At 45.9% G+C, this 110145-nt stretch overlaps 7 protein-coding genes across 16 annotated transcripts; 2 read left to right on the forward strand and 5 right to left on the reverse strand.

Moving 5' to 3' along the window:
• Window positions 1-1864: 1864 nt before the first annotated feature.
• slc23a1 (solute carrier family 23 member 1) lies at window positions 1865-16109 on the reverse strand. Of its 3 annotated transcripts, XM_057820294.1 has the most exons (14): window positions 14845-14938; window positions 7960-8764; window positions 7264-7392; window positions 7032-7189; window positions 6879-6967; window positions 6742-6809; window positions 6492-6673; window positions 6298-6418; window positions 6079-6235; window positions 5854-6001; window positions 5687-5792; window positions 5492-5621; window positions 5187-5426; window positions 1865-5104 (listed from the first exon to the last, which is right to left on the reverse strand). In XM_057820294.1, exons 2-14 carry the CDS (start codon window positions 7987-7989, stop codon window positions 4869-4871), a joined length of 1794 nt encoding a protein of 597 aa, XP_057676277.1. In that variant the 5' UTR covers window positions 7990-8764; window positions 14845-14938; the 3' UTR covers window positions 1865-4868. The 3 variants fall into 3 exon arrangements, with proteins under 3 accessions (XP_057676277.1, XP_057676275.1, XP_057676276.1); XM_057820292.1 differs by lacking the exon at window positions 14845-14938 and adding an exon at window positions 10075-12573 and having other exon boundaries at window positions 5187-5792; XM_057820293.1 differs by lacking the exons at window positions 7960-8764; window positions 14845-14938 and adding an exon at window positions 16032-16109 and having other exon boundaries at window positions 5187-5792.
• pwwp2a (PWWP domain containing 2A) lies at window positions 15307-18107 on the reverse strand. The gene is made up of 2 exons (XM_057820291.1): window positions 17242-18107; window positions 15307-16814 (listed from the first exon to the last, which is right to left on the reverse strand). The coding sequence occupies exons 1-2, from the start codon at window positions 18075-18077 to the stop codon at window positions 15320-15322; spliced, it is 2331 nt and encodes a 776-aa protein (XP_057676274.1). The 5' UTR covers window positions 18078-18107; the 3' UTR covers window positions 15307-15319.
• Window positions 18108-22048: 3941 nt separating this feature from the next.
• Window positions 22049-27179, reverse strand: oatx (organic anion transporter X). 2 transcript variants are annotated; one of them, XM_057820326.1, is made up of 16 exons: window positions 26673-27179; window positions 26415-26485; window positions 25999-26160; window positions 25867-25940; window positions 25653-25785; window positions 25358-25461; window positions 25134-25288; window positions 24898-25066; window positions 24698-24821; window positions 24506-24621; window positions 24268-24322; window positions 24033-24192; window positions 23825-23933; window positions 23630-23708; window positions 23439-23566; window positions 22049-22936 (listed from the first exon to the last, which is right to left on the reverse strand). In XM_057820326.1, exons 2-16 carry the CDS (start codon window positions 26439-26441, stop codon window positions 22822-22824), a joined length of 1710 nt encoding a protein of 569 aa, XP_057676309.1. In that variant the 5' UTR covers window positions 26442-26485; window positions 26673-27179; the 3' UTR covers window positions 22049-22821. The 2 variants fall into 2 exon arrangements, with proteins under 2 accessions (XP_057676309.1, XP_057676308.1); XM_057820325.1 differs by lacking the exon at window positions 26673-27179 and having other exon boundaries at window positions 26415-26662.
• Window positions 27180-31306: 4127 nt separating this feature from the next.
• pfdn1 (prefoldin subunit 1) lies at window positions 31307-45603 on the forward strand. Of its 2 annotated transcripts, XM_057820334.1 has the most exons (5): window positions 31307-31709; window positions 35495-35529; window positions 35877-36043; window positions 36117-36201; window positions 45357-45603. In XM_057820334.1, the coding sequence occupies exons 1-5, from the start codon at window positions 31481-31483 to the stop codon at window positions 45438-45440; spliced, it is 600 nt and encodes a 199-aa protein (XP_057676317.1). In that variant the 5' UTR covers window positions 31307-31480; the 3' UTR covers window positions 45441-45603. The 2 variants fall into 2 exon arrangements, with proteins under 2 accessions (XP_057676317.1, XP_057676318.1); XM_057820335.1 differs by lacking the exons at window positions 31307-31709; window positions 35495-35529 and adding an exon at window positions 34949-35094 and having other exon boundaries at window positions 45357-45501.
• ttc1 (tetratricopeptide repeat domain 1) lies at window positions 45473-48119 on the reverse strand. 3 transcript variants are annotated; one of them, XM_057820331.1, is made up of 8 exons: window positions 47922-48119; window positions 47433-47613; window positions 47286-47346; window positions 46923-47035; window positions 46793-46829; window positions 46576-46724; window positions 45701-45755; window positions 45473-45633 (listed from the first exon to the last, which is right to left on the reverse strand). In XM_057820331.1, exons 2-8 carry the CDS (start codon window positions 47610-47612, stop codon window positions 45503-45505), a joined length of 726 nt encoding a protein of 241 aa, XP_057676314.1. In that variant the 5' UTR covers window position 47613; window positions 47922-48119; the 3' UTR covers window positions 45473-45502. The 3 variants fall into 3 exon arrangements, with proteins under 3 accessions (XP_057676314.1, XP_057676316.1, XP_057676315.1); XM_057820333.1 differs by lacking the exon at window positions 47922-48119 and adding an exon at window positions 47765-47897; XM_057820332.1 differs by lacking the exon at window positions 47922-48119 and having other exon boundaries at window positions 47433-47757.
• Window positions 46921-68339, forward strand: coro6 (coronin 6). Of its 4 annotated transcripts, none has more exons than XM_057820327.1 (13): window positions 46921-49621; window positions 50293-50726; window positions 57472-57704; window positions 59441-59664; window positions 59744-59866; window positions 64921-65050; window positions 65122-65300; window positions 65393-65512; window positions 65588-65692; window positions 65762-65907; window positions 66515-66572; window positions 66639-66869; window positions 67126-68339. In XM_057820327.1, the coding sequence occupies exons 4-13, from the start codon at window positions 59467-59469 to the stop codon at window positions 67246-67248; spliced, it is 1413 nt and encodes a 470-aa protein (XP_057676310.1). In that variant the 5' UTR covers window positions 46921-49621; window positions 50293-50726; window positions 57472-57704; window positions 59441-59466; the 3' UTR covers window positions 67249-68339. The 4 variants fall into 4 exon arrangements, with proteins under 4 accessions (XP_057676310.1, XP_057676311.1, XP_057676313.1 ...); XM_057820328.1 differs by having other exon boundaries at window positions 46921-48501; XM_057820330.1 differs by having other exon boundaries at window positions 46921-47636.
• Window positions 67714-99882, reverse strand: LOC130906238 (von Willebrand factor A domain-containing protein 7-like). The gene is made up of 27 exons (XM_057820336.1): window positions 99694-99882; window positions 93003-93218; window positions 92774-92884; window positions 91372-91511; window positions 90243-90481; window positions 88227-88390; window positions 88030-88165; window positions 87465-87604; window positions 87122-87193; window positions 86500-86691; window positions 86295-86388; window positions 84479-84591; window positions 81939-82130; window positions 79800-80072; window positions 79633-79726; window positions 79427-79561; window positions 76443-76629; window positions 76194-76369; window positions 75981-76093; window positions 73649-73765; window positions 73364-73579; window positions 73146-73278; window positions 69400-69552; window positions 69242-69331; window positions 68882-69156; window positions 68511-68807; window positions 67714-68439 (listed from the first exon to the last, which is right to left on the reverse strand). The coding sequence occupies exons 1-27, from the start codon at window positions 99778-99780 to the stop codon at window positions 68053-68055; spliced, it is 4542 nt and encodes a 1513-aa protein (XP_057676319.1). The 5' UTR covers window positions 99781-99882; the 3' UTR covers window positions 67714-68052.
• Window positions 99883-110145: the final 10263 nt, after the last annotated feature.

Genomic DNA, 110145 nt, shown 5'->3' on the forward strand with positions numbered 1-110145 from the left:
TCACCGCCATACCACTAGATTGGTGAGGCTTTGTCTTTGTGTGGTTTTGGTGGACTCTTGTCGAATTCCTTTCATTTTCCACCGGTCATTGACAGCAATGGCAATGGAGATGGAACGTGCGCATTTGCAGCTGTAGCTGAATAATATTAAACAACAAATGTTGTCAATACAAATGTTGAAGCGTAAACGACACAGAAGTCGTTTGCGAATGTTTGAAAAAGGTGTTGTTGTTGTGCTGAACCGGAAACAATGTTCTGAACGGACCAATCGCAGTCCTTCGACGTTCACGTGATGTGTAGTCAGGATTTTTTGGAGGCGTAGGTCCGCCGTCACCGCTACACGGAAGCATAAATCGGCCTTCAGGGTGATGGAATACTACAATTTTTGGAGAAGGGCCAGTTTAGATCAGAGTGGGGATACAACAAGAAACATATAATATATGAGAAGAATAGAAAGGAGGCGACGCCAAATAATATAATAATATAACCTATAGGCCAGGGGTGGCAATCCCTGGTCCTCGAGAGCCGCAATCCAGCTTCAACACACCTGAATCAAATGATCAGCTCATCAGCAAGCTCTGCAGTTGCCTGATAACAGTCCTGATTATTTGAGTCAGGTGTTTTAAAGGAGGGAGACATGGTAAACAAGCTGGATTGCTGCTCTCGAGGACCAGGGTTGGCCACCCTTGCTATAGACCCTACCCACGTGACGTCACAACTCCGCTCTCCTGAATGGTACTGCCCAATTGTCCGTCAAAACATAGTGTTAACCTGTTACGGCTACGTACATTCCTCCTATTTACGGCGTGTTTTTCTGCTCCTTAACATTAATAATCAAAATGGTGAAGGCGTGTGGCTGTTGGTTGCACTAACAGAGAAGATTGACTTGAAGTTTTACCGTATTCCGAGGGATCCAAAGAGGAGAGCGAAATGGACGGCTGCAATTCGACGTGAAAACTGCGCACCAAAAAATCACCACAGACTATGTAGTAGTCGTTTTATATCCGGTAAGATGCATTTAAAACATACTTAGAGGGTTTTGGGCTGACAAACTACCACAATTAAGATCATTGCTAGGCTAATCGCCGACAACATACACGTATGTATGTAGTGAGAGTGCTATCGCTAAACCATATAAACATTAAAAGCCTTAACTCCATTGACAAACGACATGAAATACATTAGACTTGACAGTGGATGTTAGCAATAACAAAAGATTTTGAATTGAAAATTTCGTAACTCACCTTTCCAAGCACAAGATAGATTCCTGCCGAATTTTCGTGGACGACGACCTGTTTCACCCAACCAGCAACGAAGTATTTATAAGCCTCCAAGCTCTTGAAGTTTTTCAAATTTTCGTGGGAATAGGCTGATTTTGTGTGGACAAGATAATTGTAAATATCAGCGTAGGCAGACAGGGCGAAGACAGTGGGTCGAAAAACATCGATTTGGGCATCAAATATGGATCTGGCGACTGTATAGAACGAAGCTTTTCCACATAACGCCTTTTATGCAACACATCCAATGAGTTTACGGCATCAGAAAGCACCGGGTCTTCCATGAAATGCATTTTAAATTCCTCGATCAATTGAAACCAATGCTAATACAGAGACAAAATGACGGACAAGTGGGCGGAACCACACAGCGAGCACGTGGTTTTGTGACGTCGGTGGGTAGGGTATATTCCATTAAGCGTGCTAAATGGCTCGTTCACCTGCCAGACTTTAAGTCAAACGTGCGTTGGGTCGCCTGAGTCATTATTAATACTGACGACGGATCGGTACGCCGCCTGCGGAGCTCGTCTCTTCCGGGTCTAGGGATGAGCCAGTTGCCGTCAATTGTCCGTCCGTCAATGTCGTAAAAAAGCTTTACGATATGGAGCCCCCCCCCCAAAAAAACAAGAACGTCGGAGCAGCACTTAGCTCCGCTTAATGACACTGTAGTGGTTCGAGCCATTTGCAGTTTTTACCAGCGATTGCCCCGACGTAACGCTGCTGCTTCTTCTTCGTTGCGTTTCTCATCTCGATCTGTTCTCAATTGGCGCCACCAGCGGGTGAGCCCAAAAAATACAAAAAAACAACGCTCCGTCGCCTTTGTAAGCGACCGTCCTTCCATTTGTCCAAAACAATTTTTGCACTTTCCAAAGTGAAGACAAATTGTCACTTTGGTCCGGATTTTTTTATATATGCTTCTATTCTTATATGAAGATTTTTATATGAACTTTTATACTACCACTTGATGATAATCATTTTTTCGCACTGTAACCAAAAGCGGATTTTCAGAAAGGCCCGTCCACCCCCCCCAGTGGCCGAAAAGTGTCATTGCATGTAATTGAGTTTCCTATACAGTATATGATTTTAAAATGAACATTTTCCGGTGTGGTGACCCTTTATTATATAACATAATTCACCCACAGAAACTTGTGTGTGCATTTGGCCGAGCGCGTTACTGGCTTCATCGTAGTCACGTGACGCAGACACTTAAGAGCCGCGCGCGTTCCGGCTGAGTTCACAAGCGCTCACAGAGAGCAGCAGAGTTACGAGCGGCTGGACACAGTAAAACGAGCTAGCGAGACTCTTAACATTTCATACCGCTACACCGGTAAAATATTGTCCATAAAAGTTGTAAAGCAATAAAACAAACAACAAAAATGAATGAAAGAAACAAAAAAAGGCCACCGACAAAATGGTGAGCGGAGTTTCAATTTGCCCTACTAAAGGCGCTAATTGTACAACAGAGCCGCCATCGGTGTCTTGCCAATGTAGTTACCCTCGTCAAAAATGGTGTCCCCTAGCTGTGGGAGCGCGCACACACACACACACACATACACATTAGTTGTGAGTTATGTCGACTTAAACAATTAATTGAAGGCAGAAAAGAACCAGTTATATATTTTGGACATCGACATTTATTAAACTGGAGAAACTCCATACAGGACTTCAATTACAGTATTAATAGCTATAGGTCATCCTACAAGTAAAACTGTGGAACGTGGCCTTTTTTACCTTCAGTACGTGCTATGTCGTACGACAGAAAAATGTGTTTTTATATGGATGTGCCATGTTTTAAACCCTCGTAGATAACGACATCACCAAAACAAAATCAAATCAAGCAAATCAGTGCAGCGCAGTAGCTCCGCCCAGGGGATACAATTTTTGACTGGGGTAACTACATTGGCACGACACTGGCGGGCGTACCATAGTCAATGGATGAAGTATAGTCGAAGCAGCCTGATTTGGAATTACCCTCAAGAATGATGGGATACAAAAAAATGCTCATTTTCAACTTATTATTATAAATATTCTTGTAAGTTATATATATATATAAGTTGTAAGTTAAAATAAATCAAATTTGCCTAAGTTAATTTTATTGCTTACACTGCATTGTAGGGTCATCAGCATGTTGTGCCCCCCCCCGCCCCAAAAGTCAAACTCCGCCTATGACTATAACTTGTGTAGAGCTGAAACGAATACTCGAGCAACTCGAGTTTAAAAACTGATCCGAGTAATTTTATTTACCTCAAGTAATCGTTTCTTTTTGACAGCTCTAAGCATCACATTTTGGCCGGACTACTGTTAATGCGGGACAACACTCTGATGTCACGTGCGTAGAGGAAGAAGCATTTAAAAAAAAACAACAAAAAACTTACTGCAGCCGCTACAAACGATGCCGACGTTGCTAAAAACTAGCTCGCATGATGCTACGGTGGTAGCAGGTATCGTCTGATGCGTCTCATAGAGATCACATGTATGTTGAACTAGATGCGAAATGACAGAGTCAGCGGCGTTTGTAAACAGCCGCCATCTTAAAGCAGTAGACTTCTCAGCGCGAATAAACAAGATTAACGTTACTGTACCTTGTTAACGTAACGTTAGCCCTGCGAAGTGCTAGGTTTCTATTCATTATGACCACTGTCGATGCGTGGCTAACGTCTCTTACATACAGGCTTTATTTAATCTGTGAAAACAGCGCTGTAGAGTGATGAGGGTGTAAAATAAAAACTTAATAATGCTAACTGTCAATTTTAGCTCAGTAGTCATTGCTGGATAAAACACCAAGTAGCACTGGTCCCTAATGTGTTCCAATAGAGCAGGTGTCATGCATTTATTTTGAACACTGCAAAAACTCCAAATCCTATCAGGACTTACAGTTTAGACTAACTTAAAACTTAACTAGAACTTAAATTTCTATTTGTGTCAAGTTATTTTAATTGAAGCACGTGGAAAAACACCTAACCTTTAAGCGATGTGTGTTATCAGGCGTAATGGCATTTTTAGGTAAGATTTATATATATATATATATATATATATTTTTTTTTTACATCTGAGATGCAATTGTTGGCTGTTTTCAACAATGTACATGGAAAATAAAGACATTGATTGACTGAAAATGGTTCAATATTAGATGAAATTTTCTCATGTATATTTATAATTGCTCTTCACCTAAAAATATGTTTTATCAGAGTAATCAATAGAATTTTCAGTCGATTACTGGATTACTAAAATATTTGATAGCTGCAGCCCTAAACTTGTGTTTTTTTGGGGGGGGCGGGGGGGATTAGCCTTATTGTACTTTTGGTCTATGTGGCTGGGGTAGCTTCGAAGCTCATTGAACAATGACAATACAGGCTTTCCACTCTATTCTATTTTGTGTCAAAACACAGCAAGAAATGTGACGACGCTCAACTTGCTTGAGAGCAAGACAAAAGAAAATCATCAACTCTGAAAATGAAACTATATTGAAAGACAAAGGTGACACAAATCTTCCACCAATGGAAATATCATGACATTGGTCAGAGAAAGCAAATTGCGCTTGTGCACGCACGCAAAGCAAATCCATTTTTTTCATTTTAAAATTTGGGTTAAGAAGTTAAACTTTGGTGGACAGGTCGGCGTCTTCCTCGCGAAGCCCCGCCTCCGCCGCCCCTCGTCCGGCCGGCTCTCGGGAAGAGCTCCACCCTCTGAAGGTGGGACTGACGGGCAGTCTCCTGAGCCAGCGGACCCGTCGGACGACCGCCATCCCCGCCGGAAAGTCGTAGGTCGGCGTAGAGGACGAAGAGGAAGTCATGGCTCTCCATCGCGACAGCCCGCGCTCCTCTCTCGACCCTGAACGCCGCCGAGGCGACCGGAATACAGTGAGGCCGCGAAGACGACGACGTCGCCGGGGCGACCGGAATACGGAGCTCACCCGGTATGGTGTTGTCCAGGCAGAAGGCCAGGAAACCTCCCACGAACATCTCGGTGGACAGGAGAACCGTCAGGATCTGATCCAGCTCCTCCGCGCCAGTCCGGATGCACTTGGGGTGCGCGTCCAGGTAGGCGGGCAGCGTCAGGCCGAAAAACATGGAGAAGCCCAGCACGAAGAGATTCCGCGAGGAGTTGAGGTCCACCAGCTGCAGGTTGGACAGACCCACCGCCGTGATCATCCCTAAAAAGCGGGTCGACGGCGTCAGCGCACGCGTCCCCGCGATGGGAAAAATCCAAGAGACGGACCGAAGAGCGTGCAGAACATCCCTCCGAGGATGGGATCCGGCAAGGACGCGAAGAGAGCCGTGAACTTTCCCACGCATCCCAGCAACAGCATGATGCCGGCGCCGTACTGGACCACGCGACGGCTGCCCACCTGGATGCCGACAGTGACCGCGGGCCGGGTCGGCTCGGCCCGGCCCCTCCCCACCGAGCGAGTACCTTGGTGATGGCCAGCACTCCGATGTTGGGGCTGGAGGACGTGGAGCCGTTACCCGTGCCCAGCAGTCCGGCAAGGATGCAGCAGATGCCCTCGATGAAGATCCCTCTGCCCAACGGGAAGGGAGAAATAATGGGCCGAGGCGGATAAGCCCGTCCGTCCGTCCCACCTGTTGATGGCGTGGACCGGAGGCGGCGGCGCGCCGGCCAGCCGAGCGCACGCGTAGTAGTCGCCGATGGACTCCACGATGCCCGCCAAGGTGGCGCTGAACATGCCCAGCACGCCCGCCAACGTCACCGTGGGCGGCCCCCACTGGCCTGTCGCGGGGGAAAAAGGGCCACGCTAAGTGACCTCGCCCTTGTCGGACGGACATAGATAGGAGCCGGGGTCTCACAGGGGTACGGCACCCTGAACCAGGGGGCGGAGGTCAGGATGTCCCCGCGGGCGTCGGTGCGGGCCCGGTGGCCGTAACCCCTCGGGTCGCTGGGCAGGAGGTCGCCGAGGGTGAAGATGTAGCACAGGAGCCACACCAGCACGATGGCCAGGATGATCTGAATAGAGAGGACGGTTTTGACCCGGGTCGGGGCTAACCTTCCGGCGGGCGCTCCTTTACGGGAAACATCTTGAAGACGTGAATCCTGCTGAACCTCAGCCCACGCGTCCTGCTGTAGACCGGGAAAGGAAGCGAGGTGGTCCGCAGGTACTGAGCGAACAGCACGATGAGGAGGATGCACCTGCCCGCGCGAGAGGGGCAAAGTCAGCGCCGATCGGCCGGCCGGTCGAGGAGGTACGGGGACGGGGCCTCACAGCGCCGAGAAGCCCCAGTGCGAGCCGGCCCGGTCGCCGGCCGTGGTGAAGACGGAGAGGCCGATGAGCGAGACGGTGGGCGTGACGGTCAGCGGCCCGATGTAATCCAGCAGGACCCCGGGGAGCCCGAGGAGACCGATGGCCACCTCCACCGTGCTGGACACCATGATGGCGCCCTGGATCTAAGCGAGCGAGCGCACACACATTGGAGAAACGCTTCCCGTCGGGGCAGAGAGACGGACCAACGGACCTCTCTGATGCGAGGCTGCCAAACGTGGGCCGTATCCAGCGGGAGGCTCCGGTTGCCGTAAATCTCATCTGGCGACACGGGCAAAGGGTGAGATGAACCGCGGCCGGGCAAGGCGGAGATGGCGCTCCTCCTCTCACCTTGGCTGGGGCAGGTCCAGCGCTCCAAGCTGAGAATGGCTTGTGCGGGAATCAGGAAAGCCAGAGCCGACGCTTGAAACAGAGGAAGTCTACGCCGCCGCCAAATTTAGCGCCGCTGCCCGATTTCCCGACGGCCGCCCGCCCGCGCCTCACCTGACTCCCAAGGTGGTCTGCACCAGCGTGGTGATTCCCACAGTGGTGAAAATGGTTCCGATGAGCTGGCTGACAACGTTCTGGTCCCGCCCCACGCACATGGCCTCGGCCAACAGGAAGGGCACGGCCACCGTCCCGCTGAAGCAGGTCAGGTAGTGCTGGACGCAGGGACGGGCGGGGTCACGGCTCAGACCCGCGGGGGTCACGGCTCGGACGCACGGGGTCGGCGTACCTGCAGGCCCAGCAAGACGCACAGGTACCAGGGCGGCACATCCTCGATGGTGTAAATCATGTCGCCCGCCGAATTGGCGTCTTTGGCCCCGGCTTCACAGCTCCGCCTCCTCGAGACGTCCTCTCGACTCTGCGCGTAACAAATGTCGCGGCTTTGTCATTTCCGCCGCGCTTTAGTCTCTCGCGCCCCTCCGGAGGGCGCCCTCAGGTCAGACGGCTTAAACAGCCCCGACCTCCGCTAACGGAGCACCGAGCGGTCAAAGTCTACGAGGGAGGCCGCGTCGTCCGTTGCTTCGCAATTTAGGTCACGCGGGCCGGCGGTCGACAGGACCGACGAGTACGAGGTTACAAAAACTTTAAGAGCGGATGGAGTAATTCTTCATCGGACGTGATTGAAATCTCCAGCCAAAAAATCCCTACCTCACCAGTATTCTGTTGGTGTTATCGATATAACGCCAGCCAATATAATCAATTGAATGAATCCTTTCAATCTTCCCCGTTTTGGGACCATTCCGTTCAGAAACCACAAATAGAGCCATTTATAAAAGACATGACAATAGTAGTTGACGGTGTCTTTACTGTAAGTACATTTCAGAGGAATCCGTTTTTCGCAAAATAGGTGAGTTGAGCGCTATTACAAATACCTGTACTTGTACTCCAGTAAAGGAGTACGTCCAGAATGGCTAATCCCGCTTACCTTGCTGTCGTCTTGACCGGCGGCAGCCATGTTGATTTAGGAAATACTCCAAAGTTAGCGGCGGAGCCACGCAGGTGGTTGGGGGGGGCGCACTTTAACAATCTGTAAATAATAATCTATGTGGACTTTGACTCACAACGGGCAAATCAATTACTCTAGGAGTGTCACCTCATCAATGATTACACTATTAGTAATTAGCGCGCATTGACCGCTTTCCCGGGGAAGGCCGGAACGCCTCCCTGTGACCTTTTTTTCTTCTTCTTTTCCTCGGAAAAATCCGTGAGCAAAAATGTTGTCCTTTCATTCCGTAAACGAGCAGATTCAATTCACAAAGAGTCCATTTACCCGGTCTTCAAAGGCTTCGCGTTGCGGTCGTTAACAGAAGACCATTGGTACCTCGATATTTGACATCAAAAACCATCCCGCTTTGGGGGAAACAGAGTGATACAAAATAAATGGAATATCCTTTGCGCGGACGCTGGAGTTGGTTGAAAGATGACATCTCATAGGTGATGTTTGTCAGCGTCACTTTATTGCCTCGCTCATCCCAGTTTCTAGAACAACTAATGTGAAGAAGAGGCCGGCGCGGCGGCCGAGGGGGCGGAGCCTTATAAATATACTCGTTAAATATCCACGAGGGGGAACGGCGGGCGGAGCGGGTCGGGTCGGCGGGCGCCGTCGTCAGCAGCTCTTCGGGGAGGCGGAGCCTTATAAATATACTCGTTAAATATCCACGGAGGGAGGGGCGACGGCTGCGGAGCGGGTCGGTCGGCGCCGTCGTCAGCAGCTCTTCAGGGAGGCGGAGCTAGAACGACACACACGTCACAAGTCACGGAACCGCCGCCGCCGTCACTGCCGCGCGGTCGGTCACAAGTGGCAAAGTTGGGAGGCCCCTTTTGTGCCGGTACGCGCGCCACCTTGAAATACAACCGGTTCGTGCTTCTTTTGCAGTGAAAGCCTATTGAAGTTTAGCGCTACAGTTGAACTAATAGCGCGCTTCTTTTGCAGTGAAAGCCTATTGAAATTTAGCGCTACAGTTGAACTAATAGCGTGTACAAACGGTGGACATCTAGTTTTGGGCGGGGCCAGCACATTTAGAGGATAAGGGGTAGAGCCGGGCGGCACGCCGAAAATTTACCGTTACCGAAATTCTTCACGACGACCGACGTCATTTTCACCATGTCGGTAACTTTGGTAATTTTATAAAGCAAGAAAATCGAGTCTTTTCATCCCGCTTTGACTCTGTGTTGTTCGGCTATGTTCGTTCCACTTTACACTAAGGGGCTGTGAGATATCAATAGAACCGTTATGTGGCAAGATAACAAATATTAATAAAGTTAACAAAAAAAGAAATCGCATTCATGAGCAATTATCGAAAATAGATCGAAAATGACGAACATTTCCGAAAGTACTCCGGAAACAGCCGAATGTGGCGGAGACGTCATAACAAGGAAACAAAAGGTCGAGGCAGGTGCCATCGTTGTTTATCGACAAGAGAGTTGCGTTTGTGTTTTATCAAAAAATTGCTAAAATGGTTCATACCTGTCATGCTATGTGCTTTACAAATAGCTACAAATAGAGTACCCATGAGTCCTCGAGAAAAAGAGCTGGACTACGCAGACAATGAGTAAAGTTCGTCAGTGCTAAGAGGGCTAATTTTGCAGACCCAGCCTCCGGCACGGTTTTGTGTGATGCACATTTTACACCTGAAAGCTATACGAGCTATGGGCAAATGAAATCAGGTTTTGCTAAGAAATTGCTGCTGAAAGCAGATGCGGTGCCCACCTACATGCGCAGCCACCTAAATGTCCCGACATAACAAGAAAGAGGACGATGACTGGCTCTGATGAGACCACCTCACCACCCCAGGCAAAGCAAAGGAGGGAAATGGCCAGAGTGAGTACTCTTATATAATAAAAAACATATCACGCATTGGACACATGTATAAATTATCGCTCGTAAAATATATAGAACAAATCCTCTAATCCCATTCATATTTGTGTCGGTTGGCAGAGCGAAAACCGATGATAGCATATGAAATGATCATTATTCTATACATGACTTTATTTTGCGGTCACGGTGTATCAGCTTCACAAAAAGAAATGCAAAACAAACCATTCGGTGATTCTGTTGCCGGCGGCCGGTGTGTGATTGCTCCCCTCAGTGATCCTTTCATTAGGCTGCATTGGCTTTCGTTTGGGCTCAAATTGATAACCCAAAACACCAAAGAAAGGTTCATAACTCTCCTCGTCACCATTAGAAGAATATTCGTTACGTGGGATTCGTCGCTGGAAATAGAAACAAAATTGTCCGCCATTCAGTACTAAGCACTGAGCCAGCCGGTTGTTTCCTTATAGTGACGTCACGCACACAATATGCTAGATTTCCGGCATCTCGGGGGCGGGTCCTTTTAGCTTGACAATCGACCTAATTTCTATCATTTTCTTGGTGTTGCGATGTGTATAATTACACCAAGTGGCATGATATGAATTCAAAAGGCATGCGTTGATGGATAAATGATGGAATATTAGCATTTCCCCAGGTGTTGTCATACCCTTTAAGAAAGCGGTCTGTGTGCTCACGTATGGAGTCACGTCGTTATCAGGAACTCAAACAAACAGAAGCCCGGTAGGCTAACGCTTCGAGTCGGGCTTAAGGGAGCTTCGGCAAACTTTCACCGGACATTAAGTTGACTCTTGGCAGCCTCCAAACGGCCTTTCTCCCGCTTTCCTCCCTGGTTCTCCCGATTTCAGGAGAGGGTGCTTTCTACTGGTAGCCGGGCCTCAGCCTAACGCTAGCGGCTAACGCTATAAAATGAACGCGGTGGAGTCAGATAGCGGCTCTAACCTTGTCAAAATGGCTGAACTTAATGAGTGGATTGGGCACGAACTGGATCTAGCAAGTAGTATGAGCTGTTGTTTTGTATCTGTGTGTGATTTCTTTGATGAAGTGTAACGCATTCAGCATAAATTATAACTATAATATGACCGTTTAATGGCCACAGCTATTTTTATGTATGTGCTTGCTTTATTTTGTGTCAATCATGCAATCATTAATGTGTCATTGGCAAAAGAGCAATATATCTTTAATGTGTGTGTATGGGGGGGCGTGTGCATGTGTGCGTGCAGTGCATGTATTAAAAATGCTCTGGACCTGAAACCTTGAAGTAAACTATTGTCTTGAGTAATTATGTCACAGCAGCCTTTAACAATAAGTTGTCTGTTTGAAGTGTACTGTTAAAGCTGTAAATCATTGACGTTTGCACAGTCGTCGTATTGATTTTTATAATGTTGTCCAAAATTTTGATCTTTTTTGTGTGTGCACATTTTCAACATTATTTAGCAACTTATTTATTTTAAAATAATAAGTATTACTTAAATGTTTAAATCCAGAACATTTCATTTAAATCTTTAATCTTAAATGTATATCTAAATCTTACACATAAATCCTTAATCTAAATGTTAAATTTAAATGTTAAATCTAAATCCTAACCCTATAAATCATTAATTTAAATTTCAAATTTAAATGGAAATCTTGAATACAAATCCTAAATTTAAATCTAAATCGGAAATGTTAAAATCTAAATCCTAAATCTTGAAACAGGTGAAACTAAATATATATCTAATATGCAAATTCACATGACTGGTGACCGAAAGTAACAAAATAAAAGTTGGAGCAGCTCAGACTGTGTTTGCATATTACCTAAATATTTAGTTTCACCCGTTTTAAGATTGATGATATATATTTAAGATTTACATTTAAATATAAGATTTAAATTTAGGATTTATATTTAAGATTCAAAATTTACATTAAGGATTTAGATTTAGAGATTTAGATTTAAGATATCAATTGTTTAGTTCTTGATTTAAACACCATGCTGCACTAAATGTGAGAAAATGTCAGTCATTTTCAACATGTGCTGTTTTACAAACAGCGCCCCATAGTGGGGAACTTGGCAAAGCACAATTAACACACAATGAAACTAATCCTAGTGCGCCAAATTGTTTCGTGAGTGAGGATGGCAAACTTTTTTTTTTGCGGTCAGGCAGGAAGAAGCTCGTTTTGCCACACGCTTTACTATCAAAGATGATGAAGTTGAGTATTTTCCCACTCTGCTCGCTTGTAACCCTGTTTGCAGCTAAGAAAATCTGAGGAAAAAAGCAGCCAATGACACGGGCGGGCAGGCAGGCAGGCGCAGCAGGAGCAGAAGAAAAAAAAGCTCAAATGACCACAATTCAAAGAGAAGTTTTATTTAAGATTTGAAACATCAGAGAGAGAAAAAAAAACATTTACACAAAGTGGCTTTTCTCCAGAATCTCTGATCTGCAAACAGACAAAAAAAAAAAGTCCAAAAGTGGAGCAGGAGACAAACAGAGAGGGAAAATACGTCATTGTCACCATCGGTGCGGCTGCCTGGCCGGCCGGCCGGGCAGACGGGCAGGGGAGGAAAGGGATGATCAGCTTCTCGGGCCGGGCCTAAAGACACAGCGGATGGACGGATGGCTCGCTCGGGCGGGGCAACTTTCACAGCTTTTGTGACTTTGTCACAGGGGGAAAAAACGTGGCGTCCGGCCGGCAAATAACGGGACGACGATCCAAAAATTGCAAGCCCCCCCCCCCCCCCCCCCCCCCCCCAATAACACGCACCTCCAGTTTGGTTAAGTACAACCCCTTAGCAAAAAGTATGGAATCATCTGTCTCGGACGAGCACTCACTCAGACATTTGATCATGTAGAACAAACTCAGAAAAAAAAAATGAATGAGTTCAAAGTGCAACTCTTTAGCATTCAGAAATGAATAAATAACATTGTAGTGGTCAGTAAATGTTACTTTTATAGAGCAAGTGCAGAGAAATATATATGGAATCACTCCATTCCGTGGACAAAAATATGGAATCATGAGAGACAAACAAAGAAATCAATCAAAGCACATCTCTAGTATTTAGTAGCACCACCTCTGGCTTTGATGACAGCTTGCAGTCTCTGAGGCATGGACTCCATGAGTATTCTTCATCAATTTGGCGCCAACTCGCTTTGATCGCGGTTGCCCGATCATCCTTGCAGGTCGGAGCCTCGCTGTGGACCTTTTTTTTTTTTTTTTCCCACCACAGGTTTTCAATAGGGTTGAGATCCGGGCTATTTGCTGGCCACGACATCGACTGGATGAGTCTTTCTCCAAGGAATGCCTGAACAGTTTTAGCTCTGTGGCATAATGCATTGTCATCTTGGAAAATGACATTTTCAATTGAAGGGATAAGAAAGCAGTCTGCAATTTCAATGTAAACTTGTGCATTTATGAAGACTGAACCACAATGCCTTTGCCTAACATGCAGTCCCATATCATCAAGAAAATTTCAATGTTTTCTTCAGGCAGTCATCTCTGTAAATCTCACAGCAGCAGCAGCAGCAGCAGCAGCAGCAGCAGCACCAAACAAAAGTTCCAGCATCATCACCTTGTCAAGAATCTGCATTGGACAAGGGGCTGAATGTCAGGCAAAGGCACTGTGGTTAGTTTACATTGAAATTGTAGACGGCTTTCATATCCCTTCAATTGAAAATGTCATTTTCCAAGATGACAATGCATTATGCCACAGAGCTAAAACTGTTCAGGCATTCCTTGGAGAAAGACTCATCCAGTCGATGTCATGGCCAGCAAATAGCCCGGATCTCAACCCTATTGAAAACCTGTGGTGGAAAAAAAAAAAAAAAGGGTCCACAGCGAGGCTCCGACCTGCAAGGATGATCGGGCAACCGCGATCAAAGCGAGTTGGCGCCAAATTGATGAAGAATACTCATGGAGTCCATGCCTCAGAGACTGCAAGCTGTCATAAAAGCCAGAGGTGGTTCTACTAAATACTAGAGAAGTCTTTTGATTGTTATTTCTTTGTTTCTCATGATTCCATATTTGTTTTCCTCTGAATGGAGTGATTCCATTTATATTTCCCTGCACTTGCTCTATAAAAGTAACATTTACTCACCACCACAATGTTATTCATTCATTTCTGAATGCTAAAGAGTTGCAGTTTTAAACCAATTCATTATTTTTTCTGAGTTTGTTCTACATGATCAAATGTCTGAGTGAGTGCTCGTCCGAGACTGATGATTTGTAAAAGCAGCAGAGTGTCTTTCATACCACGCTTTGTATGAAGAGCGACGCTCCGTTCACACCCGGGCGGATTTGGAGCACTTTTGCAAAGCGGAATCCGAGGTGGGAACGCCAACCTGCGGACGGGGCTCCGGACCTTCCAGTCCGCTTTCGCCCACGCTCCCCGTCCGTTTTTTTTCAGCGAGTATTAGGGCCCGACAAATAAGGAAAACGGACCGCGACAAAAAAGGCATCCTATGACCAGATTGAAGTCACAACACCACGAGAAAATAGCAGTCATTTTAGCTCAGACGTGACGAAATACGCACAGATGCAGTGGATAGCCAAATGAGCCGCTACCGAGCCTAAGTCCTACCGTTGACGATCGTTCCGTATGCCAAAAGATGACTTTATTTGTGACAGATGAGACGCTCGCTCGCAATATTGTGGATTTGAACGGAGTTTTCACTTTTGTCACGTGACCATTTGAAATGGGTCATCATTAGGGCCGAACGATATGACCTTTTTGGGATATAGGGTATCTTGCAAATGAAAACAAAAAGAATTTTCACCAGATAACTTAAATAGCTCTGTTTGGGAAGACTATTTGACTTTTTGTATGAGCGTATTGCATTTGATTCTCATTTATTATATTGATGGTATTCTTCATTGTAAAAATGTTCTTTTCTGCCTGCATTAGAGTGCTTCCATTGACCTTAATTGGATTCATTTATCCAAGTGCAAAAAATCGCAGTGTATTCATACAATGCACTTTCATCCCGGCTCAGGAGGTCGGTTTACCTGCAAATGATGAAGATTGCCATTTCTCGGCACACTTGCTGCTTTTACGAAGCAAGCCAAAGGTTTACCTGCTCAAAAAAAAAAAAAAAAAAATCATCATCATCATCTGCGATGGTACTATTATGGCACACGCGCACAACGCGATATTCCTATTTGACTTGAATATCCTTTTTTTCTGGTATTATGGTGACTTTGAGCTCATAGTTAGCATGTATTAGAACATATGACTTTAGCAATGTTCAACTTCAATCTGGTAATATGATGACTCAATTCTGGTCGTGCCATTTTGGTTCTCTGTTATTCCAAACCGCAGTCACGAACAACAGCGAACCGTACTTAGGAAGAACGGAAAATAACGGAGCCGCCGGTCCATCCGCCGCCGCCGCCACCGAAATGTTGTCTTTGCGCCGGTCGTTCTGGGCTATTGGTAGACAAAAAAAAAAAAAAAGAAGTCCGGAGCCCCGGGAGGACGGCGCTACGTTTCAAATTGCGTGAGCAAAGCGCGCACTTCGGGCGTCAGCTGCTTGGCGGCGCTGGCGGCTTCGGAGATGGCGCGGCGGTACGGGCCCTTCCTCTTCCTGTCGAAGCGCGACTGGAAGCTCTCCAGAAAGGGCGAGAGCTGCGCCAGCGGCAGGAAGGAGGTGGTGGGCGAGCCGAACCAGGACACGCGCGCCTCCTGCCGCCCCGCGCCGTCGGCTCGCCGCGCCACCGTCATGCCCAGCACCCGCGCCGGCCACCAGGGGAAGCCGTAGATTTTGGCCCAAACGATGTCGCCCACGCACACCGCGCGCCCGTCCGGCAGCTGACACTTGGACACCGACTTGGAGAAGACGGAAGAGGACGACGCGGACGACGAGGAAGAGGACGACGACGTGGACGACTTGCGCCGCCGTTCGGGTCGCTCCCCTTCCTCGTCGCCCGCCGACGGGCAGGGGGGCGCCGCCAAGCGAGCCGGGGGCGGGGGGAGCGCCGAGACGCCCTCCGAGAGGTCGGGACGTGGCGGAGGACGACGCTCCTCCTCTTCCGGGGCGGCGCAAAAAGAAGAGGTAGGCGCCGGGGGACGCGACGCGGACGGGTCGGGACCGGAGCGAGCGTTGTCGATATTGGGAGGTGAGGAAGAAGAGGAGGGGGAGGCAGAAGAAGAGGAGGAGGAGGAGGGCGGGGCCCGCGGCTCGTCGGTACGATACCTTTGGGGTTTGAGGCGCATTCGAGGCGGCAAGGCGGGGCCGACCAGGGCGGCGCTCAGCTGCTGCAGCCGGCGCGTGAAGTGGACTTTCTGCTTCCGCAGAGCGGCGGCACGTGTCAGGGCCTTGCCCTCTCTGTCCCGATTCTCGCCGAGGGGGGCCGGCGGCGAGTTCCGCGCCGCCTTCTTGGCCCCGTCGCTCCCTTTTTGCGTCGCCTTCTTAGAGTTCGGCTTGAGACGTGCCGACGAAGACGAGGAGGGCGCGCGAGGCGACGAGGGGAAGCCGGCCGGCGCCCGCGTCCCCGGCGGCGCGCGTCTCTCCGCGCCGCGGCCCCCTCGCTCATCCCCGCGGGCGCGGTCGTCGCTCCTCAATCGCTTGACCTCGGCGGACACGGGCCCCTCGGCCGCCTTCCGCCGGCGCTCCTCGCCCCTGGAGTCCCGCGGGCCGGCGTGCCGAACGGCCGCCGCGCCTTTACATTTGTCGCACAGCACCTGGCGCGGGCGCAGCTTGATGGCGTTCATAATGGAGGTGGGCTCCTCGCAGCGGTAGCGGCGCTTGGGCCGCTTGATCTTGCGGGGCGGCGGCTGAGGTAAGTCCTGGTTGTACGTGTCCCTGATGAAGAGCGGCGGCGGGTACGGCGCCCCCTCCTGAAACAGCGGCTTCCGCGGGCCGTTAGGCGCGTCTTCTTCGCCCGTGGCTTCCCGCTCGGGGGGCGCCGCCCTCCGAGCGCCGCTCCGGTCTTGGCGCGGGGGAAACGGCGTGACGGGAATCCCGTACGGTCCGAACCTGCGGGCGACGCAGACATCTTAGAGACGGAAAAAAATAAAAGAAAAAGAAACACGACAAAACGACAGCAGAAGCGGAGCCGAAGCGCCGTTTGCGGCATCGCTCGACGGACCCCAAAATCATTTGAATCCGGACGGCCGGCATGAAACGACGACAGACTTCCGGTCCGTTCGAAGACACGCGGTCCCTCGCTACGGACTGGACTTCTACTGTCGACAATTTGTGAAATGATCCATTTGAACAGTAGGGAAGTATGTTAGCGGGTTTGATAGGTAAGGAGGACTTTTACCATTCAGTTGAATGAAACTTTTGACCTAGGGCAAAAGCGCCAATATGGCGTGCGCGCTCATTTTAAGAGCGTCACCCAGAAAAGCAGTCAACGAGTTTTTAAACAACAATATCTGCAAGTTGAAGCTTTAGTCAATACCTTTTTGAAACGTCCATGAGAACCCCGGAGAAGAGCTTCTCGCCCAGCCGGAAGGACACAACCAGCGCGTCATCGATGACGTGGTCCAAAGAGACCCGGACCTCGGAACCCAGACTCAAGCTCAGGTCCTGCACCTGCACCTGCACGGCACCGAGCCGCGGAATGCAGGAAGCAGAAGCGTCCGCCGAGGCTTGGCCGGGCTTGACGTCGGGCTTCGGGGAAGCTCGGCACGGCGCCCCCTCCTCCGGAGCGGCGTCCTGGCCGACGGCCGCGTAGGCTCGGCCCCGGCCGGCGGTGTCGCCGCTCGGTTCCGCCGCCTCCGCCGCGAAAAGGCCGGCCTCGGCACCGGCCGGGGGCCGCGGGACCGGGAAAGAGTGCAGGAATACGGCGGACGAGGTGGGCTTGGGCTGCGCGACGATGCTGCTGCTGCTGCTGCTGCCGCCGCAGTTGCTGTTGCCGCCGCCGCTACCGCTGCGGTAGGCCGTCTGCGCCGAGACCGCTTCTCCGAGAGAGTAGCGCTCGGGGCCGCTCCGGTTCGGCGTGACTTGCTCACCCCGGCCGCCGCTGCCGGCCGCCTCTTCTTGGACTCTTCCCGCCGCCGTCGCGGGCTCCGGCTCCGGCCCGAGATGGCGGCAACGGCGCTCCTCCACGTCCGCGTCGCCGCCGTCTCCCGCTCCTAGGCCGCCGAGCTCGGCGGCCGGCTCGGGCTCGGGCTCCGCGGCCGGCTCGGGCGCCCCTTCGGGCATTCGCCCGGAACCCGGCTCCGGCGAGCCGTCGTCGCTCGTCGCCGTCGAGCGAATCGCCGCAGCTCCTGGCTCGGTGGCCACGGCCGCCATTTTCTTCCGCTATGCAAGCGAGCTAGCGTCGCCCCGCCTCTACCCGTACAAAGGTTCGGCCGATCGGCGCTCCGCGATTGGCCGCGCGGACTGTCCGTCAAACGGAAGCCCGAGTGACATACGCCGCGATTGGTCCGAGATACGGAAGTGCTCTGACGTCACCGAGATTTTCGTCTTGAGGCGAAAAAACAAAACAAAACAAAACAAAACCAAACCAAAAAACTAAAAACAAAACACTGGGCGACTTCCCATTGATCAACTGAATTAAGTCACTCGGACGCCGTACGTTATTTTCTATTCGACGCTTTATAAGCAGAGAAAAGAGCACAGGGGGTCTATTGTCACGCAAATAATAAAATAAATGAAATCGTTTGATTTCATGAGCTCAATTTTCTACTGTTCAGCGTCAGCCTCATTGCACGTCTTCATCCATTAGTGAACACCAGGGGCGTCACTAGGTTTTTAGGATCAGAGGGGGCTTAGCCCCCAGGAGTTACACAGGATGTAAGTGAATGTAGCGTACAAGCGCACAATTTCACAAACAGCTAACAAAGACTGATCATTTCTATACTGTATATAATACAAGGGCGTAGGTTTGGTCTCTGAAGAGAATGCCACTGGCCGCTAGGGGGCAGCGCCGTTCCATAGTAATGTTATTCATCTCAACAGTGGGAGAGTTAGTAGTTGTATGAGACGTATATGCTATTGCTATGTGCTATGTGTGCTTCACACGTATTTCTGGAAGTCTACTCACTGTTAATGTCAATTATGTGCCTCTTGTTGTATTTTGGCTTATATATGTACAGAGAAAGATATGCTATCTGTTGTGTTAGTACTTGTTGTTCTGTTTTCCTCTATTCAGTTAAGTTAGTATGCTGTGGCTAATGAGCTATTTTCTTGTTCTTCAGGGTTCCCTCATCTTTGTCAATAAACGAGAATTATAACTTGACATTGAGGGGTATTTCTTCAGTCTCAACATTGGTAAGGACAGGCAACAGCATCACCTGCATGTGCACTTTTTGCTGGGGACGGCACATTAATAAGACCAAACAGATTGGGTGAGGGCTACATTTCTTGAAACTTCCAGAATAAATGTCTGGATTTCATTAGCAAATTTTTACATTTCAATATTGGAACACAAATGATATTAACATACTTATAGACTTTTTATCTCGACTATGATTAATGTATGAATATCTGAGAAAATATCTTCATAGGCTGCAAATACAAATATTTTTAAACAAATAAGTACTTTTGAAATAAATTCAAGTCATCAGCCAATCAAACGTGCATTTGTGGGGAAAAAATGGACTGGCACACTCTAGAGGTCAAAGAGGTAAATGTACGTTACCGTTCAAAAGTAGAAATGTCCTCCTTTTTGAAAGAAAAGCACTGTTTTTTTTTGTTTTTGTTTTTTCATGGAAATAACATTAAGCTAATCAAGAAAAACACTCTATACATTATTATGTGGTAAATGACTATTTTAGCGGGAAATGTCCGGTTTTAATGCAATATCTACGTCGTTTTGTAAAGAGGCCCATTTACAGCAAACATTACTCCAGTGTTCTAATGGTACATTGTGCTTGCTAGTTGCCTTAGAACAGACATGTACGAAGTCCGGCCCGGGTGCCAAATGCGGCCCGTGCTCAAATTTCATCCGGCCCCCAGCCTCTGTCATAAAATCAGTAACGTCTGGCCTGCACACAGACGTAATAAATTGGTCAGCAGTACTGCTACCAGCATATGAAGTAGCTTACACACCAAATGCTGTTCCTCATTTACCCACTAAAAGGGACCAGCACTCGAAGCAACATTACCCGATGTGACCTTTTACTTCCAATTTTCTAAAATGGCGCCAATCAACAACAACAAAAAGTTGACTGCGACAGCTTCAAGGATAGGTGGAAATTGGATTATTTCTTCACTAAAATGCGCAACAACTGTGTCTGCCTCATTTGCAAAGAGAAAGTAGCTGTTTTTTAAAGAGTTCCATGTGAGGCGATATTACAAAACAAGACACGCTGACATGTATGACGAGATTACAGGGAAGATACGCCGCGAGAAATTGAAGCAACCTGAAGCTTGTCTAATTTCACAGCAGCAGTATTTCGCAAAAGCCCGAGTGTCGAAAGAGAACGCCACAAAGGTGAGATTGTTGAAATGATGAATTAAAAAAAAAAAAAAAAATCAAACAAATGTGACACACAGAAGGGCTTGCTAAAAATGATTGAAATATATTGTTCTATGTAAATCAGCCCAGGTAGCCCCCCCACATTTTTGCCACACCAAATCTGGCCCCCTATGCAAAAAGTTTGGACACCCCTGCCTTAGAAGGATAATAGATGATTAGAAAACCTTGCGCAATGATGTTGGCACAGCTCCAAACGGTTTAGGTGGTTAGAGAAGCTATAAAACGGATCTTCCTTTGAGCTAGTTGGATATCTGGAGCATCACCTTTGTGGGTTTGATTCAACTCTCAAAAAAGACAACTTTCACGTGAAAGTCGACAATCTGTTCTTAGAAATGAAGGCTATTCCATTTGAAAAATTGCTAAGAAATGGAAGATTTTCTATAACGCTGTGTACCACTCCCTGTAGAGAGCAGTACAAACAAATCTAACCAGAGTAGAAAGAGAAGCGGGAGGCCCCGCTGCACAACCAATCAAGAAGACAAGTCATTAACAGTCCTCTGTTTTAGAAATAGATGCCTCGCAGGTCCTCATCTAGCAGCTTCATTAAATAGTACCCCTAGAACGCCAGTGTCAATGTCGACAGTGAAGAGACGACTCCGGAGCGCTGGTTTTCAGGGTGGCGCGGCAAAGGAAAAAGCCATATCTGAGACAGGCTAATAAAAGGAAACGATGAATATGGCCAAAAGAACACGGACATTGGCATTGACATTCTGAAGGAAAACAAGAAATTGTCCGGGAGTTCCCAAACTTTTGAACGGTAGTGTAAGTCTTAACGTAATGAAAATCATTCACTTCATAATGGTAGGGTCAATTATATCCTTAAAGCATTTGGGAAGACAAAATGACACAAAATGACCTATATAACTGAACTCATTATGATGTGCTTAAAAGTTGGCGGGGACAATTTCAGCATCCTGAAAAGTTGCTAGAGTTATGTCCCTACCGCTCCTATGCAAACCTACGCCCTGGTAATAAGGGTGGAAAAGACTCAGGTGACTTGAAGTTGCGCTCTGAGACCCCCAATTTGGCCAATTTCAAAATTGTCCTTTATGCATGTTTGATACATCATTGGAAAGCTTCAAATCTCAATTTTCTGGGGGGAAAAAGTTTTAAACAGGAGGGCATTTAAATGTTTTTTTTTTTTTTAAACAGCAATACCCTAACTGGAGGTGAGGGCACGCGAGAGCATAATTAAAAACGCCACGATTTGAACGAGATATTATCGCGTACTTACCTCTTTTCCATCCCAAAACTCCATGTAGCGTGTATCACCGAGTGTCAAGACACAGCTGCGAATGGCCACAGCTGGATTTTGGAGGGATTTTATGGATGAAACACGGTCATATAACGAGAGTCGCGATGCAGAAATCGCAGACATCGATGAGCGGTTGAGATTTTCTTTTTGAAGTATTTACCCTTTTAAACTTTTTTTCCCCAATTTGTCTTTGTTTGGATCGATTTTTATCATCTAAAATATTGGGGCAAATGTGACGTTATCAAAAAAATACAATTAAGCGATAGTTATGAGGTAGATACCGGTGACCTTTTTACAGACGCCATTTGTTTCATGTTGTACATTTTTCAAGTCATACAAGCTGTTATAAATGTTCACACTAGAATTCTTAATGTTTAGACTGCATGTGCAATTGTTAAATTGAAAGCTGGTAAATAAATTGAATGAGAAACGGTTCATTTGTATTCCATGCATTTATTCAAATGTTCAAATTATATAACAGTCGGCTTGGGCGAATTTATCGTCATTTATCGTTACCGAGGTAAATCTGCTCAATTTATCGTGATACGTACTGAAGGCCATATCGCCCAGCCCTAATTGACATATTGTTCTATCAAACACAAGAGTTGCTTTGGCTTAAAATACAGCCGTTTCTTTTAAAGAGGGGTTGTAAGAGCAGAAAGTGCTTTTTCAGACTCGTCTGTGTTTTCCGCCATATATAAAATGCTACGTGTGTTCCGTACAGTACACACTAAACTCTAGCACTAAACTAGCACCTCCACAATGCATTGAATAGGGGGCTTTAGTCCCCCTAAAATAGGCCTAACTGGTGAACACTATGTCATTGATGGAATGTGGTTGGAATGGAATGAACCCGAAGCCTCATTTGACATTGAGATGATGAAGTAAAAAAATCAAGTCTATTTGCAGTTTTTATTCAAAATATTTTTAATTATGAATCATTGTTGTATTTTCTCAAATATGATGAGTTAAATTATAAATAAATCTAAATGGATTGGACGCCTAATGCTGTCAATGGCAGCGAATCATTGCCCTAAAAAAAAAAAAATCCAAACTCGTGCATGAAAGAGGTTGGCTTCGGACTATCAACCCTTTAATCATGTGTTCAATTGTTTCAAGCAAGATGAGTTTTACATTACAAAAAAAAAAAAGATGACTATTGTCACTTTTTCTATTTGTATTGAGATTAGTACACATTGGCAAGATCATTTATTCAGTCATTTCATGTTAAAATTGAAAATCCCCGGCGGGTTAGGCCACGCGATGAGCGTCTCACGATGTCATCGGCGAGCCAAGCGTCAGAGGGCGTTGAGACCGCTGCCGGCGTCCGCGTCCTTGACTTGTTTTAAAGACAGCGCCGCTCGCTCGTCTTCCGACGTGGCCTCCTTCTTCTCCGGGGGCTTCCTGCCGGACCTTTCCGCAGACACGACAAGGAATCGATGGGAAAAATGCCACATCTCCAGGATGCGTACAATTACTTTCCTGTAAAATAGCCTCGCGCCGGCCGTTATCGGGAGGTCCCGATGTGACCGTACAACGCAGGTATCGGCGCGTACTAAGAAAAAAACGCACCGAAGCCGTACCGAGATTTACTTTCCGAACGCCGGCCGTCGCGGAAGACCTTGTCAATCGGGAGACAGCGGTCGTCCTCGCCGAGATGGCAAACTCCGATGGGTCCGATCGTTTTTGACTGTCCGGATGATTTCGCGTGAACTTGACGTATCGTTTTATTTGCGTTTTGGCCTTTTGGTGCGACGGAAAGCACACCTTGTGTTGAATTGTGCTATATAGATAGAGAAATTGGCCCGACCTTCCCCAAACTCCCACGAGTCATTTTAAAAGCACTTTGAATCATTTCTGAAATAAGATTTCTATTTCCGAAACGCTCGGACGACTATTAGCAGGAGCCGCTCACCATCTGTCTTCCACGTCCCGCACGGTGTCCGGCAAAGGAACGTTGAGCGTCTCGGGCAGGAAGCAGGCGAAGCCCGAAGCCAGGACGGCCGCCCCCCCGTACACCACGCTGGGCAGAGCGGGGAAGACCTGGAGGGGGCGCCGCACCGCGTCTTGAACGGCTCACGCGGGCCAGGAATAAGGGCGAGTTACCTCATCCAAGATGAGGACGGCGGGCGCCGCCATGCTGCCCACTCTGGCCATGGTGGACACCAGACCCATTCCCGTTTGCCTTAGGGAAACGGCGTTAGTGCCTTTGACTACATACGGTACTTGTTCCAATTTGCGATCTTTGCAAACGAAACGTGCGACACGCAACGGGAAATAGGCAGAGCGATGAGGCGGTACCTGATGACGGTCGGGTAGAGTTCCCCGGTGTACAAGTAGACGGTGGTGAAGGACGCCGATGTGAAGGCCTTACCCAGACACGCCAAAGTGGTCCTGACGACTTGCTTGTCTAACAGAGGGGGCGGGCGGCGCCGTTATTTGGCGCCGCCGCCTCCTTTTTCTAACGTATTGACGGCGGCTCAAAGGTGACAGGAAAACGCTCCGTTACCCGTCGGGACGAAGATGTTGGCGAAGATGACCAGAGCGGACATGAAGAGGCAGGCGGCCTGAGACACCCTTCTCCCGAGAAAACTCAGCATGCCCAGAGCCACGAGTTTGGCGGGAATATCCACGGCTCCAAAGATGAGCTGCATCACGTAAATGCTCACCTGGACCCGGAGACGGAAACTCTTAGGTGACGCGCGGCGCCGAGCCGGCCACTCCCGAACGTTTTGCGCGCTCACCCCGAACTTCTGCAGGTCCATCGCTAAGCCGTAGTAGGCGAAGCTGGTGGAGAACCTGGCAGAGCGACGCAGTATTAGTCTTAGCCTTTCGGCACGTCTTAGACGGAAATTTTATGCTCTTAAATTCTTCCTTTAGGGTCGAGAAGGCGTCCTCGTTTGCGACGCCGACCCGGGAGACGTTCGGCGGGCGACCGCAGAGACCGGGATCGCAACTCCCGACCCTTCGCTCATTCCTCACCAGACGGCGATGAGCCCGACAGAGATGCGTCTCATGCCGGGCGTCCTCAGCAGGTCGTAGGCGGTCAGCGTCTCGCGGTCCGTCTCCAACTCCTTGGTCATGTGGGAGCGAAGCACCTGCGGGCGGCACGGCACGCGCCTCAAGCTCACGTTGGCGGCGGCGGCACTGCCGTTTAGGGACACGCGGCGGCACCTCCGGCGTCAGCCCTTCGGAAATGTCGGCTTTTCCGTTGATGCGAGCCACTCTGCGGAGGGTCTTAAGGGCCTCCCCGGATCTCTGCCTGAGGACCAGCCAGCGCGCCGACTCGGCGAACCACCTGGGCGGGCGGGCGGTCGGCGGCACGTCAGAGGGCCGTTTTCCAAGGGGAGCGCGCCTAACCGAAATGAACGGACCAACTGTAGGCAAAGAAGAGGACGTGGGGAGCGCACACGGCCACGTGCAGCTTTCTCCAGTCCCGAAGCCAGTAAGCCAAGCCCGCCAAGACCATCTGACCGAAGGTGAAGTAGAAGGAGGTGAGCGTTCCCACAAGAGTCCTGCTTTTGGTGGGGATCCACTCCACCTCTGGTGACAAACGGGCAGAGTTGGCCGGCCGGCGGACGAGGACGAAGGCGACGCCAAAAGGTCTTACTCAGGGACACGGAGTTGAGTATGATGCCCGACACTGCCATGCCGCTCAGGAAGCGGAAGGCGCAGTAGACCCAGTAAGATTGCGAGAAGGCGCAGCAGGTGCCCAGGACGCCCAGCTGCAGGTAGGACCAAATAAGGACGGAGCGCCGACCGAACCTGAGGCAAAGGCGGGAGGGTTGGATGGAAGGAAGGACACGCGCCTGTCCTTCCTTCCTGCGCACGCACCTGTCAGACAGGCCGCCGTAGATGACGGCGCCGGCTAAAACGCCGCCCATGTACACCGTCTGGATCATCTGCTTGAGTGGACGCAGGGAACACACCAGGTCCCACTGAGGACGCACACGCAAGGGAAGTCTCATTGCTGCGCCGGATCTGTTCGGCTTCCAGTTTGTTCCGGCTTCTACCGGATGGCAAAAACCTCCTACTCGCGAATCGCCGGACAGCCTCGCCGCCGGGCGGTCGGTCGGCTTATCCTACCGGATCATTGTGCCCTAACGCCCCGTGCGCGCCACCGGGTTACCTCGGAAACAGTGGTGGCGATGAACTCGGAGCGGTCGTAAGTCCATCCGTCCGCGCAGCTTTCGGTGCGCGGGGGGTGGCTGCCGTTGGCGGAGCCGTTAGCGTTTAGCATCTGCCACTGAGGCGTCACGTACCTGAAAGCATCCCAGTAGACCGGCCGGCCGGCCGGCGGTTAGTCGACAACGCGGACCCGAACGGACGAATGGCGGAAACACCTCCGGCAGCGGTCCAGTCTCGTTCCCGAAGGGTCGGGCGGAATGAAAGCCTCGAGCGCGTCCCGGCCGTCCGCCTGAAAGCCCTCGACGTCACTACGCTTCGGCGGTACCGGACGCGAGGCGACGGCGTACCTGCCGCGTGAGATTCCAAAAGCTGTCGTTGGCCGAGATGCTGCAGCGGTGGCCGGGGGTTCCGGAGACAAAGTTGTTGAGGAGGTTCTGACTCGCCATCAGGAGGCCCGGGAAACTGATGAGGGTCACGTGGAGCCACTGGTACCGCCCGAAACCACCCATCTGACAAGCGCCGGGAGCGAGATTTACCAGATGACAATTTCCCCACCGGATCGCTTTGACCGCTCGTTACTAGGCGCTTCGGTCAATCGCGCCTAAACAAGGATCCATTGCACTTCGCTCAAGAAAAAAAGGACAGGGCACCGGTCACCGACCAAAATGAGATCAATCTTCGGCAGGGACGGACCGGTCGCCGACAGCAAAAGAGAACGGTCGCGTGCCAGGTGCGGACAGACATTAAAAAAAGGACCGCTCACCTGGTCGAGAAGCTCACTGAAGCCCATGTCGCCGTCGTGGAAGCGGTTCCGCTACGTCTCTTGGGATGGACCTGTCCAAGAATTGGAAGTAAAAAATCAAAAGTCTCCTAAAATCCCAGCTGCTGAAAGTTGACAGCATGACAGCGGCGTCGGCTCTTTCTCCCAAACTCCCGAGGCGGTCTGCTGAGTCGCCTTAAAGGATTAAAGGCGGGCACGTTCGCCGACGTGAGCGGATTTGGCCGCCTGACGCCCACTTACCCCGGAGCGGAGCGGAGCAGAGCGGAGCGGACGGACCGGCGAGACGACCGTCGAGAAGTCTTCCTCGACTCGGGGGGGCGTGTGGACTTTGACACCTTGCCGCGCCCCCCGGCCGTCCCCCGACCCCTCGGCATCTGTTAATGTTCTCGTGAGTCTCGCCGCCATTAACTGCGCGGACGTGATTATGGGCAAACAACGAGTAAAGACATTGTTTGCTGGTCATTACAACTTGGTGCTACGCTTCCTTCCCACCGGAGCAGGAAAAGGGACTGCCGTTATTCCAGTTGCCAATCACTACCGAACGCAGGTGTTCCCCCCGCACTCTTGATGAAAACAGAATGGTGACCGCTTCCTGTTTTTCATTGCCCACCCCTGGTCTGCATTTAGACCAAACCGGTCCTCGCAGGCCGCCGCGGTTTTTGTTCCGACCGATCTGGCGCAGGCAGTCAAATCATTGAGGTGTCTGCGGAATGAAGGTGTATCCGACTCTGCACTCGTAAGACACCGTGTCCTTTGATGGGTTGAAACAAAAAGCGTGGCGCCTTTGCCGAGTACTTGTAATAGTTGACCTAGACAAAGCGGTCACGGCTAAGTAAGGACCGATCCGCCGCTCGGAATTTACCCCCGCGTGTCAGAGCAACAAACAAGTCCGCGGGCGGGGGGCGAGCGGTCGGCAGGTCACCAGCTGAACGCGCCGCTCGGCTTTCACACGTGTTCGTCACGTGTCGGGGGCTTGCGCAACGGCCGGCCGAGACAATCCTCGCTAACGCCGGCTGTTCTTCAAACCTTTCCTGTCACTTATTCACCCCAAAAAAAACGGGCATTTTATTGTAAGTCTTGAGAAAAAACAGGTCGGAGCCAAATGACAATTCAAGTTGTACCGATACAAGTATCGGAAGGGGCCCCGATAAGTCATTCAAACGCAGACGTGGATATCGGCTCGTCCCGAGAAATAATATGTTCTCTCAGAGATTTGGTTTTCGACCGCCGGTCGCCATTCCAAAGTTGGCTGCCGTGCAGTTACAAACGCTGCTGAAGAAGATAAAGTGTTTTATCAGCCTTTTATTCCAGAAAGTCTTGTTGAATAGCGGTCTATTTGTTGCGATGGTGAATAAATGTACACGTTAAACAGGATTTGAAGTTTTGACATGACCCTCTATAAAGATGCAAGGCTGCCAACAGACACACGCAATTGCCTGTTTTCTCACGCACACACGCCACTCATCCAATTTCTCACGCATAAAAAACAATGGGATTTTGGGTCGGGACTCGTTCATTTCTTTTTCAAACTCTCCGACAGTAGATGGCGCTACTCGCCACTGTAACGCTATTTGCTGCTTAAACATCCTAGTTGCGATAGAAGAAGACCTTCAAGATGACAATCGCGGGAGAAACACGAATGGAGAAAGAATCTCTGAAGAAAGCCACAATCTGAAGATTACAGGCAGAGATTAGGTATGTTAAAGGCATGAAAATCACTCACCTTTCGGCGAAATTCGCCGTTTTGAAGTAAAAAAGGGATGACCTACGTGAATTGTGTAGATCCGAGGAGAACATTTTTTTTGGGGGGGGGGGGGGGGGGGCGTAAATCCATCTAACTAACTAACGACATGTTTTATTGAAGTTGCTAAACCTGTCGCAATATGGAATGAGTCCATTTATCCATTTGTAAATAAAAATGAGGGCGGTCATTTTCACGGCTGCGTTTCATCCCCGCGTGCATGCATACATTTGTGCGTGCGTGTAAATGACATATGAGACTCCATTTGTTGTGTCCAGATGTTTATTGGTCAACAACACGCCGTAGAGTTACAGTTCACACATACAAAATAAGGAAACATCTATATTAAACACTGTAAACATTAGCATTGCTACACTGAGACGAATGGGGAAAAAAGACAACTTACGTTAGCCTGCTATAAAACATAGTCTTTTCCAAAACACAAACTTGCGGTGAAAACAAGACGCTTCAAAGATGAAAAATCGCTGGTGAACAGCATGTGCAAATGAAATATATGACCCAAAAAATCTATTAGTGACACCACAAGCAATGACGAAAAGTGCTTTTTGCGGAGTGTAAAGTTGTTAGTGGTTTAGCAAACGTACTTCCGGTGAACATTTCAAAATAAATGCACAAAGTCGTAAACAAGGATTTCTGGAGTTAATCCCACATACATCAGAATTAATTCAATAATATGTAAATACTATTATACTACAGAATTTAGATTTTGCAGGAAGAATAACTTTAAAATGACACACTCTTTAAAATTGTGATTGGCAATTAATATAATTATTATAATACTATTAATTCAATTCAATGAATTCAATTTTATTTGTATAGCCCTCAATCACAACAGAAGTCTCAAAGGGCTTCACAGAGGCAATATGATACACAATTAGAAATGAAGCAACAAAGATGAATAGATACAGTTCAAGTCCTGGGTATCCCCTATCCTTAAGACCCTCCATGCCGGCAAGGAAAAACTCCAAAAACTCCAGAGTCAATTGGGAGAAAAATGAGAAACCTTGGGGAGTACCACAGTCAGGAGAGATCCACTCCCTGGTTTATATATATTATATATTATATATATATATAGTATATATAGTACTATAATAATGCTAGAATTTTTTTTTTTTAATAAGAATTGTTTTGAATAATGTCGGGAAGGTGAAGTCAGCGTTCTGAGTCTATTCACATTCCATTTTTTTGCACTAGTAAAGTGTATCAACTAAGCCTGCGCAATATATGGTCTTAACATCGCCATCGCAATGTGCGCATGCGGAATAGTCACATCGCCGGACGTGCACATTTTTTTCAACATTTAAACTTTTGTTTTACTTCATGTACGCAGCAAGTGTGCAGATCCTGGATTAAACTGAGTTGTAAAAATTAGGGCCGATGGCGCCATTTTTCAGAGCATCGGAATTTAAAAACAACATGTTTTTCTGCTTCGTGCTCATACAGCACCACAGTGTCTCACTCTCCCTCCCGCTAGGCAGCGCAACCAAACTGTTTTTCTTCGTCAACAGTGCAGCTGTCCCGAACGGAGCTATTGAAGTTGTTTGGTTCAAATTTTTTCGTTTGAATATCGTAATATAATATCGCAAACTCCCCATCAATCGCAATGATAGCTTTTTTCCAATATCGTTCAGGCCTCCTATCAGCATTTGACCTCAATTTTCATGTGTGATTGATTGTTGTTATTTACATGTTTGTTTGTACTTAAATAAAGAATTTGAGTCTTCCAAAATATTTTTGTGAATTAATAAGTATCAACAAAAATTTCATTGCTAAATTAGTAAAAAAAAAAATATATATATTAGTCGGCTGACTGATTGGGAGAAAATTAGTCGTTTGGGACAGCCCTATCGGAACATATTTCCTACACACCCTTCTCACCTTTTTAACCCCTGACCCATTTTCATGCCTGCATAGTTTATATAGTATTAGGCCGTGTTCACACTTGGCACTGCCTCCTGAGCGCCTTTAGAGCGAGTATTCTAAACAGAATTCTATCTTAAACGTTACCATACATAACGGTTAGTAACGTCGGTCAAGCAAGTAGGCTAACGTAGTCCATCGTTTGCATTTTAATTGATGTATTAAATTTGTAGAATAAAATGTTACTGGTATTAGCTTTGACATTTGAGGAAGAGGAGGAGGAGGAGGAGGCTCCTGAACCAGCAAGGCGCCGTTAATGGATGCATGACATCCTCCGCAAAAGGGAATCGCCGGGGCTTTCAATAACCTAGTCCGTGATCATTTCTAACTCATGTCATCTCACTCTGTGTTGTGTGAAATGGCAATGGCCAGTTATCCGACTGACACGAATGCCCCACAAACCACCAGAAAGCAGGGCACAAAACGGGTACAACGCCAAATCAATCTTAATTCCCTGATATTTGAGCCACCAACTTGTGTGCCTGCATGCGGGGCAAAATTTTGCTCACCCCCAACAAAATCTCACTCCAAGGTTTTTCTAAAAGTTGGCAGCTCTGAAGATGGGTTAGGTTAGTTAGATGGAGGGGAAAGTGGAAAAAGCAGGGGAGGGAGGGAGGGAGGGAGGGAGGACGGAGGGGTTGAGGAGGCAGAGTTACACAACAGAGGCAGTTGGAGTGGAGATCGTGGCGGCTCTGTCACCAGCTTGGCTGGATTTATCCTTGTGTGAAAAAAACGACGCTCTCGCCATCTGCAAAACTTGCAGTGTAGTAGTTCCACCAGGCGGAAAAAAAGCGTCCTCATTCAACACCACTGAACCCGATCGGCCATTTAAAGCTGCGTCATAAAGATTTTTGGAACGAATACGAGCCCGCCGCTAGCGTGAATGCTAAAGCTAATGTAAGCGCGCATAAACGAAGCTAAGCTACGGGGCTTGTGACGACGGAGAGACGCCGCGGCCTTCCCGGAATCGGGTTGTTTGGGAATGCAGCTCAAAGCGGACGGTAAACGCCATCTAGGGCTATCGAGTCCGATAGTCGACAAGTACCCGTTTTCCGACGGAGCCCGCCGGTTCGGGCAGGGCGGGCCGAGCCCGGTTCCCTGGCGGGGGACCTCCGGCGAACACCCCGGTGTCGCGAGCGTTCCCCCACGGCGTGCGGGAGGCGAGGCGCGCGCCTCCGTCCGAAACAGAGCCAGGCCCCGAACAAGGCGCGGCGAGCCGGCCGGGGCGGGCGGATATCCGGTACGAACGTAGCCGCCGCCACTCGTCTCCGTCGAGCGGCACGGCCAGACGGTGGCCTGACGCGGGTGCTAATTTGGTGGCCGGACGGACCGATGGGCACAGGCGGGAAGAGATGCCGGACGAGAGATGTTTTTTTTTTTTTTTTTTTTTTTTTTTTACCGAAATGACCCGAGAGCCAAAGACCCGGATAAAAAAATAATGCAGTTTATACGACCGCCGTTCTTGGTGAAAAACATGCCGATCACATCAGTTTCACAGCAGACATTTGGACAAGTGATGTCAAGTAAGCATGATGGCACAGTGGTTAGACGATCATTTCAACATGCACCAAACCGCAGTCACAAGAAGTCAGCCGGTCAGTAATGCATTCAGTACGCTGTAAATTTATGACGTCTTAATCAGATCATTCTTCTTAAATCTAGTCAAATAATTTTCCCTATCTCGTTTTGAGTGTTAAAGACTAGTCAACAGATGAATCCGCCAGATTATTCCACTTACTTGAAGTACGTAAATATTGCCATTTGTTCTTATTAAGCCCATGCATCTAAAAAAAATGGGTCATTTTCCCCCTAAATCAAGAATGATGATTTCAAATAATGTTTTGAACCATTCCTACACTGTATAAAGAATTCAAGGATTTTTTGCCAGAAAAGCTCATTTTACGCAAGGCGGCCGCTAGCCTCATTCACTAACATAGTAGCATTGTACTCCATCAATATACGTAAAATAAACGCTAACTGCACGGTTTCTGTCGTGTTCCATGAAAGTAACACGATGTTGCCTCATTAGAACGTAAGAGACGTGAGGAAGAAGCCTACAATCAATGTTGTTATGTGCTATGCTTTGATGGCCATACATGTTGTTTACTAGCTGCTGCTGCTGCATTGTTTATTTTATACTGACTATGATCAGTATTATTCTAGTATTGTACTATCTATGAAGAATTCGGGGATTTAAGCATTTATTCACAAGAATTTTCACCAGGAAAGCTACTTTTACGCCAGGCGGCCGCTAGCTTCATCCGCTATCGGTACATAGTGTATCATGATAATTATAGTAATAAGTTGTGATTGTATATAGAATGTATTAATAATCTATTTACATATTATTTATGATTGATTCTGCTGCTTTCCTCCGGTATTAAGTTTCTGATGTTAAATTCAGTGATTTATTAGCTGTTGAAAACTTGCAGTAAAAAAAAAAAATTAAAAAATGAAGTTGCTATTTTGGTGAAAAGCGTATATGTTAAATATTGCTATTGATCCTGAAATTATAGGTGATTATCTCCGCATTTGGTGATTTTTTTTGTGTGCATCTGCTTCAAAATCTGAGACTGTTATAGCCATTTTAAGTTAGGGTTATACTTATATATAAAACAATTCATCTGGATTTTATAAGGGAACGACTTTGAATTTTTGGATGCCGCTGCTCATGGAGACTCATATATGACTAAGGTAGGGGCCTGTTTTGGTTTGAGGTCGGGAGCAACTTGGAAATATTTGACGTTTTTGAATATAGGCCCGTGAATCGGCCCCGTTTCCCGTGTCATGTCAGCTATGATTTAGCTTTGGTACGTGACACGAATGACATTTGGAAAGCAGGCCATCTAAAGAGGGTTGCGACACTCCCATAGGGATTCATTATACCATTTTACTTCCGGCTTTTCCGGGTTACGGTGACATTTGGAAAGCATATAAAGAGGGTCGCGACACTCCCATAGGGATTCATTATACCATTTTACTTCCGGCTTTTCCGGGAAGTGGAGCCTCGGTTAGTTCCAAACATGGCTTCGACGAGGGCGGACCGCATTTGTACAAATGGCTGGCTGTCAAATATACAGTATTTGGAGGTAAATTGATGAAAAAAAAAACGGTCCTTTTGAATTTTCAACAGTCTGTATTCTGTCAGAAGCGCTTTATGATGTATATGTTGAGCTTTATTTGTATGCGGGTGGCGTAATCATACGTATATTTTATCTTGGTGACAAGCGATTTTCTCCTACTTTTTAAGCCCACTCTGCTAACTGGGAATGTATCGCCAGGGATAAATTCATGAAGTCGCTACCTCTTTGAAATGGTCAACTCTTTTAGAGACCCTTATTGACGTCCACACTCATCGGTATTTGTATTGGTAGACGACCGGCTTTCGCGTGCTTATTAGCTCGATTTTGTAAGCTTTGAACTAAGGTATCACCCTCATGGAAGAGTACCAAGTCAATGCATGACAACCTGTATTCTTTACACCAAAATGTTTGACAAGATTATATTTTAGAGATGTGTGTAGATTGAAATGTGATGTCAACAAATAAGAAACGAAAATTTATAATAGAAAACTAATTGAATGTTTTTCTTTAGGTTACATTTTCATGATCCGCTTCTGCTGGGGACAGCTGCCGGTGCCTGCTGGCTGTGGGCACGAAGCCCATTTTTCGAAGAGCAAAAAATTCAAAAAGCCTTTTATTTCATGTTTTGACGGCTGACCATTGCCATCCATTTTTTGGTTGCTCTTGTTCTTTGGGGAAACCATGCTGCACAGGGTTAGGGTAACCCAACCATCATCACAGGCCACTGATCTATAAAATGCTAGGTGTTAACAATGAACCATGACACCAATTTGGCCCGTTGTTCAATAAAAAATATGATTTTCTTTATCAAAGGGTAATACATTGTTATTGTTTTACATTTCACCAATAATACAATTTTGTTCCTGTCTTATAATCATTTATTTATTTGTGTTGCTTGGGTCCAAACTACATGAAAAATGCCTTTCAAAAGGTATAGGTTTGGTTTTGCTAATCAACATTTGAGTTAAGTGGGTAATATTTGTTAAATGTAATTTCTTGGTATTTCAGGTCAAACAGTCTATAAAATAGGAAGGAATATGTACAGACACAGACGTATTTTTATATATAAGCATTAGAAAGTACAACAGTAAAGAAAAGTGGGAAATAGAATTTAAAAGTCGTGACCTCAAACTTTTTGGGAAACATAAGTGTTTATATAGCTACAGTATGTCAATGCGACGAAACAAACTAGGATGTGCCATATGGAACTTGGGAACAAAATATGTTATACTTGGTGTTATCTTTAATATATTACCACAGGTAGGTGAATCAAGGAAAGCTAGACATTCTCTGAAAAACAGAATAATAGTTGTGAAAAAAGAAAAACCTAAATCATCGTCTTGCATTTCAATATAAAAGTCCATTTCCCATGCTAGTGCTAGCACAAACGGGAAACTTTCACTCCACATGGGAAAGTTCCCTTCTGCGTAACAGTTGACATAGTTTTCAGTTGTCGCCTTACCCCTCCAAATGTAAAACTAGCATTTAAATAGATGTTGCAATAATGCAATGACATAATCTTAGATACGCGATTTGATCCATTTTCCCCTGAATGTCGCAATGACCGCTGTGGGTTCCATTGAAAACCACTATTTGTGCTCGGAACAACCCTACAGGAACCACGTGACCACTTGCGGCGAGATCAAAGAGTGTCGCAACTCTCTTTCTACTGCTCTGTTGGAAAGCGCTTTCAATAACAACGTCACGTGTGCCAATGAGCGCTGCGCGGCAGCCGGAAGTAGGTGACGGTGCATTGCGCCTGCGCGGCAGCCGGAAGTAGTTGACGGTACATTGCGCCTGCGCGGCAGCCGGAAGTAGGTGACGGTACATTGCGCCTGCGCGCCCTACCTCGTCGATGGGGAGAATGGCGGCGCCCGTCGATCTGGAATTAAAGAAGGTAATTGACGCCACCCGCCAGTCGAATAGGTTCGCTGTCGACTTTTACAAACCGCGGCCATTTCGTCGAGCGATCTCGAGAGCGGCCAATCAGGAAAATAGACGATTGGGGCGGAAATGCGCTGCCGGCCGAACGAACGGGAGGCGAGCGAGGAAGTAGGCCGGACGGCCGGTGTTGTGCCCAAAATTGTCCCCCCTGACGGTAGCGCTTATTTATGAGGCTTTATTGAGCTGAAAACGTCAAATGTTTTCATGGACGCATTACAGTGATGGATTTACGACTGTAAAATCAGTTTTAAATAAATAAATGACACAAAATACTAGAAATGTATTTTGGTAACAAATCGTGGACTGGGCCACATAACCATCTTTGAACAGAAATGTATTGGTCTACTCTACAGGTTTTCACGACCATATCCCGATGACACTCACACAGGTATGACATTTATTAGTACAAGTAGAGCAAAACAATACATATTCACAATACAATATTTATTAGTTCAAGCAGAGTAAAATAATATATATTCACGGTAAAAGAAAGTAGTTTCTGTGTCCATCGATTGGTAAGAAAAAGCTGTTTGTACGAGTGACGTGTGGGCGCTTCCGTGGGGGGGGGGGGGGGGGGGGCATTTCACGCGGGGCGGCTAATTTTCAGCAAAACATCGGCCGGCAGAGGCAGGCCAGCCCGAGGTTCGGTTTTCGAACCGTAGAGTGGCCACGTTTTTGCACTCCCGAGTGTCGTACGAGGGCTCTTGATGGTTTGCGGCCTATTTGCGTCGCTAGGCCTTCTCGGAGCTGCAGGTGAAGATGATCGACACGCAGCAGAAGGTGAAGCTGGCCAACCTGCAGATCGAACAGCTGACGCACGTGCAGAAGCACGCCAACCTCACGCACGCCGAGATCGATACGCTCGGCGACGACACGCGCATGTACGAGGGCGTCGGACGCATGTGAGTCGAGTCGAACCGAACCGAACCGAACCTGCCCCCCAAAAGCACGTAACTCATCCGGCCATCCTTTCAGGTTCATCCTGCAGTCCAAGGAGGACATCGCGCGACAGCTCCAGACCAAGCAGAAGACTGCTGAGGAGAAAATCAAAGAACTGGAGGTTGGAACTCATTTCTCCCCCAAAAAGATAACCACGGGTGGACAAAATCCTACTCTCACCAATCTAGTTTGAATGTTGCATCGAGATGCTCATTTCTACAACATCCATCTTTAAAAGTGGATTAGGAGCGTTTTACTTGATTGTAAGGGGAAAAAATTGGGCCAAAAAACATTCCTTTCGTGCATAAATTGATTCCAAAAAACCCTTGCTGGGAACCATTGTATTGAGTGGTTGCCACGGACATCTAGCGCTGTCAAATCTATTTTGAATCGGACATCTAGCACGGTCAATATGGAACCCCGAAAGGGTCCAAAACATAGGCGGGGTTTGACTTTTAGGACAGGGGGGGGCACAACATGTTGATCAACCCGAAACACAGTTTCAGCAATAAAACTAACTTCCAAGAATAATTATAATAATAAGTTGAAAATAAGTGTTTCTTTGTTTCCCATCATTTTTTAGGGGAATTCTAAATCAGGCTGCTTAGGACAGCTTTCCTTTTGGCCAAGATCGTTGAATATGGCACGCCGGCAAGTTTTCAGAAATTGCAACTTTGTGTTAAAAATGGCCCCGGTTACAAAGTAAACACTACAAACTTTCTTTAAATGAAGGACTATTTACTTAGGTTTGATCACGGACTGACATGTAGAGAAGTTCTCCTCAGACATATCCTGCCACGTTAGCTGCACACAATAACCGCCGCACTCTCACCGTTTACGTCTTCGCCGTGTCGTTAAGCGTTCATTTACTCCATATTTATGTTTTCGATGTTACTTGTTTATTTAGCACCTGTGGATAACATTGAGAATCCAATTGAATATAAAAGAGGGCTTATTCACCCACCGCCACAACAGCTTTGGTAGCAAAATATTGGAAGGGTGCAAAATTTGTTGTACAGTTAGTGGGGCAAATTGAAACTCCGCTCACCATTTTGGCGGTGCTCTCTGGCTTTTCACGGTCCACATTTTCAATCCTCGGTTCTTGCTCAGTAGCTGCTGTCGCTTTTGAAAGCTTCCAAGTCGGAAAAAAGGACGTTTCTTTGTTCCTCAGGTGGTTTTGGCTAAGCAAAGCTCAGATGCTAGTTGTGTTACTTTGTATTTGTGGGTTTCTTGAATAAGACAAATGAAAGGGTTGACATTTTTTACTGACAGATCTGCAATTACAGAACAGAAGAGAGGCATCGTCAACAGGAACTGTCCACCGGCGGGCAATTTCTCAGCCGTCTCGAGCTCGCCGCCTAGCTCTGACTTCCGCGCGCACGCTGTGACGAGTAGACGTGACTAATGGAACGCGAAGATACGATTTGCTCGTATCGTTACAATAGTCACATGATCTGTTCGAAAAAGAATTTTAACCCATTATCATTTTTTTTCTTCATCGCTTTCCTTTTTGCTGTTTGCTTTATTGCTATAGACACTATCAGAAAATACTTCATTATAAAATCATATTTAGGAAAGTCAATTACATGCAATGAAACTAGGGCTGCAGCTGTCGAATATTTTAGTAATCGACTGAAAATTCTATCGATTCATCGAGTAATCGGATAAAACAAATATATTTTTAGGTGAAGAGCAATTATAAATATACATGAGAAAACAAGACATTTCATCTAATCTTGAACCATTTTCAGTCAATCAGTGTCTTTATTTTCGTTGTATATTGTTGAAAACAGCTAACAATTGCATCTCAGATGTAATTAGAATAAAAAAAAAAAGACTAATTCACTGCTTTCACTCAAAAAAACTTTAGATCTTATAAAAAAAAAAAAAAAAAATGCAGTGATACCTCAGCTCACGAACTTTTCGCCTCAAGAACATTAAATTTGCGAGCATATCGTCTCTGCTGACGAACTAGTTTTCGGCGGACGAACCAAACCACGCGGTCGAACAGCGCCACGAAAAAGCTGACGCACGCTCATGGCGTCCCAGTTCGTTCCCTCCCTTTCGTTGAGTGCGGACGTGGTTTGTGTTTGATAGACATTTTGGACCATATTGAGTGTACTTTTGCTATTATGGGGTGGCGTGGCTCAGTGGTAGAGTAGTTGTCCCCCAACCCAGAGGTTGTGGGTTCGATTCTTCGCCCTGATGAACTCGCCTAAGTATCCTTGAGCAAGATACTGAACCCCACGTTGCTCCTGGTGCTGTGTCACCAGTAGGTGAATGGCGAGATAGTGTAAAGCGCCTTGAAAGGTGGAAAAGCGCTATATAAGTATAACACCATTTAACACCATTATGGGACCGAAAAAGACCCCACCACAGGCTAGTGTTAAGCCTAAGAAGACATTAAAGAAAATTACGATTGAGCAGAAGAAGTAATAAATAAAACGACTTTATTATACAGTACAGTTTATTTCTTTAATTACAATACAATAGCACATTTATTATACATAAAATAAGGTATATTTTTGTGTAGTTTTAAGGCTTATTTAGTAGAAAATTATGTTTTATGGGGACCTGGGAACGGATTATTCTCCTTTGAATGGTTTCTTATGGGAAATAAATGTTCGGAAGACAAACTTTTCGCCTTACACACACTTTCTGGGAACCAATTATGTTCGTGAGCTGAGGTATCACTGTATATATATATATATATACAGGTTGACCCAAAAAAAAGTTTACACTGCAATAATACAACTTAAATGCCATGTTTATTCAGCTTAGAATTAGAATTGAATCACAAATTATTCATTACTGTAAAGAACATGTACAGTACACTCTATTTTTCAATGTGTCCTCCCTTAAGTGTCACAACAGCCTCCAGGCGCCTGCGGAACGCTTCTTTATGTAGGATGCTGTCATCTTTTCCCAAGATCTAACAATGGACCTCTCCAAGGCTGCCACAGAAGTTTGTGGCTTCTTACAGGCACTGTCCTCCACAGTTGCTCATATGCTGTAATCCAGGGGATTGAGATCTGGACTCTGGGGTGGCCACATATCACCTTTGGTCCGCACAGATCCAGACCCAGGTTTTGGTGAGGCTGTTTCAGTATCTTTCAGCTTCTTTTTAACTTTGTAGACTGCACATCTGGATATTCTCAGATTTGCTGCAATCTCAGTAGGTGTCAGACCGGCACGCAGCAATTCAGGTACAGCTAAAGTTTTCTTCATTTTCTGCAGAAGCACAGGAATTGTAGAGACGAGAGATGACCAGCTGCATTGAGTGACCTTAATGTATCACTTAACCATGACAACCTATTTAGATATGTTTCAATGGCTTTTAAACAAGCAGTCAACTGAGTGTAATCTTTTTGGGGGTCACCCTGTATATATATATATATACCTAAAAATGCCGTTACGCTTGATAACACACATTACTTAAAAGTTAGGATTTTTTCCCACGTGTTTCAATTGAATTTCTATTTGTGTCAAGCCATTTTTAAGTTCTAGTTAAGTTTTAAGTTCGTCTAAACTGTAAATCCTGATAGGATTTGGAGTTTTTGCAGTGTTCAAAATAAATGTATGATACAGGCTGTATTGGAGCACATTAGGGACCAGTGCTACTTGGTGTTTTATCCAGCAATGACTACTGAGCTAAAATCGATAGTTAGCTTTATTAAGTTTTTATTTTACACCCTCATCACTCCACAACGCTATGTTATGTTAAAGCCTGTATGCGTGAGCTAGTGACAGTAACGTTAATATTATTTATTAGCGTTTAGCGCTCTTTATTAGCGCTTAGCGCTCTACTGCTTTAAGATGGCGGCTGTTTACTAAGGCTGCCCAGACGCGGCCGAGTCTGTCATTTCGCATCTAGTTCGACATACATGTGATCTCTATGAGACTCATCAGACGCTACCTGCTATCAACGCAGCATCGTGCGGGCCAGTATTTAGCAATGTCGGCGTCGTTTGTAGCAGCTGTCGGCTGATGTAAGTTTTTTGTTTTTTTTTTGCTTCTTCCCCTACGCACGTGACATCAGCGCGCTGTCCCGCATTAAAAGTAGTCCGAGCAAAACGTGATGCTTAGAGCTGTCAAAATAAACGATTACTCGAGGTGAATAAAATTACTCGGATCAGTTTTTATTCGTTTCAGCTCTAAATCAAACTTTTCGGCCACCGGAGTGGGGCTGCCCCCCCCCCTTAAAATCGGCTTATGGTCCAAATGAAAAAGATATTGAAATAAATACCCTTTGATAAATAACAGACAGATTGCATAATGTGGCCATTTTATTATGAAAAGGCTTTTACAAGACAGTCATTTTTCATCATGTCCTTTTCCATCATTTGATTTAATCTCAGCACAATGAATGGTCTTCTGTCAGTCAAATACAGAAGGCGGCCGAGTCAGTTAAGCAATTGGCTGGATGGTGGAGTCTGCTACTTTCAGAAAGAAGTTGCCGACCGGTCGGTTGGATAGTCACGAAGGACTTTGACCTCGGCCCGAGCGAGGCAAAAGTTTCTTTTTGACGAGATGCTTTCTGGAGGTGAACGGCCCGACTCCGCCGCCCTATTTACCTTCATTTTCGGACTATAATCCGCTACTTTTTTCCCTCATTTTGAATCCTGCGGCTTGGGATTCCAGTGCGGCTTATTGATTGATTTATTTGGGTTAATAGTAGGGCTGTCAAACGATTCAAATTTTTAATCGAGTTAATTACAGCTTAAACATTCATTAATCGTAATTAATCGCAATTAATCACAATTCAAACCATCTATAAAATATGCTATATTTTTCTGTAAATTATTGTTGGAATGGAAAGATAAGACACAAGATGGATATATACATTCAACATACGGTACATAAGGACTGTATTTGTTTATTATAACAATAAATCAACAAGATGGCATTAACATTATTAACATTCTGTTAAAGCGATCCATGGATAGAAAGACTTGTAGTTCTTTAAAGAAAAATGTTAGTACAAGTTATAGAAATGTTATATTAAAACCCCTCTTAATGTTTTCGTTTTAATAAAATTTGTCAAATTTTCAATCAAAAAAATAAACTAGTAGCCCGCCATTGTTGATGTCAATAGTTACTTACACAATGCTCATGGGTGCTGAAGCCTATAAAATCAGTTGCACCCAAGCGCCAGCAGAGGGTGGCAAAACTCCATAAAACACAATTAACAAGTGAGCGTTTCACTGTACCGTCATTTAAATCTGTCTGAGCGGGGCATCTGCGTTAATTGCGTCAAATATTTTAACGTGATTAATTTAAAAAAATGAACGCCCGTTAATTTTGACAGCCCTAGTTAATAGGTAACACTTTGACAGCAGCGTCATAAAACTGCCATAAGACTATCATGGGCATTGATTTATGAATTACCAAATACCAATCAAACAACTGAAAACAGTAACTGAAGAAATAATTGAAACAGAACATGAATTTTGATTGGTATTTCCACTTGGAGCGCCGCAATGCATGCTAGGAGGCATGTTGGACAACAGCCTTGACAGCAGAAGTTGACCGTCTCCCCCAAGGGAGCAGTGATGGCCGAATGAAGCTTCTCGAAGCGATGAGCCTTTGCAGCCAATTAGTTCAAAGCTTCATGGTGGTTGATTTGGTCTCTTGACAGTCCTATGATGCTGCTGTCCAATAAAGTGTTACCGGTTAATGTCTTTTGGTGTAAATTTCCCATAAGTGTGGACAGTGAGGACAGCTGCGGCTTATTGTCCAGTGCGGCTATCTATCAAATTTGGTGGGTGCCGGCTTATAGTCAGGTGTCCCTTATAGTCCAGAAATTATGGTATTGGACTGACATAAGACAATTCATTGTGCTGAAAAATGACGCGAAATAAAAAGGCATTATGAAATAAAAAAACAAACAAAAAAAGCTTGTAAAATCTGATTTTTTAAAATATTGGCTTATTTTACAATTTAAGAGCCATATTACACAATGTGATTGATCAAAATCATTTCTTTCGAAATGTTTTTATTGTACCCTTTTGGGGTTGCATACGTCAATGGCATGCAATGCGTTAAACACTACTTGGGTCTGGGATCAACTTTAGAGTGTTACTTGGGGCTGTTTGTATTCATTTTTAGGATTGCATGTATAAGGCGGAAAACAGATATGACTGAAAAAGCAGTTTCTGCTCTTGCACTTCTCTTTAAAAGAAACTGCTGTATTTTAAGGCAAAACAACTGTTGCGTTTGATAGAACAATGTCATAGCAGATTCATGGCGCATGAAGCCCCCGAACTATTTTTAATTTGTCCGATTTACCCTGGAAACCCCTGTTTACAAACGTTGCGCAACCGCTTTTGTTTCAACCCGGCCATAAAATGAAGGTAATTATATTTATCATTTAAAATGTCATTTTTAGCCTAGAATCATCAATTGATTTCTAATATTTAGACATTTAAAAAAAAAAAAAAAAAAAAAAACTAAAAAAAATTCACTCGCATAGTTTAAACTTTTAAACAAATTATGTCACCATGAAAAAAATGGTGTCTGTAAAAACGTCACGGATATCTACATCATAACTATCGCTTAATTGTATTTTTTGGGTTACTGTCGCATTCTCTCAGATATATTAAATAATCGTTTCAAACATAGAAACATTGAGGGAAAAAAAAACATTTAAAAGGGTAAATATATGAAAATGAAAATCTCCACCACTCCTTGATGTCTGCGATTTCTGCATCATTAACCTTGTTATATGACCGTGTTTCGCCCATAAACCCCCCCCCCCCCCCCAAAAAAAAAAAAAACTCACAGCTGTGTCTTGACACTCAGTTGCCACGTTTACATGGAGCCAAATATTCCAATTACAATCGGAATGTGTTCCATATAAACACCTCATTCGGAATGAACAGGCCCAAACCGAATGGAATTTCATTCCGATTCACAGGGGTGGAATATTCCTTTTCCCAAACCGATTAGAAGTAAAATTATATCATGTAAACAGGGAAGAGGAATGGTGTCTGGTTGCGTTCTTTCTGCACATGCTCCGTACTGACGTGGTGACGTCACTTTGGCTACGTTCATACTACAGGTCTTAATGCACGAATCCGATTTTTTGTCATATCCGTTTTTTTGGCGTGCCCGTTCAGACTGCCTTTATCCATTGAGACCGTTCAAGTATTACGCATGCGCACTAATTTGCGGTCCGACACGCCCTGAGCAAGATGACCCGCATGCGCAGAAGCATCAAAAAAAATGACACACGTCATCCGTCATTCCAGGGATATCATATTTTGCTTTTCAAAAGGAGGACACAAATAACAGACATAAATAATCCCCGTTTAGGCTTATATTCAAAGTTTATATGGATCGATAGCATGCACGCACGGTCCATGCACGTCACACACACATACGGGCAGTTTGCCTCGACCTCGGCCGTGTAGGCGATGTTGAAATATTGCTCACTTGGATCAGAGAGAAAACTGAGCATTCTCAGGCTTATCCTCAACCCATTTTTATTTTTTATGACTGTTGTCAAGCTCAGCCCTTCCCCAAAAGCCATGTTCACTGCAAGCTAGGCGCTAATAACGCACAGCGGCACCGCTATGGTAAGCGTCTCTCTCGCTATTTGATGACGTAATTGCTGCATGAAATCCGATTTGCGGGACTGGACAGTACAGACCGCCGCGACAGTCTGGAAAAATGTGGCCCAGATCGGATTTAGACCACATACGAAAGTGACCCAGATCGGATTTGAAATGGTCCAGTTCTATGCGACTTGTAACGTTCAGACCGTCAAGTTAATGCCTGACTCGAGTCGGAAAAACGCGAAAAAATCGGATTCGTGCATTAAGACCTGTAGTATGAACGTAGCCTTTGTGACGTAAGTAACGTCACTTGCAACATGGCTTCCAAACACAGCGCACCTAATTGGAGTCCGGCGGAAAGATTGTATTTAATTCAAACTTTAAAAGAATTGAATATAATTGCTCGCTTAGACGGGCGTAAAACGAGGAACAGTGAACTATTTCAAAAAGTTCACGAGAGGTTACACGAAGCCGGAATAGACCGGAGCGTTGACCAGATTAGAAACCGGTGGAAAAGCGGCTACTACAAGGCAAAAGAGCAAAACAGCAGAAGCGGATACGATCCCACAAACACAACAAGTGGGTTAAAGTTAAAACAGCAGCACTCCGACGATCGATCTCCATGTTTTGCAACGTGACGCTTTGTTTTGATTCATCTGCGCATGTCAGACGGCAGTTGTCAAACGTCCTTTCGGAATAAAGGCAGACACATGTAAACGCTGGATCGGAATAGATGAAGTGACATGTAAACAGCTGATCTGAAATTTCCATTCGGAATGATTTGAATCGGTATGAATAAAAGTCAGCATGTAAACGTGGCTAGCGATACATGCTACATGGAGTTTTTGGATGGAAACAAGTACGTGATAATATCTCGTTAAAGTCATGGCGTCTGTAATTCTGCTCTCGCGTGCTCTCACCTCCAGATAGGGTTTTGCATTAAAAAAAAAAAAAAAAAAATTAAATGCCCTCCTCCTCTTCAAAATTTTTCTTCCCAGAGACTATAATAGAGATTAAAAGCTTTCACACATGCATATCGGACAATTTTGAAAGTTGGCCAAATTGGGGGTCTCAGAGCGGAACTTCAAGTCACCTGAGTGTTTTCCGCCATAAATGTATAAAATTCTAAATAACAATAACAATAATTGCTACTTGCCCTATGAAGGGTTACTTTTATTTGTCCACCGCGGTGACTACTGGCCTTGAAAGGGTTAAAAACATAGGCAGCGATTGGGGAGGCAGTGGTCTATAAAAGTTGTAACGCAATAAAAACAACCAAAATATATGTCCCACGATGAAAAGTATTTCATAATGGGTCAAAAATGATTTTTCCAACAACTAACACCTAGCGGTCCTTTGCTTTGCTTTGCCAAAACTACACCTGAGGCGGCAAGACGTATATTTCCAATTTCCTTCAATCTAACAACAGCAACAACTGAGCTTGAACACGAACAGTATCAAAAAGATATATTTGAAGTGAACACTGCATTTTGGGGTCGCCGATATGTTGTGCCCCCCTTCCCGCTAAAGTCAAACTCCGCCTATGGTTAAAGAAAAAAACCTTCCTTCTATTTATCTACAGTATGATTTCATGGTTGTGTCCCAACAGTATTTGTATTGCTGATGAAATGCGTGCGTAAACTAGAATTTGTTTTCGGTGTCTGAGCAAAAAAGAATGGATTGGAAAGTGCAATTGACACTGCGTGTTTGTCATTTCCAGCAGAAAAAGGCGTACCTGGAACGCAGCGTCAAGGAGGCGGAGGACAACATTCGGGAGATGTTGCTGTCCAGGAGAGCTCAGTGAATTGTTTGCGCATTAAAGCCACAGACGGACGCTAACGGCAAAGAGAGTTTTTATTGGCAAAGTCACGTGTGGTCGGGCTTGTTGACAAAGTTGATAGAATAGGAGCCCGTGTCGGCGTCCCGGTCCACTCGGAAGTTGCCGGTGGACAGGCCGAACGGTCGCAGGACCATGTTGCCCAGCTCCTTCAGTTTGCCTGTCGAGAGAGAGAGGCGTCGGGTGGTCCGTCAGTAAACGCCGGCGCGTCGCGGGCTCCTACCTACCTAACATTTCCTCCTTCAGCTTCTCGTTCTTCTCGTGGATCTGCTGAGGTAACCGCTGCGGGAGGCAAAAGCAAACGCTCGTGTTCATTTCAAGCCACTACCAAATCAGCCATCCTGCCCTACTCTGCTTCAAAAGTCTTCCATTTCAATTCCCCGCGATTCAGCTCGAATATTGCAGACGACGGTGTTTAATGCCATTACAATTCCCCGCGAAAATTGCAGACGACGCGTTTCATGCCAGTGCCGTAAAACTTTCTTTTATGAACGCTTGTGCACTAAATACGAGAGTTTGAGAATAATACGGTACGTTGTCCGCAACCGATTCGAGTTGCGGCCTTTTCCTGGTTGTAGAGGTGAGCGGGCTTCTGGGAAAATTTCATCCAAAATGGATGGAAGATTTATTTAAGAGGCGGAAAGGGAGACTGGCGGTCAAAGCCGTCGAGTCGCACACACCAGTGGAAAAAAGGGCAGTCTGTGTCAGCAGTTGTGTTTTTCTTCTTCATTGGAAATGATCGCCACATGTTTTTGAAGGTATCTTTTAAAATGGTGCGAGAACCCTGCTGCCATTGACCAGTCGCAGGCCAATTTCCCAAAAGGACTTTTTCCGCCGTCGAGGCTTCGCTTCACAAATTGCCCAGCGTCACCCGAGTCGCTTTCCCTAACCCGGAAGGCGGAGGGTTTCCAAAAAGGCCCGTTGACTTCAAATGGCCCGCAGATGGCGAAAAAGCACGGCTCCGGTCCATCGGAACCGGACGGACTTCGATGCCGTTCCGTTCCCGAAAAGCCCGATTTTCGACCTCTTTCTTCAGAACGGAGCTTCGCGTCGCCAGCCGAATCGGTCGGGCGCTAGCTCCGGCGTAGAAACCCAAACTCACCGCGCAGGCCCGCCTGGCCGCCGCGTGCCGGGGATCTCGCTCCAGCACCTTCTGGTAGTCCTCCAGCGCCTTTTCCAGCTGTTCCGTCTGTTCGTAGAGCTCCGCCCTCCTCAGCAAGGCCTTGACGTAGTCCGGGTTCAGCTCCAACGCTGACGTTCCACAAAGTAAGCGTCAACAAACGCCGTGCCGAACGCCTCCCGTAAGCGACGCCACTCACCCCTGGAGCAGTCGGATATCCCGTCTTCCTTCCGTTCCTGACGCCAGAGAGAGGGAGGGAGGGAGGGAGGGAGAGCGACTTATCGTCAGCCGGCGGGCGAGAGCGCGTGCGGCACGGCGCGTCACATTACCAGGCGGAGTCTGGCGGCCGCTCTGTTGGAGAACAGGACCGCTCGCTCTGAGGCGAAGCGTCGCGGACACAAACGCAGCGCCCGCGTGTAGCTTTGCTCCGCCGCCGACCAATCTGCACAAACGCCACGTGGCGTCGGTCAACTTTTATTTATCCGCTGGCATTTGGAATTGCAAAAGCGGTTACACCCGATGCTCTTGTAGCGGACGGACAAGCATTTTCAACGGCTACTATTTGTCATGGGTGTAGATAGATGAACTAAAATATGCATTTGGTTAAGAATTATTTCCTTGAAATAAGTCATCATTTCCCCATGCGTGCCGGTGAATGTGCTCAAAGCAATGTAGACTGCGGGTGAGCTCACCTCCATTTTTAAAGTGCGAATTGCCCTCCTCCTTCAAGGTGAGACTGTGCAGCCGTCGGCTCTGAAGTCAGCAAAAAAAATGAAAAAAGGCGAGCGAGCGAGCGAGCGAGCGCGCGCGGGTGTATTTCAACGTTGATCGACGTTTACCTCCTCCTCCTCCTCTGTCAATTTGTCCTCTTCCTCGACGTCGGAATCATCTTCAAGCGTGTGTTTGGCCTCCGTCTCCGGCCGCCTTCTGTCCTCGTCTCCACGCTCCAGAGACTCTTGGCAGTCAAAAAAGTCCTCTCTGTCCAAAGTGTCCTCCTCCTCGTCCCCCGGCCTGCTCATGCTCCACAGGGGGGAAAAAAGATGGTACGTCACTTGGGTGCAGTTGTCGGTGGCAGGGAGAACCGCGCGCGGCTCTATCCTACAATGCTAGCTCGCCTTCACGAACCGAGAAGAGGTTCAAAATGGGATGCGGAATGACGTTGTTTACTCACGGAGTCTGTGGCTATAGGTTGAAGAATCTAATGTAAACGCGCAGATAGCAGCAGCACCCCCCCTCCTCCTCCCCCCCGTCGCGATGTCAAATCATAGCAGGCGCTCCAAAGGTCTTCGTTAGGTGAAATGGAGAAGAAAAACGGCTTTGTCACCTACCTTAAAGCAACGTTAGCCTTCGATCGATGTAGCCATAGAGATCGTGTATTTCAAGCTAGATGTCAGATGGCCGCCGCTGTGACAGCAAAGCGGACAGCCATTTCGGCTTACTGGTCACGTTCAAGTCAAACGGACTTTGAAATGGCTAGCAATTTTCTAATGGCTCGGCTCGTCATCAATATTAAACATACAGCACAATTCAAAAGTTGAACTCTCATTTTAGAGGAGCAAATCGCCCACCGTTACGTCAGTTGCTGTAATGCGCGTCAAAGAAGTTTCACCGACGCAAGATGGACGCTAGCTCTTTGCGCAGCAGACGCCAGCTTTCAACATCTAGCTCCATATGATGTCTGCGATTTGAGCAAAGTACTTCCGCGTGGCCTTCCCTCTTGCCTCTTCTATGTTTCTTGTAATGACCACAGAAATGGCAGTTTCTAGTGACCAAACGTCCTCTTTTGTCCGTCCACTTTTTCCATCTGTCCGGCGGGCTTTTATAAATTCATGAACATTCTCTGCACAGAATACTACTGTGCTGCCCGTGACGTGTTCCCAGAGAGCCTGGTTCTGCTTTGCTCGCTCGGTAATAACTAGGGTTGGGAATCTCTGGCATGAAGCCGATTCGATATGTATCTAGATACACAGGTTACGATTCGATTAAAAAACGATACATTTTTAAGGCCGAGCGATTCGATACGATTCGATATAGTTTAAGAACGATACGGTTCGATACAGAGTGAAAACGATACGATAGTAAACATTTGTTGTGTGTGTTCGTACAGTATTTTAAAAATATAAAAAAGACCACATTTTTTAATAGCAAAATTAACAAAATTTCATACCAATGTTATGTTTTATTTTTTATGAGAAAAAAAATAAGGCTTACTATATGACCGTCATTTTCTTGGATGGGACTGATAATACAATAAAACTCCAGTCACAGACAACAATAAAGTGCAGTAACTCAATTACTGTATTTCCTGGTGTTTTTAACACAAGAGGTAAGTAATTTAAGTACAAACTTTTAATGTAAACATCTAACAAACAAAAAATATTAATTATATGCAGCAGCTCTTGAAAAAAAAAATTAAACCTGCTAGTGTTATCATAAATAAATAATAAATGATGCTTTTCGACTGGTATAATTGGGGGAATAAAAACATAGCATTTTCGACAGGTCAATAATCATTACTTTAACCTAATACACAGCAAAGTCATTCACTTATGCCCGTGCTTCCTCATTTTTTATTGCTCATCACTGTCCATATCTTTTTAAGCAGACTGCGTTTCGTGGAAACAATATGCCGCCCTTTCCAGCATTGTAGTGGGTTATTTTTCAGGGTTAAAAACTCACGATTTCTGTACCACTCCACACTTCACACAAGCTCTGTCCCATGCGAACAGATCTGGCTGCCTTCATCACCTCAAAGTCTGACTTTTGTTTTCCTGGGTGCGTTGAAAATCAATCACAGCACGTCGCTGCCGTCGGTGATCACACTGTCCATTGTTTTAGCATGTTGCTTCGTTGCCACTACTAGTTTCGTTTTCGTTTTGGGCTGTGAAGAAAACGCTACACTGCGTACGTTACAGTGGTTTCGTTAGCTCTCGCGTTGTTATGACACGCCCGTGACGATCAGGTAATGACGGCGACTAGTAGCGGTTCTGCCGAAATGCATGGGAAGTAACTTGTGGCAACCACGACTGTGAGTAGTGCTTGTCCATATTATATCATGCGTGCGGTCTCGATCTAAGTGTGCGCTGTGTGGTGAATGACGCGCACTTGTGTCATTCACTGGAAGACACAAGCGCAGCATGTGAAGTAAAAGCTGAATTATCATATTAAGCTATACATTGAACTAGGCATTAAAAGCCGATTCTTGTGCTCACGATAGCCGAATTCTATCTCTACTATCGGTTCACTGAATATTTAATGGCTAATTACTGCCGAATGGTAACTTTACTATCGATACATCTGTATCTCTCACCTGGAAAACCGGATATCCGGTCGTATCGGTTTATCGTTCTCAAGCTTAGTAATAACAGAAAACAGACGTCGGAGCAGTGTTGTCCCCCGAAGCGCTTCAAGTTGAAACACGCACACAAAAAAAAGGCTACTGCGATTTAAAAAAAAAAAAAAAAAAAAATAGTGTTCTTGCGAGGCTACGCTTTGATTGTTATGATTTCACTTTTATCAAAGCTGGATTTTCTAGAGGGTTATTATTTAGAACATTTCAGATGATTTATTTATATGGTGAGAATTGAAAAGACAGCTATTTTGTTCATTCAAGGATGATTCGCTAATACAGAAGAGGCATAGAAAAATAAATCATTTTTTAAATTTCATGTTTTTAACATGATTTTCCTTCCATATTAGAAAGGCTCGAGCGTTTACGTCACAGCAACACGGGATCATGCGAGATTTGCGACAACGCACGTCTGCATCACGGGACATTGCAACTTTACGGCAAATACAAATCAACTACGAGTGCCAAAGATGGAAAAAAACGTGCCAGTTCGATACAGAGACAAACTTGTTATTATGGCGAAGGACAGATATGTGAGCAAACTTAAGGATGTGAACAATGTTGAACCTTACGAGCAAGCCAAACAGCAATGGAATAAAGATGTCGACAAGCTTCCACCACTACGCGAAATGGACATCATGCTGTATTTAGTGTAAGTTACTACACTCATCAGCAATTCCGAAACTACAAATCGCTACAAAGCTACAAACAGTTTTGCTGCGGATGGGTGAAGGACCTGCACATTATGACCGTAGCAAACGGCAACATCAGCGTTCTTGCAAAGGTAGGCAATGTGTGTTTACATTTTCATTGTCGTGAACATCTGAATTTGTGCTGTGCTGAGCTGTGATAGTTAAGTGACAAATCAATGCTGTGTTTTAGAAAACAGATTTGTTGCAGACAATGTAGCCTGTGTACAAACTCTTTGCCACCATCTCACGGCAACATGTTACAGCTTTTTCATTTAGAAACGACAGGAATGATGTCTTATGAAGACAATGCACATGTATGCATGCTAGTTGTTTAGCCGTAGCTATAGCTAACAACAGGCCGACTTAGGGCATAAAGTTTGCGAAATTTGCGTAGACAAACCAAATGAACTTACCGGAGTGGAAGTGCATAGAGCAATCTCTGTGTGTAACTGGAGAATCAAACGTTATGCCCTTCCTTCTGATCGAGGCCACCCATGTTATTCTTGGACGTTTGGTAAGTTCAGATATGAGCTTTCCCTCGCCTTTTCTCCATGTAGGGATCCGGAAGAAACTCAATGGGGTTCGTCGAGCTGTACATTCTCCTTCCTATTCGATCGGTTGTTGCAATTCTTTACCGAACAATAATTTCCAATCATTTTTAAAGAGCGACCTGAGTCGAAATGCCTCACTGTTGATGTTTCCCGGAGTTCTGACACCGAACTTATTGCTTCCAACATGGCGATAGGGACGGAAACCTCGCGAGTGCCACGTCATACGCTCGAGCCTACCTGTCGAGTAACCGCTGAGATTTTGAATTTGTGTCTTGGGTTATATGGTTATAAAACTGAATTTTCTATCCAGTCAGAGGAGGCGCACTTTTAAATATACTGAGTGATAAGGCATCTTTGATTGAACTTTGAGTAAAATTGAAGCCGAGTGTCCTCTTTTTTTTGCAAATTAAAATATGATCACCCTACCTTTTTTGCGCCACGGACCGGTATGATGTAGGCTTTTTTTTTTTTTTTTTCACGGACCGGCAACATGTGGCAGAAAATTGCCATAAATATAAAATAGCACGACGTAGGGAAAATGTAACTGACCATTTGCCGAATCGGCCTCTTTTAAAAAGCGGCTTCTACTAAAACTTAACAAATATCCTCGGTCGCAAGCATAATGAGTTCTTCTCCAATCTCAAAAGGTTTCTTGGCTTTAACAATACTGTTCGTTCAGCACGAGGTCTAAGCGCATTGGCTTTTGATTCCACGGTTTTTAGCTTTTAGCCACATATTATGCAGAATGGATTTTGTTTGGTTGTAGGCTCCTCTTCTGACTCAGCAGGTGTCCTTTTCCCCGTAAAAGAGAGTTATCCAAAGACGTCACCGCTCGCAGCTCACGGCGCAGGCAGCTCACCTTGCCGTTTACATGGACTGACACTGACCTGCGCACACTTTAGTAATGGCGGTCAACCGCTAGAGGGCAACGTACACAAATCTCTATTCGGATGAGTCGAGAGGCACTGGCTAGATTGCGGTCATTAACAAATTATAGTGATCCCTCGCTACGTCGCGCTTCAAACTTTGCGTCCTCTGTCCATAGCAGATTTTTTTCTTTCAATGAAAATGAAAAATACAGATGAGCTGTCCCAAACCGATCGCCTCATCTTACTCTTCCAGCCCTCTCTCCCCCTCCCTGCTCTTCGTTGCAGCAGTCAAGCAGTGCACTGGAGTTGCTATTTAAAGTTAAGAATGATTGACAGACGTTTAATGTTTGAACTTGCCATAGAAGCGGACTTCAACACGCCGCATGTGTCAGTCATTGTTTAACCTGTTAAACAGTTGCTGTGGCAACTCATTGTGTGTAAGTGAGCAGCTTGTGTGGATTTAATAAAGAGAAGCATTTTTTTTATTCTTGTCTAAAAATAATTCGGTGGGACAGTAACATGTTTAAAAGCTATAATTATTACATTTGAAGTGCTTAAAAACCATTTATTAAAATATATATGTATACATAAACTTTATTTTATTTTTTTGAGTTATACTTTGGGGAAAAAAGAGGAAAAACATGTCTTATCTCTTTCCAGTTCTAAATCTGAATAGATACATTGAACACACACAAACTGGTCCCCGTTAACCGCGAAAGACGAGGGATCACTTTATTTATTATATCACTGCAGCCCGGTAGTAAATGCACCACGGTGGTTGGGGATTACCCTGGACAGTTCAAATTCAAAGGGACGGTAGGGCCATAACACTTGTTACAATGGGGAGAACAAGTATTTGATACACAGCCAATTGGCAGTGTATCAAATACTTGTTCTCCCCACTGCTGGGTATCAAATACTTGTTCTCCCCACTGTACTTCTCAGGATGCCCAAATTGTCCCCACCCCAACTTTGAAGCAAACTTTATAGCATTCTATCATGAGCTCAGTTAGATTGTCTTCCCATATACTGTAAGTGTAGTGGCCAGAAATGGCACAATGACATAATAAGTTAACATATGCAGGCTTGTTCCAAATAAACTGAACAGGAGGCTAGGACTGGATAAAACTGTCGCTACATCAATGTCCAAATTGCACAAGCATAATCAGTAAGCTTTTTGATGTCACACGGACACGTTTACCGTTCTCTCTGATTACGTGTAACGGGTTCACGCAAGTCCGTTGTGTGGAAACCACCCTTTCCTCATGTGGGTGCGCTGGCAGGCAAAGGGGGTAGCCCGGGCTTCTGGCTTTGCGGTCAGAGCACCCGCCTGCCGTGCTGGACGCGTCGTGCGAGTGGGTTGGAGTTCTGTCCTGGGTAAGGGTACGGATTGTGTCGCGCGGCCCGGATCCATGCAACATCGGCGACATACACACCGGGCCCGGATCTAGGTTTACTTACCAGAGTGGGCGCCCGCAATGCAGGCTTTTAAAAAAAAATTTTTTTTACCCTCTGCATTTCTCCGGGCTTGGGACCGGCACAAGTAGATCACTGGCTCGTGTCCCATTGAGGCTGCATTAATTTTTGGGGGGTTTATTTGTATTTTATCTTTTTTTTTTTCCCCATTCATCTATCTACTTAAATCTACCTAACTACACCTACCTACCTATCATCATGTCTGTCTATCTATCATCACATCTGTCTGTTTGCCTATCGGTCTGTCATCATATCAATCATGTTCATATGTCTGTCTGTCTCTCTGTCCATCATCGTATTTGTATGTCTGTCATTATATTTATGATATACATCTGTCTGTCTGTCTGTCTGTCTGTCCATCCGTCACTTCAGTTTCACACCTGTATCATGTCAATCACATTCCATCACATCATCTGTCAATCACAGCATCAATTACACCTCTATCATGTATCTGTCTCTCACATAAGTTTCTGTCTATCACACATCTGTCTTCTCCAACATCAGCCTTTTGTCTACCATCTATAGGAGGAGCGCATGAAGCAGAGGCCCAATGCAGTAGCAGGCTTGTTTGCAGGCTTGAAATAGCAAAGCAGGGACATCTTGCCGAGTTCACCGAAGCTAGGTTCATACTACAGGTCTTAATGCACAAATCCAATTTTTGGCCACATATGTTTTTTTGGCGTGCCCGTTCAGACTGCCTTTGTCCACTGAGACCGTTCAAGTACCACCCATGCGCACTAATTCGCAGTCCGAGATGCGCTGGGCAAAGACCCGCGTACGCATCAAAACAAATACACATGCCAGCTGTACGTCATTCCAGAGTGATCATATTTTGATTTCCAAAAAGAGGACAGAAATAACGGACATGAATAATCCCCGTTTAGTCTTCTATTCAAAGTTTATATGGACTGAGAGAACGCATACACGCACACACGAGCCTTGAAAATGACACAGGTGTGTCAGTTTGCCCCGACTCGGCCTTGTGTGAAATAATGAAATATTGCTCTTTCGGCGCACAGAATGAAAAACAAAAATTGTAAGGCTTATTCTTTTCTTCATTTTATTTTTTATGACTGTGGTCAAGCCCGCTTCGTGCTTAAAAGCAGAGTTCAAGCTAGACGCTAATGCCTACATGGCTGCCGTCCTCCCAGTGGCGCCACCAGGGGGTGGCCACGGCCCCCCCCCCCCCCCCCCCCCATAAGTTTGTTGGCCACCTCGCTTGCCAGTATATCGTTAGATTGTTGTAGCATCAGTTATGCTGCTGTCACATTAACATTGTGTTGGGAAATATCTAGTTAAGATATGATTGCCTCTGTACTTGCTTTTATTTGTATCTGCTAGCACCTGCTTTTCCCCAGGAATTATTTTGTTTTGTTAAATGTGTACCTTATGCCTAATATACACATAACACAACAAAACAGAATTGTTGTGGAACTCAAAATGTTGACTGGACAGTTATGGAATTATGCACATTAAATCATTAGTAACATCAAATATTACACAATACACCAAAGTACGTTAGTAACCGTGTCCTGAAGTTTTTCGGATAGTTTTCCCCTGACCTTTTTACTGCAATAATATCATGAAAACATGAAATTATAGCTTTTAGTTTTGTTGTGTCACCCCAAGATTTTAAAGGGGCCCCATCTGGCCACCCTATGAAAAATTTCTGGAGGCGCCACTGCGTCCTCCGTGCCTCTTGCTCTTTGCTGACGTAATTGCTGCACGAATTCCGATTTGGGAGTCTTGACAGTTCAGACCGCCGGTCACGTTCTGAAAAAAATGAGGCCCGGATCGGATTTCAACCACATACGAAAGTGACTCCGATCGGGTTTGAAATGGTCCACTTCTATGCGACTTGTCCCATTCAGACCGTCAAGTTAATGCCTGACTGGAGTTGGAAAAAAAAAAGAAAAATTGGATTCGTGCATCAAGACCTATTGTATGAACCTAGCCTCGAGTGTCTGTGTGGCCGAGTGTAGAGAAGCGTGCAACTATGTATGTCTGAGTAAACTTTTCTTTTCGCTAATTGGTTTTTTAGAAACATCACCGCTTGAAATGCAGTTTCTGTCTGCTGTCTGTGTCTCGCTGGTGATTCGTGGATACGTTGCTGGGGGCGTGTTTTGTTTTGTCCCAGATCACCTCTCTCATACCCCTTTCCCACTGGCCAAAAAACCCGTGTCAACCGCTAACAATCGGCTTTTGGTGGCAGTGGGAAAGGTGCAACGACCCGCCTCGACCCGTGTCAATCAACCCGCCAAGCGACCCGCGTTAAAATCACCTCGGCTCTGATCGTCATGCAGTGTGAAAGCAAAACCCCGGGTCAACAGTCAACACCCTAATCTACGTGGTGACGTAGGCTCTTACGTGATGCGTCATAACAACGTGCCAGTCGCCGGATCAACATACGGCGAGCAGTCGGTGTAATAGCGTTAGCAATAGCCATAACAGATGAAACAAAGGCTCTTCTTCCCCTTCTGTGACTTACACGACTCCTTTCAGTTTCAAACCAAAATTCACGTCGCCTACGTTGCCTCAGCACAAGCAGAGTGTTGATCCTTTACTGCCATGTTGCTCTGCATTGTTTACTTCCTTGAACCGAATGAATTCGGTCGCGTGGTCACGTCACGTAGCCTTACGCACGGCTGAGGACGGGTGGGGGTTAGACGGGTGAAAAAAAGAAAAAAAAAACTGCTTTTTTTTTTGTCAGTGGGAAAGGTGCCAATTGCTAGTGGGTTGCGTCGGCTTGGAAAAAACACGCGTTGACCCACTAGTTTCAGTGGAAAAGGGGCATCAGTCTCCTTCTGCGCTACAAGCTGCACACTTCTAATAGTCCGTGCGACTCACAACCAAGTCACTTTTCTATGTTTTGTCTGGTGGAAAACGGCTGTCCACCCAATCATATGGTAATGGTACAGATATTGTGGTATTTTTATTTTTGCTGACCGAATATTTAGTGTAACGACCCCGCGATATTATTGCTGTTATATCAGCTTCCTACCGTCAGCGAACACCTCTGGAGTAGGAGGGGGCGGGGCGGGGAGGGGTGGGGCGAGCGGAGGGAGGGTGCGTGTGTGTGTGTGCATGTGTCTGGAGGAGAGAGAGGAAGCGCGCGGAGGATGGAGGATGTCGTCCGACAGTAACGAGAGATACGGTCCGAAGATGCGGCTTCCCTACCAACGTTGAGACCAAAGCTACGTCCTAAAGCGAGGGCTACTTCTTGGATGTGTTCTGGCTATCCGGGGGCTGAGAAAGTTGGTTGAAATTCTCCACTCGTGAGCTGCGTTCTCGCAGGGGGATTTCAAAACGCTTTGCTTTATAACCAACTGAATTAACGTGGCTACGATGCCGACTGATTGATTGACTGATGTCGTTCATGTTTTTTCTTTTTGTCTGGACGTTGTAATTGTCTTGAACATTGCAATGTGCATTCCCTAACGTCGGTCAAGTCTTTTCTCTATGCGGGAGAGAAGCACGTCGCCCCATGTGCGATGAGAGGCTCCAAGAGGGAACGGGCCATTGGACTGTATGCACAGGAGCCCCTTTGCTGGGGACTGACTTTAGCTGTCCTTCCCCACTTGCTTTTCTTCAAATACTCATGCAGTAGCATCCGGAGAAAGAGGTTTTAGTCGACGGCTCGACTACCGGCATTTACAGTTCCCACGCAAGCACGCACGCACCACCACCGAATGGGCAGAAAGCAACTCGACGGCACACGGGCCGGATTCCGGACGAGCGGCCCCAAATCTCGAGCGCCGAGCCGGAAGGCCGAGATGTGTTGCGAAGCGGCCGCTTCGGCATTATTTTGCCCATCGACTAAAACTCGCGCTACAATAAATACAAAGGGCTTTTCCGAAGCCGGCGGACGTATACCGAGTTTGGCGCAATGAGCCTTATTTTCTTCTCCTTCTTTGTTTGGTTGCGACCGGCACCGCTGGAAGGACTCGTCCCAGTTCCCCGAAGCCAAAAAGCCGCTTCTAAAATAGCCGGCGGGTGAGCCAGCCCGGCCCAGCCCACTCTGATCTGGTCCGGTCTCGTCCGGCCCACCGCGGTCATCGTCCAGCCCTCTTGCGTCTATGCGTGGGGAGGACACACGCCACGGAGCGAGTGCAAGAAGAAGCACGGGCAGGGCAGCATCTGATCCGCTCCAGCGAGGGACCCGCTAAAACCTGAGGTGAGTTTTTCTTTCCGGCCCACCTTTGCCTGCTTGGGTGTGTGTTGCGCAGCAAAAATAAATGTATTAAAAGTCAAGAGGAAGGTCTCCTATTGACAAACCCCCCCTCCTCCTGCCCCCATTATCCCCGCCTCGATAGAATGTGCTCTCGTGTTCCGTGCGGACACCATCGCGGCGGCTGCGTCCCTGGACTATTTAGGACCGGTGGGCCGGGGGCGTGGCCGGGCACTAGCATGTCTAAATTAGGAAGGTGGCCCTCGCTCACACGGGGGGAGTAGCGGCAGCGGGTGGCTCCGTTACCTACTCGACCTGAGTTTTTTCCTCATACATTTGTCGGATATAAACTTCAGGGAATTCTCCGCTGATGTCTGAAAGTGGCCAAAATGATGCAGAAATGTCACATCTCTCTGAAGAAAGGGCAGGAAGTAGTCGTGAGGCTCTTGACACACGACTGATACGTTGAGGCCACCGTTGAACAGCTGCTGTGTGAAATTTAACTTCAGAAAAAAATGTGAGTTGAGGAAAAAAAAACAGGATCTCCGCCAGAAACGACCATAGACGGCGTGGACTAAAGAGACTGGTGTCTTTGAATGTCTGTGACCGCACGACGTTGTGTCCCCGCACTTGTTGTGCCGCGCCGAGGTTAAAGCGAGCCGGCGACAGACAATCGTCTATTAATATCTCAGCTCGCAACAGTCTGATACGGACTAGGTTATGTCTCTCTGGACGTGAGGGATACACACGCCGGACAAATGGGTCTAATTGCAGGACAGGACTATATGAAGTGAGCTGTTCTTATCTAACCTTGGGGAAATTCCCCCCACCGGATATATATTAGGTAGCGGAAAAGGAAAGATGCAGAGAAATATTCAAATCAAACCCAAACAGCGAGTGGCCAAACCAAAGCTAAACTATTTCAATTGTTCAGATCATTTCCCTCGGGGCGCACTCTGTTCCCCAACGCAGAGGGTTGGTGGGTACTTTGTGCGAGGCTCTACTCTACGCACTTATCCTCTGTGTCGGTCGTCTTACTTTAAGTCATTAGTTCTAGATACAAATGACTTCTCCCAAAAGTAATTGAGTTAGTAACTCAGTTACCTGAGTGTAAATGTCATTAGTTACTCAGCAAAGTAAACTGACTTTTCGTGTTACAGTGGGGAGAACAAGTATTTGATACACATACTTGTTCTCCCCACTGTACATTCTATAACATCTTTCTCATCAAAGATGTTCATATGAACTGATTGAAGAATTAAAAAAAGACTCCGTACGACATATTAGAATGTTATTCTTGCCTTTCATTTCAATAAGCGAGAAGTACTCCCAGTTTGAGAACGCTACCTTTGAAATTCCCTGTCCCATCGCCGCCATTATCCCCGGTTAGGGTAAGACGGCGCGAGCGGGGCGTGATCCGGCCACCTAGCCAATCGTCATCGCGTTTGCAACCCCGTCACCGCCCCCTTCCCTCCTCCCGTCTTGCTCTCTCTAGAGCAGGGCAGCCGACGCGTGACAAAATCTGACAACTCGCGCTTCATTCAACCAAATTGTGCCCCTTTGCATCCTCTATAACGGTAAGGGCGTTGCAAAGATGGGAAAAGTCATTCATTAGATTACTCACTACTGAAAAAAATAACGCCGTTATTACCTACACCTCTTATTACGATAGCGTCGTCAGCGTAAAGAAGGTAACCGCCAAGAATCATTTTGACGGGCACGCTCCGATTCTTCCTCCTCAGTCTCCGCCCGGCCCGGCCCAGCAGCCATGAGTCGCAGCATCGTGCGGCAGAGCAAGTTCCGCCACGTCTTCGGCCAGAGCGTCAAGGCCGAACAGAGCTACGACGACATTCGCGTCTCCAAAGTGACGTGGGACAGTTCCTTCTGCGCCGTCAACCCCAAGTTTCTGGCCGTCATCGTGGAGTCGAGCGGGGGCGGCGCCTTTTTAGTCATTCCCCTCGCCAAGGTCGCTACCCGAACCATTTTCCCGGCATTTGCCTTCACATTAGCGCCGTTCGGAAGACGTTTCTGTGACCGTCACGCAGGTGGGTCGCGTGGACAAGAACTACCCTCTGGTCATCGGACATTCCGGGCCCGTTCTCGATATCGACTGGTGTCCCCATGACGACAACGTGTTGGCCAGCGGATCGGAGGACTGCACCGCCATGGTAAGCGACGTGCGCTTTTTGCTCCAGCCGACATATATGACCGGACGGACAGACTGACCCTTACGTTACGTGACGATTAAGGCCGTTGGATGAATTGATTTTGAACCCAAACCGACTTTTCTGGTTGAAAGGACGTTTAAAAACGTTCACGTCGCTACATTCAATTTTCAAAACCGCACCGTATTGGTTTATTTAAGTCGCCCTAGTTTCCTCTGCATTTACGCTTCCTCCCACGCGAGCGCGCCGTCCAGAACGAGGACCGTGGCTACCGGCGATTCAGCTACTTTTGCCAAATTCTATAACTTATCTTATCTCATGACGTACTTCAAGTATTGTTGTATATGTTGAAGGATTGCAGCGGATTGTTAAAAAAAACACCCAGGCTTGAAACCCTCAATACGTGCTCATTTACTTTGTCTACACATGTTCATGTACAAGACAACGACAGAGGGTAATACAGTATAGTGCCAATATACCACAAGTATGAAAGTCGTGTCTGTCTCGCTGTGTGTGTCCTTCTGTCTCATTTTACTGTCAAGATTGCGGCTGCTACAAGATGACAGTAAACTAAAAGCTTGCAAGCATGTTGGTATTGGTTATAATACAAAACTAGGCCTGCAAGCAGGACTGAACGGGCCCTCGCAATCTAGCGCAACTCGGACGTCACGCAACTCGGACTGTGTGCAGGTCAGGGTGGTGGCAGATCCTCCTCTCTAATCATCTCATTAGAACCTAACATGCTCGAAAGTCGCCTATTTACATTCCCACACCCAAGAGATAAAAACCCCTATTGGAGAGAGTACTACAAAAAAGGAGCCACTACTGAGCTGTGCAGCCAAGCCCTTATTCAAAACCAAAATTAATCTTCTAACTGGGCCAATTCGACCAAGTGTGCCAACTATTGTGGCTCTATAAGCTCCCTGAGTCTCTGAAAAAAAATATTTCCTTTAAATGGCGAACAAAGGGTCGTCACAGCAACAGACAGAGACACGTGGACATGGGCCGTAAAAAAGTATTTTAATAGGTCTTGAAACTACAATGACCAACATGAAAAGAACTGGACATGTTTTGGAAAAACGAGTGACTTTCTATCGCCACTAGTTGGCGCTGTAGGGTTGATGCAAATGACCCCTACAAGTCCCTTCAGGGTATGACTCTCAACAAGCACGGGAAGTTTGGCGCAGATATCTTGTATATCTGCCGAGTTATGACTGTTTAAAGTTTTTGGAGAGAAAAATTGTTGACAGTCATTTTCACTTTCCTGTTTGGACCCCTCCGCTTCAACGAAACTTCAATATTTTTCATCAGACACCTGAAGACAGGTCTTAAGGTTTCCCTTATGCAGGTTTGAGGTAGATTGATTTTTTCCCTTTAGAGGAGGAGTGTGTCCCGTAAAAAAGGGCATTTCCTGTTCCCACTAGGAGGCGCCAGGCACAAATGGTAAATTTTCAATCCAGTCCTGCTCAGGCTGGTATACCTCACACACATGCCAGATTTAAAATAGATTGAACGTTGTATGAGGGAGTTATCAGTCATTTTCCGAATTCGGTGTTTTGGCGAAAAAATGGAAGAATTTGGCGCCCCGCCCAGGTCAGGCCCATGAATGAAAACACACCATTTTTATAACTTAAGATTTCATATGCCTCATGAACAGTCTTACCAATTTTGAGAATGATCAAACTAATTCCCTAGGTGCCAAGGTGTAAAATGTGCACACTGTAAATCGATAAAAAGTTCACATTCAATCCAAAATACCCGATTTCCTGTAGGATTTGGAATGTGTGTGCAAGAGACTTTTTGGAGCAGTTTTGCACAAAGTTTTGACTCTCCAAATTTCATCACTCTATGTTAGAAAAACCTAAATGGAGAGACCTTTTTGAAAATTTCAAGGGGGCGCCACTGAGCCATTTTGTTAAATTTTTTCGTAACGTTGCAAGATTATCGAACGTTATCCAAAGCCGCATGTATGTGCAAATTTTGGTGAGTTTTTATGCATGTTCAAGCCTCCAAATGTAAACTCCTACTGTGAACCGATAAAAATTTCACATTCGATCAAAAATACCCGATTTCCTGTTGGATTTGGAATACGGGTGCAAGAGACTTTTTGGAGCAGTTTTGCACAAGGTATCGACTCCCCAAATTTCATCACTCTCTGTTAAAAAAACCTAATAGGAAACGCCTTTTTGAAAAATTCAAGGGGGCGCCACTGAGGCATTTTGCTACATTTTTTCGTAACATTGCAAGATTATCGAACGTTATCTAAAGCCGCATGTATGTGCAAATTTTTACGAGTTTTTGTGCATATTCAAGCCTCCAAATGTAAACTCCTACTGTGAACCCATGAAAATTTCACATTCGATCCAAAATACCCGATTTCCTGTTGGATTTGGAATATGGGTGCAAGAGACTTTTTGGAGCAGTTTTGCATAAGGTATCTACTCCCCAAATTTCCTTGCTCTATGTTGAAAAAACCCAATAGGAAAGGCCTTTTTTAAAACTTCTTTCTGTCGCCACTAGTTGGCACTGTAGAGTTGATGCAAATGACCCCTACAAGAACCTTCAGGGTATGACTCTCAACAAACACGGGAAGTTTGGCGCAGATATGTTGTATATCTGCCGAGTTATGACTGTTCAAAGTTTTTTGCGTGACAAATTGTTGAAGTTCATTTTCACTTTCCTGTTTGGACCCCTCCGCCTCAACGAAACCTCAATATTTTTCATCAGGCATCTGAACACAGGTCTTAAGGCTCCCCTGATGCAGGTTTGAGGTCAACAGATTTTTTTCCCTTGGAGGAGGAACCTGTCGCGTAAAAAAAGGCATTTCCTGTTCTCACTAGGGGGCGCTAGACCTAATGGGTAATATTTCAATGCACTCGTGTTAAGGGTGGGATACCACACATACATGCCAAATATGAAAAAGATTGAACGTTGTGTCAAGGAACTATTAGTCATTTACTGAATTTGTCATTTTGCCGAAAAAATGGTCGACTTTGGTACCACGCCCAGGTCAGACCCGTGAATGAAAACGCACCATTTTCAAAACTTAAGATTTCATATGTCTCCTGAACAGTCTCACCAATTTTGAAGATGATCCAACTAACTCCCTCGGCGAAAAGGTCTCAAATGTGCACCCTGTGAATCGATAAAAATTTCATATTTGATCCAAAATAACCGATTTCCTGTTGGGTTTGGAATATGCGTGTAAATGCTTTTTTGGAGCGGTTTTGGACAAGGTATAGACCCCCCAAATTTCATTGCTCTACGCTGACATACCCTAATGTTATAGGCCAATTTTAAAATTTCAAGGGGGCGCCACTGAGCCATTTTGTTATATTTTTTTGCAACGTTGCAAAATTATCGAAATTTAAAATTTTCCGGACGTATGTGCAAATTTTGGTGACTTTTCGTGCATGTTCAGGCCTCCAAATTGGCCGTTTTCATTTGCCCTGAAAAAAAAAAAAAAATAATAATAAAAAAAAAAATAATCCTTTGCAAAACAATAGGGCCTTCGCACGTCTAGTGCTCGGGCCCTAAATATATTTTGGCAAAATGCATAGGTCTACATTTGAAAATTGAATCTATATGCACATTGTTCACTGGCCAATTAGTGTGTTTGACCTGATGTCTTTTGTAAAGATGAGGTACTCGTGGACCTCAGGGATCATTCTGTTGGTTAGCTTCACCGAGGTGCATATTTGTATACGTGTGCAGGTAGTCCCCGGGTTGCCAACGACGTCCGTTCCTACGCTGGCGACACCACTTGAATTTCCGTCTAAGTCCGAATAAACCCTTTAACTACCCCTAAATATCCCCCAAATGTCAAAATAACCATCCAAAAACATGTAATAGATGGCATCGTAGCTAAGTCCTAAATAGGCAGCGAGCGAAGCTCCAAAGTGAAAAAATCAATATTATCAAAAGAAACAAAACAAAAAAAAAAAAACGACTGGAGACAAAATGGCAGACGAGACTCCGGCATCGTGAAGTCGAATTCGCCTAAGACTCCGGCATCGTAAAGTCGAAAAAGCCCATAAGACTCCGGCATCGTAAAGTCGAAATCGCCTAAGTCGCGTATGTCGTACCCGCGGACTACCATTATTTGCATATACTACCCTTTCTCATGTTTGATTTTGTTTCCGAAAGGTATATGCACTTTCTTCTTTCATTATCGCTTTGATTAGGAACAGAGCTGGAGTCTTTCGTACAAATAAAATGCAAGGGATTGTTCTGTGTGTATTAACAGTGTTCATTTCACTGGCACGTTCAGTTCTAATAAAGAAAAATCAATTGAAATAGAAGACATTCCCAATACTTCATTTGTCATTATTTTTATTTTGCCAAGAAATCGTAATCGATATCCGAAAATGTGCTCTGGGAGAAAAATAATCCAGATTTTCATGTTAGGCAAAATGGGAAAACCCTAATGACAACTCAAAATTCTTGCAAGCTGTCTGACATCAACACCGACTTTGGATTATTCGGCACCAGAACGTAACGGATTCCGAGCGACGCGCTTATTTGAAAGCGCTTCGTAGGGCCGCTCCGCTCCATTTATCGTCGACGGAAACTTCGGCCGGCGACCGAACAGTCCACGCGAACGGCGACCGAACAGTCCACGCGAACGGACTCTTTTTCCGGGGAACGGGCAGCCGTACGGCGTTCGCGTCTGTACATTTGATACCCCGGGACCAAGTGAGACGGAACCTTAGCATTTGTGTCAGACATATGGAAACATTGTTGTCGCCGTCGCTATGATAACAAACTTTATTTGTAGCGCAGAAGTGACGACGGTAGAGATTTGCTTCCTGGAAAACACGGAAGGAATTTGACCGCAACTGAATTCACCGAGCTGACGCCAACAGCTGATTGCGTGCGCGTGTGCACGCGTGCAGCTGTCCGCTCTCAGCGGAGCCGGAGAGAACACGAGTCCGGCGTGGTTTTCTTTCATCTGCCTGCCTGGCTGGCTGGCTGGCTGCCTGAGAAAGAGGAATACAATTGGAATGGTACTTTTGGTCGCTCGCTTTCTTTTCCATAATTGCGCTCGCTCTTCTTAGGTGTGGCAGATACCCGATCACTCGCTGGTCCGCCCCCTCACCGACCCGATCGCGGTACTGGAGGGCCACTCCAAGCGGGTCGGCATCGTCAGCTGGCACCCGACCGCGCGCAACATACTGCTCACCGCAGGTACGACGCGCAGGCACTTTCGCACGCACCGTGCAGATTTGCATCCAAACATAATTTTTTTTTTTTTATAGCCAGCGACAACCTGATCATTGTGTGGAACGTGGCCACGGGGGAGCCCCTCATTTCCATGGACGACCACCCCGACCTCATCTACAGCATCAGCTGGAACAGGAACGGAAGCTTGTTCTGCACTACCTGCAAGGACCGGCGCCTGCGCGTCTGCGACCCCCGCAAGGCCGAAGTGGTGGCGGTGAGCTGCGTGGCGGCCGTCGGTCGGGGTGGGGACGCTCCGCGTCAATTTTCCGCCCGCCCCCGCTTAACGTTGCGCGTGCTGCCGCACAGGAACGTTTGGCTCCTCACGAGGGCATCCGACCCATGAGAGCCATCTTCACCCGAGACGGGAATATTTTCACCACGGGATTCACCAGGATGAGCCAGAGGGAGCTGGGGCTCTGGGACCCGGTACGTGGCCGTCCGTCGGACATAAGGAGGACACACTACAGTATATAAACGATGGCAACTTTTCTCCTCCCTCAGACCAATTTTGAGGAGCCGATTGCACTTTTGGAGTTGGACACCAGCAACGGCGTCTTGTTACCGTATTACGATCCGGACGCCAACATGGTCTACTTGTGCGGCAAGGTAATGTCTAACGATACGCGACGGGCGGAATCTCCTATCCGACGTGTCGCGGGCTGCCTTTGCTTGCAGGGCGACAGTAGCATCCGTTACTTTGAGATAACGGAGGAGCCACCCTACGTACACTACCTTAACACCTTTAGTAGCAAAGAGCCACAGCGGGGGATGGGTTTCATGCCCAAGAGAGGAGTGGACGTCAGCAAGTGCGAGATTGCCAGGTGAGGTCCGTTTGGGACGCTGCTACAAGCAATGTCGGGCAGGGATTGATGCTATAGTAGTCCCAGCCAGCCAGCCAGCCAGCCAGCCAGCCAGCCAGCCAGCCAGCCAGCCAGCCCGCCCGCCCAGTAACGTAGTGAACTGAACCCACGTTACTTCTGATGCCTTGTCTAGTAGCTCAAGGCGACGGCATCAAAGCGCACCTTTCAGGGAGACGAGTGCTCTTCAAATCAAAGCTCCTAACGATACTGACTAGTAGTTGTACATGGGAATTTGCACACTCAAAAGAAAAACTTTGATAAATTTGGTGTTGTTCCAAAATTCTCCATTGTGGCAAAAGGTTACCTTGGAGTTGTAGACCTGAACCTGGCACACAAGTAACTTAACGGCAGCAAATGCACACCATAAAGCTTGCAACTCTTGAAAATCTATCAGTAATTGCAAGCAAAAAATGTTGTCGTACACTTCTGCAAGTTAGATTTGGCCGCAAATGAAGCTCCCGATCCCTAAGAGCAAGCAATAGGTTGAGACCAGGCCCCGCGGGGGCTGGCCGGTTGGCTGGTAAGATGCGATTTCAACCAAACTTGTCTCCCTGGTCTTTACGTGAAGGTTGTACAAGTTGCACGACAAGAAGTGTGAGCCCATCGCAATGACCGTGCCCAGAAAAGTAAGTGCCGGCGTCGGCCGAGTGAGGCGGACTCCCGACGCGATCCAATCTTTTCCCCGCCCGCAGTCGGATCTTTTCCAAGACGACCTGTACCCGGACACGGCGGGCCCTGAGCCCGCCATGGAGCCAGAGGAGTGGCTGGAGGGCCAAGATCACGACCCCGTGCTGGTGTCCATGAAGGGGGGCTACGTGCCGCCGAAGAGTCGCGAGCTCAAAGTGACCAGGAAAAACCCGCTGGACGCCAGGCCCGCCGCCACACGCCGCAGTATGTCCACGTGCGATGCCGCCAGCCTGCCGGTCAGTCCTCCTTCCCGCCCTCTATTCTACCACGGCGGGAAAGTCGTTCGAGCGATCCGCGTCACGCGACGACTCCTTTCCGCTTTTCACCGTCTCTTCCCTTTGCACCCGCCGCTCGGGCTTCAACTTTGACTTCTTTTCTAACTAGCCGTCTGCCCCTGTCCTCCTCTCATTGTCTCCCCCGTCCCCTTTTTCCCTCTGTCCTCCTCCCGTTTCTTCTTCTCTGTACTGTCTGGGCGTTTGCCGGCCGGCGCAGCCCGAGCTGCTGGAGAGGTTGCTGGAGGAGATCCGGCACCTGAAGGCCACAGTGTTGTCTCAGGAGAAGCGAATCTGCGACTTGGAAAACAGACTGTCCCAGTACGCCAACGGGACGGCCTGACGGGGCGGGACGAGCTCGCTCGCTCGCTCGCGCTCCCTCCCTTTTCGGAAAGGACCCTATCTGACTTTTGTCCAACGCTGGCCAAAACTGCCGTGAGGAGCGCCGCGCCCTCCGCACCGTTGGTACGATCGGAAACGTGCCAGACCTTTAATCACAGAGACCAACTCTTTTAGCCCTTCTCTTCCAAACCGGGAGTAGGGCCGTGCGTTTGAGGGACACGCCGAGCTGGTAGCGTCAATAGAAGGGGACAAAGGACCGCTCGCTCGGAAAATTCAGCAGTACGTAAGTTTGAATATGTAACGCGGCTCTAATTTACCGCCTCGCGTCGGTTCATCTCACGGCCCTTCGTAACGACACGCAAATAGACGCGAGAAACAAAATGCCATCAACATGTAGCGACATGAGATTTTCTGTGAAAGATTTGACTAGCGATGAGATAATAAAGTGTGTTTTTTAGATTTGCCTTCTTCAATCGACTGAACAATTTTCCCAACGCCAGTTTTATTGTCATTTTGGAACAATGTTTAAATGAAGTCAGCATATCAAAGCAATCCCGCAAATATACATATATGTACAGTATTGGTCTGCAGTTCAAGTATGCAGGGGTACGCAAATGTGGCCATAGTTCACACCGCTGCGTCTTCAAATTTGGCATATGTGGAACAAACAGGCATTCTAGAATGGATTGCAAAGTAGTTTACTTCAGCTAGCCTTGCCGCAGCGGTGGATTTTGGCCACTAGGAAGAGGTACACGCATACCGCGAGGCTAATAATGTGAGCTGGCGGCCATTTCTCGAATGGACTTCACCACGCGTTCAGGCTCCGCGTGACTCCGAGCGCCAGGGCGATCGCGACGTAGCCGAGGCCCGACAGCGGCGGAATAGAGGAGGGGCCCCCCGAGGTGGCGGTGAAGGCGTTGAAGGAGCACGTGTCCACGTTGCCCACGCGATCCGCCACCAGGAGCTCCAAGTCGGGCGAGTCGCACGACGCGTTGTATGTGGCCAGGATGCCGTCGGGGGCCGGCGTGAGCAGCAGAGTTCCGTCGCCTCTCGTACGGTTGACCCGCTCCACGCCCGTCCCGTCGGGACCGTCGCTCACGCGCACCGACAGATCCCACGAGGCGGCGCTGCTGTTTTGCACGCAGTTGACGACGGAGAGCACCTGGCACACGGGAGCCGCCGAGTCCGCCACCTGACGGGACGCGGCTAGAGGTGAGGGGAATTTTTTTTCCCGCCGAGAAGGTGAAAGGCCGGGCTACCGACCGGATTGAAGACCGAGATCCTGAGGACCATGTAGTTGATGCCCAGTTCTCCCGGGCCCTCCGCCTCGATCACCAGGGTGACGGTGGCGCCCGACGGCGTGTTGAGCGGCACGGAAAGCGCGGCGGTGCCGTTGGCGCTCGCCCCCGGCTCCAGCCGAAGAGCGCTCGGGCCGCTGGCCACGTAGAGGGGGTTGTTGGTAGTGATCCGGATGGAGACGTTCCCTCCGCCGTCCTCGGCGCTCAAGGAGAAAGGCACCGAATATGGCGTCCCGGGAACCAGGACGTCCTCCGCCGTGGCCTAAATGCGGACCACGTTAATTAGCGTCGGCGTGACGGCGTCCTGTGCCGTCACGCCGCCGGCCGGACACTCACCTCGATGGTGAGATTGGACGCTCGGAAGCTTGTAGACGACTGCCTTTCAAAAAGGAAGGAATCTCCGCCGGCGGCGTTCGCTTGGCTTCCCTTGACGCGCACCGTAAAAGGCACGGACGGAATCCTGTTAACCCGAACCAGGAACGTTCCGTTCGTCCCCCGCGGCTCCACGACGCCTTCCTCCTCTTGCGAATCCGCCGACTGGACCAGACTGACGCTCGTCACGGTGGCAGTGTCGCTGCCCGTCAGTGTCACGAGCAGGCTGGCGTTGCCGCCTATTAAAGAAACGCGGGCGCGCTCACGGCGTCACAACGTCGACGGCGTGACGACCGTCGACGTTGTGAAAATGGCGGCGCTTACCGGCGGTCGGACGCGTCTCCACAACATCGAATGTGTTCTGAAAGGGTACGTACTCCACAAAATCAAACAGGAAGTCCAGAGGACTTTGACCTTTAGGATGAAAATGGTTTGACAAACAATGAATGCAGGTTTCTCTCTTTGGATCTCGGAGTACTTACCCGTGACCCTCAGGGTATACGGAGCGGTGGACGTCACTTCCACTCGCCACTCTCCCACTCTTTTGTTCAGCTCCAAAGATTGGAAGTTTCCGAACGACTGGGAGGACACGATCAACGAGTTGGCGCCCGGGTCGCCGACTGTCACCGAAGAGCCTGCAAAGTAAAATCCGAATAGTATTTTTGCTAACGTGCTCATCGGCGTTGTTTTCGTCAACGACGACAAAAACATTTCGTTAACAAACATTTTTTTCATGACGATGACGAGCTGAAAACGCATCATTGATGACTATAACGTGACAAAAAGGTTGGCGGAAGGTTAGATGATGACTGTCATATGTTCACGATGCGTGACATTTGATAGTTGTGCACGTTTTTTTTTTTTTTGGAAATTGTGGCCATACTATTCAGGTTGCTTCCGAGCCTTTTTTTGGTGTCATTCACGTGAGGTGCCGTGCGCTGCGCACGCCCCCAAACTCCCCCGAGGCAGTGCACGAGAGCGGTGGGCTAACGTCATTTAACAATGGCTGTTGCTTGGCGGTCCGAAAGGCCGCGAGGATTTATGGTCTCATTGTAAACGTAATCTGACCGAAAGAAAAACGCAATGCACTGTCGCCGTGGGAGACCGTGGGGAGAAGCGTGGCTCCATACTTGGTGGAGTGGAGAAAATACTACGAATCTGAAGCGGCACCTCAAAGTTGGACACGCTGATGTGTATGTGAAGGTAAGTTGTTACAAGTCACTTTAAGATATCATAGACTTATAGTTTTATTTAGCAAATGGACCGTTATCATTTTTTAATATGTAATTTTGGAGTAAATGGAGCGCCGAGTTTAGGGTAATATTGTCGCTTATTTGCGCTGCTATTATTAAAGTGCATATGACAGGATAAAAAAAGTCTTAAATAGCATTATTATGTGAATTACAATCATATTTTGAGACCATTCGACTATATACAACAAATTGGCAAAGCGCAGATGTCTTTTAATCTGCGGTTTAGCCATGCCTACCATTATAGACCCCACTCACATGACGTCACAACCACCACGCCTCCGCGCCATATTGTCCGTCAGGTCGTCGTGTTTACGCGTTACCGCTACGTAAATTCCTCCTATTATGGCGTGTTTTTCTGCTCGTTAACATTAATAATCAAAATGGTGAAGGCGTGTGTGGCGGTTGGTTGCAGTGACAGAGAAGATAGACGGAGAGACTTGAAGTTCTACCGTATTCCGAGAGACCCGGAGAGGAGAGCGAGATGGACTGCTGCAATTCGACGAGAAAACTGGGCTCCAAACGATTACCACGGATTATGTAGTAGTCATTCTATATCTGGTAAGATGCATTTAATTTATATTTAGAGGGTTTTGGGCTGACAACCACAATTAAGATCATTGCGAGGCTAATCGCCGACAACATACAGTTTCAAATTCAAGATGCTTATTTCTTCCACCATCATTACATTTTGAATAATATTTAGCTGGTACCAAGTGAAAGAAGCTGGCCTCGTCTACGGATCATCAGTTAAACAGGTGTGTCCAAACCTTTTGCCAAGGGGGGCCAGATTTGGTGTGGTAAAAATGCAGGGGGGGGGCTACCTTGGCTGATTTACGTAGAACAATATATTTAAACAAATTTTAGCAAGCCGTTCTGTGTGTCACATTTGCTTTATTAATTTTTTTAATTCATAATTTCAACAGTCTCGTCTTTGTGGCGTTCTCTTTCGACACTCGGGCTCCTGCGAAATACTGCTGCTGTGCAATTAAACTAGCTTCAAGTTGCTATAATTTCTCACTGCGTATCTTCCCTGTAATGTTGTCGTACATGTCAGCGTGTCTTGTTCGGTAATATCATTATCGCGTCAACAACGCGAGAGTTAACAAAAGCACTGTCACGCACGCTCCGTAGCTTTTTCTTCACAGCCCAAAACGAAACTAGAGGCAACGAAGAAACCCGCTAAAACTAGGACAGTTTGAGCACCACGCCAGTGACATGCAGCGATTGATTTTCAACGCACCCAGGAAACAAAAGTCGGACTTTGAAGTGACGAAGGCAGCCAGACCTGTTAGCGTGGGACAGCGCTAGTGTGAAGCGGTACAGAGATTGTGAGTTTTTGACCCTGAAAAATAACCCACTACAATGGTGGAAAGGGCGGCCTATTGTTTCCACGAAACGCAGTCTGCTTAAACATGAACATGTGGATCAGTTGATCTTCCTCAAGAAAAATCTGCCCTTCAAAAAAGATGTGGAAAGGGATGAGGAATAAAAAAAACGTGGAAGCACAGGCACAAGTGAATGACTGCTGTGTATAAGGTTAAAGTAATAATTACTGACCTGTCTGTCTAAAACACCATGTTTTTATTCCCCCAATTATACCAGTGGTAAAGCATAATTAGTTATTTATGATAACACTGGCAGGTTTAATTCATTTTTTTCTAGAGCTGCTGCATAGAATGAATCTTTTTTGTTTGTAAGATGTTTACGTTGAAAGTTTGCACTTAAATTACTTAACCTCTTGTGTTGAAAACACCAGGAAATACAGTAATTGAATTACTGCACTTTATTGTTGTCTGTCACTGGAGTTTTATTTGATTATAAATCCCATCCAACAAAATGACGGTCATATAGTAAGCCTTATTTTTTTGTTTTCCTAAAAAAAAACAACATTTCATACCAATGTTATGTTTTGTTTAATTTTGCTATTAAAAATGTGGTCTTTTTTTATATGTTTAAAATACTGTACGAACACACACAACAAATGTTTACTATCGTATCGTTTTCACTCCGTATCAAACTGTATGGAATTGTATTGAATCGCTCGGCCGTAAAAATGTATCTTTTTTAATCGAATCGTAACCTGTGTATCTCGATACATATCGAATGGGTTTGATGCCAGAGATTCCCAACCCTAGTAGAAACAATAACCGTCTCTCTGTTCACTAAGCACCTTGGCTGTGTGCCACATGCGATGATCATCACGGTCAGCAACGAAGCCCAATTGAAATGTTTTCTTGACTGATCATCTGAAAGTTAACTTGTTCAGTGCCATTGACGCTTTTCATCCATCCGTCTGATGTGAAGTTGAGTCAGTTTGTCGGCAGCCAATATTCCCATTCATTGCCAACCCTCCCACTTTCAATGAATGTGATGTCTAGCGCGGTCAATGAGTTGGTATAAAACAAACAAAAACAGGCCAGTTACAGACGTTCGTCTTTTTAATGGCCTTGCCAAAATGTGTTGGATTACAACATGCATACTACTGTAAATAAATATTCAGATACTCCTGCCGTGTAGATCATGCTTTGAATTGGACTTTTAAATGCATCCCTCTCTCCCCCCGCCCAGATCCCTGAGGTCGAACTGGTAAATGGTGTTATACTTATATAGCGCTTTCCCACCACCTGAAGAAAACTGGAAGGACAAGAGGGTCCAGTCAACTGTTATAGCAGCTTTCGCCACAGTGTCCAAATACAAGGACGACTCGTTGGTACAATGTGCCTAAGAAAACGGGCGTACCGGGCTACCCGCTTCCACATGTGGGTTACTGCAGTGCAATTCAATTTGGGTCAGGAGTTGGTTATTAGTACTGCATTGTTTGCGTATTTGAATTTCCAAACATGTTATGTATACTTCCTGAAGTTCCTTAGAAATTGTAGGCTACCTATGACTCGTACCTTCCTGCACAGCGGGGTCACTGTTCAGAGATGTCAAAAACCATGAGCCTTATTGTGCCAAATGAGTTTGCGTTTCACCTTCAGGGTCTGTGAGTACGACGCGCCCGGGACTCCCCGTAATGAAAAGTCGGACGTTGGTTGTGGTCGGGTCGAGCCGGAATGTAAAGGTTCCGCCCTGTCCCGGATTCCTGGAGGCCTGCACCAGCGTCACCTTCGAGAAGCGAACAAACACGCCGAGTCGGAGACAACTCGCAACCTTGCGCCAAAGTCAAAGAGGGGGACGTCGCTTTCGCTACCACGGAGGAGTTGGATAACTGGCCGATGACCCTGGTGGCATTCAAGAGTTGGTCCTCTTCCACTTGGATGACTAGACCTCCCGCGGCCTGGGCCAAGTCTCGATACAGCTGAGCGTCCGATGGCGTAATCCTGTTTCCCTGCTGCCGCCGGGTCGGAGCTGGGCGTGGGCGCCGCCGCCTGTTCTCCATTGTGGTTCCCGGGATCAAGAAGTATACCTGGACGAAGAAAGACCTCCGATTTTTTTTTTTTGTCAACTGCGGAAAACGGCACCGTCCGGCACCCACCACAGATTGAGTCCGCTCAATGAGAACAATGACACTGGACTTCAACTGCTCATCCTTGGCCGCCGCATCTGTGAAGAGGAAGATGTCCGAGCTCTGCGGGACGTTCGTCAACGCCAACTTGACGGGAAAGAGAAGAATACAGAAGTTAAGTAAATTTTCCAAACAGGCCTTTTGAAGAATTTGACGCAGAGGGCTTTTCCAAGGAAAAGGCATTTGTATGTGAGCTTCACTTGCTTGAGCGTCCTCATCCACAAAGCCTACGCATTTGACGGGAAGCTACTAAAACAGGGGTCGGCAACCTATGACACGCGTGTCAGCATTGGCACGCGAAGGGTTAACCAGTGACACGCGAGCGCATGGCAAAAAAAAAAAAAAAAACAAGAAAAAAACGCCTTTTTACCTGAATTTCAGACATTTTCTGTTGCGCGCCCTGTTATTTAAGCCACACACACATCCAAGGGAATTCATGTGTAAAGAGACATGGGATTTACTCACGTCATTGCTTTCACGTATAAAAAGATGTCCCGAGAATGGAGCGGGTTGGACGCTTTCACAGACTTGTCCCGTTTTGCCCACTGGCGCTCTCTGTGCGGGAAGGGCCGCTGGCGCGATTTTATAACCTCTGACATTACGTCATTTTTGGTAGGCATCGGCTGTCACAATGTTGGTCAAATCGTGTTTTATTCCAGAGTCAGCGTTCCCAACGTCGTAACTGCAGCCAATTCAATCTCATCAAGACTGTATTTAAGAGTGTTATTCCCCCACCAAGATCTGCACCCGCGGCTCCACCCGGGCTGGTATGGGGCTAGATCAGTCTTCTAGCCCCACACGCCCGCGCCTTCCTTGGGCACCACGAGAGCTCCACCCGGGCCCGCGCCCGAGGCTTCCATGCGCACCATGAGAGCCAGCCTCCTCGGGGAGAGGCGGCTCCACTCGGGTTCTCGCCCGAGGCTTGCGTGCGCACCGCGATAGGGAAGCTTTCTCTCCCCGGGGAAAGGCTCGCTCCTCGCGGCTCCACCCGGGCCCGCGCCCGAGGCTTCCATGCGCACCACGAGAGGGGGCTCCACTCGGGTTCTCGCCCGAGGCTTCCGTGCGCACCGCGATAGGGAAGCTTTCTCTCCCCGGGGAAAGGCTCGCTCCTCGCGGCTCCACCCGGGCCCGCGCCCGAGCCTTTCGTGCGCACCGCAAGAGCCAGCCTCCCGGGGGCCGCGGCGGCTCCACCCGGGCCCGTGCCTCTCCCCGGGGAGAACAAGTGTCAAATGTCATTACGAGACAAAACATGAAAATTCATTCAAGGAGGAGTCTGACAAGGCAGAGACATTAAAACGTGCTGTGTCCAGGTAGTGTAAACAAAAACACCCTGAAAACCTTTTGTCACTGCTAAAAACACCGCCACCGAAGCAAGCTATCACTTTGCTCACTGCATTGCAAAGCAAGGAAAACCTGATGAAAAAAAGAAAAACTGATGGCGAATATATCAAAGAGGCCATCTAGTCAAGCTCAGAGGTTTTGGTTGATGGCTTGACTAACAAAGAGACACTCAAAAAAAAGGGATAAGCAGCTAAAAGTCACAAAGTAAAACCCCGAAATCAGAGCTGAGCCAAGGAAAACAGGGCCAGGGATCACATTAAGGTAGGCATCTTTTATCTTTGTAATATAAAAGAATATCTAAAATGCTGCATATAATTTACTGTTTAAGTTGATAGTGAACAACTAGCTAGTGAACTGTTGCACTTATTTTCAAGTTTTGACATTTTCTACAATATGCATTTATTTTTTAGTTAATTGAAAAAGAATGGTAGTTATACGATTTCAATATATGTTCATGTTGTTTTCTTTGGGGTAAAATTACAGCTCTGTTGGATATAAAAAATTGGATGTGCGTCATTAATCTCGGTGTGGCACACTGATTGACAAGAAAATTTGAAAGTGGCACTCCACACCAAAAAGGTTGCTGACCCCTGTACTAAAACATTCCCACAGCTGCTTTTGCTCCCTGTGGCCGGGTCCTTAACCTGGACCAGAGTCTGCCTTCCTTCCATATCATCAGAAATGGGTTCTGTTTTCAGATATTTGACAGACACCTTCACTTTCCTTCCAATTCATGAAATGTTCATTGTTTACTGTAATGTAACAACTGTAAATGTAATAACTGTTCCACAGCGAAGCTTATGAGATCAAACGTGACAGAATAGAAATGTTACATAAACGGTCTGAGTTTTGTCACTTGTCATCGGTGCTTCACGTTAGGGTTTAGAGCGGCTCATTTCTGCTTGGTCGCCTGTTGTTTCTCCCTTTGAGAAGCGAAGAACATTCCTAGAAATAGTTGTACCCGAAGACCCGAAAGACTCAACTCCCGGTCATCTCCTCCGCCGCTCGCCGACAGGTCTCGAATCAAACTCCCGAAGGCTTCCGAGTCGCTCGTCCTTTCCAGCGGCCCGACGTCTGAAAATCGTATCGAGGTTTTTCGGTTTTTCTTTCGTTCTCTGTCGAGAAGCGATCGACAACCGGCCGTTTCCGGTCCGCATCTGTCCCAATTCCCTACCCGGATCATTGAAGGGCACCAGAATGTAGGACGAAGGTTGATTGTCGGTTCCCGCTTGGCCGTCCACCAAGAAGGAAGCGGCGTCCCGCACGGCCGCGATGGCGTCGCTCATACTCTGCGTGGTGTCGATCACAAAGCACAGAGCCTTCCCGGACCCTCTGGAAATTCCCAACATCCTGACAAAGGAGAGAAAAGATTTTTCGCAGTGTCAAAGAATCGCGTAAGCGCGGGTACTGGCGTTGGGCGTACCGGAGGAAGGGCACGTCCCCCGCGTCCTCCCGAACGCTCTCCAGGATCTGGCTGGTCGCCGCCGTGGCCAAATCAGCCGCCTCCTCGTGAAGGAAGCCGTGCTCGGAACCGAAGGTGTCTTTGTTGATCCCGCCGGTGGGTTCGATCCTGCTGGTCTGGTCGACGGCTCCTCCGTGGCTGCACTTTCCTGAAAGCCAAATGATACACGCCGGCAGGGGCGCCGTATGGGGGTGAAAAGTGATACTGATTCTAAGGGCCCATGCCCTGACGGGGGCCCACAAATAAAATTAGACCATTAGGTCATCGTTTGCAAATTTAAATATTATAATTTTAAAAGGAAGGGTTTCTTTTTCTTGTTTTGTTTTGGGGGAAAAAGTAAACACCCAGAGAGCATATATAATGCCAGCCACCCCCCAACCCCAGTATTTTCATGAAATGGTTTGGTCTGCCCTTCCTTTGATCAGACCGGGAGCAGCGGTGTGCATTTACACCAGTCAATGACTCGGGCAGAAATGTTTTCAAAACAAAAATCGGGTTTCCAAAAGAGGAAAGAAAGGAATGCAAAACAGGAGATGGGTAGAAAAGGCCAACAGGATGTGACAAACTACTTCACAAAGGAAGGTTGGTGTCTTGTGTCAGTGTAGTGCTGAAAATGAACCTCTTATTTTAGCCCACTCCGGCCCCATCTGGAACCTCGCGATGTGTACTACAAAGCTTCGAAGCGAGGTCCCAGCTCACTCCGTAAGAAATACGGGATTTTCCTGGCCTCAATGAGCGACATTCACCTATTGAAAAACATGAATTCCAAATCATGACGGCATTTTTTGGTATCCAATAGATGTTGAAAGTTGGTGTGGAAATGTTCTTTTTCAAAATCGGCTTGAATCCAGTTTGTCATCAATTGAATGTAGTTTGTGAACAAGGGACCTCGCTTCGGAGCTGTAGCCTATAGCGGAGATGGCGAGTTTCCAGATGAGGCTAAGCCTACTCCATAATGAAATACTGTCATTGTTTGCTTGCTAGTCTTTGTTCCATTTTTAGCTTACATTTAATCAGTACAGCAGGCAAACCCTTAGCAATCTCTTCATACTAAAAGAGTTGTAATGTATACTGTAGGATAGTTAAAACATTTATTCTACGTCATTCATTGTGGTATTTGCTTTGAGAATATTTCTAATAAAAACATGTTTAGGTTGTAAAAGATGGCCTTCAGAGCATTTCTTATGGATGATATCAGTCTATGCATTATTGCTCTATACACTGTATGTCTACATAAATATATTTTCATCTCAAATTAATGCAGAAAATGCACAAATTAGTGTGTAAAGATTGGCCAGAAGGCAGGAAATGACGTAGTTGATACGCTACATGTATGTGTGTCCCCCGGCAATGGTGGTGGGGCCCAAAGTAATATCCTGTCATAGGGCCCAAAATCCCTAGCACGCACGGCCCTGCACGCCGGTCACATTGTGCGGATGCTTGCGCCTGGCTGCTTTGCCAGCTGATTTGACAACTGCTTTGGAAAGATTTTCAGAATGATGTAGAGCAATAATTCCATTTGTCGCACAGTAAAGAAAAATGAAATTTCCTCGCTGCGATTTATCGCCACGCGTGCACGTGCATGCGGCAGATGTGCGGCAGACGTGCTGTTAAATGTTTAGCTTCCTTGTTACCGGCTACTCAATATGCTGTGACGAGGACTTACTCAGTTTTATTGACTTCTGGGTATGTTGGTTTTTACGTTTGAGTTTGAGTGTCCGTCATTCATTGGAGGGAGGCGGGGCCTAGTGCACGGTCGGCGCACAGCAATCAGCGAGCAAAGTGAGGAAATGGACGGAAAATCCTGATTTCCAAGCCAAACACCACAGCCCCGGTGCGAGGCAACCAAAGAAGATGAACCAGTCTGCAAAATTTATTTGGAGGTTGTTTTAACAAAGAGGGCCAACGCAACAAATCTACATGCTCATCGCCCTCTTTAGTTTTCACCGTTTGGTAAGCCAACCGCATCGCAACACGCGGAGCCTTCCTCGTCACGTCAAATGACATTTACGGAGGTATTTGCGCGGTCTCCTTTGTAATTTACACATCAAGCAAAGTTCCTCGCGTTCCCCCACAGAAAGTGAAGTCCGCTACAATGCTGAAGAAATGACACCGGTTTACCTCTGTTTAATGTTGTTTGATACTTATTGATGGCAATTTTTGGTTACTGCTACTGAATGACCCGATTTTTCTCTGTTGTTGTTGAAGTGCAATAGTTCGTGTTGCTGCAACTAAGTATTTTTGAAAGTAAGAGATTTATTGCGTTTAAATAAGTGTACTTGATCTACTAATATGTACTGAATTCTGTGTTATTGTAAATTGGTTAGATTTTTTTTTATTGGGGGGGGGGGGGGGCAACAATATCGCAATAATTTATGAGCTAATTTAACACCCACTAAAATTTGTTATCGCGACAGGCCTAGTAATGCTGCTTTCATGTGCTCTATGGTAAATACCACTTGCCGAGAGGAAAATTGGATTGGATGCCCCTCGAGACGTCTTTTCTACTGGAGATTTCATGATGATACCTGAGTCTTCTACTCGGGCCAATACGGTAATTAACATTTAGAAAGTGGTAGCGATGATGTTTCCGAGAGCATGTGAATGCACCTTTATGCAGACAGACGTGCTCCTGATTGGTTGATTTGACTCAATTCCAAATTCCTCCATACTGTGCTCTAGATTTATTCCTTAAAGTGCATTTGAACTGCTTCAGCAATTTTGTTCCGAAGGGAAATATTCAGTTAAGATAAGAAAATGCTGTTTATCGGTGCAACCTGTTTGTTTCCCGTGAAAAATGTGTCATGTTAAATGAAGGATGCTACGAAACCCGTTATATATAAATTGATAAGAGCAAGCCAACAAAGATCAATGGTAGCAACGCTCCCAGCGTAACTGCCGTCACGGTGACTTTATTTACGTAAAGGCGACGACTGTGGGTTTACCGCTGGGCTTGGTGGGCGAAATGACATTGAGGGAAAAATATCCCGAGGTCAGTATCTGCTCCACGATGATGTCTTCCAGGATGTTGTCTCTACAGTCGTCTCCGTCGCAGCTGCGGCAGGTGGCCCTGCTCTCGGCTGTCGGAAGGGAGGGAAAAGTTTTAATTAGCCTCTCGCGCTCATCTAGCTCCTCGTACGCTCCGTCGTACCCGCGATGTTGCCGATGATGGCGTCCAGTTGCAGGAGGTTGGAATTTGGATATTTTTTCCCGAGCTCCACCCAATTACTGTGGCTGTAAAAATCCTTGGAGCGCAAGACAAAGAAGAGCCAGGTTACGACGGCGGTAAGAACTTGAGCCGTCGCGGCCGGAGCGGACCTGTAACGGGTGAAGGATGGTTCCCAGTTCGTCCTGAGCCCCTTCAAAGTTCTCTTCCCTGTTGCTGTCCTTGACAATTCGGAGGCCCTCGGCGATGATTTTCCGACCGCCGGCGAACGACTCGTCGTCGAAGTGAAAGCTGGCGTTCAGCGCTTTCTGGATGTCCACGCGCACGTTTCGGAAGACGATGGAACGGATGGCCTTCTGGAAACTCTTGATGGAGTTTTGGGCCCTGCAGGCGACGGCTACGCCCGTGACGGTGAAAGGCTGCGGCTACGCACACACGACCCGCGTGTTAACTCGGGTGGCTTCTATTCATTTTACCCAAAGCAAAATTTGTGGCGGTAAAGCGAATATTGGAAACACTTGGCCAAAAAATATACACGCATATACTTCATTTAAAAAAAACAAACTTCATCTGTTATCATTTTCAGATGACTGCCCTTTGCCTTGGCATTGGTTTGACAACCTCGGAGGCTGGAGAAATTTAGTTTGAAAGGTGCCCATTCTGAAACCCCAGGTGTTATGTATGTACCTGTTATTCACGATTTTACCACAAGATGGTATCAGTTGTCTATGTTCTACATGTTGAGTATGGGAAGGAGGAAACAAAGAGAAATAATAAATGAAGAAGTGTGAACCAGCCAACATTGTCTGCGTAACTCGGTGTCAATGTAAATGTGTTTACATTTAGACATAAAAAGGAGCGACATAACACCAGGTGGCGGATTTTTCTGAAACAGTGGCCAAGAAGGGGCTCCCTGTGGCCCTCGGGCCAAGTGTGGCTGCCATCTTTGCTTAATGTTTGTTTTGGTCAACAAGGCAATATCCAGATGATCCTGCATGAGGCGGTAAAAAGATTGGGTAATCATTTGAATGTCATCATAATGTGTGCAAGTAAGGAAACAATAATGGAATCCCTTTTTTGAAAAGCCATTTTAAACACAAAAGTAGCATTAATATTGAACGTGCTCAAGCAACATCATGATCTCATTCTCTCTCACGTCAAAAAGGAAGGATTCGCCGATTGCCATCCGTTGTGAGAAAATGGGAATCAGAGCACTTCAGGGCCTATTCAAACTAGAGAGATGGCCAGTGCCCCTTAAATCCCCCACTGGAAGGCCGCGTTCCCGGCGGCAGCGAGCGCTGGCGTCGTCATAGTATTCTTTTCGGTGAACGTAGACACACACACACACACACACACACGTCACGGCAAATTTGGGACACTGGAAAAATGGGTCTCGCGCCTCTAATTGCTAAGCTAAGTGAGATCCCGATCTACGTTGGTGTGGAACTGTAGTTCACACCAAAAAGCTATTCTGTGTTCGCCGAAACTAGACATGCTCTTTACAAGGCTGTTAGAATCTCTCCTATAACTTAAGTTCTCCTGTGCAACAAGTGGAATAGCTCAAGAGCCAAGGGAGCGGGCCAAATTCTAGCGGTGACCGAGCCGAGCGAAGTTGCTGCCGGCCGGATTAAGCGGCGACTGGCAGAGGGGGTGTGGAAGTAGCGGGAAAAAAGGGGACGTGGCGGTGCTATAAACCTATCGTAAACTGTTGGCTTGATTAAACTCCAAGCTTCTTACTCACTCACGCACGGGCTCATTTCCTTTGTACCCCTGGTGACGGGGGACATCAATGGAAAGCAACTTCAAAACGAGCGTGTAGCAGCGATGAAGCAAAAAAATGGTTATTTTCCTTCCTTTAACAATTTCTATATTTGTTTGGTACCTTCAAAACACTTCCAAACACCGGACATGTTGGCTGTGAGCCAGTAGTGTTAGCTGTTTGTGTTTTGATGTCATCACAAGAGGACTAAGGTTCTTCACACTTTTCAGTGGTAAACCTTCGGCCCGTTAACCGCTAACCGAAAATGCAATTTGAGCAGCGCCGAATTTTCGGTCACATCTCTAATTTTTAGTATATTTGCGGGTCTCCTGCCATGCTGTTTTCTCTGTCCACAATACAAGCGTTTGCCACTTGAAAAAAGTGATGTACAGTCGTTTGGTACCCGCAGACTTTTCTCCCAATAGGGATGCTAAATAATCATAAGTGTGTTTGTCAAATGTGTTATTTGGACACGTGACATTGAGTTGCCCAAGTTGCCGTCGCCAGTTAAGAGCAAAAAATGTCATCTCACCGGAAGAGTAAAGTCGTTCCCCTCGGCTTCGGCCAGCGCTAGGCAGACCCGCACCGTGACGTTCAAGATGGCTCTCTCTGTGATCTCCAGGTGATCCTGCGAATCTCCCGGCAGAATTCCGAATCCCCGGACTCCCGTTTGAAGCAGCAGGGTGCCCAAAACCGCCGCCAAAGCGACCGACATGTCTCTCGCCTGTGCCGGGAAAGAAAGGTAAATATGAAGAATTCTGTGTGAGTGTGACCGCTTCTCCGCTCAGGTAATATTATCTGTCCGCGTAAAGAAAAGGCAGTCGCTGTCTGTCGCGCAAAACCTGCCTAACCTGTCGGCCGTGCCTCATTTGACACCGCGCGCGTTACGATGACACCGATGATGACAATGTTACCCTGTGAGTAAATAAAGCTACAGAATGGAATTGATCAGACAATTATTAGATGACGATCAAGTATTTGCTTTTAATGAAGAATGCTTACAACACAGTTGAAATGTTGATGATTGATTGCTATGATGAAATGTTCCGTCCGTGATTGATTGCTAGAAAATATAGACATGTTTTTCTCTCAATAAACTGCTTTGTCATCTTGACCGGTTCGAACTGGCCTTCATTCCATAGGTCAGTCGTAATGACAAGGCATAGATATTGAGAAATCAGTCTGTTACATGAAAAAAATCAAACTCATTGCATTTAACCTGTTGCCAAATGCATATAGCTACATGAAATGTTTAGACACACATGTATCTAAATCCACCCACATAGTCAAAAAAGTTCAAGGGGTGTGTCGCCAGCTTATTTCCTTTTAGGTCAGGAACCATTTTGGAAAATATATTATGTGCTGTAGTATTGCATTGTATAGTTCCCTCCCGTTCTCCTTGAATGTTTCACAAAAAGCTGAGTGCCTTCTCTTCATATTTTGGGTCATTTTCTAAATGTCAACCTAAGGACCTATATTAGCGGCTCACAAAATGAATGATGATGATGTTATACTTGTATAGCGCTTTTCCATGAATGAAAGGTTTAACACATGCATTAGGCTACTGCATTACACTGGAACAAAGAATGAATGAGAAACTGATTTCCATTCAAAATTGTATATATATATTTTTTTACTTATTTACAAAATTCCATCTAAAACCCTTATCAAATTTTTATTTTCCCCTGATTTCTTCAAATCTAAAAGCAAAACCTCAATTTTAACTATTCAATATGGTGGATGCACTTTAAAATGGAAGATAATGTAAACATTGACTTTTTTAAATAATAGAGTTATAAGTAACATACATTAATGAAAAAATAAGTACAAATAACATATGTCATGCACAGTGAAATGGAATATATTTTGAAGACAAAGCAGACTTTTTTATTTTTTTATTTTAAGGAAATAAATACAGAAATGAAAAATAAGTCCAAAGTGCACAATAACATGGAAGATTAAAATAAACCTCATCAATTCTTTCCTTTCTGTTAAAGATCTGATCAATTTTCCATTGCGTAATGCATTGCTCCTTTAATTCAATAAGCTTGTTTTTTTCCTCTATTTGTTGTTCCAAAAAACGGAGAGGGCTGTGGCTGCAAAACCCCCCCTCTCAGGCTCATCTTAGTCCCCTGTTTTGCACCCAACTCTCTTGTGGAGAAAGAATGTGCATTTGAACCAATCAGAGATAACTATCCTTGCTCATCACCTGTTAGTATGTCAGCCAATTGAACGGACAGGGACAGAAGAGTCCTTTTTATTTATTTTTTGCTACCTGCGACGCAACTTGTCAGAGGCAGAGAGAGACACTGGGAAAAACTACCTCAAAGAAATAAATGAATAATAAATAGCGATGGAAATGGATGACGCTACACAAGCTCTTTATCAGGCTTGTTGTTAACACTTGGTATGTAAATCTGATGTTAGTAGATTCTTATTGTAGATGTGTGCATGGCAGTTTTTTTTTTTAAACGGTGTTTGGACAGTTGCCGTCATATTTGCGGGGTCAAAGCGGCGTTCCCGCCTAATAAACTCAAAGCCGTTCCGGCTCGTTCCGGCCCACTTTCACCACTGCTGAACTTTAATTCTACGGCGTGTTGATGGCCAATAAACATCTGTGAACGCTATATGGAGTCTCATATACAATCAACATGCATGTATCGCAACCGGGAAAATGACCACCCTCATTTTTATTTACCGTGCAATAATTTGACTTATTGGCATATTGCGCAGCTTGTCACACCCATGGTTGAAATGTGTGATGCACAACGTCTATGAGTTTTATGTGTCATTGGCACAGACAACTGGAGGAGTGGACGTTCTTAACCTTGTGTGAAAAGTGCATCAAAGATATATACATGTAAAAATCCCAAAATGATTCCAGATGAAGAATGATGTGACAATTAAGGATGAGCCATATGTCATTTTTCTTATGTCTAGAAAGGCTTTTCAGTCCAACTTTAAAGGTGTGCATGCGGGCGGAAGACTTGAACGCACTTGGGCTCTTTCTATACAAATAAAGGAAATAAAGGGTGTCTCGGCTCAAGAATTGGCAGGCGTGAGTGGCGCCACCTCTGAAGCGTGCCGCCACTTTTTCAGCTCCACGCTCAACTCGACCGTGGCCGTTTCCGTTTGGGTGGGCGTGTCTCCGTCGCGCTCCTCGCTGCCTCTTCCTTTGCGCGACCCTGTGACAAAAAAAAAAAAAAAAAAAAAAGAAGTCTGAGCGTGTCACCGTCCCCGGAATGAGCACGAGGTACCCAATGTAGCCGAATGTCAAGAAGTAGACACACAAATTCCTTTCTGAACTGCCACATTTTGTCAAAAGTAGCCAAAATTTGACCGACCTGCCCCACCTTTTAATTTTCTTCTTAGTCGGTGGACGAAAATAATAGTCTTAATCATATTTGACTCATCTCAAAATGTGTCTTTGTCTAGTTTTAGTGGACGTTTACTAAAAATGTTTTCATCTGTAATATTAAATTTTACTCCAACAATTTGAAAGGAAAATTGACACATATTGTAGTGTTTACAAGGATAACGCCAACCTGGTGATCATACACACTCGGCAGGAAAAAGCGTAGACTATTTTCAATTAATTATACCCACCTGGACGCTACGAACTGTATGTGGAAATATGTTGTCCGAGAGTTTGGAGTACGGTAGCATTAGCCTAATGCGAACGTGAATGCTATGCCAATGCTACAAGTTATATTTAGTGTGTGATGATCACTCAGCAAAGACGTAAAGGCTAAAGAAACATTGCATATTCCCTCAGGTCAAGAAACAAATTTTGCCGTGTGCGCAAGCCTGCATGGAGACCGGAGACTAAACACTGGTGAGTCGGGAGGGGGCGGGCGGGGTACGCAGCGTGTCACGAGTGACACGACGACACACTGCTACGTGCAGGCTAACTACACATAAAAATGTCACACATTGGGAACACGTAACGGACACTTGCACATTTTTGTCTCATTAAATGAAAACCGGCTTTCGTCTCATCATGTTTGAATTGCACATTTTCGCCTCGTTAAACAAAAATTGGCTTTCGTCTCATCATGTTTTTAGCTGGTTATCGTTAACACTGCTCAAGGCCATGTCCACACGTAGCAGGGTATTTGGCAAAAAGATATTTTTCTACGGTTTGAACTATCATCCACACGCGCACGCAGAATTAAAACAGGGTTCTTAAAAACCACGGGGAAGGTGAAGATTAGAAGATTTAGGTCACTGGCTGTGACAAATTTTGTCCTCACGTCACACATGAGACTTATTATTACGTTTGGAATACATTAAATAGGTGCTTTTATGCTTCCATTTGTTTTTGTTTTTTTTTTTTTACAAACTCTTGCTGTTCTTCTTATTGAATAATGGGTATTTTGGAGAATTATTGTTTTGAATTTACTTAAAAATGAATGAAAGCGGTTGGCTATGGAAGTTTTTTTTTTTTCTACACAAACGTGCAGGTGTGGACGCAATTATTTTTCCCCGACGTATTAGGGCAGAATCCTCGTTTTTAAAACATGGCCCAATTGAATTCAGCAAATGTAGGTACCCTTGCAGGTGTGGCTTTTCTTCAATTCTGACTAATATGTCAAATCTAATCCTTCCAACAGAGATGGGCAGAGTAGACCTAAACTTGATGACTCAAGAGTCGTGATACTTCAAAATGATATTATGACAGTTCAAGTAGCCATCCAAAATATGTACTCAAGTAAGAGTGTAAGGTGAAAAGAATACTGCCGAATCGAGCAGCGCTTGACTGCAATCGACTGATTGGTGTCCTGTTCATTTCTTGGGAGGGGGAAACCCAAACCCACTCCGTCCTTGATCGAATTGGATTGTGAAAATGTTCTGTATGGAGCTAATATTTTGGGCAGTGTAGAATCACCTTTGGCCGTTGACGGTTTCCTGTTTCCGGCACGCGCTCCTCCCGCTCCCTTCTTCTTGGACTCGTCCTTGGATTTGTTGTCAGCGATGACATTCTTCAAAGAGTGATAAGATTTAAATGCGCTCTTCTCCAATTTTACTCGAACATAAAAAACATCTGCCGCCGCGGCCCCAGAATGTCACAGCGACAAAGTAAGCAGACTCACTTCACTGCTCGTTGACCCGTCATCCCCCGGAGGATCTTTGCACAGGGAGCCAAAGTCGCACAGGATGTCCACTTTGTCGTGTCCGTCGAGAAGGCCTCGCAGCGACACGTGAGCGGACGCCATCACCGTGGCCGTCGGCGGCTCCGCCACCAGCTCCACCGCAGCTTTCTTTCGCTTGTCTTTGGCTTTGCCCTGCGCAACGTTCGTGCTCACTACATCGCATGTGAACGTTAACATTCATCTGGACTGGGAACCGGTGATCGTCTGTTATACGCTCCCAAACAATATGGTAATCATCCATTTGAGGTTTTCGGTAACGCATGTGCTCTTCTTTATGGTTGTTCTATGCAGTTCCCTTGACACTTATGCTGATAATGTCATCATCATTTTCGCTGACTATAGACTCGCCGTCAGAACCTCTTTGTGCGGCTTTTCAGACTATAGTCAGCTGCAAATCATTGGAACAGCAAGTTCCAATTCCTCAGTTTGAGACATTCTGTTTCATGATGATGATGTCACGTCACGATTGTGACTGTCTTTACATCCAAAAGCCACTCTACTGGCAACCTACGCAAGGTGTGATAAGCAATCGTTGCAGGACAGGAGTGGAAAAGTAGCCTACTTGTTTCCCTTTCTTGTCCACTGCGCCTTGACCGACGACATCATCGGAGGCCTCCGCGGGCCACGACAGGGTCTGAAAATCGCAAGAGAGCTCACTATATGTATATCACAAGAGATGAATGAGTGAGAAACCGTTTCTGCTGTTAAAAATTCATCCGTCCAAACTGATCCTGTCTTACGTCATTATCATTTGATAATTGCTTAGTTTTTATATGTAAGTGTGTTTTCCCTAGTATTTAGTCATAGCTGTGTAACATGCGCAAGTTTGCAAAACATTTATGACAAGCAGAGTTGATAAGACCCCCCCCCCCCCGCCCCCAAATAAACAGATTGAATATTCTGACCTTTTCCTGCTCGATAAAAAGACGTAATCCCCGGTGAAGGAATTTCTTGAAGCTGCTCAGGTCTCTGACGACGAACATAAGCGTGTCACCAAAGTCGACACAATCAGACCACGACCGAGATGACGTTCTGTGTCTCGACTCTACGACTCAGACAACACAAGAGACATGGATGACTTTTGGCTGGCAAAGATCTCGTCCCAGTCCATATAATTGTACTCCATTTATCAGTGATTCAGTGACGCTCAAGGTGATTTTTCTTGGTAACGCTAACAGCAGATGGTCCAGATGGCTTTGACCTCTTTCCTGCTCCCTATCTTTGCCGCTCCGTGACTAATAAAGGTCTTACAAACCTGTGCGCAGTTTTTCCAACTACTGAATTGGGTCCAACCACATATGTTATAGTACACTGACTACCTATCCAGAAGAATTATCAATGACTTATTTAGAGCCCCCCACATGATATCCGGAAACCAATGATTCGGATATCGGAAGTGAAAAAAAAAGGATCTCTACATCCTCAGTGTCATTAGATGTCGTAAATGTGTTATCATATGTGCGTTACAACCGATGGACGAGGAGAGGTCTTTGCTGCCTTCTGCCACGATGGACACCAGCGTCTCTTTGTCACTCTTCTTGCTGGGTGTCTGGGTTTGTTCAGCCGCCGGGTCCTGAACCCTCACGGTAGCTCCAGCCACCACTTCCTGCAGACAGCTTATTTCACGTCCGCGAATGATCCAGGAAGTGGAGCGGCGCTCGCCTTACCCGGTAGGCGGTGGTATGGTGACTGAAGAACATGTAGGAGACAAAGTAGCTGTAGCTGACCACCGGGAACTCCGGAGCGTCGGGGGCCGCATCCAGCGACGGGTCCGGGACCCCCTGCATCCGGCCCACGCGGACTGTCGTCGACGCCCAGTCGACCAGAAGGTCTGATGCAGAAATGAGAAAAAAGTCACTTCAAATTTAAAATATTCGGCATCGCAGAGCCATGGCATTCTAGCTGGTAATATGTCGACATCATTTGGAAGAATGCGGACGTTTCTCCCGTAAACTGGATTGTCTTGATGGGCACTTCTTGTGTTAAGCTGCTCCCACAACACAGTGCTGGAGCCTATCCCAGCGAGCTGGGCAGGAGGCGGGTTACGCCCTGAATTGGTCGCCTGTCATTGGCGGGGCTTATAGAGACGCACGACCTTTTACACCTACGGAGAATTTGCAGTGTCCAGTCAACATTTACACTGATCACAAAAATAAAGGGAACAATTAAGTAAGAGGTTGTAGATTTGGAATAAATCTATCAAGTATCTTCTTTCCTAAGTTGAATGTGCTGACAACAAAATGACACAAAACAAACGCGTCAAAATGAGGCTCAGCAGTGTGTGTGTGTCGCCTCCTTGGGAATTTATGGCCTCCCTACAACGCCTCGGCATGCCCCCGATGAGGCGGCGGATGTTCTCCCGGGGGGATCCCCTCCCAAATCTTGACCAGGGCATCACTGAGCTCCTGGGCAGTCTGAGGAGCAACCTGGCAGCCTGGAGGAGACTCGGGTAGAGCTGGACAGGGCAGCAGGCTCGGTATCCACTCCTTTATTCAAGGTGGAACAGGATGAGTACTGACAGAGTCCTACAAAGTGACCTCAAGCAGGCCACAGGTGTCAATGTTTCTGACCAAACGATCAGAGACTGGCTCCGTGAGGATGGCCCGACGTCCTGTAGTGGGCCCCGTGCTCACTGCCCAGCAGCATTGACTTCCAGTGGTATTTGCCATAGGCCACCAGAATTTGCAGCAACTACGCCGCTGACCCTGTGCTCTTCACAGATGAGCGCAGTTTCAGCGTCAGCACAAGCGATAGATGTGAAAAGGGTCCGGAGATGTCGTGGAGAGCGTTGTGCTGCCTGTGACCTCATTCAGCGTGGCCGCTTTGGTGGTGGGTCAGTGATGATCAAGGGAGGCATATCCCTGTAAGGACGCACAGACCTCGACAGGTGATATAATGGCACCCTGACTGCTATTAAGTATCGGGATGAAATCCTTGGACCCATTGTCATAAGCCGCGCTGGTCCAGTAGGACCTGGGTCCCTCCTGGTTCACGACAATGCCCAACCTCATGTGGCTAGAATATGCAGTAGGTTCCTGGACAAAGAAGAAAATCATAACATTGCTGGCTCCTACGTTCACCTGACCTAAGCCCAATAGAACACCTCTAGGTTCTATATTCTATTTCTGGGTAAACATTATGTTTAGGTCCATCCGGTGCCGCCAGGTTGCCCCTCAGACTGTCCAGAAGCTCAGTGATGGACGAGATCGCCTTGGGAGGACACCCTTTGTTGTCTCATTAGGAGCATGCCCAGGCGTTGTAGGGAGCTCTTTCAGCACACTACTGGGCCTCATTTTGACTCGTTTAAAGTACATTACATGGGTTACAGGTTGATTTGGAGTATAACTCCAAATCCAGACTGCAATAGGTTGAGACATTTGATTTTCATTGATGACTTTGTTGTCAGAACATTCAACTATGAAGCGAACGAGGTATTGAATCAAAATATTTCATTCACTCTGATCTAAAACGTGTTCCCTTCATTTTTTTGGTGTATATTTTTGGGATATGCGAGGAGACCGGTATGCTACACCGGCACAGGGAGAGCAAAAGAACTCCACACAGGAAGGCTGGTACGCTTAAACTCGGAGCCGTGAGGCAGGCGGACGTGCTACACACTGAGCCGCCGCCCCGGCCGCCTCTGTATATAATTCATTCGAATGAATGATTGATGATAATCTCACGCCTCATCCTGGCCATCCCGCGATATCGATGTCGCTCCTCGGGGGCGATCCACGCCGCGTCCAGGTAGCAAAGACGAGGCAGAGCGTCGACGGCAAAGCCCGGGTACGAGGGTGCCAAGGTGAACGGGTTGCCCTCCAACACCAGTGTTCGTAGGCAGGGAAGTGTACCGAGGGCCTTCAGCAGAGGTCGCTGCTCCCCAAAGTCACACTCGCTCAGGTCCAGACACACCAGCTCGGGCCTCGCACACATACAAAAAACAGTTTTTTTTTTTTTTTTCCCTCACAGGAACTAGCTACGTCACTGATAAGCAGTAAACTATTATACCGTGATCAGAATAGTAGTAGAAGTAGCTGCTAATGCCTGATATAGTGTTCATAAAATAAAAGACTAAAAGTAATACCCAAGCACAGTTCAGTCATATTTAACTTGTCAATTAAGACACTTTGACACTTTTTACAGCCACTTTTGAATTGAACTAACTAGTTAGTTGATCCATTTAGACACAAAAGCTTTTTTCATACACATATCCAGGGAAATTCCCGTGTAAGGTGACGCGGGATTTAAATGGTCATCGCTTTCACGCACAAAAAGATGTCCCGAGAATGAAGCGGGTTGGAGCTTTCGCAGACTTGACCCGTGTTGCTCACTGGCGCTGTCTGTGCGGGGAGGGCTGCTGCCGATTTTTCAACCCGGATATTATGTCATTTTTGGTCGGCGTCGGCTGTCACAATGTTGGTCAAATCGTGTTTTGTTCCAGAGGGAGCTTTCCCAATGTCATAACTGCAGCCAATTTAAGCTCATCAAAACTGTATTTAAGCTAGAGGTAAGATTGGGCCTAAAAAATAATCCAGCCCGGCCCAGTCCGCGGGTATAGAAGCCCGACCCGGCCTGAGCCCGATTAATTAACTTGATTTGCAGGCCTGAGCCCAAAAAAGGAAACCCGAAATTTGGATTTATTTGTCGGCTCGAGCCCATTGCTAGGGTTAAACCGTAACCCATTTGATGCTTTTGGTCGATTTGGATTGATTCAACGAATCAAGAAACCCCAAGCCTTCTAGTCTACGCTATTTTTTGCAAAATAGTCCCCACATCTAGGATGGCAAATATGAAGGAGACATCGGGCGCAACCATTGTCTTCCTGTGAGATGGGCAACGTCTCGGCGGGATCCCAGGTAGTTGGCGGCCAGGCCCAGGTACTGAAGACGAGGGGGCGGTGAGATGGCCAGGCGGCCCAAAGCACACAGTTGGTTGGCGCGCAGCTCCAACACCTTTAACACACGATAGAAATAGCGTGTTAGTGCTTCATGCATCTAGTCCATCTTATGGTCAACTGTCTAGTCGAGTCAGACAAAAAACCTCCGCTTTGCCCTACAATTTAGGTACATTGGTCACATCTGCGCCATGAAGGCATCCTTGTCAAATTCAACAAGTCGCCGTGAGCATGTACACCCGTGGCCAAAGGTACACAGACAGTTTCTTATCCTACTGAATGATGAAGTGTCTCAAAACGTTCTCCGCAAGTGTAGAATAGAGGCCACCGCTGCCCGCTCAATGCCAAGTGAGAGCGAGGGTTAAATTGGGCCGGAGCCGAGTTCCACCAGCCACCCCTGAGCCGAGCTTCGCCTCCTTAGTCAAATAATTCAATTCAAACCGGCAGCGGCACCCGCAGACCGTATATAAAGGTAACGCCACCGTGGACTAGATTTCATTTTTCTGCACGGCTCTCCCATCTGTAGGGACTGATCGGAACGCAGCATCATCACCCTCTGCTGGCTTGCCCCGCCTTCTTTAACACGCAGCATCTACAGGAGGGGCGCCCAAAGCGGTCCTCAAGGGCCGCTGTGGGTCCTGGTTTTTGTTCCTACCGATCGAGTGCAGACTTTTCAACCAATGAGGTTTCTGCTAAAACAAGCAGCACCTGATTACAATCAACTGATTACATTTGTAATACACCAGATTGTGCCAAAGGTGTCATCCTGTTTTGTGGAAAAGAAATCCAACACCCACAGCGGCCCGATGTGGAATAGTTTGGGGACCCCTGATCTACAGAGTCGCTCATAGCTCCAGTGTTCATTTGAACCGTCCATGGTTCAAATGTGCCGGTGCGGGACTCTAAATCGGCGTTTAAATCAAAGGAAATGAGTAACGGTAAATGGTGTTACGCTCGTATAGCGCCTTTCCACCATGAAGGTCCTCAAAGCGCTTTACACTGTGTCTTCACATACCTACTAGTGACGCAGCACCAGGAGCTAATGGGGTTCAGTGTCTTGCTCAAGGATACTTAGATGAGTTCATCAGGGGGAGAATCAAACCCACAACTTCTGGCTTGGTTGTGGAACGACTACACAGCCCCCAAATTGAAAATGTAAATTGACTGAGATGAAGTTCTGTAATATTCAACAAGTCGTCGGGCTAATATGCAGAATTGGAATTTGAAAATGGCTAAATGCTTTGTAATGCGCAACATGAACGGTCATCACCGAGTGCATCCGTTGACCGAGCCAGAGAGACATCACGCCATCGGACTCACCTTGAGCGTCCTGGGGAGATTCTCGGCAGAGATCTCGCAGATGCGGTTGGCGCTGAGAACGAGTTCCTGCAGGTTGCAGAACTTCAGCAGGTAGTTGTCGATCACAGAGACCTGAACGAGCACAAGTTATTCAAACTAATTGGTGGTGAGTGACTTGGGTGTTTCAGACAGTTGAAAATAATTGTGACTAGTGAAGCATTAATATTTTGCACACACACCCTGAACTCACATCCTTGTCAACAATGCGTAGCTTTCTGAAGTAGCTGCACACAAAGTCCGTGTCCAGTCGCTCGGGCTCCACCACGGCCACGCGCTGCAGGGCGGCCGCTTGGGGGCTCCACGGCTCATCGTGGTGCCACGGCGAGTGCGGGCAACTGAGCAGATCCAGTAATGTGTCCGTGTCCTCCGTCAGCGTCTCCGTGTCCGAGCTGATGCCGCCCTTCCGCTGTTCGGTGGTGGCAGATAGATGATATACTTGCTCTTTCTTCATTTAAGATTAAAATAGTTCAGGGTTTGAGTTTTTTTCCAGTTACAATATATTATTTCTCCCATTTGTTTTGTTTTTTTACATGGATCGATGAGAAATGTGTGTTTCCCTCAAATTTCTTTACTTATACTGTCCTTTTCATAAATGACATAATTTCCAGTCTGGCATTAACATGATTTAATATTTTTTTATCATTTCCAGTCTGGCATTAACATGATTTAATTTATTTTTTGTGCATGGAGACAAAAATGAAGCATACCAAGAAAATAACACTATCCTTTGTGTAAAACATGGAGTCAACATACTGTATAAACATTCCTCTCACCTTGTGTCAATATGTATGAATGATGAAGAATTTCTGTAATATTCAACAAGTCATCAGGCTAATACGCATAATTGGAATTTGAAAATCGAAATTGATGTTGAACATCGAGCCTTAGAAGACTTAGAACCATGGAAATGAATGGAGTTGCGCCAAAAACAAACACACATAAAGATACACTAGATGAAGAAAGTTTAAAGTAGAGCATCCACAGCACGCTGGATTCCGAAGTCAACTTGGTGTCGTACCAAAGTGGCCTCGATGTTATTAGCCGGCAAATTGAATACCTCCGCAACGCAATAAAGACGGGAGTTGAGAACACACAGAGACAAAATCACAGCTCTAATGAGGAGCAAGTTGGCCGAATTCAAGGAGGATATAAAGCAAAAGTTTACGATAAATACTAGGGGTGCAGTGGTTCAGTTTGAACCTCGGTTTTGGGAGGGATCACGGTTTCGGTTCTGTTTCGGTTTGCGTTTTGCATTTTTTAAAAAAAATAAAAAATAAAAACTGCCTTTATTTTGCTTCTAAGAAAGTGAAATAAACACTTAAAATGTAAACATTTTCGACTGTTAAAATGCCTCTTAGCTCTTTGGCTAGTGTAGTGACTAACTACTGAAATACACACACAGTGATCAAAAAGTTACTTGGCAAAATAACTGGTGTTACCTTACATGTTATTTTTTGTCACCATTTTTAAAAAACACAAAACAAAACAAAAATATAGTAGCCTTTGCTATGTTTGGAGGTCATTTAATGTTGTGAGTCAACCGTTAAAGTAGATAAAATTGCTCCCGTTTTGCATTAGTTCCCTTCTGTCTACTTTCGACATGTGAAAATTTTAAAACTGTTTCATCCTTTAAAGATAAAAAGTTACTTAGGTTCGCTAGGAAGGTTCACTACAACAGGGCCTTTCTGAGAAGTTTACTGCTCTAAAATGGCGGCTGTTTACTAACGCTACCGAGTCTGTCATTTCGTATGTAGTTCTATATGCATGAGATATCTAGTCGTAGACTGTAGGCTGTCGGCTACAGTCAGGAAATATTGGAGCCACCTAGCCTAGCATCGCGTTTGCTACAGCGTCACAACAAACACTCTTCCCTCTCCGTGTCTGACTTTTGTGGCGTCATTCAACCAACGTATTAACTCACATTGTCTCGTTGCCGAAAAGGGTGACAAAATCCGAACGGAGGAAAAAAAACGTAATGCACGAAAAATGTACACATTTAAAAATCAGTGCTCACTTGTACAAATTACGCCAAGACCGTACAACTTGACAGCTATGAATTATAGTGGACTGTCACAGTTCGGTAGTAGCACGGTACGTCCAACTATCAGTGGTCAGGGCGAAACTATGTGCTTTAGCGAAATCATCTTCGATGGCTTTGCGTGCCATTTCATAAATGTCGGGGGTTACGTTGTTGGAGAAATATGTCCGCGAGGGAACAATGTAACGCGGGTCAAGCGTTGCAAATAAATTAACGAAGCCCGCCGTGTGTTTTCACTGGTGTCCTCTTCGGGGTAGTCCTGCTCTGAGAAAGTGATATCTGTGGGTGATGCCGGCCGGCTGAGGTGCCGGAGTCATGTTATAAGTGTTGCCATTAGCATAGGGAACAAGCGCTGAGCAATGCTTGAGAATTGTTTTATTTTATTTCTTCAGTATTTTCTCTCCCTCCGCATTGTAGTCCACGGGGAAACCGAAATGTAGCCACACCGCAGATTTGAAAGAGGCGGTTGCTTCCTCAAAATTCGGTCTCTCCACTCCTCCGCTCGCCATAGCGTTGTTTTCTTTCTTGTTTCACTTTCACTTCGCTCGTAAACGAGAGAGGGCGCTTCTCTGCTTCTATGACACAGCTGCTTGACAGCGATCGGACATTTACTTGCGGGGCGGGAATTTCTCCACAGCTGTGCTTCACGTCACACAGAGCTCGACCAATTCATTCCACAAGCGTTCGGAATAGATTAATTGCAAAACCGAAAAGGCGCGGTTTCAAGGCGTATTGAACCGTACAGGGCGAACCGTACGGTTCGGCTTTGAACCGCAAACCGCTGCGCTGCTAATAAATAACTATCACAGACAGACATCTGAGAAGAAAATGAAGAAAAACTGCAGAGCCAGCCGCCAGGCTAATAGCACTGCAAAAAGTCACGCAGGCTCAGCAAAAGCTGAAGAATAAAACAGACAATTTAGGGGCCGTTAACATGACCGCGCTCCGAGAATACGACACGTTTCGTGTTTGCATTGACAAAGTTCCATCTCCATTTCAACGATATCACAATTCCATGTGAAAACCATGTATTCATGCCGGGACCTAGGAGGTTCCGGCATGTTGCAGTTTTAAAAGGAATGATGCACTTCCTTGACCAAAACCTTCTCCGCCTGGAAGACATCACACCCGCTCTCTCGAAGCGATGGCGTCCACGCGTGTTTTTTCTCTTGCTTCAAAAGGCACAAAACCTAACCCTATTTGAAATAAAAATCTTATAGAAACCGCAAATTAAAGCCGACGTTCTGCCGTGTTTACAGTTTTGAATCTTTACTAGCAGCGACTGCGCTCGCCCCAAGTGACGTGTGCGATTGCTGACGTCCTCTGAGCGAGAGCGTTCCATTTGTATGGTTGCGTAATCCAATCGTTCTGGTTTGGAGGCCGGAATCGAAAGTTTGCGTCTTCGTTTTCCGTTTTCGCCATCACCGTGTACAGGCGACGCCATAACGCAACACAGCTGTTGCGTCTTGGTGCCTCACCGTCTCCACGTAAATGGCCCATTACTATCGAGATCTCTTCAGAAAAAACGTACAGCTTTATGGCATACCGAGAGAAGTATTATAAACGCTGACCTTTTCTGTAAAATAGCTCAACAGTGCATCTCATGAATCCTTACAATCAGTGACACAACTACACGTTGAGCAGCGAATTCGCTGCACATGGGCGCGAGATGACAGAGGGCCGCTGTCACAAGGAATCTCCAATCCAAATTACTCCCACTCCTTTTTTTTTTTTTTTTTTTAAACTACGCCGTCAGTCAAGGGACAAACGCACTCATTGGCTTGATCCCTAATCAATTTAAAACACGCCTTGGACACCTTGTGGCACATTAAAATCACTACCTTACATAATCAAAGTGTGACACGTTTTTTTTTTTTTTTTTCCAAAAGACTGACACATGGAATTCCGGCAGCGTGGCCATGTGACGTCACCGCCCTGCGACGTCAACACCCGTTTTTTTTTTTTTTTTTTCAAAAGACTGACACATGGAATTCCGGCAGCGTGGCCATGTGACGTCACCGCCCTGCGACGTCAACAACAATGGCAAACTACTATTTAGAATAATTTTACAAATTTTATCGAAACGAAACCATTAAGAGGGCTTTTAATTTCAAATTATTATAACTCGTTCTAAAATGTGTCTTTTAAGAACTACATGTCCTTCTATCAGTGTTTCCTTTTAAAACTACAGCTGTAGACTGCACTTAAGTCAGAAACTGTAATAAAATACAGTGCCTTGCAACCTTTCGCCACATTTCAGGCTTCAAACATAAAGATATGAAATTTAATTTTTTTGTCAAGAATCAACAAGTGGGACACAATCGTGAAGTGGAACAACATTTATTGGATAATTTAAACTTTTTTAACAAATAAAAAACTGAAAAGTGGGGCGTGCAATATTATTCGGCCCCTTTACTTTCAGTGCAGCAAACTCACTCCAGAAGTTCAGTGAGGATCTCTGAATGATCCAATGTTGTCCTAAATGACCGATGATGATAAATCGAATCCACCTGTGTGTAATCAAGTCTCCGTATAAATGCACCTGCTCTGTGATAGTCTCAGGGTTCAGTTTAAAGTGCAGAGAGCATTGTGAAAACCAAGGAACACACCAGGCAGGTCCGAGATACTGTTGTGGAGAAGTTTAAAGCCGGATTTGGATACAAAAAGATTTCCCAAGCTTTGAACATCTCAAGGAGCACTGTGCAAGCCATCATATTGAAATGGAAGGAGCATCAGACCACTGCAAATCTACCAAGACCCAGCCGTCCTTCCAAAATTTCTTCTCAAACAAGGAGAAAACTGATCAGAGATGCAGCCAAGAGGCCCATGATCACTCTGGATGAACTGCAGAGATCTACAGCTGAGGTGGGACAGTCTGTCCATAGGACAACAATCAGTCGTACACTGCACAAATCTGGCCTTTATGGAAGAGTGGCAAGAAGAAAGCCATTTCTCAAGTTTGCCACAAGCCACCTAGGAGACACACCAAACACGTGGAAGAAGGTGCTCTGGTCAGATGAAACCAAAATTGAACTTTTTGGCCACAATGCAAAAACGATATGTTTGGCGTAAAAGCAACACAGCTCATCACCCTGAACACACCATCCCCACTGTCAAACATGGTGGTGGCAGCATCATGGTTTGGGCCTGCTTTTCTTCAGCAGGGACAGGGAAGATGGTTAAAATTGACAGGAAGATGGATGCTGCCAAATACAGGAACATTCTGGAAGAAAACCTGTTGGTATCTGCACAAGACCTGGGACTGGGACGGAGATTTATCTTCCAATAGGACAATGATCCAAAACATAAAGCCAAATCTACAATAGAATGGTTCAAAAATAAACGTATCCAGGTGTTAGAATGGCCAAGTCAAAGTCCAGACCTGAATCCAATCGAGAATCTGTGGAAAGAGCTGAAGACTGCTGTTCACAAACACTCTCAATCCAACCTCACTGAGCTCGAGCTGTTTTGTAAGGAAGAATGGGCAAGAATGTCAGTCTCTCGATGTGCAAAACTGATAGAAACATACCCCAAGCGACTTGCAGCTGTAATTGGAGCAAAAGGTGGCGCTACAAAGTATTAACGCAAGGGGGCCGAATAATATTGCACGCCCCACTTTTCAGTTTTTAATTTGTTAAAAAAGTTTAAATTATCCAATAAATGTTGTTCCACTGCACGATTGTGTTGTGTCCCACTTGTTGTTGATTCTTGACAAAAAATTAAAATTTTATATCTTTATGTTTGAAGCCTGAAATGTGGCGAAAGGTTGCAAGGTTCAAGGGGGCCGAATACTTGTGCAAGGCACTGTATATATATTTTGGATGGAACTAGTCATCCATTTTGTCTTCATTGTTACCTACAACATGCGTAAGTTATCTGATTAATCTTTATTTGCCGCCATATCACTAACATACAAAAAAGCAGCAAAGATGCCACCCCCCCCAAAAAAAGTGTGTGCGTGTGTCTGCTGGATTAGGGCCGGTTAGGACGTGGGGGTGGCTGCACCATTTTTCATTTGGCATACCCTAACAAGAATGGGTAGTTGCGCCCCTGCTTAGAATGGAAGGACAAGAAATTGGACGGGATCAAGAGACGAGGTAGAGGAGCGAGGTTGCATGGCAGAAGTATTGGGAGTGAAGGGAAATAACTTTTTTTTAATCATTTAAAAATAATGCAGAAGAGGAAGAGGACATTCCTGATGAGATCAGAGAAACACTATAATTTGCTGAGGCTGCTACAAGTATGTTGGCAGGGAGAATAATTACAATCACATTTCTTCTTTCGTTGTCTTTTTCATTTCATTTCATTTCTGTAAGGCGAATTCTTCAAGTATTAAAGTTGTCGATTACATCTTGTCCAGTCTACTGCAATCCATCTACCCCCCCCTCAAATATGCATGCTAAGGTGTAATTGACAAATCATTGCCATCCAAATTTGAGCCATCTTTCGCATTTCTTCAGACGTAATATGGACGACGAGACAACAAAGGATTTTGACTCTCTTGTCCAAGACACAAGGACTCTCATTCTGATATTACCGACGTGTTGACTGAAACAGGACTTTGAATGATGGACTAGTTACCCAGTAACTCTGCCTGGATTTTGCAGGTAACCCATGGCGTTTTGCTACTTGTTGTCATTGTTTTAAGAAATGCACAAACTGTTTCGTAAATGGTGAGGATGGTTGAAGAAATGTACTGAGAAAAGCTGTAACATTAATCCTATTTATTCAACTAAATCTCAATTTTTGTTTGAAAGTCATTGTTTCTTTTGGGCGCATTGTCCTCGTTGTCATATTGGACTTGTGTCAGAACTCAATTTTCCTCCTTTGATGACTCACTCACCCAGCTGCCTGTTCCACAGGGAAACTGGTCGAGACACAGACGGCGAATGTGCTTGTCCAAAACCACCGACAACGCCATTGAGCTCATCCCGGCCTCGCCTTTTTCATTCTATCACCAAATGTGTCGTTTCTGTGCGTCTCGTACAACAGTGGCAAGCTCCTTCCTTCGTGTTTTGGATTTGTGGATGACTGTTGCCTGGCAACAGTGTGTTCACTCTTTGTGACCGGGCCGGCCGTAACAATGTCACTTAAAGAAATTGAACTCATTGTATTGGTCATTAAAGAAATTGAACTCATTGTATTGGTCATCACGTCATCACCGTCCGTTATCAGAGGAACCTGTTTTTGCTATATCCTAGCACAGCCCTGGTCTGCTTTTAGCAAAGGTAGCAGAGGCTGTATTTGCGCAGTCACATTGAAGTTTAAAGAGCATACGACACGAGAAAACAAGTCTTAAATGGCATTATTATGTGAATTAGAATCATATTTTGAGACGATTCGACTATATACAACAATTTAGCAAAGCACAGATGAGGAGAAATTAGTCTTTTAATCTGCCGGTTAGCCACGCCTACCATTATAGGGCTTTAGCGTCCCCAACAGGTGGATGACGTCAGCAGTAGACTGGGCTCATCGGTTTTACTTTTCAGCCCATTAAGGGGGAATTATTCAGAACGAGGAAAACGCGACGAAGAGAGACGCAAAATGTCATTGTTTCAGTCTCTCTACTCCAATATTTTTACAGGATATTCTTTTTATCCAAGTATTTTTCTCCAATAACTATATAAATGGCTTGAAAAGGACCAGTCAGCCCGTCAAGGGGGAACTATTCACAACGAGGAAAACGCGACGAAGAGGGCGGCAAAATGTCATTGTTTCTGTCTCTTTACTTCAATATTTTTACAGGATATTCTTTTTATCCAAGTATTTTCCCCAATTGCTAAATAAATGGCATGGTCATGACAAATAACAGTCTTGTGCTGAATGGAATATGAAATAACAAATAGCATTTATTCAGGACGACATGGCAAAATTACTCCATAATGGTCATAACTGTCGACTTCACCTTTACTGTCGCACCTCCCGAACGATATTTTATGACACCTAAATCGGACATATGTCATTTCCCTTCCCCGGCTTCGGAGAATGTAAACAAACCAGAAGGCGTGACAGCTAGCCGACATGCTAACCCGAACGGAGTGATGTTTCAAAGTCTTCGAAGCGGAAAATCACACATAACTAGCCTGGATTATTTGACATGACGACCCAGTTGTCGATTGTTTTCGCGGATCGGCAAACCGCCCGGCGGAGAGCAATTTACAGTTCGTTCCCCGGAGGAGGGTGGCTGGAGTTGTTGTGCAGCTAACGTGCTGCTGCTAATGAGCATTAGGAGAGCTTTTTACATGCCTATCAATGATCAATGACCCTAAGTAGTCCTTTATTTAAAGGAAGTTTGTAGTGTTTACTTTGTAATCGCTGTATTCGTATTTGACATAATACAAAACAAGATGTTTACTGACTTCCTCGTAAGTCCAATGGTCCCACAGTAAATATCCACGGTGAATGGGAACCTTTTGAAACTCCAAAAAGGCGCATACGCCTCTCCCTCATACAGAATGATTTTTCTGCAGCCGTTTGGCTGGCGTGATGCGAAAAATAACCGTATTAATCCGCATAATCAGCTGAATCCTTCGTCCTCATACACAACAGTACACTGTAGCGTGAAGAAGACGTCTTCTACCGTACACGTCACAGCGCCCTCCTCCTCAATGCAAGACCGAAGCCGGAAGTCACTCATTTTCATGGCGCGCGATAAAAAAAAAACTAAATAAAAATAGCGATCGCTTCCACACACATCCAAGCGGTCCATATCCTTCAGGGGCATAAAATACCGCGCGTATTATAAAATAAACATGCTGTTTCGTGTCACAGGCACTTTAAATGTGTACGTGCCTGTTCTTTTTTTTTTTTTTTAAAAATGAGTTCAGTGGTACCTCTACATACGATCGCTTCGACACACGTAAAATTTGACTCGCCATTTGTTTCTACATCCGACGACATGCTAGAAATACGATGATTTACGTCAGCGTCACAATGAATTGTTATCCCGCAAGACGCCAGCACAGCGGGTATTCTTTTGAAAAAAAATCAACATGGGTCCCAAGATGGTTGGTACAAGTGGGGGGAGGAAAAAGGAAATGCTTACAATTGAAATGAAGTAAGAGATGATTGAAAAATAAAGGCAGGGTGTACGCATTAGTGAGTTGGCTCGACAACACGGCCGGTATATGTCAACAATCTCTACGGTCATCAAGCACACGGAAGCTATAGACCCTACCCACGTGACGTCACAACTCCGCTCTCCTGACTGGTGCCGCCCACTTGTCCGTCAACACATCTCCTATTTACGGCGTGTTTTTCTGCTCGTTAACATTAATAATCAAAATGGTGAAGGCGTGTGTGGCGGTCGGTTGCAATAACAGAAGATAGACGGAGAGACTTGAAGTTGTACCGGATTCCGAGAGACACGGAGAGGAGAGAGCGAGATGGGCTGCTGCAATTCGACGAGAAAACTGGGCTCCAAATGATTACCACAGATTATGTAGTAGTCATTTTATATCTGGTAAGATGCATTTAATATATATTTACAGGGTTTTGGGCTGACAACCACAATTAAGATCATTGCTAGGCTAATCGCCGACCACATACACGTATGTATGTAGTGAGTGCTATCGCTAAACCATATAAACATTAAAAGCCCTAGCTCCATTGACAAATGACATGAAATACATTAGACTTTACAGTGGATGTTAGCAAGAACAAAAGATTTTGAATTGAAAATTTCGTAACTCACCTTCCGAGCACAAGATTCCTGCCGAATTTTCGTGTACGAGGACCTGTTTCACCCAACCAGCAACGAAGCATTTATAAGCCTCCAAGCTCTTAAAGTTTTTCAAACTTTCGTGAGAATAGGCTGATTTTGTGTGGACAAGATAGTTGTAAATATCAGGGTCAGGCAGAGACGGCGAAGGCAGCCGGTCAAAAATCATCGATTTAGGCATCAAATATGGATCTGGCGACTGTATAGAACGAAGCTTTTCCACATAACGCCTTTTATGCAACACATCCACTGAGTTTATGGCATCAGAAAGCACCGGGTCTTCCATGAAATGCATTTTAAATTCCTCGATCAATTGAAACCAATGCTAATACAGAGACAAAATGACGGACAAGTGGGCGGAACCATACAGCGAGCACGTGGTTTTGTGACGTCGGTGGGTAGGGTATATAAAGATGGTAAAAGCACCCAAGGGGACTACTATCCTGTCGAAATGTCGTGGCGTTATTTTGGAGGGGATGGAACGCCTTTTACTAATTTGTATTAAGGATAAAGAGATCACCGGTGATTCAGTCACTGAAGCAATAATATGTCAGAAAGGCTGCGCTATTCATCATGACTTAAAGACCGCCCTCGAGGAAGAATTCAAGGCTTCTCACGGTTGGTTCGAAAACATGAGTGAGTGAGTGACAACAAAAATGCTTTTTTACTATTGATTATCAGTATAGTTATTATTCTGATTTGTATTTATAATTTAATTGTTTCGCTATGTTTAATTGGTATATAAAATTGTACCTGCAGTATTTATGAAGGATTAGTCTAGGTTTTTGGGCTGTGGAACGAATGAATCGGATTACAATATATTCCTATGGGAAAATCCTGCTCGACATATGCCATTTCAACTTACAAACAAGGTTCTGGAACGAGTTAACTTCGTATGTAGATGTACCACTGTATTTGTATGTTTTCTCGTTTTGGAAGTGCAGTGTGACGCAGCCTCATCAATTGGTGACTCTGTAGCTGATGATGATGTTGAGTCTGTTGCTCGGTGAGATGAACTTGTGTGTTGTGTGAAGGCCGAGTTATACTTCAGCGTCAGACCTGCGCCGTCAAGGAAGACCCGATTTATGACCCTGCGCCATAGCCTGACGCGGACCTATTGATTTTTCAAACCCTAGCGTCAGCCTAGCGTCACGTCTACGCATATGACATGGAGTAAATGGACTGTGATTGGTTCGCTCAGACTGTTGTTTCCGGTTCAGCCCGAAATCACCGCCATTGTAAAACATTATTTTTCTACACGCAAAAATGGACCAAGCCGACGGGAGTATTATCAAAGAGCAAGTCTCGTCAAGAAATTATTATGATCGCCAAATGGCAAAGTCGGCGATTAAAAAAAAATAAAAATGGAAGAACCACCGAGACGTGTGTGTTCGGAATCGAGTTGCCACATGAAGCGGTGACCCAGTCGGCCAAAAACTTTTTATCACTTTATGTCGTATTATTGGTTGGTGCACTTCATCATTTATTGTGTACATATGTTTGCTGTGAGTCTGACTTATTTACGTGTCACACTTCAAGTACTGTATATGTAGAATAAAGCACAGGTTTGGTGTCAAAAGAGTTGTTTTGATCTTTAATTTTCAATAACAGACAGTTCTCACACGGTCCATCATCACTGATTGAGAGTCCCTCTGTGTTTTTTATGATAATGTTAAAATCAAGGCTCCCAACGCAGTTTGGGAAGTTCCATACACGCCAGAAATCTGCGATGGTTGGTTGTAGGACACGGCAAACAAATCGGGCTGGAGGGATTTGCAGACCTTGGACGCAGTGCTCGACGCCAGTTTGAAGCTAGCCGCCACAGCTAGCGGTCTCCACCCGAGTCTAGAACTCTCTGTGCGGCATCAAAAGTCGGCCAGACAGCCTCGAAAACCGTCTTCTGCGTCGCCTGCCCCTCAACATTTGTATGAACAACATTTATTCAATGTTGATGAGCAGAAGATTTACATTCAAGCGTTCCGTCTTGCATTGTTTATTTTTTCTCAGTTAAACTAGACTAGCGGAAGTCAAAAAGCATGCCCCAAAACTGTACAAACATAACGTCAAACCCCTCTAGTGGCTTGGCGGTGAATTACAGAGCAACGCGTTCCCTCACCGCAGAACTATCGAATGCTCACTGATGCCGTAATCACTTCACCGTCACCGCAACGCAGGAGTATAACTCAGGCTTTAGGCCGCTCATGTCTCTAGGAACTCTTGTAACTCTGCCGGAAACACGAGCGACAAAAAGTTCAACGTTCCCCCCCGGAACACAACATGACCCACATTAATTCCATAGGTGAATTCTCTTACGAGGACGTAGTGGTCACTACAACACCGTACTCGCTCACATGCTCCTTGACAGCACGTTATGTTGTCGTATTTGCGATTAACCAACACATCTTGTGCACAACCTCTGAATCTGTACCACATTCAGGTTGTGCATAAAGAATATACAGTGGGGCAAATAAGTATTTAGTCAACCGCTAATTGTGCAAGTTCTCCCACTTGAAAATATTAGAGAGGCCTGTAATTGTCAACATGGGTAAACCTCAACCATGAGAGACAGAATGTGTAAAAAAAAAACCCCAGAAAATCACATTGTTTGATTTTTAAAGAACTTATTTTCAAATCATGGTGGAAAATAAGTATTTGGTCAATACGAAAAGTTCATCTCAATACTTTGTTATGTACCCTTTGATGGCAATAACGGAGGCCAAACGTTTTCTGTAACTCTTCACAAGCTTTTCACACACTGTTGCTGGTATTTTGGCCCATTCCTCCATGCAGATCACCTCTAGGGCAGTGATGTTTTGGGGCTATTGTTGGGCAACACGGACGGAAGCTTATGCCAGTAAACGGCGCGGTCCGAGCTATGAATCTGAATGCCTGTGTCCACTCTCCTTTCTCTCTCCCACTGAGGATGAATGAAACTACAGCGTCAGTCAAAAGAAAAAACACACTCATTGGCTCATTGGATGCCTAATTAATGTAAAACTCGCCAGTGACATCTTGTGGTGTTTTTAAATCCCCACCTTACATATATTTAAAAGTGACAGTTTGTTTTTGTTTTTATTTTTTTTAAGAGTGACAGGTGGAATTCTGGAAGCGTGGCCCTGTGACGTCAACAACAATGGCGACCTACTAGTTAAACTAATTTCACAAATTGTATAAAAACGAAAACATCAAGAGGGGTTCCAATATGAAATTACAATAACTTCAATTTGCAGTTTTTAGGACTATCATGTTGTTTGTCGTCCACATTCAATGTCAATTATTGGACTTAATCTCAATTAGTAGACATGTATTACTTAAAGTTCTAGATAATGCAGTAAGCATTTTTTGGAGTAATTTCTTGTTTTTTTCATGTAGCGCAACCTGTGGCCATGTTTGTAGTTCTTTTAATTTCAGCCTGATGGCCATATTTGTAGTTCTTTGCAAATCAGAATGGTAGCCATGTTTGTAGTTCTTTTAATTTCAGCCTGGTGGCCATGTTTGTAGTCCTTTTCAAATCAGAATGGTGGCCATGTTTGTAGTTCTGTTCATATCAGCAAGGTGTTGGCCATTTGAACATGTTTGTAGTTTTCTTTAAGTGCATGTTAAGCACATGTTGTGGCCACATTAGGAGTCAATTTGTAGTTTTTAAAAGTAGTAGGTATTATGATAACTATGTTTGTAGTTTTTCTAAGATTTTGTGTGTAGCAGGAGTTGTGGCCATGTTTGTAGTTCTTTTAATTTCAGTGTGGGGGCTATGTTTGTAGTTTTTTTAAACTCAGCATGGTGGCCATGTGTGTAGTTCTTTTCATTTCAGCAAAGTGGCCATTTGAACATGTTTGTAGTTGTTTTTAAGTGCATGCTAAGCACATGTTGTGCCCACGTTAGGAGTCAATTTGTAGTTTTTAAAAGGAGTAAGTATTGTGACAAATATGTTTGTGGTTCTTTAACTGAAGCACTGTTTAAACTGTAGATTTTTAAATGTAGAAAGTGACGTGCCATGTTTACATGTTTATAGTCTGTAATGTATCAGATTTATCAGAGTCATTCAATTTATGGATTTATATTTGAAAATAAACACTCCACTAATTTAATTATATTTATGGGCTTTCAGGTTATAAAGCAGGAATAAAAAGACAGGATTAAAAGACAAGTATAGAGGTAGAAAAAAAAAAGGAACAGTATTATTTCAAAATACGACTTGTCTTTTCTTGTCAGAGGCAAGTGGAATGCTCTCCTACTGGATTCACCTGAAGCCTGCAATGCAATTGATAAAAAGGAATGATTAGGTTAGGTCTGTTAAATGATCTGTAACTAGGGTAAAGATGACCAATTTTTAACCCAGTGCTGGTTTTCCCCACACTCCCTGAATGCACCATGTCACATGATACATCTCACATGACAACAATTAGCCAATTACCCAATCACTAGTCACCTGGGCACCATATAAGCTGCCTTGACTCTGCTTCCTTCAGTCGTGTGGGAAAGAAGTCAAGGAGCAACAGCAGCAGCAGGTCAGTCTCAAAAGCTTTTGACATATACAATTGTATGTTTGAAACCTGTTTAAAGGCTGGGGCGTGCTGCCAGACTTTCTGCTCTTCAAGCCTATCCGGTCAGGTCGGGGTAACCTAGCGGTGTTAACAAACGACCTGTTCTGTGTAGGCGGTAAGTATGCGGCCCCCTTGCGTCCCGCTTACAGGGACAAAGCACGCGGGTGTGGTGGTCCAGGGCATCAGGACCTTAATCGTTGCCCAGTCTTCTATGGGGATCAGCCCCGCTCATGCAACAGCCCATCTTGCACCACATAGGGCAAATTTGAACGGGCAACATTTGGGGTAGGGTTAGGTTTGAGAATATAGATGGATGCAGGTGGCACCAAACGCAATTTATTAAGTGGCATTTTCCAAGAAATATACCAATTGACTATATTACTGTTTTGAACTGGGATGGTTCCCATTTTATTTGGGGGGGGGGGTTGTGATTATTTTTCTAAATTGAGGTTCCTAATGAGTCTGTTGGATTTGCTATAGCTTACAAAATATAATTAGTAGGAGCGGCTCGTGTAGATGGTAAAAATTTCATCATTTGCAAAAAGGTGGGTGATCGTTGGCTCCTATCTTTCTAGCATAGTCAAAAGTAGTTGGATGGGTCGCGGGGGCAGCAGTTTTAGCAGGGAAGCCCAGACTTCCCTCTCCCCAGCCAGCTCCTCCGGCGGGATTCCAAGGCGTTCCCAGGCCAGCCGAGCAACATAGTTGATCCAGCGTGTGGAAATTGGCAGGGGATGGAATTTGGATTAGAAATGACTATGTAGGAGACTATAAAATGCCTTCATTATTTGTAGGTGTGCAATTGTTGGCTGAAGTAGTGAGCAATGCTGGCTAGCATCCTAGCGTGGTAGAAAGTGGCTGTTTTTGCCATTTGTAAGCCTAAAGGGAATTAAAGTATCAAACTGGCATTGTAGAAAGTGGCTGTTTTTGCCCATTTGTGAGCATAGAGGGAATTTGGTGTCATGCTGGCTAGCTTCCTAGCGTGGTAGAAAGTAGCAGTTTTTGCCATTTGTGAGCCTAAAGTGAATTCAAAGTATCCTGGCTAGCATGGTAGAAAGTGGCCATTTGTGAGCCTAAAGCACACATGTCCAAAGTCCGGCCCGGGGGCCAAATGCGGCCCGTGGTCAAATTTCATCCGGCCCCCAGCCTCTGTCATAAAATAAATAACGTCTGGCCCGCACACAGACTTAATAAATTGGTCAGCAGTACCTGCTACCAGCATATGAAGTAGCTTACACACTAAATGCTGCTCCTCACAAAAACAAGCTGGATAGGGGCCCTCAAGGACCGACGTTGGCTACCCGTTCTACGTAAAGGACATCAGCCAAGTTCGGCCCCCCACATTTTTACCACACCAAATCTGGCCCCTTCGCAAAACGTTTGGACACCCCTGGCCTAAAGGGAATTCAGTGTCATGCTGGCTGGCTTCCTAGCGTGGTAGAAAGTGTCAGTTTTTGCCATTTGTGAGCCTAAAGTGAATTCAAAGTATCTTGGCTAGTCCGGTAGAAAGTGGCTGTTTTTGGACATTTATGAGCCTAGAGGGAATTGGGTGTCATGCTTCCTAGCGTGGTAGAAAGTGGCTGCTTTTTCAAATTTATCAGCCTAGAGGGAATTCTGTGTCATGCTGGGTAGCGTGGTAGAAACTGCCTGCTTTTGCCTTTTTTTGTGCCTTTGAGGCTTAAGTATGCAGGCTAGCTTCCTAACATGGTAGAAAGTGGGTGTTGTCCATTTGTGAGCCTAGAGAAGGGTGGGCAAACTGGTCCTCAAGGGCCGCAGTGGGTCCTGGTCTTCGTTCCCACTGAACTAGCACAGATAGTATAACCAATGAGGTTTCAGTAGAAATGTGAAGCGCCAGATTGCACTTGTAAAAAGGCAGATTGGTGAGAATGTGTCCTCTTAATGGGTTGCAACAAAAACCCGTACTCACTGTGGCCCCTTTGTAAAATAGTTTGCCCACCACTGGCCTAAAATTAATCAAGTCTCAGGCTGGCTAGCTTCCTAGCATGGTAGAAAGACGTGGTTTTGCCTATTTGTGGGCCTGGGGGAATTGACAGTATCACACAGGCTAGCTTTCTAGCATGGTAGAAAGTGGCTGTTTGCCTTTGTTGTATGGAGGACAAAGAGTGAAAATGAAATACCATTAAATGTCATTAAAATGCTTCTATTTCAATATTTGTTTTCACTTCATTTATTTTATTTCACTGTTTTATTTATTTCACTTCATTTATTTCTTCACTTATTGTTTATTTGGGGTCAGGGTTGATTTAAAATAAAAAAATTAATGGACAAATTGAAATTAGAAGCATTTTGATGACACTTATATGTGCATTTCATTTTTGCACTCCTTATCTGCCATATTGGTCAGGCTAAAGTACCATGCAGGTGAGCTTCCCAACATGGTAGAAAGTGTTTTGTTTTGCCTTTTGGTGAGCCTGGAGGGAATTGTAACACTAGAAGAAAGTCTGATCATCCCCAAAGGTGTCCCATTTTGGGACACCCTGGGATCCGCCCCAAGACGAGCCTAGCCTTTTTTTGTAAATGGGGCCATTACTTATGCACCACAGGCCGCATCCCATTTCTATTTTTCTTCCCCTACCCCTTGGCCCTCCAAACGAAGCAATAAGGAGTAGGGCTTGAAACGTCAGCCCTACAAATTGGGACACCTTTTTACACTGTCACGTACGTCAGAAGTCCTTTCGGCCAGTTGTTACGTAAACAAAAAGCGACGATAAAAAATACACTTGTGGGTTGAGCAAAACTGAAAAAACAAAACAAACCTTACAATTGAAGAAACGCAATGAACTAACATTTCAATTAGTGGTGTCAAATTAATTTTTTTATTACACCCCTAATTAGTGCACTTTTTATCGTGATTAATCTTTTAACTATTACTTTTCTGACTGAATACTGGTCATCAGCTGTTAGAATATTATTTGGATGTATCAAACTTCTCAATTAATTTAAGCAAAGCAAACAAAACCACTTGTAACTAACAGAAGGGTCCACAACACATGCACATAGATGCGGAGCA

The sequence above is a fragment of the Corythoichthys intestinalis genome, chromosome 18, assembly GCF_030265065.1.
Source record: "Corythoichthys intestinalis isolate RoL2023-P3 chromosome 18, ASM3026506v1, whole genome shotgun sequence".
NCBI lineage: Eukaryota > Metazoa > Chordata > Actinopteri > Syngnathiformes > Syngnathidae > Corythoichthys > Corythoichthys intestinalis.

Excerpts from the sequence above, each read along its gene's own strand:
- oatx (XM_057820326.1), bottom strand. The coding sequence starts at position 26,441 with ATGGGCTTCAGTGAGCTTCTCGACCAG. Across the intron at positions 26,161-26,414 it reads TCAGTGAGCTTCTCGACCAG|ATGGGTGGTTTCGGGCGGTA; the intron begins GTGAGCGGTCCT and ends GGCGCTTGTCAG. Across the intron at positions 25,289-25,357 it reads TACGGCGGCCTGTCTGACAG|GTTCGGTCGGCGCTCCGTCC; the intron begins GTGCGTGCGCAG and ends CCTTTGCCTCAG.
- ttc1 (XM_057820331.1), bottom strand. The coding sequence starts at position 47,612 with ATGAGCAGGCCGGGGGACGAGGAGGAGGACACTTTGGACAGAGAGGAC. Across the intron at positions 46,830-46,922 it reads CGGCCGCCAGACTCCGCCTG|GAACGGAAGGAAGACGGGAT; the intron begins GTAATGTGACGC and ends CTCTGGCGTCAG. Across the intron at positions 45,634-45,700 it reads GCTGAAGGAGGAAATGTTAG|GCAAACTGAAGGAGCTGGGC; the intron begins GTAGGTAGGAGC and ends CTCTCTCGACAG.
- pfdn1 (XM_057820334.1), top strand. The coding sequence starts at position 31,481 with ATGTTTTTTTTTTTTTTTTTTTTTTTTTTTTACCGAAATGACCCGAGA. Across the intron at positions 35,530-35,876 it reads TCCCGATGACACTCACACAG|GCCTTCTCGGAGCTGCAGGT; the intron begins GTATGACATTTA and ends TTGCGTCGCTAG. Across the intron at positions 36,044-36,116 it reads TACGAGGGCGTCGGACGCAT|GTTCATCCTGCAGTCCAAGG; the intron begins GTGAGTCGAGTC and ends CCATCCTTTCAG.
- coro6 (XM_057820327.1), top strand. The coding sequence starts at position 59,467 with ATGAGTCGCAGCATCGTGCGGCAGAGCAAGTTCCGCCACGTCTTCGGC. Across the intron at positions 59,665-59,743 it reads TAGTCATTCCCCTCGCCAAG|GTGGGTCGCGTGGACAAGAA; the intron begins GTCGCTACCCGA and ends ACCGTCACGCAG. Across the intron at positions 59,867-64,920 it reads CGGAGGACTGCACCGCCATG|GTGTGGCAGATACCCGATCA; the intron begins GTAAGCGACGTG and ends CGCTCTTCTTAG.
- slc23a1 (XM_057820292.1), bottom strand. The coding sequence starts at position 7,989 with ATGGCTGCCGCCGGTCAAGACGACAGCAAG. Across the intron at positions 6,968-7,031 it reads CAGACCACCTTGGGAGTCAG|ACTTCCTCTGTTTCAAGCGT; the intron begins GTGAGGCGCGGG and ends GCGGCGGCGTAG. Across the intron at positions 6,810-6,878 it reads CTGGACCTGCCCCAGCCAAG|ATGAGATTTACGGCAACCGG; the intron begins GTGAGAGGAGGA and ends CCGTGTCGCCAG.
- LOC130906238 (XM_057820336.1), bottom strand. The coding sequence starts at position 99,780 with ATGAGCTCAATGGCGTTGTCGGTGGTTTTGGACAAGCACATTCGCCGT. Across the intron at positions 69,332-69,399 it reads GTATACCCTGAGGGTCACGG|GTCAAAGTCCTCTGGACTTC; the intron begins GTAAGTACTCCG and ends TTCATCCTAAAG. Across the intron at positions 68,440-68,510 it reads GGATCTCGGTCTTCAATCCG|GTGGCGGACTCGGCGGCTCC; the intron begins GTCGGTAGCCCG and ends GCGTCCCGTCAG.
- pwwp2a (XM_057820291.1), bottom strand. The coding sequence starts at position 18,077 with ATGGCGGCCGTGGCCACCGAGCCAGGAGCTGCGGCGATTCGCTCGACG. Across the intron at positions 16,815-17,241 it reads CTCATGGACGTTTCAAAAAG|GTTCGGACCGTACGGGATTC; the intron begins GTATTGACTAAA and ends CGTCGCCCGCAG.